The 144,179-nt window shown below is 32.7% G+C and overlaps 14 protein-coding genes, 1 non-coding gene and 4 pseudogenes across 23 annotated transcripts in view; 9 read left to right on the top strand and 10 right to left on the bottom strand.

The window, feature by feature from the left end:
- LOC100790657 (O-fucosyltransferase 8) overlaps window positions 1-4,985 on the top strand; it is a 5,076-nt gene extending 91 nt beyond the window's left edge. Inside the window, exons 1-10 of one of the 2 annotated variants that reach the window (XM_006597419.4) lie at window positions 1-466; window positions 1,113-1,199; window positions 1,315-1,414; window positions 1,567-1,637; window positions 1,929-2,017; window positions 2,311-2,431; window positions 2,513-2,656; window positions 3,575-3,906; window positions 4,013-4,253; window positions 4,527-4,985. The exon at window positions 1-466 is cut by the window's left edge and continues 90 nt beyond it. In XM_006597419.4, the coding sequence (XP_006597482.2) occupies window positions 200-466; window positions 1,113-1,199; window positions 1,315-1,414; window positions 1,567-1,637; window positions 1,929-2,017; window positions 2,311-2,431; window positions 2,513-2,656; window positions 3,575-3,906; window positions 4,013-4,253; window positions 4,527-4,835 (1,761 nt within the window). In that variant the 5' untranslated portion in view covers window positions 1-199 and the 3' untranslated portion in view covers window positions 4,836-4,985. The remainder of the gene's footprint in view (window positions 467-1,112; window positions 1,200-1,314; window positions 1,415-1,566; window positions 1,638-1,928; window positions 2,018-2,310; window positions 2,432-2,512; window positions 2,657-3,574; window positions 3,907-4,012; window positions 4,254-4,526) is intronic. The other variant, XM_041009943.1, reaches the window with a different exon arrangement.
- Window positions 4,986-11,066: 6,081 nt separating this feature from the next.
- Window positions 11,067-14,563, bottom strand: LOC100778920 (calmodulin-binding receptor kinase CaMRLK). Its single transcript, XM_003545987.5, has 2 exons — window positions 12,590-14,563; window positions 11,067-12,251 (listed from the first exon to the last, which is right to left on the bottom strand). The coding sequence occupies exons 1-2, from the start codon at window positions 13,983-13,985 to the stop codon at window positions 11,599-11,601; spliced, it is 2,049 nt and encodes a 682-aa protein (XP_003546035.1). The 5' UTR covers window positions 13,986-14,563; the 3' UTR covers window positions 11,067-11,598.
- A 10,112-nt stretch (window positions 14,564-24,675) lies between these two features.
- On the top strand, window positions 24,676-26,761 carry LOC100790133 (CBL-interacting serine/threonine-protein kinase 12). Its single transcript, XM_003547127.5, has one exon. The coding sequence runs from the start codon at window positions 24,981-24,983 to the stop codon at window positions 26,511-26,513; it is 1,533 nt and encodes a 510-aa protein (XP_003547175.1). The 5' UTR covers window positions 24,676-24,980; the 3' UTR covers window positions 26,514-26,761.
- Window positions 26,762-35,855: 9,094 nt separating this feature from the next.
- LOC100789600 (CBL-interacting protein kinase 5-like) lies at window positions 35,856-36,898 on the bottom strand (annotated as a pseudogene).
- Window positions 36,899-37,690: 792 nt separating this feature from the next.
- Window positions 37,691-37,827, bottom strand: LOC112999712 (uncharacterized; annotated as a pseudogene).
- Window positions 37,828-40,968: 3,141 nt separating this feature from the next.
- LOC112999662 (U5 spliceosomal RNA) lies at window positions 40,969-41,086 on the bottom strand. Its single transcript, XR_003264872.1, has one exon. It is a non-coding gene; the product is annotated as a U5 spliceosomal RNA (small nuclear RNA).
- A 6,050-nt stretch (window positions 41,087-47,136) lies between these two features.
- On the top strand, window positions 47,137-48,272 carry LOC100788540 (protein DOG1-like 4). Its single transcript, XM_003547125.5, has one exon. It carries the CDS (start codon window positions 47,167-47,169, stop codon window positions 48,037-48,039), a length of 873 nt encoding a protein of 290 aa, XP_003547173.2. The 5' UTR covers window positions 47,137-47,166; the 3' UTR covers window positions 48,040-48,272.
- A 1,186-nt stretch (window positions 48,273-49,458) lies between these two features.
- On the top strand, window positions 49,459-52,003 carry LOC102659831 (uncharacterized). 2 transcript variants are annotated; one of them, XM_041009949.1, is made up of 5 exons: window positions 49,459-49,675; window positions 50,028-50,305; window positions 50,527-50,601; window positions 51,172-51,262; window positions 51,692-52,003. In XM_041009949.1, the coding sequence occupies exons 2-5, from the start codon at window positions 50,127-50,129 to the stop codon at window positions 51,707-51,709; spliced, it is 363 nt and encodes a 120-aa protein (XP_040865883.1). In that variant the 5' UTR covers window positions 49,459-49,675; window positions 50,028-50,126; the 3' UTR covers window positions 51,710-52,003. The 2 variants fall into 2 exon arrangements, with proteins under 2 accessions (XP_040865883.1, XP_006597480.1); XM_006597417.4 differs by having other exon boundaries at window positions 49,459-50,305.
- Window positions 52,004-52,936: 933 nt separating this feature from the next.
- Window positions 52,937-58,231, bottom strand: LOC100788002 (protein MALE DISCOVERER 2). Its single transcript, XM_041009944.1, has 11 exons — window positions 58,132-58,231; window positions 57,894-58,026; window positions 57,626-57,697; window positions 56,365-56,508; window positions 55,610-55,671; window positions 55,069-55,515; window positions 54,133-54,326; window positions 53,878-54,010; window positions 53,618-53,775; window positions 53,347-53,529; window positions 52,937-53,224 (listed from the first exon to the last, which is right to left on the bottom strand). Exons 1-11 carry the CDS (start codon window positions 58,229-58,231, stop codon window positions 52,964-52,966), a joined length of 1,887 nt encoding a protein of 628 aa, XP_040865878.1. The 3' UTR covers window positions 52,937-52,963.
- Window positions 58,232-65,315: 7,084 nt separating this feature from the next.
- Window positions 65,316-68,986, top strand: LOC100777850 (2-aminoethanethiol dioxygenase-like). Of its 2 annotated transcripts, none has more exon segments than NM_001253946.2 (6): window positions 65,316-65,469; window positions 65,650-65,993; window positions 66,137-66,300; window positions 66,436-66,583; window positions 68,384-68,587; window positions 68,694-68,981. In NM_001253946.2, coding segments are annotated over 5 exon segments (741 nt in total). In that variant the 5' UTR covers window positions 65,316-65,469; window positions 65,650-65,893; the 3' UTR covers window positions 68,819-68,981.
- Window positions 68,987-76,984: 7,998 nt separating this feature from the next.
- On the top strand, window positions 76,985-81,821 carry LOC100787474 (uncharacterized). Of its 2 annotated transcripts, XM_014767465.3 has the most exons (8): window positions 76,985-77,315; window positions 77,397-77,526; window positions 78,676-79,052; window positions 79,206-79,282; window positions 79,621-79,657; window positions 79,917-80,121; window positions 80,882-81,224; window positions 81,339-81,821. In XM_014767465.3, the coding sequence occupies exons 3-8, from the start codon at window positions 78,737-78,739 to the stop codon at window positions 81,456-81,458; spliced, it is 1,098 nt and encodes a 365-aa protein (XP_014622951.1). In that variant the 5' UTR covers window positions 76,985-77,315; window positions 77,397-77,526; window positions 78,676-78,736; the 3' UTR covers window positions 81,459-81,821. The 2 variants fall into 2 exon arrangements, with proteins under 2 accessions (XP_014622951.1, XP_006597479.1); XM_006597416.4 differs by having other exon boundaries at window positions 76,985-77,526.
- Window positions 81,822-86,209: 4,388 nt separating this feature from the next.
- On the bottom strand, window positions 86,210-90,076 carry LOC100786935 (uncharacterized). The gene is made up of 4 exons (XM_003547123.4): window positions 88,092-90,076; window positions 87,006-87,983; window positions 86,811-86,915; window positions 86,210-86,491 (listed from the first exon to the last, which is right to left on the bottom strand). The coding sequence occupies exons 1-3, from the start codon at window positions 89,115-89,117 to the stop codon at window positions 86,886-86,888; spliced, it is 2,034 nt and encodes a 677-aa protein (XP_003547171.1). The 5' UTR covers window positions 89,118-90,076; the 3' UTR covers window positions 86,210-86,491; window positions 86,811-86,885.
- Window positions 90,077-100,369: 10,293 nt separating this feature from the next.
- Window positions 100,370-102,882, bottom strand: LOC100786403 (cysteine protease XCP1-like; annotated as a pseudogene).
- An 895-nt stretch (window positions 102,883-103,777) lies between these two features.
- On the top strand, window positions 103,778-107,881 carry LOC100785889 (splicing factor 3B subunit 1). The gene is made up of 2 exons (XM_041009941.1): window positions 103,778-104,676; window positions 104,760-107,881. Exons 1-2 carry the CDS (start codon window positions 103,920-103,922, stop codon window positions 107,786-107,788), a joined length of 3,786 nt encoding a protein of 1,261 aa, XP_040865875.1. The 5' UTR covers window positions 103,778-103,919; the 3' UTR covers window positions 107,789-107,881.
- A 5,301-nt stretch (window positions 107,882-113,182) lies between these two features.
- Window positions 113,183-114,195, bottom strand: LOC100777324 (abscisic acid receptor PYL12). The gene has a single exon (XM_003545984.5). The coding sequence runs from the start codon at window positions 113,874-113,876 to the stop codon at window positions 113,319-113,321; it is 558 nt and encodes a 185-aa protein (XP_003546032.1). The 5' UTR covers window positions 113,877-114,195; the 3' UTR covers window positions 113,183-113,318.
- Window positions 114,196-116,472: 2,277 nt separating this feature from the next.
- On the bottom strand, window positions 116,473-118,675 carry LOC102669873 (leucine--tRNA ligase, cytoplasmic-like; annotated as a pseudogene).
- A 1,400-nt stretch (window positions 118,676-120,075) lies between these two features.
- Window positions 120,076-124,878, bottom strand: LOC100776249 (peroxisome biogenesis protein 7). 4 transcript variants are annotated; one of them, XR_005888789.1, is made up of 3 exons: window positions 123,578-124,813; window positions 122,362-122,510; window positions 120,076-120,366 (listed from the first exon to the last, which is right to left on the bottom strand). XR_005888789.1 is itself a non-coding variant. In XM_041009947.1 (2 exons), exon 1 carries the CDS (start codon window positions 124,542-124,544, stop codon window positions 123,588-123,590), a length of 957 nt encoding a protein of 318 aa, XP_040865881.1. In that variant the 5' UTR covers window positions 124,545-124,816; the 3' UTR covers window positions 121,268-121,695; window positions 123,578-123,587. The 4 variants fall into 4 exon arrangements, 2 of the variants coding, with proteins under 2 accessions (XP_040865881.1, XP_040865880.1); XR_005888790.1 differs by lacking the exon at window positions 120,076-120,366 and adding an exon at window positions 121,268-121,695 and having other exon boundaries at window positions 123,578-124,878; XM_041009947.1 differs by lacking the exons at window positions 120,076-120,366; window positions 122,362-122,510 and adding an exon at window positions 121,268-121,695 and having other exon boundaries at window positions 123,578-124,816.
- A 7,195-nt stretch (window positions 124,879-132,073) lies between these two features.
- LOC100775708 (uncharacterized) lies at window positions 132,074-132,939 on the top strand. The gene has a single exon (XM_003545982.5). The coding sequence runs from the start codon at window positions 132,309-132,311 to the stop codon at window positions 132,837-132,839; it is 531 nt and encodes a 176-aa protein (XP_003546030.1). The 5' UTR covers window positions 132,074-132,308; the 3' UTR covers window positions 132,840-132,939.
- A 5,750-nt stretch (window positions 132,940-138,689) lies between these two features.
- Window positions 138,690-144,179, top strand: part of LOC100785349 (trihelix transcription factor ASIL2) — a 5,662-nt gene continuing 172 nt past the window's right edge. The window contains exons 1-2 of one of the 2 annotated variants that reach the window (XM_041009948.1): window positions 138,690-140,356; window positions 144,086-144,179. The exon at window positions 144,086-144,179 is cut by the window's right edge and continues 172 nt beyond it. In XM_041009948.1, coding sequence (XP_040865882.1) covers window positions 139,450-140,356; window positions 144,086-144,099 — 921 coding nt within the window. In that variant the 5' untranslated portion in view covers window positions 138,690-139,449 and the 3' untranslated portion in view covers window positions 144,100-144,179. Of the gene's footprint in view, window positions 140,357-142,873 lie in introns of both variants that reach the window. The other variant, XM_006598254.4, reaches the window with a different exon arrangement.

Here is a 144,179-nt window from a genome sequence, read left to right as displayed (position 1 = left end):
CATAGACTTTTTCAGGCTTCTTAGAGTTCCTTGTTATTATTTTAGTGACCATTTTCTATCTTTCATTTCAGCTATTCATCATTGTCCATTGGCCATATATTATTCATCTTTATATGGGAAAAAGAGATGCATGAGGCCCTTGTGAATAGTTAAACTCATAAGTTTTAGCTACTTTAAGTTGATAATAGGTAGTAGTGTAATGGGGAAACAAGGGTCACATAAAAGTCTGCGTCCAGAGTTTCAGGGTTGGCATTCCAAAACTTTGTTGCTTCATGGGCTGAAAAGTGATTCTTCAAAATGCAGTTATTGTAGGGGGCTCAATGTAGGGAAAAAGCACATCAGGGCCATTGTTGTCATGTTTGGATTGTTGGGTTGCCTGTTCCTTCTTGACTCTCTTGTCATCTCTTATTTTGAGTTTACAAATCTTCAACCCAGTGCAGCCTCAAATAGTTCAAGTGTGTTTCAGGTACAAGTACATCATCTCTTGCCTGATAGTACCCTCCTTGAATTCTTATCTGCAAATCATTTTAGAGATTATATTAAACTTCTATGAAAGTACTTACAAAACAAGAAATATGAAGGAAAAATGAAATAAGTTTTTTCATAAGCTATAATAATTAGCTTATATATAAGTTAATAAGATTTTGGAGAAGCTAAAATGAAAGAGTTTCCACAAATTAGCTTATGCATAAACCAATTTTATCTTATGGAGAAATTTATTTCATTTTTCTTTCTTATTTTCCTCTTCTACAAATGCTTATGAAAAAGTTTATCATATTCATGTCAAGATGTAGCTATTAATAGTGAATTAGTATTTAATCTTTATTATCACAAAGGCTAGTCCTTTTCTCGGTATACTTATCGATTAAATCTAGACGTACTTTGATGTCAATTGTGATTCAGTTTCTAGCCATGATGAATGTACACTTTTGATTTCTGCTAGTGGAAGTTACAGACTATGTATCAATATTTTGGATGTGATGTATCTGAATATTTGGGGTGCACGTCTCAAATCAGTAGAATTCAATTTAACTTGTACTTAAAATTTATGATATTTTGCGTTGATATTTGCTGATTGGCATAAGATAACTAACGTATATTTCAATGAAAAGGGTAGAGATTCCTACATCTACAGCAAACAATCGCCAGTATATATGTATGAACGGCTTCTAAACTTGGCTTCCAGTGCTCTTGCAGAGGTTATCAAATTTACAGATTAATAGGTTTTTAGACAAAAAAATATTTAGTATGTTAGATACTGTATTATATTTGAAGTTCATCTGTGTCTAATATTCTGAGCTTTTGTTACTACAGAAGGAGTTCAAGCAAGAGTCATCCAATTTATGGGTGGAACCATTTCGGCAGGCATCTTTATGGAAACCTTGTGCAGAAAGAAAAGTTCAAACCAATCCCAGTATGTGACTTTTACCTATGCATTGGTTGGTGTTATAAAACATGCAAAACATTTAATATGAATTTATTCCTTATACTATTATATCAGCAATTTATTATAAAAAATTATTTTCCTAGTATACTACTCTGTAACCAGTTTATAATCTGTGACAGGGAAGCCTGTACAAAATAATGGCTACATCTTAGTCAGTGCAAATGGAGGTCTTAATCAACAACGAGTTGCTGTAAGTAGAGGCAGTTAATTCATATCATTTCCGACATTCAAATATCAACATTGCACATTACTAGAAGAATACAAATACAATAATCCATAATCGTGGAATAGAAAAGGAGGGGTTGCTCTTAAACAACAAATTAAGTCTCCGACTGATATAATGATGTTGCTGTCATTTTAGATAATGGATATCAAGCACGTAGTTGATTCTTATACATATAATAATATATGATCTTTTATCCTTTCTTTTTGTATGGTATCTCCAATAATGGAAGTAATGAGACTACTGTAGTGATTACAGACTTGCAATGCTGTTGCTGTGGCATCTCTCCTTAATGCAACCCTAGTTATTCCAAAATTTCTTTACAGCAACGTGTGGAAGGATCCAAGGTATGAAATGATCAGTACTAAAGTAATAACTGAACTTTTCACTTATACAGGTCTTGTTTTACTTCTTTTTATACAGTAAAATTTTTCATTTGTTCACTCGTGTTGATCTGGATGTGAATCCTGAAATAATACTAAATAACCAATTGCCTAATGTGATTTGAATAGTTCAATAGTTACCTTAATTATCAAAATCTCAAGTTGTAGTACGATTTGGTGACATACACCTTCATTGCCAGATTGCAATTTCAATTGAATGACTTAACAATTTATTAAATATTTAACTAAAAATGCAGCCAGTTTGGTGACATATACCAGGAGGAGTATTTCATGAATATCTTGAAGGATGACATCAAGCTTGAGAAGGAACTTCCACCTCATATGAAATCTCTGGATGTAGAAGCGATTGGTAGCCAGGTTTGTAATCTTTTATCAGATGTACTTGAGAAGACCGATTGTACTTGTTATAACAACTTCAATAAACACCTTGCATTTTAGATTACAGATGCAGATCTTGGCAAGGAGGCCACACCTGCTAACTATATTAAAGTTGTGCTTCCTCTTCTTTTGAAAAATGGAGTTGTTCACTTCCTGGGATACGGAAATCGACTTGGTTTTGATCCAATGCCTTCTGATATTCAGGTTATACATTTACCTACTTACCTTGGTTGTCTAGTTTTCAATAGGTTGCTACATTATCAGAAGTTTGCCTTATATGCAATATTCAGCTGTTAATAGGACGGTTATTGGTTTACCACATACTTAATAGTTTATTTGAACTTATCTTACGACATAAACACTTATAGTTTATGATATATTCTTAAGCTGGTTTTAGCTTATTTCAATAAACTCTCCAGAATAACTTATGAAAACAATTTACAACTTATATGAAAATAATTTAACTTTATTTCCACTTCATTTATAGAAAAACCTTATGCATAATTACTGATATGATAAACACTTATTTAATAAGCACTTAATTAAGCTGTTTAGCCAAACAACCAGAAATATGCATCATTTCGTTAAGATCAAATATCTAACTGTTACCTTTTAAGGCCTTAGTTTAATTTAAAGGAAATTGAGGTTAAAGTTGTCCCTTATGGAATTTCATAATCATGGATAATGATTAATGAAAATCCTTGTGAGAATTTCTTTTGGATATTTGGTCCAAACATTTTAAAGATTTCCCACTTGGCGACTACTGCTTGTGCACAACACCATCTTTTCACACATGTACTTAATGTTAACAGAAGCTTCAATAAAGCAACAACGGTAACATATATTCTTCTGTTCTTTCCTTAACCACCTAGTCACTAAGATTTGCTATCCGTTTTATATGATCTGATTAATTTTGTTCTATGTACTTCACAAATCATTTTCCACCAAACACTACCATTTGGACAGATATTCTTCATTTTCACTATGCCGTAATCAGATCAGAACACTTGGTGTTGTTTGCATCAGATCTTCACTCTTCATTTATTCATATTATAGTAGTTAACTTAAATGTTCTAAAAGGTTCAAGGCATTTATATATGTTTGAAATAATTGCATTTGCAGAGGTTAAGATGCAAATGTAATTTCCATGCTTTGAAGTTCGTGCCAAAAATTCAACAAATTGGCTCGTTATTGATCCAAAGGATTAGAAAATATGGTGCTCGACACAGCATGTTAGACACTCAATTGCTGGGGAAGTTCATCCACAACAATGAATATCATGAAGCTAAAAGGGGCTCAGAAAAATATCTTGCTTTGCACTTGAGGTTTGAAATAGATATGGTGGCCTATTCCTTATGTGAATTTGGAGGTGGAGAAGAGGAGAGAAAGGAACTACAAGCTTATAGAGAACGCCATTTTCCTCTGTTTCTTGAGCGCTTGAAGAAGAATTCAACGTATGCATGTTTCTACTATATGCTTTTCAACAAGGTTTTTTGATTGCTACATATCCTTGTAGTCTTCTAATATAATATTTTTTGCGCGTAATATTGATGCTTATAGCTCTATTTCTCCAAAGCATTTGAGAAAATTAGGAAGATGTCCGTTGACACCAGAAGAAGCAGCACTTGTTCTAGCAGGTCTTGGTTTTAAACGGGAAACTTACATTTACTTGGCTGGTTCTCATATTTATGGGGGAAACTCAAGAATGGAACCCTTTACCAGCCTCTATCCCAATGTGATCACAAAGGAAACCCTGCTTACATACAATGAACTGGAACCTTTCAGGAATTTTTCTTCTCAGGTAATTTGGTATTATATCTATTATCATTTTCATTCTACCGTGTTTTAAAAAATTCTCATTCAGGTTAAGTCATTATCCCAATGTTCAATGTTGAGTCATGTTCTTGACAATACATTGCTAGATTTTATTGAAGTGTACCCAAGTACATGTTAAGGTTCAGAATCAAATAGGCACTTTACTTGGTTTATAACTAGGGGAAATTCATTAACGAAGATTTTTATCTGTGACAATATTGTTAATGTCAACTATAATGTTAACTTGATGTCAATGCAGTTGGCTGCTTTGGATTTCATTACATGTGCAAGTGCTGATGTATTTGCTATGACTGACTCTGGTAGCCAACTTTCATCATTGGTATCTGGATTCAGAACCTACTATGGTGGCCATCACGCTCCTACATTGCGGCCAAACAAGACAAGGCTAGCCGCAATTTTGAGGGAGAATGACACCATAAGATGGAACAGGTTTGAAGTCAGAGTAAAGAAGATGATTCTTGAAGCTCAGAAGGCTGGCATTAGGAGTTATGGCCGAAGCATTTATAGAAATCCCAGGTGCCCTGAGTGTATGAGCAAACACCATTAGCTAGTCCTTGCATTAGCAGACCAGAACACTTGTTCATATAAAACACTTTTGAGATTGAGTTTCTTTAGCCATTGTTTTTTATTTTCTTTCCTGTATCATATCTTATTCACGATCCTATATACAAAAATAAAATTGTTTTTTTGTTTCAAAGAATGAATTTCTATTTTTCTAATTCGTGGTTAGTATTATTGTAATAATGTGTCAAAAAGAACATATCGTACAAGTTCGAAATTTTTTCAATAAAAAATATCCAATTGCATTTCAAATGCATAGGATAAGGGAATAAAAAAAATATTTATTGCAGACCACAATGAATGGGTCACGATCTTCTCTCCAACCGTCTTTCACTAGATCATTTCTCCTCTGCCTCCGTTTTTGTTGCCTGTCCAACAACATATGAGATATATTGTATCAAACAAACAATATCAACTAATTACCAGATATCAGAACTGGATTATGAAGCAACATTGATCATACAAGAACAATTACATCTGACTGGTGAAGAGAAAATATAAGAAAAATCTGAAGTAAAGTTGACCTGAAGAAACAAAAAATTAAATTTTTATTTCCTTTCACTTGTCCTCAGACTTAAATTTCAAAATTTTCTTTTTTCTTTCATTTTCTTTCTTCTTTATCAAACATAGGATACATTGCAATCATAACCCTAAATATGCATTTAACTAGTCAGTTACGCGGGCATTTTTACAATTGTGTTCATTTTTTACACATATTGTAAAATGGCTTATATATAAAATTATTTAAATTATGTGTAACATCCTGCTAAAGATCGAAATAATAGTAATTCAAGGAGGTGTTTTTATAATTAGGAAGGATTCGATTAGTTTTTTAACAAATGGGTTTATGTTTGGAGAAATGGAATTTTAAAGAAAGGAGCTAATACTAATAGGGCCCAATGATGGTTTTAGAGTTTATAAGTCACACCCACGACCTCATAAGGCACGTCTTGGGAAAGGAAGGAACCGAAGAAAGAGATTAAGGAAACTAATTGAAGAGAAGACTAGAAAAGAAGAACGAAGAGTCTAGGAACCCTCTTAAGAAGTTGTCAACTAAGTGAGTGCAGTCCCTTGCATGTGTCTCCCATCCCTATAAATGTGTTGATTGTTCTATATGTTTTCCTTGGTACATATACTCAATCCACCTGATTTTGTTCTTGGTATGTCAATTAATATGTCATGTTTAAGAATCATTATAGATTAATGTAGATGCGAGCAGTGACATGTGTGCAGAGGCATGAATGTGTGTGCTTGCAAAAGTATGCGTGTATGTGAGTGTGGATGTGCGTGCAAGGGAAGGAAAGCTTGTGGGATGTGGGAAATTGAAATTGATACTGACGGGGAAGATTAGGAAACTGAAGCTTTGGTGAAGTCAACAGCTACCCATATGTTCGGCAAGACTCTCACTGATATAGACGCCAACAATTATGGTGGATTCTTAGTGCCTCGTCAAGGAGCAGAAGATTGCTTTCCTCCCTTGGTAATTATGAATTATGATGCATTGATTTCTCTTCTCAAAGCGATTGTGATCAAGTGTTTTGCTATCTGTTCTAATTTGCTTTATGATCCTATTTTGATATGCTAAATTCAGTTGTTCAAACTTTTCTGGCGCAGTCTTTTGGATATATAATTTTGGTAGCATCTTTAATTTATAGTCTACCGTTACTTTTAGGATTAAAGTCAAGATCATTCATGGGAGCTTGTGGCAAAGGATTTTCATGGCCTAGAATGGAGGTTTCATCATGTATATAAAGGGTATCTCACTTGCTAATAACATTAATGTACTAGTACATCTGGGTGAGCAGGCACAACATGGAGGCATTGGCTAACATTTGGGTGGAATGCATTTGGAAAAAAAATAAGCTTGTTTATGGAGATGTTGTCTTGTTTCTTAGGTATCATGACCTGGATTTCTATCTAATATCTAATATGAATTAGTATTCCTAATGAAATCTAATATTTCATAACTTAAATCCGGGGCAACAATGGAGAATTGATCACTACATGATGATCTTTATCTTCTCTAGAAAGTTACACATTATAATTTTATAAGGATAGAAAACAGATAAAAAAAATTATAAGAAAGAAATTTGAACTTTGTTAATTTTACAAAAACAAAAAATATATTTTATCCATTGATATTCAACAAATTCTTGTATGTACAAAAACATAACAAATTACTCTTAGGCACAATCAATGGAAAATTTCCAGGTAATCAAATTAAAATTTTAAAAATGCCAACCTGTAAAATAAAAATAAAATATAAAATTCAACATTTGATAAAAAGAAAAAGAGAGGAAAGTAACCCTAATTCCTCCCAAACACGTTTTTACTATAACCATCTTCCTCCATCTTTGGCTGCCGAACAACATTTCTCAAGTCTGGGTGAAGAGATTGTTAGACCTATTTCTTTATTCTTTCTACAACAAATCACGGAAGAATCCTAAAATTGTCCCAAATGGTAAAAGAATAAAACTTTATTTCTTAGTGCACATAGCACACCACAAGCCATTTTCCCATCTTTTGTTTTCAATCGAACCCTAATCATTGCAAGATACGAAACATATCACACAAGTTAACATTGCATGCATTTGTTTCACACAAACACAACACCTCAAATTACCAATTTACTAATGCAATTTCTCCTGCAAAAATGATTTAATAATAAAAACTGCATGTGAAGATTTACATTGATGGTTCTATTCATGAGGGGCACAATAGGGAGATAAATGGAGTTCATTATCGGTGGCAATGGAGGCATAGCAAGGGAACAATGTTGATTAATAGTTAGAGAGGTACGAGGAATAATTGGGATCTTTTTTCAAATGTTATTTTTTTAAAACTTACAATTTGACATTTTTTAATTTTAATTTAATTACTTATAAATTTCTCATTGGTTGTGCTTAAGAGTGATGTATTGAGTTTGTGCTACAAAAAAATTTCTCGGAATATTCATGGTTCCTCCATCTCTGGCATTTTAATTTGTTTTTTTCTTGGGCTTTACAGCTTTTGTTATTGCTATTGTTAGTTTTTAAACTTTTGTTCGGGTTCTAATGATAAAGCAATCTTAATTATTAACATGTTGGGCTTGGGTCATCTAGTATATTATGAAGTTTTGGGCCTGCTTGCACACACTGATTTGGATTGTTTTTGGAAGTTTTGGGTTGGTGTAGCCAATGATTTAAACTTTGAAATGTGTCTTTGTTTCAACGTCTGAAATGTAAGCATGCTACTTTTTTCACGTAAAAATTTTGAAAAGACATGGAAGCTACATTAATTATCTTGCTTCTGTGCTGTCGTGAATTTTTCTGGAAAAACGCTGAACTAAACATGCTTTAAGTTGGGTGAGTTCAATAGCATAAAATTGCTTCATGAAGCATATCCAAGGTATTTTGATTGTTGTAGCCTATGATCTCTAGTGCCGGTTTCCACCTTAAAGATATATAAAGGATGCTTAACTCACACTTGACAAAGACAAAATTGAACTAAATCTTATCTGATATATCTGGAACCAACTTTAGTCGAAACCATCACTGAGTTTTTCCATAGCTTAAGGTCAAAAGTAACTGTGTCCCATGAAAATCTTTTAAAAAATAGTGAAGTGACCATGATGGCTCAGATTTGTATCATATTTGGAAACAAATGTATATAAAGCAAAAGACAAAAGAACTCCAAAACTGAAGCATTCCACTTTAATTAATGTGTCAGATATGAGTGTATGTAGCCTGAAAGAAATTTAGAAACATTGGTATTAATCATTTTTTCCACCAAAAATAATCTCATCTGTGATTTGCGTTTCTTCAGTGTAAAATTTATTACTTATAATTGACCTTTTCGTGAAGAAGAGATGTTAAATTATTGAATTAATAGCATTTTAATCCCTTTAGTTTAAACTGTGTGATTAATTTTGGGCTTTCAATTTTTTTTAATTTCATTAAATTCTTCTATTTTAGAAGTTAAGAAAATTTGTCCACTAATACATATTGACTTTTAACAACATTTTTTATTAAGTGTTAGAAAAAAAAATATGACTAAAAGTCTTTGGAAACATTAAAAAAATATCATCAAATTATAAATAAATATTATTAATATGTTTTTGTATAGAACTAACAAATGTTTGGCCCAATCCGTTTTATCAGGTCAAATGGTAAAAATAAATTATCCCAAACTTGATCCATATTATTTTGCGCTGGAATTTCTTAGGCCAACCCAATCTTATGTCAGGTTATTGGACCTATTCAGACCAATTTAAAAATAAATAAATAAAAGTTAAAAAGTTGATTCTAGATAAGAAAATTAAAAATTTTAAAGACAAAAAATTATTTATTTTGCATTTTATGTTGTATTTGTTACATTATATGTTTTTTTTAAATATATAAAACTATAAATTATATTAATAAATTATTATGTTTTATTTAATATTTAATATATATTACTAACCAAGTTGGTTGGATAGACTATATGGATTGAACTAAAAAGGCTCCATATGAATTACCTTTTTTTATTCTAATCTAATCCATTAGACTGGGTCCATTTTGTGCGTCCTAGTTCATGTTGATAAAACCTAAAAATGTTACAAAAAAAGCTTTAGTAACATACACTATATATAACATTGGATAAAATGTCACAAAACACGTATCAGTAACATTTATTTATAATTTGACAATATTTTTTGAATGTTACCAAAGGTTTTTAATAAATTTTTTATTAAGCATTAGACAAAAACTTTACAAATTAAATTAATTGATTAAAGTATCTTTACTCAAAGCACAAACAAAAATATCATAATTCAACTAAATTGAAGTCTCAAACTAATTTTCTCCTTTTCAAACTTCAATCTCACTTCTTATAAATTCCTTAAGTTTTATTCAGTTCCCATGAATATTACTTCTAATCTCTTGGAACTATTGTATATCCCAAATCTATCATAAATCACAAAGTACTTGGATTGAATTGAATAAAAATCTGCGAATTTTATGTAAAAGTAAATCAATAAAAAACTTTTCAATAAATAAAGGCATTGTCATATGTAAAAGTTAAATTCATTTCATAAGATTTATAAATATCAACCATATAGTTAGGGAAGTAAAGAATAATTTTTTTTGGACATATATTCATGTTACTCCCTCCTTCCACCTCTGATCAATCAGACTATCACATTATCTCTTTAAAATTGTTATTTGAAATATATAAAATTGTTTTAATTAAGATTTATCATCTGACACTATAGATGGATTTTAGGACGTGAAAATCTAGCTGACTGGCCAACTAAAGAAGTGAAGCTCGAAAGTAAAGTGGATAGTGACTTGCGAAATGTTCCTAGTTATTTTCTTAGATAAATGAAAATTCTGATAGCAATATTCTTCCGTGTTTGTCCTAATTATTTGTTAATCAAAATAACTACAGGTTATCCATCGCATTCGATGTTGGAATTCAAATCAAACTATAAACCGTCATTGGGAGCATTTATTTCAAGGAAAAGAAGAAGCATTACGTAGTACGAACAGAAAATTCCGTAGTTCTAGATTAGATGTTAATGCCGCAAGATTTTATACATACACAGTACCATTTCATTGTCACAATACGAGTCAAAATAATCCAACTAGCTGCATGCTAGTTCAACAATCGACTGCTAAATATATCATCACTTAATATAATTGCAAATGCAAACACCTGAAATGATTAAATGTAGGATTTTCAAATTCCTTTTTAATGGAATTTTCTACGTTGGTGGACGAACTATTCTTTCCTCATGTTCATAATAATGTCTGAATGATCCCCTTAATGAGATATATTCCATCAAAATCACTCAACACTCGACCTCTTAATCATGCTAACAACTATACGCAACTTTTGAAAACCACTACACCTCTCAGAAATTAGCGTACAATGTTGACAAATAAAGATCATCGCCTTACCTAATGAGAGAGACTCTCGCAGTGCCACGACCCCATCATGCTCGATCGCACGCGGCACACATGATCCCTTTGTTCCAATAAAACAAACACGTTACCTATAGCAAGTGGACATGCAAAAGCATAGGTGCATCTATCTATCTCGTCTACCTCATTATTTTTTCTTTGGGGAGGATATTCCTTCCCAAACTAAAGAGAAATAATAAATCGACAAGAGAATAAAGTAAAAGCAAACAAAGCAAAAGAGGAGCAAAATAGAAAAAAAGTGAATGAAAAACAATAAAATAGATGAAGAATAAGAATGATGGAAGTCCCTCTTAGAAGAGACAAGTAATAAGTGGGATTCTCTGCCCTATGAAATATGCATGCTCTTCACAAAAAAGATACTTCACATTAAACAAACACTGATCAAGTCCATTGCTTCATCTCAGGCTTCCCTACTCTTCTTATCTTCCCTTCCTACCCCACTTCTTTTTGTCAACCTTTTTCACTTTTTCTTTTCTTCCTCAACTTTTTGTATATACATCACATTGCATTGCAATCATAACCCTACATATATATTTAATTTAAAAAAACAAAAAACATGACCCAAAACTCCACTGCCAGATGGCATGCAACAAGGAATTGAATTACTCAAAAACAAATCCGTGCATGGTATATGTTTGGCTAACCGTCGCAAACAAACGGTGGAACCAAAAGGGGTTTGCAAAAACATCTCCACCGTCCCTTTTGAGTCCCCATTTGTGTTGAACCATTGGATTTGGTTCAGGAATTCGTGTACAGGAACTTAGACCGCAAGCCAAACATGCTCCCAGTCGGGCGAGTGAACTAAACTCAGTCGAGTGCATGACTCGGGTGAATATCTTTGAGAAGGCCCAACACTTGCTGCATGGTGGGCCTCTTCCCCGGCGACTCGGCTGTGCACAAATACGCGACTCGGAGGCTCTCCACCATCTCACTCTCCGAGTCGCCGCTTCCACCGCCGAGTTTGAGCCTCTCGTCCAATGCCCTCACCGCGTGACCCTCCCTCACCGCCTTCCGCACCCAAACCACCGTCTCCGCCGTGCCGGCCCTCCCCGTCAGCAGCTCCATCAGCACCACCCCGAAACAGTAAACGTCCGTCTCGGTTGAACAATTCGCCGTCGCGCTTTCTCGCCCGAACTTCCGAAACCCGAAATCCGCAATTCGCGGCTCGAAGTCGTCGCCGAGAAGCACGTTGGACGTCACGAGGTGTCCGTGCACGACGGGCCTTGACCCCGCGTGGTGCAGAAACGCTAATCCACGCGCCACACCCACCGCAATTCGGTGCCGTACTAACCACCCCATCTTTTCGGGGGGCGAGGCTCGAGAAGCGGCGCCGTTTTGAATAATGTCCCACGTGTCACCACTCCAATCCTCCACGTTAGTCTCCCCCGTTGGTAGCTCCTGCAACCACCTACCCAAATCCCCGTTCGACATAAACTCATACAACACCAGCTTCTCCTTACCTGATAATAATCATCATCATAATTCAAAATAAACAAATAAATTCGTAATTCATGTTATAAAAAATTACATAAGAAAAACATGCGAGGAGATTATTTTCAAACTTTTGTCTGGAAAGTGCATGCATGGATTTCCACACGTAATCATAGCTAGTGCAAGATTTAGGTGAAAATGGTTACACAATAGGTTAAAGGAGGGCGACGTTACAATAAATTAAAGCCCGTGAAAGGCATTAATTAGAGTAGGTTAAGTGAAAGGACACTGGTGCACAGATAAAAATCAGAATTTTGGAACCATATGAAAAACTTTTAAAAACAAATAAATGAATTTGGTAGTGTACCTGCAATACAGTAACCGGAGAGGGGCAAGAGATTGGGGTGTTTGAGTTGGGAGAGGTCAACGAAGAGAGCGACAGCGTCATCATCATGGACGTCTCTGGCGTTTTCGAGGACTTTGATTGCCACGTGGATGTCTCCGGGTAAGACAGCGCGATAAACGGGCCCACACCTGCCCTCAGCGAGAAGGGAGTCTTTGCCGAAGTGTGACGTGCCAGCGAGAAGGTCGACGAAGGTGAGGTTCATGAGTGGCTTCTCGAACACGACCACGGGTGCGGAAGATGGTTCTTTGAGGTCAGCGACCCATGATGTCCCTGACTCGGTCTCGAACGCGAACGGTCCAGATTTCTCCATCATCTTGATGCTGAGTGGGGCCGGCTTCGAGATCGCCCACTTGCTCCTCTTCGCCAATTGCCTCCTCCTTCTGCAACACCACACCAAGCACATGCACAACGAGACAACGACAAGTGCCGAGGCACAGGACGAGGCCACAATCATGGTTCTGGTTTTGTGTTTTGACTTCTGTTTTTCTTTTGACCGCTTCTTCTTCGCGTGAATGTGGTGGGGCTGTTGGTGCTGTGGGGTTGAATTTGAATCGAGTTTTGGCGTTTTGGATTCGTTGTAGTAGTTGAAGTTGTGCCCGGCGTGGATAAACGCTGATTTGCCGAACTTTTTGAACCTATCTAAGGTGGTGGAGGCTTTGAGGTTGTTGTGGGAGACGTTCAAGAATTTGATGTTGTTCAGGGGAGGGAAATCAGAGGGGAAACTACCGTTCAACGTGTTATTTGATAAATCCAAGAAGGAGAGTGTGGTGAGGGAGGAGATGGGTTTTACGTTTCCTTTGATGTTGCAGTTGGAGAGATCGAGGTGGTGTAGATTGGTGAGGTTTTGGAACCCGGAGGGCAAGGTTCCGAGGTTGTTGTGCGAAAGGTCGAGGCTTTCAAGGTTTGAGAAACCAGAGAGGTGAAGCCGGTTGGTGAACCTGTTGTGTGAGAGATTGAGATTTTGCAGTGATGAAAATGAACCGTTTTGGGAAGTGGGGTTAATGCTCCCTCCGAACCTGTTGCTGGAAAGGTTCACTACCAATAAGGTTGAGCTTCTCCAGAACCAGTTTGGGACCTGGCCTTGTAGAAAATTCCCAGACAGATCTAGAACCTTCAACTTGGATATGTTCCTCAGATACTTCCACGAGATGTTCCCACTTAGGTTCTTGGACGAAAGATTTATCCCTTTAATCTCAGCATTTGAACAGTTGGAACCTGTTTCGAACCAGGAAGAGTTGAATCCAGACACAGATTGGAAGGCCTTGGACACCATCTCCTGGTCTTCGTTTTTGCATGAAGATTCAACGAGAATAACAAGCAGCGAAAGAAGAATGAAGAATGTGCAAAAGGGCTTCATTTTCTTAGCTCCACCGCATCAACCTCGTGTCCCTATTATACCCCAATGGGGAGTACTGAGTATGAAAGAAAGAAAGCCAAGAGAGAAAAAAGGGACAGAGGGTGGGCTGTAGTTGTTGGTGAAGTGGGACAGTTCGCGGTTATAGTGGTAGTGAAGTGGGAGGAACGGCGTCATGTGTTTTTTGACGGAGGTGTTAACGGCACGTGAGCGTGGTTATGGATGGTGAAAAACAATTTAATGGAACTTGTACGATGGGTGTTGACTGTTAAAGAGGTTTTGAGATCACCGCTTGGCAGTCAATGTCACTTTTTGTTTGTTTTACATTCAAATGTTTTTTCCGTGACACTATTGCCCATGGTGAATTTGTGAATTTTACTGGGGCCAATGCTGCTGCTGCTATATGAAGACTAATGACTAATGAGTGTGTGTATGTGTTTGTATTTTGTAAGTGGGGGGTTCAGGCTGAAACAGTGAGTCTCTGATATAAAAATATAATGGTCCTGAATTCAAATAGATTTGAAGGTGACCGAAAGGGATGGGTCCCAGTTCTTTAATTTCGGATTCAGAGGGTTAGAAAGCTCAACAGAGTAGATGATGTAATGCTAAACTTGTACCCCTCGGCATGCAATAAATTTTCCAATCCTAGACCATGGTTGACAACACCTTGTTTGTGCTTCTACCAACTGGTTCAGAAAATACCATTTTCTTTTATTGTAGTTCAAAACTTATTTGTGGGCTTGCTTCTGTTTGCATAAAATACTATTCATTTTTTTTTTATTGTAGTTGTTTACTTGGCCATTGCAATGTGTTGCAAATTGACTACTCAAATTTAGTAAAAGTTGCATAGTGCAGACTTCAAGGGAGGGGCTACAATCATTTTTCGGGTTAAAAAATATGTTGTTCTGATGGCAGAGCCAGAAGAAATTTAGTTCGATCGTATTCATTCTATTTATGTTTTTGACAACCATTCCTAGTTCAGCAAATGCTCAAGATTCAACAAGAATCAAGTCTTCAGTCCTGAGGGTCATGATGTGGTTTCCTTTCTTCTACGAATTAAATTATTACAGCCATAATTAACTTCCTGGAGCATACAATTCCCCCATAAATAAAAGATTACATTGTAACTAAGAAGCAGTTGCAGTTGACCGTGTTTCTTGCATTATTCATGATAAGAGAACAATTATTGTTTGATTGCACTATTAGAGTCAAGAGTGCCTCATTTTTCTTTTGACTAAGCTAGTTTTGCTGGTTTAAACCATGCCTAATCAATTGATTGCCATAGCTATAAGACAAAAACAAATAGGAACTCAATTGATTGGTATGGCCGAGTAAATGCTACAAATTAGGATTGGCAAATTTTCGGAAGAGCCAAGCACAGTTCGGGACATTCTTCTCCATCATCTAATTACTTGCAGAAAAACAAACCACATGCAAATTACCAAGACCTTGTCTCAATAATGTCTAGTCTTCCACTCACTTCTTATCGGTCAACAAGGTTGTTTTTTATGCCTCCCTTGATTGGTAGACATTACCTATATAATTTATTTGCACATGTTATTTGCAGAAAGAAATATGTCTACTAGTAAGGAAAAAGCAAAAGGCACCCACCCAAAATTAATTCCCAGTTCCCACCCTATCCCTTAAAGGAAAAAATAAATAAGAACAGCAATTTGACCTAAGCTTGTTAGATCGTTAGGTTAAGTAACATTTAGTGAGATGTTTTCTGTTCAATTAATTGTGATAGTTAATTTTCAATATATAAAATCAAATATTTATAAAAAAAATTTAAAAAAATAGGAAGAGAAAAAAGCCACAAAAAGTTACCTTCAACTAAGAAAAAGACAAAAGATTAAATTAATTTTTTAGGACCACCTTGTAGACAAACTTATTCAAATTTTTAAATTCTTTGCCGTTCAAAACCATGCTCTGATCAGTTGGATATTGGAACTACAAAATGACGCATATTTCAAGAATTCATACCCCCACCTAATATTCTTCTTATTTGATTTTTATACATTTGGGATCAAAATATTAAAAGGAAATCAAAAGAAGCATAATGCAGATAATACATAAAATGAATAAATAGAAAGTATCCCCTTTCACAACATGACAAATTACATGTCCATGATCCACTTGTCAAACTAAGACAAACCAAAAGAGGATATGCATACTGCATAAAGGTAAAGTAGTTCAAAGTTGCATTCTAGTGGATTTGGAAGTTGGCAAGTAGCTTGCTACACAAATTCCAGATGCTAGTGGTTATCTCACCAGCTCTGGCACGTGGCTTTTGGCTTTTCTCTGTTACCATTATATCAGATTAATTTAATGTTAATAAACTGTGTTTGGAACTGTTATGGTGAGCAAATTAAGTGGATGGTATTCCTAATACACAACCATCCAAACTAGAATTCCAAGAGAATGACAGCTCAGACTTAGGATATAATATTGAACTCAGAGATTGGGATTTGGGGTCATTATAAAATAGTATAACAACTTACACTCCTACCTGAAAGCTGATTCACCAGTGTGGGCTTCTCTTGTCTCGTGGGAATGTGAAAACAATGTAACATATGAGTGTGTGTCTGTATCATATCAGCTTGTTATGCCCACAACTAAAAATTGAATTTAGTAAGGTGTCATTTTAGGATTGATATAGTTTTTTACTCATCACTTGAATATTTACATAGAATTCTGAACTGTTTCATTTACATTTATTCATTTACATTATATAGTTGCGTATTTTCACATCGTGGTGTTTGAGACTGATTGTAAGCAGTTAGTAGAAATTTTCAGGAGCAAAAAATTTCCAGATAATGAAGTTGGATTTATCTTGAAAAGATGCACGAGACATATCAAGTATTCAAATCTGTTACGTCAAGTTTGTCCATAGACAAGCTAATCGAGTTGTTGATTCTTTAACAAGGATGTCTAAATCATACGCTAATCCACATGCCTGAGTTTATTCCATCATGTATTCGGTCTCTTATTATCAATGAAGTATGACTTTTCTTTCTGTCAAAAAATGAAATAATAATCTATTTGATTATTTTAAAATTGATATCATGCAGATGGTTTTATAATGATATGTAATTTGACAATTAAATTCTATACATATCTCACAATAAAGTTATATCAACAAATTGTAAATACTATCTTAAAAAAAACAATTGTAAATACAATAACTTTTCATGAAGTGAACAATGATATAAATATAAATGTACTCAATTCTTAATAGTAGTGGGTAAGTAAGCTCATTTAAGACCCATCCACATTCTAACAGGTCCGATTTGTCCGCAAAATAATTGGGTTACGTTTTGTTGGTTTACATTCATCCATGGTAGATTATAGTTAAACTGGTCAGTTCACAGACCATAGATATAATAATAATAATAATAATAATAATAATAATAATTTGATGTAGAACTAACAATAAAATAAATAAAAAACTAAAAAGTTTAAAATTAATTTTTTTTTCTTGGGATTTTTTACTTATTAATAATTGATAAAATTTAACAATATGATAAATATATTAATAAAGCATAAACTATTGAAAATATTGAAAATTTCTTTGTACCTCATAGTTAATTATTTGATTTTTTTTTGTCCAATTGATTGTTGGATTTTAAATACAGACTAGTCTTCTTCCGTAGGCCCATTAAAGTTCATAATCTCTTTCATGGATCCAAAAACAAGGCCGTGGTCTTTTGAACTTTTCCTTAATGGGCCACACATAATGTAGTTGATGCGCTGCACTAAAAGCATTTGGGCTATTGCATTCTCGAAACTCATTCAGAATATAATGGGAGATACAAGATGTAACGATGGAAGTGCAGAAAATAAATGGCATACATTTGAGGCAGGCAACACTTCCCAATTCTAGTAATATACTATCCAATTCCACTAATATACTATCTCTCTTTATATATATTCCCCTCCTAAAATATCATTTTTCCAAAAACAACATTCGAAAATGTTAAAATTTTAACACTTTCATAAAGTAGTTTGTAGAATGTGTTAAACATAACATTGTTCTTTTTTAAAAGATGATTAAAGATATTATTTCTTATTTTAAATAAATGCACTCTTAAATAAAATTTTTTACTATTTTTTTATTATAACTGTTAACGTAATTGGTAATTTTATGTTAAAATATATTTGTATGCTTTATTTTTTTACTACAATTTGTTTTGATACTTTATCTTTTAAAACACTATTTTGTTTCTCTGTTTTAAATTTAGGCCAATGTTATTAGGTTAAAAATGTAAAGTTGGTTGCACTAATGCTAAGCAAGATGAGAAGAAATTATCAAGTAATGTTAGATCAACATTTGTTTATATACTAGGCTAATCTCTATTAACATGTATTTAAGATTTTAAATTTGAGAGAAAAATTAATAATACTTGATTATGTGTTATGTGGAGACAAAAATTGATTGAGATTATAGACCAAGTAGCGGTGTAATATCACTTAATAATTTCTTATCAAGAAAAGAAGAAAGTAAATATCAATCTTAAACCGATGCTAAATTGGATGAAATAAAGAAAAAATAGTTAGCTAGCATTGACTGTTCTAAACAACAATTTAAAAAGATAAGCCTTTTTGATCGACACAACAACAATAACGTCGACTCATTTTTGGTTGGAGCCAAGGTACGTTTCTGTTGTAGTGATTAAGTTCATCACACCTTCCCAGTAACGAAAAAATTGGAGGGCAAATCAACAACTTAATTAATCTTTTTAATATTAAGCTAATTCATTATAGCTTAACGTGTGATAATCATTATGCCCACACAAAGTTGACTTTCAAAGTTGTGCTTCACTGTATTCTTCCTTTCTTTCCTCGCGTGACCTTCACAAGTCACAACGATGCCGACTAGCTTCCTTGTGAGGAGATTATAAAGTTCCAACATTATGATATGGCCTCGCCACACATTTTCATTTGAGTGCACAATTTCTTTAAGAAACGTATGTTTCCTTGCAAAGAACAAAAATTTACAGATTAGTTTAGTGGAAAAAATTCTCAAATTTAAGGGAAGCGAAGTTACATGGAATAATATACATTAAACGAGAGGAGACACGAACAACTACAAGGCTTCTTACAATATATTGTAATAGTTTCATTCTTGAAAAGTTCTTATCCTTCGCATGGTCATGAGTCATGACAGCCTAATAGTTTCTTGCTAGCTTTATTTTTTTCATAAACCTTGTGTCTGCCATTGTTGAATGCAGAGCTAACCAGATAAACTTGCAGGAAAAGCTTAAAAAGAAAAAAGGGAAGCAATGAATGGAGTTCTATGTATTGAAAGATTAATTATCAAAGTTACATCTTGATTTGTATAAATGGTTATATATACACATATACATCAACTAACTTCCAACTAACTATTAGTTTCAACCAACTAAACTAACTTCTAACTAACAACTAAACTAACTTAACTTTCAACTAACTAACTAACACTAAGAGCCCCCTTCAAACTAGGAGTGGATATTAGACATTCCTAGTTTGGAATGCAAAAATTTAAAAGCATCAAGCATTAGAACTTCATTGTAAACATCAACTAATTGATTTGTAGAAGGAATGGGAAGCAACTTCACAAGACCCCTTAACACCTTCTCTCGAACTATGTGACAGTCAATCTCAATATACTTTGTTCTTTCATGAAATACTGGATTCGAAGCTATGTGAAGAGCAGATTTGTTGTTACAATACAGAGTGACAGGTTTCTGAAAGTCTACTCTAAATTCTTCTAGCAGATAGGTAAGCCATTGAATTTCAAAAATGGCGTTAGCTAGTGCCGTATATTCAGCTTCTGATGAGTTTCTAGATACAGTGGCTTGTTTCTTGGATTTCCATGAAATCAGTGAGTTACCAATGTACATAGCATAACCAGTGATAGACCTTCTTGTGTCAATGCAACCAGCCCAGTCAGAATCACTAAACCCCTTTAAATGTATTTTACTTGCAGCAGAAAGGAAAATCCCTACTCCTGAGGATCCCTTGATATACCTACGAATTCAAACAGCAACTTGTTGATGAGCTGAGGTGGGAGCAACGACAAATTGGCTCAGATGTTGCACAACATAAGTGATGATATTTGACCTTGTATTGATCAAGTAGATCAACCTTCCAATTAACCTTCTAAAAAAGGAAGCATCTTTCAATGAAAGAGGAGTCCCTGATTGTTGATGCAGCTTAGTAGCATAATGTGATGGAGTAGATACTAGTTTAGATCCAAGCATACCAGCATCACTAAGAATGTCTAAGGCATACTTCCTTTAACAAAGATTGATACCAATAGGTTTTCTGGCTACTTCAAAACCTAAGAAGTATCTTAAGTCACCTAAATCTTTTATCTTAAAAGCATTGTCTAACAACTGTGTAAAAATTTCCATTGTATAAAAACGATGATGTGACAGCTGCACATGTACGGGACAGACCTAATGAATTAGTATTCTGTTAGGATATGGAAATAATCATAATTTAGATGTTGACTTATTCCTAATTAGTATATACTTAACAATTAATTTTAAATATTATATATTTTATTATATATTTTATTAATTAATAATAATAATTATAAAAAATTTTCATTATATAGAAACGATGATGTGACAGCTGCACATGTACGGGACAGACCTAATGAATTAGTATTCTGTTAGGATATGAAAATAATTGTAATTTAGATGTTGACTTATTCGTAATTAGTATGTACTTAACAATCAATTTTAAATATTATATATTTTATTATATATTAATAATAATAATTATTAAAAAATTTCATTGTATAGAAACAATGATGTGACGGCTGCACATGTACGGGACAGACCTAATGAATTAGTATTTTGTTAGGATATGAAAATAATCATAATTTAGACGTTGACTTATTCCTAATTAGTAGGTACTTAACAATCAAGTTTAAATATTATATATTTTATTAATTATTAATAATAATAATTATTAAAATTTTCCATTGTATAGAAATGATGATGTGACAGCTGCACATGTACGGGACAAACCTAATGAATTAGTATTCTGTTAGGATATGAAAATAATCATAATTTAGATGTTGGCTTATTCCTAATTAGTATGTACTTAATAATCAATTTTAAATATTATATATTTTATTAATTACTATTAATAATAACTATTAAAGTTTTCCATTGTATAGAAATGATGATGTGGCCGCTGCACATGTACGGGACAGACCTACTTATTAAAATTTTCCATTGTAAAGTGAATGTTTATACCAAGAATGAGTATGTCTCCTTGTGATTCTCCATGACCATTCAAACTAATTGGAACGACTTCATTTGCAATGATCATTAACAAGTCTATGGGACAGACCTTGGCACATGTGCAATTGTATTACATCACTCCCACTAAAACATATTCATATAAATTTATCACTTTTTAGGTTAGTATTGTTATATAAAGTAGCAACATCCCGCTTGAGATTTTTAAATGTTCACTACTCTTATTTATATATGTAATCAATTCATTCATTTTTATTTGTCTCTCATTCACTACAATAACAAGTTACTAATGATAATCACAACAATATCATCCAACACGATCTACAATTGGATGAGGTTAGTTTCAAATTCATATTTTATTTAATGTATTTTTTTCTGTCAATATTTAAACATTATTACTATCCAAATAAACAAAATTATATAAGTGTGTACATATAGTAATAATTTATATTTATGAAATTTCAAATATTAACATGAGTTCATGTATCTTATTTTATATTACTTTTTTCTATACATAGCTCAAGATTATGATCATACAAATAAACATTATTATTTAACTTTTTATATGTGTTGATAATATTCAAATAAGAGTATAAGTATGTGCATTTACACGGGCCAAAGTCTAGTATGTAACAATGCTTAGTTACATATTCACAACTAACTATATTTGAATCGTACCAACTATTCTTCATTGTTTTTCATTCTTTCCTTTGTTAACTTAGTGTGCGATGTTCTAATGAGTGAAGTTAATAAGATTGCAATATTCTGTATACTTCGTGTCACTATTTCGTATGGAATAATCTTTTTTTACCAGCCAAAACAATTGTATTGATTATAAAAATGGTACCAGAAGTACCAATAAAAGGACAAACAAAGTGCTGGAAATATTTCGTATGGAATAATAATATTATTTATTCACAATACCTAATCTTACTACATGTTATAACTACAAATATCCATATCTTGTAATAAGATAAATACAATCATATGTTTATCTCGACTACAATTCAAGATTTTGGGTTAAATTGCACATGTTAGAGACTGCTGCCATCATTCACAATATTTATTTCATATCAAACGTGAAAGCTTCGTCGCAAATCGCAACTGTATTCTGAGATGTAAGATGGGTTGTTATGGCTAACACAAAAAGAATAAAAATATGAAAACCATATTGAATTTGAAAATTTCAAACCGACTTCAATTGCTTACAATGCATATGCAGCACGATATTACATTTCAGCACTCATATACAAGTGTTGGTCAACTAGAGGGGAGGTGCCTGCACTTCCAGCCACATCTTGTGTAAGTATGCCCATTAAAGAAGGAAATACCCGTTATCTTGGAAGTCTCGAGCAGATGTTAGGCTGTTAAAAGTCCAACTTTCATTCATCTCAATCAAAATCAAATTTCTTGGAAAATAATTTTAGTTAAAAGACCAAACTCACAAACTTAAACAAAGTTATTCCATATTAATTAATAATTGACTCTAATATGTAAAGCTTGTATTTAGAATTTTACAAAATTTTAGAATTTATTTTACTTTTTCTTAACTAACTCTACATATAAAATATCATTAAATTGACCCAAACAGTCATATTTTAAGAAGGATGTGGATTTAATTATTACTGTCAATATGAGAATTTTATTGGTCAATAATCTATAAATACATCTTGATAAACAAGATAAACATTTTTTAAGTTTTGAGGTCTAATTCAGATAATTCGATAAGATTCAATTCATCTAAATTTTTTAAAATAAAAAATCTCTACATATAAAATTGTCCTAGAATCATATTAAATTATTATCAACATTATGAATTTATAAGTAGTTATTGTCTAACACATTATTTTTTAAAAAAAATCTTATTCGACAGTAGTTTATATATTCGACCACACAAATTAAAATTGTCTAGGTTCACCATTGACTAAGTATATCCTTCAAGAAATTACGTCAAATGGTGCAAACAACACATGCATTTTGTTGCTTATGATAGACATGGAAATGTAGAGATCGAGAGTATGAAATTTCAAATAGATCAAAATATTATTATATAAACAAATAACTATTTCAGTAACGTATAGCAGTATTTAAAAAAAAAAGTAAAATACAAAGGATAAATTAAAACTATTATAAAAATTTTAAAATACAAAATGAATTAATATATAAAGAAGAATTTGTAAAATGTTATTTATATTATAATTCTGACATAAATGCAAATAAAAAGTAAACATTTGTCACAAAGAATTACAATAACAAAAAACGTCTAAACCAACTCTCTTTTTTTTTTTATATATTTTCTAAACCAGCTCTTATATTCTTGTTATTAAAATTTTTAATCAAATAATAATACATGAATATTTTTTTAAAAATTCCATAACGGTTTTAATAAATGCTATTTAATAATGAAAAAAATATTTACATGTTATACATTATTTAATTTGAAAACTTAATAACAAAAATATATAAAAATTTATATACTGTTTCTCTCTATAAAAAATGAGCCTTCTTTATAATTTATAAACCGTGTATCGGTTTTGCCCCGACCTTGCACAAGAAGAAGAAGAAGAGGAGGTGAGGGGAAAGAGATTTAAAGGAGAATGAAAGTAGCTCTCATTTGAAGGGCAATTGATAAGTAAAACAATCAAGTAGAGACAATTGGATGCGTAACTCATCAACTCATCATTGGAGAATCTTTTAATGCAGGGGAACTCAATTAAACAACCAAAACCTATTTTTTACTTTTTTTTCCTCTCACGCGACGCAAGACGCCAAATGGTGCAACTTTTTGTAGTTTAGGATATTTTGGTAGTAGAAAACGTGATCATTTTTGCTTTACATTACATGTACGATTCACCAATGTTAAACAAACATAAACACGTTAATTAATAAATAAAACAAGTTCTCAATACACAGTTGCTTTAAATTAGAGATACCAAAATGCGTTGATACGTCCGATCAAATCTGATTTGTTCCTCATTTTTGGGTTGAGTTAAAGTTTTCAACCCACCAGTCCATTTTAATCCATCTTATTTTCAGGGATAAAAAAATTAATTGAGGAAAAAGTAAAATAGATCATTTCGTCAATCTACTTTTTATTAAAAAAGTTAATTTAATATTTATTAATATTTTATGCACATATTAATAAAAAAATTATTATATAAAATTTAAGGTAATATATATTTAACTTTTAATAAGTATTTATTATTTAATATTTATAAAAGATACAATTAATTAAAATATATTTATTATTTATTTTTTCTTAATATTTTAATTTTCACGTAACATAAGCTTGAATTATCAACTTATTTTTCTTATGCAGAACAAGGCAGGACAATCTATTTTTGAAAAAAATTTATTACCCATAATAATTATCCTCAACTCGAACGAACCAAATTAACCATTAGCATAAAAAAAAAATACAAAACAAATTAATGGTTGTACATACTCTCGGTTATAAAAGCATCTGTCATTCATTCTCAATCTCCCTCTTTTTCTCTCTCTGTCTCAATTTGAACCAAATACAAGAAATTTGTTTACACACATAACACTCTCTCACACATAGGAAACCTCGAACAAATCAAAACCACACCCTCGTTCCTCCCTCCCAACCACCTTCAATAGAGGCCAATCCAATCCCTGATCACCACCCATCACCTCCATTCTTCTCTTTCTCCAAACAAAGCACAAAAAAACAAAAACACAAAAATTTTAGCTTCCAAAACTTTGAAACCAGAGGCCATCCATGGCCGACGTCGTTTCGAAGACCCCAACCAGCAGCCTCATCAGCCCCCACAAGAAGGAAACATCGAACCTTTTACTCGGTCGTTTCGAGATTGGGAAGCTCCTCGGGCATGGAACCTTCGCGAAGGTGTACTACGCCCGGAACGTCAAAACCGGCGAAGGCGTTGCCATCAAGGTAATCGACAAGGAGAAAATCCTCAAAGGTGGTTTGGTGGCGCACATCAAGCGCGAGATCTCTATCCTGCGCCGCGTGCGCCACCCCAACATCGTTCAGCTCTTCGAAGTCATGGCCACCAAGAGCAAGATCTATTTCGTCATGGAATACGTTCGCGGCGGCGAGCTTTTCAACAAGGTCGCGAAAGGGAGGCTCAAAGAAGAGGTTGCGAGAAAGTACTTTCAGCAATTAATCTCCGCGGTGGGGTTCTGCCACGCCAGAGGGGTGTACCACAGAGATCTCAAGCCTGAAAATTTGTTGCTTGATGAGAATGGCAATCTCAAAGTCTCTGATTTTGGGTTGAGTGCGGTGTCTGATCAAATCCGACAGGATGGTCTGTTCCACACTTTTTGTGGGACACCTGCGTATGTTGCTCCTGAGGTTTTGGCGAGAAAAGGGTACGATGGTGCTAAGGTGGATCTCTGGTCTTGTGGGGTGGTGTTGTTTGTGTTGATGGCAGGGTATTTACCCTTTCATGACCAGAATGTGATGGCTATGTATAAGAAGATTTATAGAGGGGAGTTTCGTTGTCCGAGGTGGTTTTCTCCTGATTTGTCAAGGCTTCTCACCAGGCTTCTTGATACCAAGCCTGAAACCCGGATTGCGATTCCTGAGATCATGGAGAATAAGTGGTTCAAGAAAGGGTTCAAGCAGATCAAGTTTTATGTGGAGGATGATAGGCTTTGCAATGTGGTGGATGATGATGGGCTTATGGACAATGATGATGATACTATTTCTATTGCTTCTGTTGCTACCTTTTCAGATTACTCGGTTTCGGAGTCTGATTCTGAGGTTGAGACTAGGAGGAGGAATGATGCCACTTTGCCTAGACCTCCTAGTTTGAATGCCTTTGACATTATATCGTTCTCTCCGGGCTTTGATCTTTCGGGGTTGTTTGAGGAGAAAGGGGATGAGACAAGGTTTGTGACTGCTGCACCGGTTAACAGGATCATTTCCAAGCTGGAGGAGATTGCTCAGTTGGTTAGTTTTTCGGTGAGGAAGAAGGACTGTAGGGTGAGTTTGGAGGGTACCAGAGAGGGGGTTAGGGGGCCTTTGACTATTGCTGCTGAGATATTTGAGTTGACACCTTCTTTGGTTGTAGTGGAGGTGAAGAAAAAGGGAGGAGATAGAGCTGAGTATGAGAGGTTTTGTAAAAATGAGTTGAAGCCTGGACTGCAGAATTTGATGGTGGAGGAGTCTGCTACTTCTTCAGACTTGTCTACACCTACTCAACCTTCCCTACTACGTGGCCTTTCTGAACCTGTGCCGGATATTTCTTCTGATATTGAAACCCCGCTCTATATACCTACTGATGATTGAAGACTGAGATATGGAGAAGAGAAAAATGGTTGAGGTCTTTCTCTCTATCTCACACACACACTCTTTCTTTCTCTCTCTCTCTCTCTCTTTTTCTTTTTTTTTTCTTTTTATAGATTGTGTATGGAAATTGGTAAAAAATTTTGCCCACAGGATTGATTGTCCTGCTTTTAGGTTTGCTTCTTGACTGGAGCTTTAGGTGCCTACTGTATGTCTAATTGCTATACGAGAAAAAAAGGCTAATTGAAATATAGTGAATGAGTATGTATGTATTTATTTCTATTTTTCTAGGCTCTGTATAGCAAGTGATTCAGAAAAATAACAATACGGTTTAGTGCTAATCCATGTGGCATTGCGCTGGCTTTGAGTTTAGCTCTATATTCAAGTTAAATAAGATTATTTGAAATTGGAGATTGGAGAAAGAGGATATTTTTAATAAGATCATATTCTAGTTTTCTGCATATTTTTCTCTTGATAGAAATTAATAATGAGAGAGCTAGACGTATTTAAAACTTGCAAACACCTAATAGCCTATCATGTAAAGGAGAATATCGTTTTCCGTTGGACGAGGAGGAATAGTTCCTCTCATTTTTGTTGGTTGAACACATTCAATGGTCCTGGAGCACCTAAAATCCTTGCTTGGAGGAAATCATTCCAATAGATTACATAAAAATATACCCTCTGCTACTAATTTTGTTACTTTGTTTTTGAACGAACTCTGCAAATTGAGTGTATAGCATGTTGAAGAAAATGGACCGCAACTTGGTTTGGTTACATACTAAGTTAATGGACCGCAACTTGTGAAAAGTTGTTTAATACTTACGAAATAACTATCTTTTTTACCAATCTAAAAGCTACGGGTATGGTTAAGCTGCAAGTATTATAAAGTAATGTAGTTTCTTGTTTCTTAGCAATGCAAAAGGAAGCTCCCATTTACTTGCCATTGCCTCTTGAGAACAAATTGTTGGGCTTTAACCCTGTAGAATGATTGTTGTAAATCTCAAGCAGTTAAGCCCTCAATATGATATTAATGGGGGAAGGGGAAAAATCAAGGTTTGAATTAATTGAATGGGATGAGTATCGTGCTTGTTACTGCTGGTTCAGGTGCACTTTAGAAGTTAATGATATTAGTCTACGAGAAAACACATACTCAGTTGCATGTTACCTTATAAATGCACTGCTTTTGGTGAAGATAAATAAAAATGGATTACGTGCCATCTTGCATTGCTTCCCTTAAAGATAAACTCCCCAAAGTGTTACTTTTGCATATTCTCTCCCTTGAATTCTGTGGACTTGCAGTGTTGGTCATACCTATATGAATATAGTAAGCTATGAGTGAGGCAAATTGAAGGGAAAAAACGTACTTTATAGACATCAAAGTCCATAAAAATAGGAGAAATTAAGCAAAGATTATCTGAATGGATGACGTTTCCTCAACAATTTATCTAAAAAAAAAAATAGCACCCACAAGAATGCTTCCAAAATTTCAAATCTCCGTACACGCGAATAGCTCCAAACGAGTTTTGTAGAAGAGACGCGATATAAGGAGCGTTGGCCACTAATCTTGGAGATGAGACAGATACTAATCACATCTCAGTCAAGTGACCCAAGTGCATGTTAGTTATCAAGGGATCCTCTCTAGCAAGCTGTGTCTTTAGTCAAATTATGTTATAATTAAAATTTATAATAAATATTTTAAACATGTAAATTACAATAAAGAGTTATTGAAATTATTAAAAAATTCAAATTAAAAGAGTTAGACAATTAAAAAAATTAAGTATACAGATAAAAGTAAAAGGAAAATAGTTTCAGATAGCCAAGAATTATTTTTAAAATAATTTTTAAATCAAATTAAATTTCTCAACAACTTATTTCTTTCAATTTATCTTTATTAGCTTTAATTCTAATTAAATTTTAATAATTTTTAAGAAATTAAAAATAATATTGTAGTGTAATATTAATTATTTATATTAAATATATAATATAATTTATATGTTTAAAAATGTTAATTTATTAAAAATTTAATTATTAAAGTTTAACATTATTAATGAATAACCTCAAATACTAATTAATATACGGAAAAGTTATCCGGTATAAAAGTAGTCCTGCCCCTGCACAGTAATAATTGGATAGTTACCTTTTGAATGCGACTTGAATACATTTTTTAATCTGGTGCATTTATATATATCCAACGGTTTAAAATAATGTATGAGAGGGCTGGAGACACTTGGTGCAGGAGAGTACGAGTGCTCATCGATCCAATCTGACAACCTAACAATTCGATCCAAAAATAAAAAATAGAATGGATAAAAAAATTGAAAAATTAAATTTTTTTATTAGATTGAATCATGAATTTAATTTTTAAAACGGATCCCATTTAAATCAAACTTAAATATATGTATATAATTTATTTATAATTTCACTCATATTTTAATTTTTATTTTTTAGATATTTATAAAATTATCATATAAGTTATGCATATTTATATAAAAAAATATTAAATTAAAGATAATTTTTTTATTATTTATTTGAGTTTAGATGCATAAATTAACTATCAACTTGTTGAAATTTATTTTTGATATAGTATATATTTAAAAAATTAAATTATTATTATTTATATAATAACATATAAATAAAATACTAGATATTTTGAATTATTTTTTATTATATATCCTATTATTTATTTAATTTTGTCTCTGAAAATAAAATAAAAATAAAAATCGATTCAATCTAAATTGTTTTGAATCGGATTTGATCAAATTGGATTAAAACTTTTAATAAAATCAGTTAAATGATAAATTAAAAAAAAAATAAAAATAATTAAATCGAATAATTTATCCTAAAAAATCGATGTAATCCGATCCACCAACACCCCGATAGTTATATGTTGAAAATTCGTTGCTCGTATTATGAGGGAGAATTGCACACCTTACGACAAAGAAATTGTAAAAGAAAATTTGTTTGTGTTGAATCTAATGTCTTTTGAGCTCTGTTCTATAGGAAAATTAAAAGCACACCAATATGCCCTTTCGATCTTGGTATTTGCTATAAAAGTTCAATCTTTTATTCGTTTAGGTTTTCATCTGTCACCCAAAATATGTCACTGCACGTTTCCTCCGAAACATTACCATATATCAACACTAATAACAGGTACGCTATAGTCTATAAGGACCAAAACTTAATCAGAATGTAATTATCATGACCAAAATTTAAACATAATGTAAGTATTGGGATCAAACCCAATATTAAAGTAACTAAAGGTATATTTAAACTTTAATGTTTTTGTAAATATTTACGAAATTAATGTAAAACTTAATTTTACAGAAATACAAGTATAGTATAATATATAGATTACATTTTTATTAATCAATATAATTATATTAATTTCTTATTCTTTACTGGCGATAAAAAAAATTCTTATTCTTTACTTAATATTTCTGCTATCCCTTTTTGTTTCTTTACTATCCGGTAAAACACAACTAATAAGATTTGGAAGAAAAAAAATCATTTGCCTTCTAATAAGATTTGGCAGTACAGATAAAGTTTGCCAATCTAGATATTAGCTTGCCGGATGGGGGTTAAATGATGGATTGGGAAACAAAGTCTTAAAAACATTGTGTTATTTTTTTAAAAAAAAAAGTTGTCATTTGAATTTTTTCCCTAAAAAAAAGTGGTAATTTTATTTGGCTGAATTTAATTTTTATATAACGGAATTTGTTATTTTTGTGGCTTCAGTCCTCGAAATAAAACGTATTGGTGTCTTACGTTGAGAATTTGATGGCTTGGCTAGAGCATGCATGCACACCCGTTGCGACATTGTGCACTCCCATTACTATCATATTTACGGTGCATACGCGTTGTCTACTGTGACGCCATACAATAATACGAACCAGAATAAGCGATTGACTACTTGCTATGTTGATGTCATACAATAATAGGAATTTGAGGATTATTAGCGACACTCTTGCTAAAATTGAGTGGTGTATACCAATTGAATTCTTTCAAAAAACGAAAAAACAAAAGGATGACTAATTTTATTTCGAAATTGATTAAATTATATATATATATATATATATATATATATATAAAAGTAATTAAAATTCTATATTTTTATAGATCACATGTATTTTTTTATGAGAGATCATTCTAGTTGAGTTAAATATGACTAATAATTATTTATATAAATATTTAATGCACTTGCATATCAAAACTTAAATTCTTTGATTGAGCATAGTGCACGAATTTTAAAATTCTTGGTATCATTTTTTATTCTTATAGGTAAAAAGAAACATACGCTCGAAAACTACTATTTAGCTTGAATATTCTTCTGTTAGTTAATTCATGCTATCGATGATAATTAATAGTATCATATTTTATTTTGTTTTTGAAAAAATTACTTCTGCTGAAAATGCTATTCCATTCCTTTCTTGTTTTTTTTCTTCTTAAAGTTCAGTAAAAATCAATTAAAAAAATAAGAAAAATTCTCAGTTAATATTGAAGTTAAACTGGACAAAGATTAAATAATTTAAATAATAACTTTTCTTTTCTCTTTTTCCTTCATTTCACTCTCCTAGATCTCTTTTGTTTCTCTCTTCTCTCCTTATTTTTTTTAAAAAAGTTAAAACAACTAAAATTTAGCAAATAAGTTGTCCTTTACTTCTAAAACTTTTTAACATTGAAGGAGAAGCCGAAGCCCAAAACTAGGAAGAAAAATGTTAGGTACCAAGCTTTGTGACACGCTAAATTATTTTTCCCTTCCATGTATTCATTATAGTAAGGTATACTTTTTATATAAAATTTTACATGATAAATTATATGACAATATTTTCTTTTATATAAATATTCATAAATTTCAATAAAATATTACCTATTTAATATTCATGAATAAATAAACATATCCAACATTTAAAAAAATATTTTCAATGGAAGATCTTTGAGGTCGCATCATTCCTTGACGTCAGCATTTGATTTAGAAGGATTATCCGGTGTAATGATATATGGTGCCAAAACAGGTGTTGAATACATGGATTATCAAGCTCAAATAAGTTGTTGTGTGTGGAATAAAGAGTGGTTATCACAAAGGATGAATCAAAATTCAACTTTATAAGCATATAAAGTTATCTTCGCCCAAACCTGTCTTCTCATGATTTGTGGGAAAAAATTAACAAGTCATTTTCTGTTTGTGCATCTCTTCGAAGTCATAAAGGAAAATGCCCCGCGATAATCACATCACCGCAAACAAATCTTGCACTTTCATATTTGCCCTCGAGATTGGTCTAAATAGGTTTCTTGATTGGTTGCTTAGAAGCTAAAGGACACAGATTCTTATTACTGATTCATTGTTATGTGACACGAGTTTGAAAAGGTGAGTGTGTCGATCCAAAATCAAGAAATAAAAAAAAACGTCAAAAAAAGAAATATCAACGTGAAAACGATCGATCGCATCCATTAGACACGGGAAGAAAGGGTATAAAGAAAAAATAGTCATTATGAAATTTGAGAAAATTCGTCCAAAGTAAATTTTCATTTAAATTTAAGATCTAGTAAAATAACAATGATTGAAAAATAAATATATTCAAAATTAAATAAAAATTTATTAATTACTTTAAAGATAAATTTAACCGTAAAAAATTGTCTCCAAGATAGCATGTTTAAATCGATTGGATTGTTGGGTTTTAGCCCTAAAGGTGTAGTGTGAATTTGACAGTGTCACTGATAAAGGTTTATCTAAGGAAGCAACAATCACTATCCAAGTCCAATCCACCGCCAACCGCGCAAAATAGATAAGAAATCTAAAGATGTATGAATGTGAAACATGTTACATTATTCAACACATAATTTTTAAAGAAAATTATTTTTGAAATATATAAATTAGAAAGTTTATAATTATACCATCATTATTATTATTATTCGAATTTTATAAGATTTTGCACAAACAATCAAAATTATATAATGTTATTGAAGAGTATAATACAAAGTGATACAATGATGGATAAGGATTCCTCAGTACTCACTTACATGCATTCCAAATTAACACTGGAATTGGGAAAGAAACCATGAAAATAAAAAGGTTATGCTATAAGAAAAAGGGGAGCTTAAGGAACTATGCTGCCGATGATTAAGTAACGTAACATAACAATAATTAATTAGTTTAAAAGAATAGTTAGTTATTTAATAAATTAGTAACTAATTAGTCATATATTTGTTGTCGATCAGGTGAGGGTAGGATTATCCACTTACAAGTGTTGCATGTCTTTCAGAAAGTCAGCTATTTGACTGAATTATCTCTATAGATAACCATATAGCTGTTTCCTCCTTTGAACAAAATATTAATATTAATTACTTGCCGACTATTTGGCCACCAATAATGTGAGTCACGAGGTGATTAGGCATCTTGATAAAAACTCTTGCGTGTTTTCTATTGTCGGCTTCATTTTGTACTTTATGTGGTTGGGGTTTAACCATGGATTCAAATTTTCAATCCGAAAGATATTGCATTCACTCGTGGAAAAAATGTATTCAGAAAATTCGGAATGCTTTTAGTTTTTTCAAATCCAGATACACTTAGTTTATCCACTCCTATATAATTGGACAATGATGATATTAGAGCCACGTTTTTCCAAAATCAATCATGCAAAGAACCACACATGAAAAGTCTTCGTTCAGCGTGCAGCCTACTAATGTCACCCGTGTTATATCATGTTTATCCACGTTCACGTTGTACACTTTGATTTATACACAAGCTCGTTGGTCAAGTCATAGGCTTGAATCTATTAGCGGAATAATTACCGTAAAAATCAACCTTGCAAGTAACTAGAATAAACTAAACTACTGAAAATTTCCAGTATCGTACTATGCTATTAATTAGATCCTTTTCACCTATAAGCTATTTGATTTTCGAAATCTTTATAGGAGGACATAAGGTAGTATGAACCAACACTCTAAATATTTGCAAGTGGTAATAAATACTCAGAAAAGATTTTACTGCTTAATACTCCTATACAACTCGAACAGAATTAACTACCGTCTATGTCAAAAATGAATTACATGCTATGGGTTGCAGTTCTATTTCTTCGCTTGACGGCTGACTGAGAAATGCCACAAGTAGTAGGCTCGCAAATTAGATATATTTACCTTTTTTTTTTCCTAAAAAAGAGAAAGTGGAGCTGTAAAGAAAGCGAAAATTTGTGGTGTATGAAATTAAGATGTTTCTGTTTACACTCCAAAAAAATCACCCAACACCTACTTTTATTCTCGAAAAGGTAATCCAGAATAAAAGTTGTATATTTGGGATTACCCTCTCCGGAGTGAAAAGGGAAAGTGTTGAGTATTTTTTTGGGATGCAAGAATAAATGTTTATGAAATTATGAATGCATGCATCTTATCTTATCTAAAACAATTCTCAACCTTCATTCATCCAATTTTATTTCGTTACTGTCAAGCACCAATCAGAAATAGACGGTACAGTAGGGTTCTGGAATGACTTGGAGCCCAAGAAGGGTCCAACATACTTATGTATCTTGGCCCAACTGAAGTCTAATAACAAACATGAGAGAACTTGTGCCCAAAACCCCAAACACAACTATAGCCTATTGGCAGTTCACAGAGAGAAATTACTAAATAAACTCCTAAATTACTAAATGTAACCTTTTCTTTTTTTATTAAAGGTCTCTCATGGAATTGCATAAGTAAACTGGAAAACATGAACATATTTGATCTATTCAGTGATGGTAATGAGTATGTAGGCAAAATCCACCTGCAGGTGATGATTGATCAATTCAGTTAAATTAAGACTGAACATCATCAACCCTCTCGTAGAAAAGAAAAAAGAAGCAAGGATCTGGTTCCATATATTGTTTCCGGAACATGTTATTTTCTGTTATTGTCCTATTCAGTGCTCTAATGCCCTAGCACTGATAGCATTAACATTTAATGATACATTGATAAATACATGATAATCAGAGACAGACACCGTCACAGGTTTTCTTATGCCTGTTCATTTGGTGCCCCACTGAATATACTCCCACACATCACATACTAAGATATGACACTGCACATTGGTTTAACAATTAACAAAGTAATTTTACATGATATTAGAAGTTGAATTAAAGAGCTTCTTTTATGTTTGATATTGTGTACTGTACAATGGTCAAGATAACAGTGGAACTGAGTTCCAATGCTGCTCAATCACTGGTATCTTCAGCAATCAGGATGATATTTGTTCATGAGACTGTCAACACAATTTATATTAGAACAAAATATGTGACTTCTTAAGGAGTAGTTGTGAAACATATGATGGTCAGTTAGAGATCACTAGCGCCACTGGCTTGGAAAACTGAGCCATGGGGTGTACATTTGCATATTTTTACTCATCTCCACCAAATTCTGAAATCAAAATTAAAAGAAAAAGCATAACATAATAGGAATGTGAGACATGTTTTGCATTTTAATGGAGAAGATTGTTTATAAGTTACTCCTTCCTGATCTTCCAAGTGATGTGGGACATTTTTAGTGTACCAGAACAAAATTTTTATCCACAATAATATACAATTTCTACTTTGCTGTGTTGGTCGATATCCTGTCAGTCATGTGAGTACTCTTAAACCTTAATACAAATGCTGCAAGAATTTCCAGATCAACTATTCTAAAAGTTTCTTCACATTTTTATTTGTTTAGAAGGCAAATATATCATTAAAGATTACTCAGAAATACATTAAGATGACAAGATAAAAGCTATTCTGGGATTGCCTCACCAAGCCAGACCCCATTTACAAATTTATAAGCGGTAGATGCAATAGAAGTTTCTTCATATTTAAAGAAGAGACGTTGTATTATAACTTGTTTTGAGCTGAAGTGTAATATGATAATTTAGAACGAGAGCAAAGAGGTTAAACTCTAACCACTCTAATGAAGAGGCTCTTAGTAGCTTGAGTTGTTAGGTTCAAAACTAGTTTTTTATAATTAACAAATTGGATTTTCTAATTTCTTTAACTGAAGAGGAGTCCAGGTCAGCCTAGACATATAGTGGTTAATTCTTGTTAATTGGATTTCTGAATTTTGTCTGATCTAATCAGGCTCAAAGTAATCTAGCTAGGTTTCCACTTGCAATATCCATTGAATATAACTACCACAACAGCAAGTTAAATAATTATTAGAGATGAAGAAACCATCTTTCTAACCATTACTTTTTTAACTTCACATAGAGGAAGAAAGTTATATGAAGACGGAAGCCACAGAACATTGAAAAGAACTTTGCAGCATGTTTAAGACATCTAGACAGAAGAATTCATGGAAGAATTCCTTCTATCCAATAAAAAAAGAAGCCTAAAAATATTTTTAATGCTACTATTGCTGCTGCTCATATCTTTGCCAGACCCAAACCATTTCATTCAGAGGTTTCAAGTACTGGTCCAAGAATTTCCAATATTCCAATGTGTTTCCAGCAATTTTCTTCACCTCAACAACATGAAAGGAAGATGTAACTTCAAAAATTTCTGCATCTATAGTGAGTTGGCCATTTATCCCTGTCTTGCATCCCTCCAATCTAACAACTCCATTTTTCTTCAAGATCTTAAATCTACTATCTATTTGTGCTATTTCTTCAAGCATTGAAACAATGGTTGAAGGTGGTTTTCTAGTTGTAAATCTTGCCAATTGCCTTTCATTCTGATCATCCTCAAACAGACCAGAAAGATCAAAACCTGAAGAGATTGATATCAAATCAAAAGCATTGAACCGATATAGCTTCATGGGGCTTTCTTCTTTATTTGACATTGGACTACCATCTGAATCTGAATCAGATGAAGAAGCAAATGCAGCTTGAACTTCTGAGATATCCTTACCATTTCTAGGGGGCAATGGTGGCAGCTGAAATTCTTCAATCTGGGCATACCCCTTTCTAAACCAACGGCTTTGCACAATCTTAGAAATATCAATTCTTGTCTTTGGATTGGGATCAAGGATCCTATAAAGAAGCCTTTTCAAATCTGAAGAGAACCATTGTGGGAACTTGAAATCTGCTTTGATAATCTTCTTGTACATCTCCATCAGATTTTTATCCTTGAAAGGAGGAAAACCTGCCAAGAGAACAAAGAGAATCACACCACAAGACCAAATATCTGCCTTGGCTCCATCATATCCTTTCTTCTTTATCACCTCAGGAGCTACATAAGCTGGAGTTCCACATGTTGTGTGAAGAAGGCCATGATTCTTCCTGGAGTTCCATTCTCATCAACAAGAAGGTTCTCCGGTTTGAGTTCCCGATGACACACCCCTCGGCTGTGGCAGTGACCAACAGCATCAATCAGCTGCTAGAAATATTTTCTTGCCACATCCTCCCTTAGCCTCCCTCGGGACACTTTATTGAAAAGTTCGTCACCTTTCACCATTTCCGTTGCCACAGTATTTATCACAATTACTCTCACATCTACAAGTTGAGGACAAAAGACTACTTTTCTCACTCATTCTTCCGTTTCAAATTGCACAACCTGAATTTTGAACTCCTCTAGTTTCAGTACACACCATCAGATATGCCAGCTCTTTCAAATGTTACTGTGTCAGCAAATAGTTAATTAACTTGTAGTCGATAATTTTGAACTAAACTTTTCAATTTCTCCTTTGTTCTCATTGTTAAAGATAATTTATGTATAGGTACCAAAATAAGTAAAGACTATATATGTATATATAGTGTGTTTAATAGGTATTATAAATTATCAAATAGTTAAAAATTATTAATTTTTGTAGTAATTAAGTTAAAAATTATATTAATTTGAATAGAGTTAAAATCTTAATACTAATATCAAATTAACACATGCATGGACGCACATTATAAAAAGATGATCCAAATCTTATTATACCCAATTAAAGTCTTTACTTTTTTTCATTTCATTTTCCAAACATACGCTTATTTTGGATTTTTAAGATAAAATATAAAATCATCAAAAGTAACTTACTTTATAAATGAACAAACACATTTTTCTATTAGATAAAATGAAACTATTACATTATTGAAACGTTAAATAAGAATAACGTTATATTGAAAATTGAAACTACTAATTAGTAATTACACACTCTATTTAGATATTGTGCCTATGGAATCCCCAATAAATTTGACCAAAAACAACCAGGCATCGACCTATAACCAATAATGTTCGAAAGCAGCTAACACACTGAATATTTGAAGCCATTTGCTACCTGAAGTGAGCCCTTCCAGAAATTCTAAAAGGCCCAAAAGGGGGTTTGGAAATAGTTTTCAACCAGCAATAGACAACCTCGGTTAGAACCTCACATGCTACGTCATTGCCCCAAGCACAAAAATAGTTTCAATATCGTAACGTGTACCATTATATAGGACAACTTCTGAGTCTATTGGAGCACACACACTCCCGATGTGGGACTAAATTTTGTTTTTCTATTCCCCCTTTACCTGCTCCTTCTTGTGTGAACATAATCAAAATCATTATGTGGAATCAAATTGTCTGCCTGCTATTCAAATCTTGGACGAGGATAGTCAATTTTAGGAACTTGCAGAAGAAATCCGTAACATAAAAGAGCGGTTTCACATAGCTCTTTTGGCTATGTTCGAAGAGAAGCAAATATGCTGGCTGATTCGTAACATAAAGGAACGGTTTATCTTTATCTGTTGATGTATTCTTTTTCAATTCGATTCCGTCCTTTGTTGTTTACTCCCTTGTGGAGGATGTTGATGTACTTATTTCCCATATTGGGTTTTAATTGAAGTAGTGTCTCTGGCTTTTGCCAAGACCATTCAGCAAAAAAAAAAAAAATCATTATCATTATTGAAACACAGTAGTTTCTGAATTCAACAATGCGATCCAACAAAAGTCTGAAGCTTGGAAGTGCTCTTTTTCTTGTAAAAGAGCATCTTTGAGATCATGGTGATACACCCCTCAGTTGTGGCAATGATCAAAAAGCTCAGCACCACCTAAGTCAATCCATTGTTTTGCTTGACATGACCTTATATTTTTGCTCCAGAATTGTTGCTTTGTCCAACCCTCGTGAATATGGTGGAAGTAAGAAAAATAGTGATTGGTTTCAAGACCACGAAAGAGGACTGAGAACAATGAGCAGCTGCACAGAAGATTGACTTGTTCTAATGCTTTCCGTTTTGTTAATTGGCTCTTGGAAGACCAAGAGAGGAACAGCCAACAGGGAAAGTGTGAAGGCTATGGAAGCAGGGTGGTGGAACCACATGCTTTTGTTGTGTTTGTGATCAATTTTAGATTCTTGTGCAGTTCAGGGACGTGACAGTCTTTCCCAAGATTACTCGTTGAGACCAGAAAGTTTGTTTAAAACAAGAGATGAAGGTCCTCACTTCAGAAGTGGTTCACTATTTTTTCTACTTTTCTCACCTTCCCGTGAAACTCCCACTCTTCTTCAAATGCACAGTATGAAGTTCCAACTCCTTTTTCTAGTTTCAGTTTTTGACACACCATCAGATGTCTTAGCTCCAAACCCACCTCAAAACATAGGGGACTACGTTGAAGATTAGCAGCACAAATTGCCTTGATTCTTAGGCTTGTCCAACGTGCTTTGATAAGCTTTTATCTTCCAATAATATCCTCCTATTTATCCTCTTAACACTAAATAAATAATATAGACTGCTTTGGTCTGTAAAATTGTAGTGGTCAGTTAATTTGATACCTAACATCCGAATGATAAAATAGTCTCTGAATTCGTAAATTGTCAATGTTCTTCTATTAGATACTGTCATGTAACGCCAAAGAGGCAAAGACTGAGATGACACATCAAATGTCTGATAACATCTAATGATCTAACTAGCCACACGCTAGCCTGTCATGTAAAAAGGACCAATTTGATTGAAAATTGGATGAACCAATGGAAATGACCACTACTCTTTGTCTTCTCCACAATTCACAAAAGCAATGCATACAAGAGAGGCTATAAACTGAGCACATGATTTGCTCCTTTCACCCTGCCAAAACCATGGACACATGATTTGCTCCTTTCACCCTGCCAAAACCATGGACACCAAGACGGCATGCAACACCACAGCTAAGAACCATATGATGCTGTATTGAGTTGTCGTGTGCCTGATGCAAAAGCTAATAATGTTGAAGCAAAAGATGAAACAGAAAAAAAGGGGAAACTGAAGTAACAATGATAGCCTGGATGACATGGCATTCAGTGACAGCCACAACCTGAACAATTTATGGAGTGGATTTGCAGAAGACTAATTTCTACCCTATACACTGCAAAAAACAAACTGAAAATCATGAAATACCTTTTCAATGGCTTTGGTTTTGTTTTGTAAAGAATAGTGATAGAAGACATGTAGCATTGAAATTGTAACCAAAGATTAAGAATCAATTTATCAAAAGCAAAACTAAAAGGGCATTCAAAAGAAGAAGAAAACAGCAAGGCCGTAAGGGTAAAAGAGTTCATTTCACCGTCGATAAACTTTTTGGAGAACACTTTCCAACCATTATTAGTCTCAATTTTAAATTCATTGTAACGTTGTTGACATTAACCCTTGATGATGATCAAATAACGTAACCTCTTCTTACCAGTAGTTGCCACAATAACGTTCACCATTTTAAATGAAACTTCCTTCACCTGTAGAAAGTCGAGAATGGCGTGAAATGTGAAGAAAAAAGTGAAAAAAATATTATTAATTTTAAATAGAGAAGATAAAGAGAGAAGGGGTCAATTTTGTCAATATTCATGTAATTTTTTATCAAGTTGGTCTCTTACGTTCACTTGAGTGCACATGCAAAATATTATTAACTTCCTTCGTCTTACTGTAGCTGATAAACTAACTAAACAATCATTTTTTTAACTAATCTAAACAATCATTTCTTGGCTGTCAATACCCGCAAGGAAAAGTAGATAACCCGTAGTAAAAGCCAAAGGCTCTAAATTTACCGAGTAACAATGGTAATGTCATTTATATATAAGAAAAAAAATCCTTACTAGTCTGTTTAAAAAAAAAATCTTATTATTAAAAATTAAAATATATAAAATAAAACTCCTTTTCACTTGGTATTTAAAAACAACGCAAAATTAAAATAAGATATGTTCGAAAAGTCATAGTTTAGTTAAAGATAAAATACTAGAAAACCCAATTATCAATAATATCATTTAAACATCTAAGAACCAATAAATTAATTTGAATTTAAAAAAAATATACTTTGACTGAATAGCAGCGGGTCCTAGTAAGAAACCGTTTACAAATAATTAAATATTAAAAAATGTAAAATAAAACACTCCTTTACATCTAAAAAAAGAAACCCAGCTATCAAATTATGTACGAACCTAGATGATATATAATGACGATTATAAACAAGTAAAATGAGACTCTTCACATAATTTTAGCAAATACTACAAATTATATAACAATTTTATCAAAAACATTATAAATACGCATCGAAATTGGTTTTGACAGAATTAAAAGTTAAATATTTTAAACTAAATGACAGGGTCCTCGTAAGAAGACCCTTGCTAAAAAATTGGCGTATGCCGCTTAAAGTGGCAAATACACGGTATTCTTTAGTAAAAGGCGAAAGAATAGTTCGCTTTGTATTTACCACACGACTCCGTGCCTGTAAAGAAGAATAGCTCTCTTATTTTATAGCGTCAGAGTTTAATTTAACTTAGTAAGCTGCTCGATGTGGGCTTTTATCACGAAACCGACACATGCCTAAGATACTTCAACTTCGGTCATCTGGGTTTCCTTCTTCCTCATTCGTATATTAGAAATAGTTTATCCGTCATCTAATTTTCCTATTACCTTCTTTTACTTCTCAATATATCTCAAAGCAAAGGAGCTATAACAAACTGGACCTTCGTTTAATTAAGCTTGACATTTTTAACGAGAGCTTTGTTCCTACCTTGTTTGTAGCATGCTAGAAACAGTGAAAAAGGCTAATAGGTTATTTAGCTAGTTCTTCTCCTCCTCATCAGCTTCTGATTTCTCTACTCTTTCGTCCAGTTTCATTAACTTATAATATGAATGTTAGGTGTGAGCTAATGAATTGTGTATCCCCATTTGTGATGTGTAGACCTGAAACTCTGATGGCATGTTTTTGTTAACTTATAAAGGGTTGATAGGCTGCATCAAATACGTCAGGCTGGTAATTGTATCTGTTCTACAGAGTTGTGCTTAAGGGTCTTTTTTATACATGTGATATGAAAATACAGACCACCACCATAATGAAAGGTAAGTGAGTTTTTTATGGATAAGGAACTGTTTATGCTGTTTTTTCTTATCATTCAACATGACCCTCTCTCCCCTTACATTAATTAAAAAAATATGAAGAATTCCAAACCCTTTCATTGTTGGGCATCTTCTCATGTCTGTTCTAGATATATTTCCTGATCTAGATCATGAATTATATATTTTCAATAGCACCTATCTCCTAAAAAATACAAGAAAGGTTGATTTTGCTTTCGAATTTAACATCTGTTTTTTTTTATTATTTTACATTAGTTCCCTGGCCCACCAAGTGTAGCCAACTCTGCTAATATATGTGATTTTTTACTTTAAGAATAGCCTGTAGTTGGGAAGAAGAGATAGTTGCCCACTTGATTTATTGCTAGGAGTGCATTCACATTTGATTTGGGTTCCTTGAGCTGTGTGCTTTACCATTTCATATTCAACATGGTTTTGATTTAAGTTCTACATCAAGAAAGGTGTAAGGGTCAATGTGGCTGACACCAGTTTGTGCTTTTGTTGACACTGTTAACACTTCCTTGGCCTTTTCTCATCTCATATATAGTTTTTCTGTGGTTTCAAGAAAACAAATTTCTACTCCATGTTTTTCAATGGTAATTAGTAAATAAGTAACAAAACTGGAACTTAGTTCTGTTGTAATAACTCACTGAACTTTTTAATATCATAGTGTTCATACTAGGCAAAAAAGATATTTTGCTTCGAATTTTGTTACCAAATGGTTTCTATACTCAATGTTTACGTACAAGACATTTATCCATGGCTCCTTTATGCTCACGCAGATTATAATCCACTGACACAATAACATCAATCTTTAGCCTGCTTATAATCCAAAGTTGAACACTAAAGTTATTCCTCTTATGTGTTTAGTCAGCTTAAATAATCACAAACACGGATTAGTTTTTTCGCTATATGTGTTCTCAATCCTTCAGCACAAAATATGATTCAGGTTATGGTACCGAGTAAAGGATTTGAACTCAGCCTTTTACTGCTATTGCTCATTAATCTGCATATAAGCTTCTGAAAGTGCAACCAAATGAGGAAGTGTTTCAGAAACGTGCAATTCCTGCATCTCATTCCTAAAAAATCAAGGTGTTAGTCCTTGTCATTATTAAACATCCATTCTGATTGATGTATTAATATTCTTTTTATCTTATCAAGAAATAGAGCTTAATTCTTCTGATTTGCGTTGCACAAATACCCTATACCTAAAAAATCTTTCACCGGGTTTGCCATCCAAAACAATTGATTGGAAAAATGCAGAATATATCTTAAATATTTCATGTCTCCATCATGATTCACTAATTTCCAGGTCCATTACATCATCACCTTGATCTGTTATGAATTTAAACTACAAAAAAAATTATGTTAAAATCCTAGCCTGTTTACCCGCTAAGGGAAACAAGCTCATCCACAATTCATACAGTAAACCACAATTAACCCTCCACTTAATTCATTATATCATAGTCATCCAACTTGTCAATGTACTGAAGCACTTGCCAATGTAACAAAGTCTGTAACTGTCTCTGGACCAACTCGTATATGGCCCTGCTCATTGTCTGTGGCAGCATCTTTCAAGTGCTCCGCAAACTTTAGTCACACCAAAAAAGTTGAGAGCCTACGCCTGCAGGGTAGAGGAAATTATTAATTTTTGGAACAAACGAGGGCAATACTAGGGAAACTTAGTATCCTTGCACGAAAGTTAAATTATAATTAACCCGGTACCTTTCCTAGATTATCATGTAACTGATCATATATTGGGGGTCATTAAGTTAAAATTATTTATTTTTTATTAAACTACATTTGAAAGTAGATAATTTGTTGTCTCTTTCTCTAGATATATTTTCATTTGGACACAATAATGTGCAAAGTGCAACCAAATAAATTAAATAACTCAACTTTCATTTAAAACAATAATAAACACAGTTAAGCGTTCGCATTGTGTGATGCTTTGCCTGGTTGAAATCACACCCAGCTAACCAATCCGGAGGCAACAAAATCTAGAAACAATGTGGGGATCCTAATCTAACGACTAAAAAAAGAATCATTTAAGACCCCTAGTGTTGCTAATGTAGGGATAACAAGCACGACCAAGAGCCAAACAAGGTATACACGAGGGAAAGGAAGTTTCACGTCAATCACCCAACGCGTGCCTTTTTTTTTTTTTTTTTCTATCAGTAAATGTTAATGGTTAATTGTTAGTTTTTTTTTATAAACGGAGGATCGATCGAACCCACACGAACTTTTTCTCTCTTTTCTTATTCTTTCACCACTCAACCCACCTTATATCTTTTAGGTGTGCGTAAACATGTTAATTCACAGGTAATGCGGCATGGTTTTGTCAAATCCATTAATGTTGAAGCGGTAGCACCAAATAGGCTATGCCTATTGGATGACACTAAGCCTCTTGACCCCCCTTTGAATGACACAGACAACCAGGAGCCACAAGGGGAATTTGTTCCAACACCTAGTGCGCAAGCACTTGGACCATAACTTGATCTTGTTGAGATGTAGTCATGTAGCAACTACGTTTCATCAAGAACAACAGACCCTTTAGATTCCAAGTTGCTTCGTGAGTGCACATGGACTATCCAGAGCGTATTAATGCAGCTTGTCGTCAAGATGCTAGTAATGTATCCCAAGCCTTATATAATGTTATGAATGAGCCATTGATCTTTAATAGGGAGGTCTTTGGAAACATCTTTGCCAAGAAAAAGAAGATTGAGGCCTGTCTAAGAAGTATTTAGAGAAACTTGGAAGGAATGGACTCAACAACTTTATGACATTAATACTTAAGTATAAATTCTTTTTTTTGCCAAGTAAAATTCCAGTCACTTGCTTACCATTACTGGGGAATGGCATTAATTCAAATGTCATTCATTTCCTTTTACCATTTAAGACAAAATTAAAGCTTTATTAAATCAGCTGCATTATTTGGTTTGATTATTTTATTCAAAGTATTTGCATTCTTAATGATTTGAAGGCAAAGAATATTGACTTTGTCAACAAATTGATGCCCTTAATTCTTATATAAAGGAATGGCAACATAAGATGTGGACATGCGAAGCGAGCAATCTGATTTTATTTTATTCCTCTATGCTTTAATCTCTTGCTGCTCATTCATTCTTTGTGAGCAATCGATTGTAAGCCTCCATAATGTTTCTTAAGATGAAGCAATACACAAACGAGCACAGCAAGAAGCCACCAAAGGTTGCGGCTTATATGCATGGTAGCAGCTCCTTCCTAACAGCTGCAAACCATTTTTTATTTGCAACAAAAAAATATTTATCATTAAAAAATGCATGTAAAATACTACTATTTTAATAAGAATATTTTGTTAAAAAATTTGTCATTGTAATTTATGTAATTAAATTTTTTTGCAAGAAATTTATGTTGTTGTCTGCAAAACAAGAAATTTGTGTAATTAGTTTCTTAAGAAATGTATATTATCTTGAAAGACAAACAATAAGAAATGGAGAAATTATATTTTTTATTTGATAATTGTTAACCTTATGACATTGTATTAAGAAATCACAAGTGAAATTTCTTACTAAAAAGCACTCAATTATTAATACACTTTAACCATTATTTTTTACACAAGTGCAATTAATGGTGTTCTTTATCAATAAAAAACTTTAATTATTAGAAATCAAAATAGATATCAACCAATTTACAACACCACTTACACTCTGCACTCAATCAAATAAGCTAAATCCATTTGACTAGCTGATCTTAAAAAAAAAGTAATAACTAATCATATGTTAATTCTTCAATGAATATCTTAATGACACTAGCTAATAAAACTTTTATTTTTATTTTTTACCCATCTTAACTAATTATTAATGTTCTTAAAATAGTCATTAATATTTTGTTTTTATAAAATATCTTATACAACTAAACTTTATTTACATTTGAATTTTGTTAAGTTAATAACATAATTCGAATTGAATCAATATAAACTATTCACTTAAAAATAAACTTAGCTTAAAATGTCTCAAAATACTTTTTTTACATGTCACATGTTGAAATTGTACGTAATGATTTTCTTTTACCCATCAACCTGAATTACATAATAAAATTTACAAGATGTGCATAGAGAAATGAAACAAAATAATGTATGTCATCAGAGATATTATGTGATTCGATATGTCGATTTATAATTTATTTGTATTTTTTGTAAATTTATAATCTTAACAAAGTTTCATAGTTCTGTCGCCTAACCCTGTTTGGTTGATTATTTAAAAACATTCAGTATAAACAATAAATTATTAATTAAGGCTTACCACGTGCTTTATTTAAAACATGTTAAGATTGTTAAAATAATTAATTGTTAAAATAATGAATTGCTCAATAACTCGACTCATAATGTCAGGACTATTTTAATTTTGAACCGTGTCATTAATAGAAAGTAATTCTTTTTATTTTTCTTCAGAAAATGTCAATAACATGTTAGTAAGTCTCAATTACGTACTCAACTGAATGCCAACGGATTTCTTTAATGAAGTTTCTCAAAGAATATTCTAGATTTCTAGTATTTTTTAATTAAAGAGAGAATAAAAGCTACCATCATTAAAAAAAGATGAAAAGATGAAAGTTTGCCCCAAATTCTAACCACTTGAACCGTGTCATTAGAATGTAGTAGTAATTTTACTTAATTTTCCACTGATTATACTATATGATGATTAAATTTACTAGTATTCAAAATCACTTAAATAAAGAAGATAAGGAAAACTGAAACTTATAAAGTTCCCACCGTCCACAATCACACCACAGCTCAACCTCTTTAATAATAATTACTTCATTTATCCTACAAACAACCGAAATGATAAACATAGAATTAGACTCCATCCATTAAGAAAAAAAATTTATGAATAAAAAAAATGTTGAAGGGAGAATTCCATAAAAAAAATAAGGATTAATAAGATTTTTTTAACAAAGATAAATTATTAACGAAGCTGATAGATATTTTATATTAATAACATAATAAAAAAATAAAACAACCTGAAAATTAAAAAAAAAATTGATTGCAAACAAGATTGATCCAATCATGAATGCCGTCTGAAGTAAATTTAAAGAAAATATTTTACTGCAAATGAAATAGTTGTTTTATTAACATGCATGAATTTTTTTGTCACTTATGAGACATTTTTCTTTATTTATAAAATCTAATGAGAAATAATTATTTAATTTGTGGAGGTAAAAATGTGAGTTATAATTATTTAATTTTTGTGTTAATCCTTATGTCAGAAATAGGGGTAATATTAAGGGAGGCATTTGAAGAGAGAGAGATCCCAATCAGCCTCCACGTTGAATCTGAAATCCCTCCCAGGAGGACACGTCTACAGCTCCATGCCCTTCCAACCTAGTCAAAACTTGAGAAAGCTCCCCCTCTCCCTCTTGGCAAAGCGTCAAAGTTTCCTTGTAGGCAATTGCTGCGCGTAAGCCATGCACCCAATTACCCCCAAACACTATTCCCTACCGTGTCCTCTCCTCCTCTCTCCATCTGGTCACACTCCTCCCTTAAAAGTCACCCACACATTCCCCTCTCTCTTCACTTCACTTATGAAGAACCCCGTCGCCCAGAGTTTCACCGAGTTCTACGATAAATGGGTTTGGAAGCTCGAGGAGATCCTCCACCAGCTCCTTGAGGTGTCCAAGCAGAGAACCCAGGTGGTGAAAACTGAACAAGAGCTGCAGGTTTTGATTTCCAAGGTCACATCCCATTTGAAGGAATATTACACTGTCAAGTGGGCTTCGGCTCATGAAGACGTTCTCGTGTTCTTCTCGCCAACGTGGCTGAGTCCTTTGGAGAATGCTTATTTGTGGATGACGGGGTGGAAGCCATCCATGGTGTTGAAGCTTCTGGAAACCCTGAAGAAGCAGGCGGCGAGTGGTGGTGATTTTGTGATGACGGAGGAGCAGGCGAGGAAGATCGAGGAGCTGAGGAAGAGGACGAGGATGGAGGAGGAGAAGGTGGAGAGGGAGATGGAGAGGCAGCAGGTGGCCATGGCTGACCGCAAGATGGTGGAGCTGGTCAAGCTCACCACTCGAGCAAGGAACGGTGGTGGCGGTGGTGGTGATGCGGTGGCGGAAGTGGCGTTGAAAGGGGTTCTTGCGGGGTTGGAGAGGGTCATGAAGGCTTCGGATTGCGTGAGGCTCAAGACACTCAAAGGGGTGTTGGATGTGCTTAGTCCAATGCAGTGTGTGGACTTCTTGGCTGCCAATACTGCTATGCAGCTGAGACTCAGGCAATGGGGGAAGAAGAAGAGGGACATGCCTGCAGGCTCCACACTCAATGCCAATCATCATAACAACTAATCCATCTGTGATTCAACTAGCTAGCTAGCCAAAAACAAAAACAAAAAAAACTGTACATCTTTTAATTAGGCTAAGTAAGTTGTTCAGTACCTCAATATCATTAGCACAAAATTAAGAAGTTGTTTAGTGTGGTTTATGCGATGGTACTAGCTAGTAGTACTCTTGTAGTTGCAATGTAAGAAAAGGAAAGAAATAGTAGATGAATCTATCTATGATATCATTTCTTTCCTGTATATAGCTAATTATTTAATTAGTTACGTGCTTTTTTAGTATTTTATAATAATTAATATGATAAAAAAAATCTAAGACCGCACACTAAGCTTCCTTAATGGATTCTATCTAAAGGGGAAAGTCAACAACACAACACTTGCTTGAATAATTAGTGATACAGATACATACGTTGGTGGTGCTGTGTGTTGCATCATCAGTTTATCCGGTCATCGAGAGGAATACAAGGGGAGGGTGCATTGTTTTTTTATTATATTTTTGTGTTGTGAAATGTTGATGAGGAGCTGGAGCAGAAACAAACAAAATGTCTTGAGCAGCGGTGCAAAGGTGGGTGCATGATTCAGGGGCCACGCCACGCCTACGCAAACAGAAACAGTCAGAAACATGACAGAACAGAACCAGGTGTTCTTCAGTTTCCACACTTAAATTAAGTCCCTGTCATGCTTTCTCTTAGATTCACGAGAAAGTGACGTTTTAAAGAGTTTCCCCAGAAAATGACGTTGCCATCTGATGTCATTAATGCTTTTGGTTACATAAAATGATAAAATACTACCAGTGTTTTAGCCCCATTTGGGGGTAGTTTTTAGTACTGAGTTTCAATTTTTTAAAATAAATATTAATTTTTAGCTCTAGTTTTAAAAAAATTAAATTAATTATTAAAATGTGATTAATTTTTTCTTCTGATTTTTAGTTTTAAAACAATTCATTTTAAAAATTTCATATCCTCTGTTAAAATTTGTGTAATTATTTGTGTAATTATGACAGTAATAACAATAATAACTTTGTGACATGGATGGTGATATTGATGTTGGTAAAGTGACATTGGTGTAGGTGGTATTGGCAGTAGCTATGTAAGTGCCGATAAGGAATCCTAGTTATTGTGAAGGAGGATTTTAACTATTATCATGATTGATCCTTGTTAAATTGAATACGTGCTTTTTGAAGCTATTGACAGAAGGTTGTTCTCCATATCAGTGATTCACTTTCTGCCAAGAAACCCAAATAATAGATGTTACCACTCAACACCTTGGTCTCCATCGCACCAACCTTAAGCTCCTTTGCATTCTCTTCGATCTTCGCCATCTAAAGTACCCTAATCAAAATCCATGCTTTTTTTAAAATTTTTTGTTTATATTGTTTATAACTTTGGTGATTCACTTGTTCTTGTATTGTTTTTATATGAAATATTTATTTATTTATGGTTGGATGAGGATGAGGAGCAGGGTATGATAGAGACAAACTAAACTTACTCCCAAAAGCAATTATTAAGGGTCAAGAATATAATTCTAAAGGTTTTTTTTTTTTCAAAAATTGTTAGTTGCAATTATTATTGGGGGGTGGTTGACTCGGTGATTGACATAAGCTAGGAGATAGAAGTGCAAAGTCTTCAATCGGATTGCTTAGAATTGTAAGTAATTAGTTGTATTTATCATTAGAAGCTTATTATTTGTGCTAGTTAATTAAATTCTTATATTATTAATATAAATCTGATGCATTTTCGGTAAAAGATAAATCTGCCTCGACTTATAAACTCGTTTAGAATTGGTGGTGCTTCTATTTTATTTGAATTTTTCTTTCATAATATTGCAACACTAACAAAGATATTAACAGACCTACAAGCACTTGTTGCTTGAATTTTGGTACATGGTCTGCTGTGTATGATCACCTATCTGATTCATGATTATGCTGGAAATAGTGTAACTTTTCTGCATCTTAACCTCTATAACAGCCTTTGCTACATGGCCAATTCTTTCTTTCAGTTTTTTTGCAGATAGGTTTGCAAGATCAAAAATTGACATATGTTGCCCTGTCCTCACCACAAAATCAATAGGCTGCAAATGGCATGGTCAAGTAGGTGAATGTGGCTTCTTTTTCTTCACAGATGGCTTTCTCACACTCCCTCCTATGGCTTATATAACCAAAACATGTTAGAGGAACTTGTACAAAGTCTTTTCCCTTCTTCCACTAACATATTTTGTCCTATTACTCCCTTTGGACCAAGGCATATCTGCAAGTCCATGCAAAGGATTTGGCAAAGGTAAATGAAACTTCCTTTCTATTTCTATCTTGGTTTGATATGCATGTTTTGTTTATTGCCCTCTTGGTTGGAGAAGCTTCAACACTGTTATGTGTTGTTTTAGGATTCAACTTAGGTATTAGAGAAAGCAAAACATGATTCAAGGCTATTTCAAAGATTTGTCAGAGTCAGTAGAGAGGAGAGGCATTTTTACAAGGTATTTTCTTTTTGCTCTATGCTAGGATGATAGGCAAGAAGCAGAACCCGCAGAAGGAGGCAGCTAGGGAGTTGGAGCAGGGCGTTAGTCTGGTCAAAAGGTTGTCATATTACTAATTAAATTGATTTAAGTATCATCAATTCAAAAATATGAATGTTGTGAGCTTATTATTCTATGATAATTCTTTGTTCGAATTAGGAAGAAATTGCCAATTTCCTGACATTTAGTTTTCACAACACTCAACCTCTTCAAAATTTCTTTCTTTTAAAGATATGAACGATTTGGTCTTAATATTTTAAAACTTTTTATCTCGTGGGAATTATTGGAAATGCAGCAATGGAGCTTTAGGATATGCTTTTTTTACTCTCCTTCATATACGACACTCAACATTATAGATATGTTGCTTCTAGTTGATGCATTGAAGTTTCAGGTGGGCTAGTTTTTCCTATTATCGCGAAGACGTGTTCTATTAGTTTTTCATAATATTTTGTCCTTGACTCATGCATTTTTTATTCTTACTATTACTGTACAAAAACCAATTTTTAACTTCCTTCTCATTGAGCCCTTAGCAATGATGACTATTCTTGTGGAGTGGTAGGATTTGGTTGCTAATTATTTTACTAGTTACTATTGCTTCTTTATGCTTAAATATGACAATATCTTGAATTAGAAAATGCAAAGATCATACGGGGTTGAGGGTTGAGGCACAAATAGTAGCTAAAGTTTATTTGGCTTTGGAGAACAACCTGAAAATTATCCTTGTAAGTATTCCATTCTAGTACTTTCAACTTGTATTTAATTTTTATTTTAGTTCACTGAGATACTCATTATCCTTTATTGATGCTTTATTTTAATTAATAAACTCAAATATATCATTGCTTCAAAGAAAACATTCCACGTCATCTTTACTTTTTCATGGAGGCCAGTAAGAGTTTAAAAACTCTTCTCTAAATCACCATTTTCTTTTTATTTTTAAAAGAATCTTGAATTTGTCTTATTCAATATGCTGTGTTTGTTTGATCTTGTACTAAGAAAAAAAACTAGATTTCTATCTAATAAGAAACATGACTACTTTAATCTTTCATGTGTTCGGAATCCATCATGTTCTTTACTGATAATTGGTTATATTAAAAGCTCACATAGTTTGAGCGGAACTTCTATTTAATTAGTTCTTTTTGTTCTATTTGAAGGGTATTGATGATATTTGATATTGGGTTATGGAGAGGGTTGAAGAGCCAAAGGTTAAAGGGACAAGACGTTTGAAGTGTTCATGGGATTTCAGTAAGACTAGGAAATAAATATTTGTAGTCACTAGATGTTATGACACATATGTCCACCACCAAAGAAGTGGCTAGTTATCAAATGCACACAAAAAGTTTCAGGGATTCTTGGGGCATAACAACGACAAATTTATTTTGTTTTTTCATTTTCTTTTAGATGTAGCAATTGACAATTTGTAATTTTTTTCTTTCAAAATGTAAGCCTATTATTACTTTTGTGTATATGAATAGTTTTATTACTAATGCAAGATAATGTATTTTTCTTATGTCAGTCTATAATAATTAATTTAGTTCTCAATTTCTATTCCATTTCTCATAACAACAGACGATTTTTTTTAAATGATACTAATTGGGGTTCAGTAAACCCACGGTAAGTACCAGGGAACCATAATTGCAAATTATTATCATGATGTTAACGGGGTTATAGACCCTACGTAAAATACCAGGGGTTTTAAAAGTGTGGTTATTCCAGCGCTTCCGAGGGTTGCTTAAAAGTAAAAAATGAGGGTAAAATGCTTGCCACAGATTCTTTCCCAACGAAATGGTCAACCGCAGGAAACGCATTTAACAGGGGTTTAAACCATCGTTACGCCAAATTTAGCCCCCGTTAACTCCATGTTTTCTTGTAGTGTAACTGTATACAAAATATAACTTGATTTAACTATAAAATTATAACAAGGATTAAATATGATTTTTATCGTTGGATAAATTTTTTATTTTTGTTTTTGGCCCCTAATATTTTTTAAACATTTTTGCTCAAAATAAATTTTATTTTATCTTTTGTCCCTAAATTTGTTTGGATAACATTTTGAAAAGTGAAATAAAGTGATTTAGATAATACTCCATGGACCATAAACAAAATAAAAATTTCATTAGGGATTAAAAAGTTTTTAAAAAAAAACTATTAAGGATAAAAAATATCATCTAGGATTAAAAAACATTTAAGTCCACCTCAAATTAACTTCTTAAACAAAAATATAATCTACTATATCATTCTTACAAAATATCGTAACACACTTTCATTGGAACATGAATAACTAAGGTATTAATGATGAAGACTTGCAAATGAACAAGAACAATGAAAGAAATAAAGAATTTCGAGTAGCAAATATCATAATTTCCCATTTTGATAGATTGAGAGAGATATTGTCTTGAAACACATAGAAGATAGTTAAATAAAACTTAAGTCGTCTCCACTGATAAAATCTCTAATTCAGCCCACCAGAGTGGAGAAAGTCTTGGGACTGCTTGCTCAGGTGACACACCAAGCACTTCCCTTAATTTGAAAGTCACGTCCCTCATTGTTGGTCTTAACTTTAGATCAGGTTGAATACAATCTTGGATCACCTCACAAATGACATCAAGTTCATTTTCCTTGAAAGACTGAAGGGCGGGATCGATCAAGTTGCTTATGCTGCTCTTGTCATTCAAGTACTTATCAACCTAAAACGTTCATGAGAATTTATTTGTTAAACATTCATATATGAATATGGTATAATAAAAAAGTTACACTTAAAATTGCAAAGAGACATGTTAATTTCCAAGGAAGCGTGTTTCAAACTTACCCAATTCACAAGGTTGCCTTGTTCTTCAGAGTAAGGCAATTTCCCTGAGATGATTTCAAGCAATAACTTGCCAAAGTCAAAGACATTAGTTTCAAGATTATTCCATGATGACACTTGAGATTTCTTTGAATCACATGTCGTCTTAGTTGGTGATACAATATTTCTAAAAGTAACTTCTGCAGTCTGAATGAATAATGGAATAAAGAAATGTGTTACTTGGTGGCTAACATATAATGAAAACAAACAAAAGAAGAGAAAAAAATGTTAGTACCTTAGCAGCAAAATCATCTGTTAAAAATATCATATTTGAAGCAAGGTTGCTATGAATCACTGGTGGATTTAGATCATGGTGCATGTATTGAAGACAATATGCAATGCCCATGATAATCCTGACCCTTCTACTCCAATCAAGACGTTCCACTTCCTCAACTGAAAGTAAGAAGAAATAAAATGTACGCAACCTTTAGTTGCATAACATATATGAATTCAATTTTCCTTGAACTAAGCAATAACCAAAACAAACAATAGTACCATGTAAATGCTCAAAAACGTTTCCATTTGGACAATACTCAAACACCAACATCCTAGTGAATGGTTCTTCTTCCTCACAATACCCAATAAGATTCATAAAGTTCTTATGATTTATGCGAGACAAAGTATCAATCTGAAACATGTAAAAAACAAGAATAGCAAAGAAAAAAGTTTGAGAGTTGAATCCTATTTTAGAGTTGAATTGAAATTGTTAATGTAATCCATTTATTTGTACGGACTTAAGAAGGAGAAAACCTTTTTGCGGTATTTCATCTCCATGTCCTTTGACCAATCCTGGGAAGAAGTAATCAAAGTAGAAACTACAGCTATCTCAACTTCATTAGATAGTGTTCCTTTATAGATGGTGCACCCTTCGTAACAATGAATAACAATGTTGCTGAAATCTTCACAAGCTGTCTCTAATTCTGCTCGATTCAACTTAGGGACCCCTGCATTTTATTAGAAGACGTTACAATGTTGTCAACAAAATAAGCTAACAATAATTTATTTTCTTAGCACATTAAAAATGGATAGCCATTAGACTTTATCCTTGACATCTGCTAAAATCCCTATATATGCAACACATTCTTTGTAGTTATTGATTAAACCAATAACTCAAATAAGAAAAATCAAACTTCATATATTTCATTCGGACAAAAAGAGAGTCACAGAGTCTTGAAGAGCGAAAGTTAGATGTGCTTGGTTGTTGACCAAAGAAAATCATGGGAGTTGAAAGGCATCTATAAATAGGTAAATGCTCTTTTCCATTGTGGATAAAAATGGTATGACCAATCATTGTCCATTCGAACTGTCCAATGAAGAATAAGAAGAGAGCAAAGTGCCAATGGCACGCGAAGCGCATGATTTTTTTTTATTTCAAATGAAAAATAAAAAAGATTTTGAACTGGATAAGTTCAAATCAAAGAAGGATTTTGGAGCACAATTCGATTGTAAAAAAAATCCACTTTGGACAAAATTGAACAAGTACTCATGCATACACATATAGAAGCACAATCATTTTCAAAGTTTGTGAACAAAAAACCACACCACTTGATATGCAAAAGAAAGAAAAAAAAAACAATTATTCAATTATGAGTTCCACTTTGTTTAACTTAAATAAGACCTATAATTCACTGTTAAAAGTTAAAAGTTGTGGTATGTATTCACTTATTAGAAGAAAAAAATTATTACCTGTTATAAATGCCTTTTGCAACTGTCCACTTAATCCTGTCTTCCAAGGACCTATTACTTTTGCTGCTCGTTTCCTCGAAACGTATAAAAGAATTATGATAACAATGACCAACACAACAACAACAACAACAATTATATACTTCCATAAATTTCTAGAAGCGCCATTAGTTTCATCTTGTTGACTTGTTTGATTTTCATCGGAAACAATGTGTGGAGAATCAAAAGGTGAATGCGAGGGTGTAGGTGTTTGATTTTGTTTCTTATTGACATCTGGAATAGCTGGGAAAGCTCCACTACTAAAGGTAGTTGGAACAAAGCTAATCTCTATAGTTGGTTCACCACTAAAAGATGCAGCTGCAAGGTTATTACCACTAGACTGAAGTAACATACGACGTGCAGAATTAACAAGTTCTGGTACATTCTGAGCAATCTCTGGCACATTAGAACCTACATTGTGCAAGGCATGTTTTAAGTGTCAATGGCAATGATAAGCATTTTCAAATGATCAATAAGTCATAATATGGGAAAGTTCTTCACTCACTAGGTAGAAGGTCACAATAATCATTTTCATGGCCATGAAAGATAGACTTTCTTAGCTTGAATCTACAAAGAAAAGTAAAATATTTAGTTAGTTGAATAGGTTGAAAGAACAAAACATAGGTACCTATTTAGGTTAAGATGGGGCCAAAATTTATCTACATACAGTGGCAATGCAAGGGCATTAAGACATTTCATAAGTGTTGCTTTAGTTAGAATAACCAATGAATTTGGTTTGTTCCAACGTTTAAAGTTGCTCTGCCACACACTGTACATGCCATCAATAAAAAACATATAAAGTTGCAAGTTAATAATCATCTACAAAATTTGTTGACAAAAAAAATGCAAGGAATTGAGACAAGCACATTATTCAATGGAATGAGAACACCGAAAGGAAAAAAAAAAGGAAGACTTATAAGAAACAACATTTGTTGTCTCTTACTGGCTTCCCTCTAAATTATTGGTACAAGTGGAAGAAAATCATATAATGAAATTACTAAGATCATTTGGCTAGGTAGGACAAATTGAAGAAATATTTATCAATGTCCAAATTTCCAATTGATGCAGGCAAATAAAGTTGTTAGAGGTTATGAATAATTTTCAACAAATAAAAATTTTAAAAAAATGAACTTTCCTCCATTTTGAGAATCATCACCTTCAATTTTATCATCATAAAGTAAATTATGGTATAACAAAATTCCATTTAAAAAATACTAAAAACCTAATATAACATACACATAGAATAGAAAGTTAACTTACAAGTGTTTTAGTAATGACATCTTGCCCATTTCTGTTGGGATGTTTCCTAACAAATTATTCTCCCTTAAATCCAATAACTCTAGCTTGGGTAAATCTCCAAGTTCTTTGGGAATGGCACCAAAAAAGTTATTCTTGCATAACACACTATTTTAAAGAAACAAAGGAAGCTTATCTAGATCAGAAAAAATAATAAATATAAAGTTAAATGTATTCTATTAGGTAGTTAATAACAATATGGCATGATATCATGTAAGGAACTAAACTAATAAAAAAGTAAGGCTTTATAATAATATGTCTTGCAAAAACAAGTAACCCTTAAAGACTTCATTTGTGTTTTTATAAACTAATGTGGAATATCAAAATAACCACCTTTTGATGGAGTTGAAAACTAAAAAAAATACAATTGCCTAGATTTTAACTTGTTTGGAGAAGAGAAAAATGTTATATGCAAGCTTGGAAAGTGACATTGCATGAAAGATTAAAGAGAAAAGATAAAATATACAATGAAAGAAAAAATAACCAATAATAAATATTGCAACCAATCTTTATCAACTCAATATGTTAACTACAAAATTGTTGTACTACAAAGAAGACATCCATTTTTTGATGCTTTGAAATGAAGGCAAATCATGATTAAGATTTAGGAAAATGAAACAAACACTATAAATATTAGCAAATATCAAAATCTGATGATTATAACTTGGTGGATCATGCCAAAATCACCCAATAAACATATTGTTAAATAGGATAATAATATTGGCAATTTCTATTAAAACTAGTTTATTGTCAACAAAAAAAATCAAATAGTCAATGTAATTATATTCATGTGGAAAAATAATATTCAATATTTATAAAGCACATCAAAGTCAAACATTACATGATACTTTTAGATTAAACAAGGGTGATGGAAGGACACAAGAAGAATAATAATGTGCTAAAACAATATATAATCAAACTTTGGGTGTGGGGCAATTATAAGAATGTTTTTTGCATATCATGTTTATGAACTTTTAAAACAGGCATGCATACTAGATACATAGATAACCCTCAAATTATGTTGTATTCTTATTACATTATAACCAATTAGAGCATTTATTAGGGGACTTAAATTTATGGTTGGCAATTCAAGAATGGGTGCATTTTGGGACTATCCTTAATGATCTAACAATAATGAGATTTATTTTGATATCTAAAGAAGAAGAAAAAGAGAGCATCAATAATTGTTATAAAAAATACATGAGACATTGTGAAGATTCCTTACAGAGAATTTAGGTGACTAAGTTTTCCAAGCTCAGGAGCCAATGTCCCTTCCAAAGATAACCCTTTTAACTTCCTACAAGAACATAAAGGAATAAAATTCAACATAGAATTCTTTAGCATGCTTATCTTTATAACAATTCTGTCTAATTTAAAGATCAAACAATAAAATTTTTGTTAAAGAAACTAATTAAAATTAACTTATTATAAAAAAAATATTACTTCACTATAAAACTTGAAAAAAATGGAATGAAATAACTAAAGGAACTTACATCATTTGCACTTTACCATCTACACAATGCACACCCAACCACTTGCAAGGATCACAATCATTGGGATTCCAATTCACCAAAGCATTGAATGGATCATAAGTTATTCTGGCTCGAAAAGCTAACAAAGCCAGTCCTGAATTTTCCATTCCAAATAAAACCAACAAAATAAAATCAAGATACAAGGAAATGCATGTTTTTGTATGAATGGAAAGCTAAAAGAGCAATCCAAGAAAATCACCTTCATCATTAATGGACCAACAATCTCGAATTCCCCACACAAAGATTAAGCAAACATAAATTCTTAGACAAATTCCAAATGTGTTCTGTCTCATTTCCATTTCTTTGTGAAGCCAATGCCAAAATGTGATTAAGGCAATATCTATTTTCCTTGGTAGCCAGGGTGCTATGTGATATAATGTCCAAAATTGACAGGTTTTTGCTATGTAGAGAAACCCTTCAATCTATTGGGATGAAGCAAATGAAACTCACTAACTATGCAAAACTTACATTACAATGAAAGACATTAATATTAGGTTTGGGTTTGGAGATCATTTCAGGATCCCTCATTTCTTTTTAAGTTATCTCTTTGTTACAAGCTTTTGATCAACAACGACATAATTGACTCAACTCAATATTTCCTCTCAATCATCTTCAACAATTGATGGAGCTGAAATAAAATCAATCCATAAGAAAAGTTAACAAAATGAATGAATTTCAATAAGATTAAGATAATTAATAACCAACCAACATCATAACAATAAGAAAATGGAATAACCCCACCAGCAATCAAGCTTTTTGGTGTCAAGGTGAACAACAAAAAAGCAACAAAAAAAAAAGGTGTGGCTAGGGGAAGGAAATCATTAATTAAGCATTGATATATAGAGAGAAAATTACCATGCAAAAAAGACAAAAAGGCGCAAGAAAAGAATTCTCCTTCTTGTAGGTGCATAGGAAGGAAATGCAATGTTGGTTGAGAAGGGAGTGATAGGTAAGGGCAAATTGAGACAGAGGCAAAAGGGCAGCCAAAGTTCAAAACAAATAAATTTTCAAATTCTTATTTTGTTTTCTTTTTTTCTTCTGATGGTTGTTCTTCTATTGTTGTCTTTCTAGGATGATCTGAGAGGACCCTCATCTTCTTCATGAAACACTTTCTTCCTTTCTTTCTCTCTTTTTTCGATGTTAAATTTTTTCTTTCTTTCCCTATCTCGTTCCTCGATTTCTCTCTCTTTCCCCTTTGTCTCTCTCTCATCACCCCCACCACCAACCTACCACCCTAAATTTCTCATTTTTTTCTCCCAATTATTATTATTATTATTATTAAATTCTGTTTAAGGAGTTGTAGATTCTATTGGCCCCTAGATTCAACAAAGTAGGACACACTTTTATTTTGTTACTAGGAAAGTCTATTAGGGTTCATGGATCTTAACACGCATTGCTTATAAAATAAAAGACTAAATGTCACTTTTGATTGATTATGTTTTAATGTTGTTTTATTTTAATACATTAAGTTTTAAAAGTTTCATTTTGATCATTTTTCGTGTTCAAATGTTGTATAAGATTGCAAGTGTGATTTGTACTCAACCATGCTTACAACTTTGTTCCGTGTCCAAAATAACCCTTTCTTACCTTAATACTTATGATTTTATTTTTAGGAAAAACATTTATCTAATTAATCAGCTCAAAAATTCATTTATTAAGAGATAAAACTGTTAAATATAGGATTGTCTTCTAAATATAATATTTATTTAACATATATTAAAATATAATGATAAATATTATCAATTTACATTAACAATATTAGTACTTGATGTTTTGATAATATATTATATTTTTATACGAATACATTATTTATTATTATATTTTAGTGTGTTATTAATGTAAATTATAATATTTATATTAAAATAATATTAATATTTTTGATAATATAATATTTTTATACGAATACATTATTTATTAATGAAGTGAAAAGCAGTTAAAGATTAAACTTTTTATATGTAATATTTTTATAAAAATAATGTTAATTTTATCAATTATTTTCTTTGACGGTTAACTAAACCAATAAAATTCATTTACACAAGCAAAATATCATACTCTGTTTTACCCTGATATTAAGATATATAAAGAGTCAAATGATTATTAACTAATTTTTAATATTGAAGTAATTTTATAAAATGATATTATTAATAATTACTATTTTTATATTTGACTTAAATATATTTTAAGTCTCTCATACATTTGAGAATTCTATTTTGGATCTCTAATAACCTTTTTCTTTACCATGAGTTTCTAATAAAACTAAAAATTTATTTTTGGTCTTTATTATTTTGTTTTAATCTTTTTAATATATCTATTTTTTTATTTTAGTCCTTATAATATTTTATTTATTTTGTATTAGTTTATTTGAAAAATATTTGATAGAGATTAATAACAAATAATTTGTATATTTTAGGAACAAAAATGAATAAAATAAATGTATTTGAAGGATTAAAATAAAATAACTTGAATCAAAAATAAATTTTTTATTTTATTATAGATTTAATATAAAGAAATTTTTATGAGAGATCGAAAACAAAATTTATTAATTTATCATATACCTAAAATATATATGAGTGTTTATATTTTTAAAGTGAGCATTATATGTGCCCTTAGGTGATACTTTCTTAAACTTATTGATTAAGAAACTTATATAGTGTTAGCAATTAAAATGTGAGAAAATACATATAGGAACGTATGTGCTACTTGGTCATTATATATGCGGTGATACTTTCTTGAACTTAATTATTGATTAAGAATCTTATATAGTGTTAGCAATTAAAAGTGTTACTTACACAACAAAGGACAAGTTAATATTGACATTCGTTAGTGGTATTTTTCTATCATCGTTAATGTGTTTCAATACGTCAGTCCTTGTGCTTATTTTGGCTCTGTTCATGAATCTGCGACACACAATGGCCAGACGTGTTCAGTTCATGAACCAAAATCTAAAACAGTGGCAATATAATGATCATTTTTTATACTGTAAGTAACAAGCATCTCATGATCGGCTTTCTTACTATATATAAAGATATTTTCTTTTAAAAAAGTCATCAATTAAAAAATATTATAATATTTTTTTAAAAAAATAAACTAACCTAAATAGGCTCACTAGTTATTGGAAAATGTTAAAAATTAGAGGGAATGGCAGACCCACCACTGCCAACCAATTTGTACGATGAAATAACCAAAAATCATAATTTAAATGACAAAAAAGGCATGTTGCTGTAAAAGAAATGACAAATAAGGTATATAAGATAGGACATGTTTACCATTTATCTAACCCATCAGTTACCTTAGTTTTGATTTTAGAATATGATTTTTGAACAAGATTTTCTTTAAATTTAATAACATCTTCAAGTATTTCGTGAGTCACTTAAGTAATATTATTTAACAAATTTTTATCATTAAAGCAAATGATTTGACTGTGCGTTGTTTAATTTATTCTTACTAATTAAAGAATCATTTTTTAATTATAAAATTTAATGTAACTCAAATTAAGCATTTATTCTAACAATTTTAACATTGAAGTAATTTTTTTTTGTAAAGTTTTTAAAATTATGACATTGTAAGATTGAAAGATTTAAGATAAATAACTTATTTAAGCAGTTATGTGTTGTAAATGCTCTAGATTAATCCAAAATTCATAAAAATGGATAATGTATCAATCTAATTAATACTAAATCTAAATATAACGAGATAAGGTTTGCTCAAAATATGACATAAACAATGTTAGGAAATAGTCTAAATTGTACTAATTTAGCTAACGGCCTAACTAATCACTTCAAACTAGTTTTTTTTTTTTTATAATATTTCTCAAGTGTCAAGAGAAAAAAAAACACAGTAGTCATAGCTCAGTTTGATTAAATAATATGCCTAAGTTATTATAAATTCTTTAAACTCTTTCTATTGATAAAAAAATAATATCAAAATAAAAAAGTTATTTGGACTACAATATTGGAAGAAAGGATTCAGATCCCGAACTGAAAATAAAGACGGGTAAAAATCCATGGTGACATTTAATATAAAAGTTTGTCGTTTTTAATTACTTATCGTTTTTTTTAATGAAAGTAGCATTTTAAAATACTCTTTTTTTATTGCACCATTTTTAAATACTCTTTTTTTATTGCACCATTTTTAAATACTTAAAATCAACCTTAAGTGATATTTAATATAAAAAAATCTTTCATCCCTTTACGAATCAGTTTTCTCATAATGTGATTGCTACGAATAATATTTTTGAAAAAAAAAACAATATATTTAGTTATTATTCAACTTTTTAAGAATAGATTATCTACAATAAATTAATATGAGAAAATTTAGTAACTTTGTAATTAATTATTATGGAAAAGTTTCATTCCCATTTACTAAAATGAAAACAATTTATTCTCACTTATTAACAAAATAATATTTTTATGTAAAAAAAACAAAATAATAAGGCAATGTTCTCTCTTAGTCCCTATCAACAATCTTTTATACTTGAAAAATGTTTTTATATAAATAAGGCAATGTTCTCTTAGTCCCTAACAATTGTCACCTTTTGATGTCTTGTTTATCAAAATATTTTGTGTGTTGTCCCTATTTCTATAAATGAGAGACAAAATAGAGATTTTTTTTTATGAAGAACAATGATCATACTAGACAAATTTTTATGAATGAGAGATCAAAATAAGAATATTTTTTAAGGATTAAAAGTAAGTTTTTTGTATTTACATGGATAAGGGAGTTGTTTTCTTGTTTCTAGAATTTTTCTCTTAATACTTAGGTAAACTAATCGCATCACTCATTGTTTTACAAGAGAGTCTAGATTTTTTGTTAGCTCACCAGTTCATGATTTGATTCCAAATTGTATTGATGCTTAGATTTTAAATGAAATGGTATGAGTATTTTAACTTAAAAAAATGTTTAACCTATATCTTTATTTTTTTTTATACTGAACTTAAGAAATTTTTATTCTCGTGTGTCACTCTTTCAATAATATTATTAAGACGTTGCTTGTGTTAGTAATTAACTAAACCTTTTAAAATATTTTTTATACTCGATAAAAGAAAACCAAAAATGCTCATCATGAGGAAATCGAACACCTATGACATTGGCTTGAAGGGTGGGGAGAAATGAGAATGTCAGAGATAGGAAAATTTCAACAAACAAACCTTGATGCACCCTTCTTGGTTAAAAAAAATAACACAAAATCCCCTTATCTAAAGTATGGTAAAGTTGCACAACCTAATCTAGATGGAGGAGGTCTTGTATTTTCGTCGATCGTAAGCACCACATACTTGTGAAAAGTGTTGGAGTGATTAATTAGTGGGATAGCATAAGCGGAATAGACAATTACCTTTGTGAAACTCAAATTCCACACAAATTGCAAATCTTGAAAAATAGGCATGAGCTTGGTAATGTCATGTTGGCCAATGAAACCAATGAAGTTGAAGATCCACTACCCAAGGTTGTCTCAATCAATGCCACCAAAATCTACATTCAAAGTAACAAAATCATAGCTTGGGGGAGACCATGAAATCAAACAGAAAAAACACACATAGAATTTGTTGGTAAGGCATTCTCCACACAAGCCGTAAAAATATCTATATACAACCAGAAATGTGAAGTCTCCAAATCCACATGAAGCCATGAGTTGTGTCATTGTCCATTGCCATGTGATGTGAAAATAGCTCATACCCATATTTAGTGAAGTACAATTTGCTGTTGCTATGAGACCAACTGACTACATCCTCTAATTAAGTCATCATGAATCATGCGGCGTTGGGTGTTCAATAAAGGACAAACACTTACTAGAATAGGCGTTGAGATCAAAGATAAATCCCAATGTATATCCATTGGCCAGAATAACTTTGAAGTATTCCTTCTCGTGCATGGAGCAATATTTGTTGTGGAGAACTTGATGGTAAAAGTTTAATATTATTGCAGGGGAAACTACAAATCAATCTGCCCAAATGAGATACATTGTTCAATTGCATAATATGCATGCCAAGACCAACATATTGTTTAAGTTTAGTTATTGTTTTCCAACTCATCAAATGATTATAATCTTTCCAAATAAAATTATTTATTATGAAGTCCATTTTGGTGCATACGCATTCAAGAAATCAATATATTTGCATAAAAGGATGATATAACATATTGAGTTGATGTAATTCTGCTCGACTTATTCAAGATTCTCCTCTTTTGAGAGACCAATCTAAAGGAGAACCACTAGAACGTGAGATCAAAGTCACGAGCTTTGACTTGACCAATAAACATTGGAAAGTTAAGGTATTTACTCATGTTTTTGGTGAATTTAATTGCCAAGATAGATAATAACTTTGCTTCCTCTAGTGGAGAGATGCATCTAGAATAAAAGATCCTTGACTATTGTACATTTATCTTAAATCCATAGATCATACACAAGTCGTCAACTTAAGTAAACTTATTTCACACATAAAAAGTGTTCTTTTAAGTTTGGAGCCTTTCCTGCCTTTAAATGGCACATCTTTCCCTCCCCTAAATTTTTGTTAAAATATATACTTAATTAAAGAATTAAAAGTGTAATTTTTATATATAAAAAATTATCAATACACTCCCATTGTGATTTTCAATTTACTTTCACCGTAATTTTTAATATCTTTTTATTTTATTTTTAAATCATTATAATTAAAATAGACCAAACTACAGTAACATCTTCAAATGTTTTGTGTAATTACGCAAATATTTTTTAATTTTTTAACTATTACTTTCACCGGTAGAGGTGAATAATGATTAAAAAAATAAGAATTACTTGTGTAATTATACTAAATTTTAAGAAATGTTATTATAATTTTGTTTATTTTTAAACATACAAAAAACTGTTAATGTAATACTTTATTCAGACTAAAATATAAGAAAAAAAATTAATTCACAACCATCAAGAAAATTAGTTAATATTATTTAATGTTGATAGTTTCAATAAAAATGTTAACTTATTTTTTAAAGTATCTTTTACATTAATTGTATAAGGAAAAAATAAAATTCTAATTAAATAAAATCTTGATACTATTATTAAGGAAAAATTAATTAGAATTTATTTATATTTTAGTTCAACCCACATTAATTTTAATTTTTTGTTGTTTAGATTTTAATATGGAGTGAGTAATATTTTAAAACTTAAATGGTGATAGTAGTGTAGAAGAATTAAAAAGAATGGAATTACGTGTAATTTGAGTAAAAGTTCAAGGATATTGTTGTAATTTGATTTTTAAGGCAGTGATTACTGGCTGTTACGTTTTTGAAATAATAATAATAAATGCTGCGTTGAAAAATAACAATAAATGTAATTTATTTCTCTCTTTCACGGTTTCACCGGAGTGCGTATTTTATTTTCCTTTAATCGGTTTCCCTTGGAAAAGAAAAACCGTCCAAACATAGCTGGTGGTATTACAAAAAGCGACATCTGGTTTTGTGCAAGTGTCTTTTGTTGTCTGCCTTGCTCTCTGGTCCCTCCTAGTCCTCAGTGCCCACCTCGTTGTTGTCGTGAGCCTCAGCCAGAACACAACCGTTTCATTTTCATGTATGACACTCTCTCTCTGATCTCTCTATTTTTTTCACCTAACCCATCATCATTCCCAATTGGGTTTTCTTCTGTGTACTTCTTGCATTTTTTTCATCACATACGAGTCATATAATAATATGATATGCTTTGAACCCATCATTTTATTCTAACTTTTGTGCTAATTTTTCCCTTGTCAAGGTGCTCTGGAATGGAGTTGCGCTGATCAGTTACGCAAATGTGTTGTTGCGTAGAAAGGAAGCTGTTTCTTTTACTTTTTCGATATAACGTCAAGTGACCCAAGTGCCACCACTTTCGATCCAAGTTCACATTACATCCAACTCCATCTAGGTTCATTGGATTCTCAAAACCCAGCAACCACTACTGCATATTCAGATTGTTCGTTTAAAAGGAAGCATTGGTCGGTACTTGGTCGCTACAAAAAATGCCAATTGTTCAGAAATTGTATGATACCTGCAAGGCATCTTTGTCTCCTGAGGGGCCCATTTCAGAAGAAGCTCTGGAAAAAGTTCGAACCCTTTTAGGTACAATTTAATTAATTGCCTACGCTTGACAATGTGAAATCCATATAATGTAGTGCTTGATTTGGGATGCTTGTTATTGTTATTCCATACTGAAAAGGTGTGTCCTTGTGGTTAACTTTCATTAACTATGTTGCTATTGCCAGATGAATTGAAGCCTTCTAATGTGGGTCTTGAACAAGAGGCGCAATTGGTGCGTGGATGGAAAGGTTCTTTGAATGGCACCAATGGCAAAAAGGGGCGCAATGGAAGTTATCAGTATCCACCCTCCATTAAGTACATTCACTTGCATGAATGTGACAAATTCTCTGTATGTTTTTTTATTCCCTTTCTCTCTACAGCTTGTGACAGACAGTCTTCTTGTTAATCTATTTGTAGTATTTCTTTCTGAATTGAGATGTGGAATTTGGATTCACAAGGAAAGAGTCCTTTTTTTTTTTTGCAGATGGGAATCTTCTGTATGTCTCCTGGTTCCGTTATTCCGCTTCATAACCATCCCGGAATGACTGTTTTGAGCAAGCTTCTTTATGGTTCATTACTTGTGAGGTCATATGATTGGCTGGATTTACCTGGGCCAGATGATCCATCTCAAGGTGATCAACATATGCTTCAATCTTTTATAATGCAATAACAATTGTTTTTCGATATCTTAAATTGATGATTCTTGGTCTAAGATGTAGTTGTGTCAAGAAAAAATTGTTAAATATTATCTTTCTCTTTTTAGTGAATTTGACTGAATAGGTTTTGCTATTTATGTGGTTTCCCCCAAATATATTTATTTGAAATTGTTTGGGGATATGGATATTGTCATTTGTAATTGTGTGAATATCCTAAGGATATATGTTTGAATATCATTATACTCACAATTCTCTTAGAAAGTACAAGTAGAATAATCATTGTACTTTAGCTATATAATTTGACTTCATCCACTTCTTATTTCAAATTCTCAATCACATTGATATTGGTTGCTTTTTCGTGTTTTCCCTATTCAGATGACTGGTGACAGAAAAAAACAGTTTTTTTTTTTTAATAATTTTTAGTGTGAATTAAAGAAACTTTAGAGCCTGGCATTGGATTTGAGCAACCATTTGGTGGAACAAGGTTTAGGCCATCTTTTTCTGAAATCTTGTGGTGTACAACTGTCAAAAACTGTCGGTGAATCTATCCAAGGTTAATAATATAGTTTAACCAGAAATTGTCATTCTCAAAGTATGAAAGTTTTTTAAGTCAATGTCAATAGTTTAATACGTCTCTACCAGACAAACTGTTGAAGACATCACGATCAATTGCGTTTAGTTCACTTGGTATTTATCTACTTTCTTTTCTCCTATCTCAACTTTTTTTAAGCCAATGCAAGGCTAATCCTGTCATTAATACTGCCGCTGATTATCTGCTCTGAACTTTTCCTTGAAATTGGTATCTATTAGGAGACATCATGTGCTATGATTTGAGCATGACTATAAAAATGTCAGGCACCAATTGGTTTCTAATATTGTCAGGCACCAATTGGTTTCTAATATTTACATATTTTATTTTGCTGAGTTCTTTTATGGCATTGATCTTGGCTTTGAAAATTGAACATGTTTCTGTCTTGTTGCATAGTTTCTTGAATTTTTGAAAGTTGTAAATGTTCCTGACTTTACCTGATAAGGGGTTTGGGTTTGTCTTGACTCGAGACTGCTGGATGAGGTTGGAGAGCTTTATGTCAATGTTCAATGGACAATGGTTGTCCACTGGTCAGACTGGATAAGAGCCAAGGGTACTGTAAAAACATTATGACACTCAAGTTAGTCTAAGAACAACAATGGGGATAGGAGTGTAAGCAGAAAAGTGAACATACTTGGGGTGAAACCCTTGTAAGTGCTTATATAGGCACTGAAGTCCTCCAGTAACTAAGATAGTGGGTCGCATGCATACCCTTAGGCATGGTTATGTTATCATCATAGATTAGTTTAGAACCTAAACTGTTTAGTTAGGTGTATGAGAGTCCCAGTCCTGGCCCAACAGGCTTGTACAGTCCAATGAAGTCATCAGACATTAAAGCATGGTGTTTGAATCTCCACAAGATAATTTTCTCATAAACCTGCTTTCAGAGTTCCAATAGTGGATGTTATTTTGGGTTTTTTTAGTAAGAATGCTGTGAGTGTTTTATTACCAAGTGAAATTATTTCCGAAAATAGAGGATTGTGAATTTCCATATTGATGCATGCTGATTTACTGTAATGTTTTGTTTAGTTTACTGCTGATGATTATGCGGTTTGATGAGTAATTTCTGTTGTCCTAAGATAGTAATTTTGTTAGTTCAAGAAACAACACAATTTTTTTTTCTTGATTCCCATTCTTAAATATTTGCTAAACTAGAGAAGAGATTCAAGATTTTTCTACTCTTGCAGCTAGACCAGCAAAACTTGTGAAAGATTGTCAGATGAGTGCCCCCTGTAACACCACAGTTCTTTATCCAAGCAAGGGTGGCAACATTCATTGTTTCAAAGCCTTAACCCCTTGCGCTCTCTTTGACGTTCTTTCCCCTCCTTACTCATCAGAAGATGGAAGACACTGCTCATATTTCAGGAAGTCAACTAGGAAAGATCTTCCAGGTACTTTTCTTCCTTCTATGATCCTCTTATACCCCCCACCCCCTTTCTTTCAATCTTACATTAATTTCTGAAGCATGCTATTTTCTTACATGTTCTGCTGTTAAAGGTGTTGAGCTTGATCAGCTGAGTGGTGTAAAGCCATCTGAAATAACCTGGCTAGAAGAGATCCAAGCACCTGAAAACCTGGTGGTTAGAAGAGGTGTTTACAAAGGCCCTACTATAAGACGATGAAGGATACAACTAATTTGTATTTACATAACATTAGCCAGGCATGACTAGAAACTAAATATGATGGGGATATAAATTAAAGGTGGTATATCTTGGGAATAATTGACCATCTGCTTTATATGATTGTTAACTGTACATACTGTGATAAATGATGGCAGTTAATGTTGATCATGCCTTGTGTATCCTTGTTCTAACTAGCCCCTTTTTAGATTATTAGAGGAATAGCACCAACATGGTGATCTTTGGTGATGTTTAGATCTTCCTTAGATATAGCATTGTGGCTTTCTTTTGCACTGCCTTTGAATGGGGTATGCTCGTACATCTATATCAGCAAGTAGTCATTGTGGCTAGAAATGGCAGCCGAAAACAGTTCTGAAACTCATGGTTAATCTGAGCCTCTGAGGCTGTTTTGTCTTAAATGGTTGTGTCAAAGGGTCTAATTGATACAATTGAACGAACCTTTTATTTCTTCATGTTAGCCTGAATGAGGAGATGAATGAAAAATGGTATCATTCACTTCTATCAACTAGACCCTCTTACAAATAATGAAGAAAATACTTCGTATGAGCCTAGATATTAGTATGTGGGATAGAATTAGAACTAGTATTCTCATTTTCACCTGCCCTTATTATTATACTCTTTTTCATTATTGATAAGATTGAAAAATGAAGAGTGTAGGAGAATGAAATGAAAACTTACGTAGTATCCGTGTAGGAGGCATGTTTTGATACCGGAAGACTTCACCATTTGTTGGCGCTTCCCATTGTATTTGGACAGTATTGCTAGCTCGGTCAAAATATGAAGGAACTTCCATTTGCACACTTTAGTATTATTATTATTATTATTTGTCTCATAACGAGTTCAAGTTATGCCACAAACTTGAGCTGGGAGTTTGTAGTGATGCTTGTGAATAACTTGTTAATAAGAGAATATAGTCGCAAGAATCTCAATAAGATGATGCTATTGAATCTTAGTAGTTAATATACTTAATAGTGAGATATTTTTTTTGGGCGGGGGTATGAACAGCCACTTGCCCAAATGGGCCTTTTGACGGTGGATTAAAGACATGTTGATTAATTCTACACAATCTCCTAGACGATGCATCACAGGCTTGGATCAAGACAAGTTTCTTTCTGGTTGTCACATTTGATAATTTGAGATCTCGAGTTTTGAGATACAAAAATAAATTAAATTTTGATATAGTGTTAAGGAGGTATGTGTGGACAAACTTTTCTATGAGCACTTATAGGAGAATAAAATAAGAAAAAAAAAATTAAAATTGTATATGCACAGGCTAATTTCAAAAAAAATTCTCAAATCAGTTTATTTTAAAAGTTAATCTTTAACTTGTGCATAAATTAATCTACCTTATTTTGTTTAGAAAACCCATAAGTACAACTATTATCTTCACTAATATTTTACTTTCTTCTTTATCCCCCCCTTTAATTGTAAAATTATTTGTTCATCATATATATTTTGAAGTTTTCATTCGCCATTCTTTTATGTGTATATAGTTTTCTTCTTCTAACATTAATAAAAGTATAAAACGCTGATTTATTATTTGATTGTATAATTAATTGACTACATTCAAACAACGTTGTTTGGCCATTTAAGTTATTTCAAATCTTCTGATGGCAACAATTCGACTTGTCTTTTTCGGTCAATCATTTTTTTTTTCAAAAAAAAAATCAAGATTTTTTTTTTTTTTTATTTCTTTTCTAGACGTGTCATTTTAGGATATCCTCAAACTCTGTCCCACTAACCTTTCGTCGACAGAATGTCATCCGAACAGCTGAGTTGGAAACATCACATTTATTTCCCAAAAACTCCATCAAAATTTAAATTTGAATAGTAAACGATATAATATTCGGATTAGAAGGGCGTTGTGTTAACGGATTTATTTTTGTTCAATTAGTAAGTTGTTGGTCAATTTTTTATGAATAAAACTAACATAAATATTTAATATAAACAGAAAAATGAAATAAAATTGAAAAAGTCTAAAAATAACCTCTTGATGATGCCATGATTCAACCTAGGTAATCTTTTTCCTGAAAAAAAATTCAATTCAAGCTTATTTAACAAGATATGTGATGTGCACCAAATAAAATTCTCTATAAAATAAAATTCATATACTAATAGAAAAAAAAATATTAGCATTAGATGTGCTTCTATTAATATAAATTTTCCAATGAAAATTTAACTTTTAGTTAATACATTGTGAATTTATAGTAATAATATAAGGCTATGTATATATTATTTAATAATATGATAAATTAATAATTGATAAAAAAATATGATAAATTAATAGTATAAACTTTTTACATTAACAAAAATGTTTAGCAATGGTCTATAATATTGATAGCATATACCTACAATGTTGATAATAAATTTTTTCACATACATGAATGAGATTATCTTCTTTTATTTATAGTCGTTTGATTGTAGTAGGTTGTGATAGAATTTCATTTCAATAACATCATAAACTTACAATGACTATACCTTATAATTGTCTTATCATCTTTGTAATCATATGTAAGTACCCTATAAGGCAAGTTTAAGGAGTAGTTACAAAGAAAAAAAAAGGTTAAATCCGTTTCATTTTTCATTTTAGTCTCTTATGTCATCATGGTGACTTAGGCTAGGTTACGAGATAGTTCAATAGGCATTAGAAGCGACACATGAATGATGTCCTTAGCATAATAGTTCATACTTTTTTATATTGATTGCACTTTGTATTTTTGACTCAAGGTGATGATGGATAAACTTGAAGTTTCTAACCCTAGTTCGACGTGTCGATCTAAATTAGGTTATCCCCAACATGTTATGTCCAACATTGGTGGGATCTTGAGGTGCATTTGATCATTTCCAATATGTGTTTGAGATTTGCGAACATCACATTGTCATAATTATGAGGACCTAAATAGCATTTGGTGAGATCAAAAGTCAATTTGATTTGTGTGACATAACGTTTGCTCTAACAAACTGAAAATGATGACGTAAATGAGACATATGATATTGTTTAAGTGGAGAATCATACTTATTTTATACATTCATTATGAGAGTGTAATAATGCAATGCAAGTCATTAAATAAGACAATTTAGTGATTGAGGTATGTATTACTTACATGCTAAGTAATTGATGGTTTTACCTTTATTGGGTTAAGATAAATTGTGATTTTACCATTGTCTCAATAAAAATGATCATTTTCATTGTCTTGAATTTTTCTTCTTTTACATCTTTTCTTTCCCTTCCTACATCTCCTACTCTTCTAGCATTCTTAATTTTTTTTTTTTATGATTAATCACTTGTTTGAGGCCTTTTATGGCATCCTTTGTAGTTCTTCATCCTATGTCAACCATATTTTTATGTTGCTTCTATCAGGTAGCATCTTACTTTTGTCACCTCATTCATTTTGTTTTCTTTCAAATGGTGCACTTTTATGAGAAAAGGAATGACAAGCATAACATCAACTTTAAAGGTTTACATCATTGTCATTGTATTGAAACAAGGGTGCATCTTGCTTATGTGGAGTTCCTAAGAACTACACAATAAGTTGATCGATGTGTTCCTGTCTTAAGGAACATGTTGTAAGGTCTGGGGCTCATGGTTATCTTAACCTTGTTTATATGCCTAATCAAGGTGATATCAATGACCTATATAAGAAACACTTATATGCATTGTAGTTTTGATTGAACATTAAGAGTTGACCAAATTTTAATCAACTTTTTTTTATTTGGACTCTAGATTATTTAGTTGTTGCACAACCATTGTAGGTTATACTCCTAATCCAAGCATGTCGTTGGTAGAAGGATTTGAATTGAATATTGATGAAGTGAAAAAAAAAAACAAAACAAAGGGATAGGCTTAAGGTTGCAAGCCATAATAGATTAGTATAATTGGTTTAATCAAAGAGATATTAAAGACATCCAATTATTTTACCAAGTTTTGAGAAGGCTACTTTGCAAAGTCGAATCATATATTCAACGAGCGGTATATATAAGAACAACTATTTGCTTGAAGTTTTCAAAACTAGCGATCATGCTTGCCACTTAAGTGAAAATCTGAAGAGTTTCATGTATATGCATGATTATATACTTTGAGATGGTAGGGCTATTATATACTTTAGATTGTCCTGAAGCCAATTTTATTTGAAAGGGTAAGCCTTTTCCTAAGGCTTCCAACTATTTTGTTAGGAGTTTGACTTTGCCCCGTAGCCAACTTGTTTTTCCATATGTTTCAAGTTGTATATAAGAATGTTGCTAGTAGGTTCCCATATTAAATTAACAAAAAATGATAATTAACTTAATTATATGGAAATTTTAGACTTGGTTTAATTCATGAGAACTTTCAATTTGATAATTAAATTAATAAAATTTATCATTTAGCATTTATATTTTTCTTATTTAAATTTAGAAATACTTACACATATGCATGAAAAATTGTTAGTTTATTTTATATACTCCAGTCCTTGAGTCTTCATTAAGCATTATTGATAGACAACCGTGACTATAGTTACTTCCCAACAACTCTATAGGTGGATCCATTTAATCACTAAGGATACATTTTTTTTTATAATAATAGTCATTTTTGTTTTAAGGGGGAGGAGGGGACTGTACAGGCTTAGATGGTCCAGCATAGGTTAACAACGAGTAGGATAGGGACTGGGGCTGTAAAGAACTTACCAAAATATAATTGTCACTAGTAAATTTTAGATCATCTGCTTGCACTACTTATAATAATGATTTATCTTTTAAAAACTTATGTAATCATTATTTTTGTAATGCCTTCGTTCCTCGATCACTGGTCGATTCCCATGCATACTCAATACACTGCTCCGTTCCAATGAAACGTCCCACTTATTTCCAAAGAGTAGAAACTAAATTAGAGTCACGATATAGTATATAAAATATTTTATAATTTTTTTATTTAATGAAAAATACACTATTAAATAAAAAGGTCAATATATTTTTCTTTTACAATATTCATTATTTTTATGAAAAAGATAGAAAATCAATAAGAAAGTTTTATAAATATATATTTTTTGAAGGAGGAATTTTATATAAAAATAAAATTATTTATTAAAACATGAGAAAATAAGATATAAATTAATAATATAAAATATTTTAATTATTATTCAATCACAATATATATATATATATATATATATATATATATATATATATATAAAATAAATTTATTAACTTTAATAATAACTAATATAATTTAAAAGTCATACCGAACATAACTTTTAACTAGTTAATTGTATAATTTATTACACTGGCATAGCATACCTGTTAAACTCTAATAATATTTCGTGTAGATTATGATAATGATCCCTCTCACTTTTAATATATAGTTTTAGTTTTTTTTCCCTTTTCCTTTCTTTTTTCTAAATTAATAATAAATATATAGAAAATGAGTTTTAATATCATAGTCATCTTATAAAAGATAGTTAATAATGAAGGACAAAAAAGTATAATACCTTGTCACATTAACATTAATTATTTTAATGATACTATGAGACCAACTAAAATTAGTTATTATAGTAGTATTTTCTATATAGCTGATGTATATGCTAGGTTCCACGTCTTCATCCATGAAATAATAAAAAAAATGCCTAATTTTTCGGAAGATTCTTACAAATTGAAGTCCCGTTACTTCCGTACATCACGAGTTTACTGTAACGGCACTGTTTACAGGCCATTTTTTTTCTTTCGTTTTTTCTTTAATCTTTCTTTTGTTTAATAAATTTGATTTAAATGCACTTTACACTGATTTCTGATTATTGTATTTTTCTGATTTTAGTTTTTTAATTTTATAATAATTACTTTAAAAATAACATCTAATATAATTTTTATAATTAATGATAGAAATCAAACTCACTTTTTTTAATCATTTTAATTTTTATGTATTAAAAAATTATAATTTCAATATTTTTTTTCCAAAGAAAATAAAAATTAATTAAAGTCTTGACATTTTTTTAAAATTTTTTAATCTGAATTTGATTTTTTAATATTATTTAAAGTTTTATGCATTCAAAATCATAATGCTGAAGTTAGCATTTTTCTGCTCAAAACAATAAATATAAATTACAAAAATCTGGGATATTTTGTTTAAATTAGGTTATAGAAGTTAAAAAAACATAAAAATGTGAAAATTACTTTAGTTTTGTTTATTTTTACCACTTTAAAATGACGTATTTTTTAATATTTGAAAAAAGACGTTTTTGGAATTAATGTATTTTCAAATTTTACTTGTAATTGTCAAAAAATATAAAAATAATCCATTAAAAAAATCACATTTTTCCAACCAAACAATCTGGGGATGGACTAAAAACATACTAATTTTTTTGTATATGAAAAAATTTAGGTAAAAGAATCAAACCCACATTTGTTTGATATCTAGTAAATCAACCTTTGAGTTAATTATAATAAAATAAAAAAAAATATTTAAAGATGACACTTTCAAAAAATCTTAATATTTTATATTAAGGGTAACATACTATATCAATATGAAGTTGCTATCTAAAACGTTGTATAAAAAATAAAATAAATGAAATTTAAATGCCTATATTATATGTTAAATACTTAAAAAAAAAAAACTTTCATGTATATAATGTATGTTAAAACATAGTACGGGCTGATAATACTGGTATAATATAATGAGAAATGTCAACTCTGGACTCTGGTGCTCACGAGAGGACAAAACCATCCTTGTGTGTTTTTCAGTTTCTTAATAAGCAGTCATATAATTTCCTCTCCTTTCTACGTAGTTTTACCCTCTTCAAACCCTTTACTTCATTTCTTCCAAAATATTTGTCATCATGAGCCGATTCCAAATGCTGAGGTGTGAGTAGGTCTTCTTAGTCTTATTGGCACAAAACAACCCAAATCCCTTCACATATTTCCTTGTTTACATATTTTCTACCTTTTGCCATATACATATTTCTATACCCACCATCCCCATCTTTAATTATTGTATGAATTTTTCCCTTAGTTTGATCTTTTGCATTGAACTTGGTAACAATTAATGAATATTGACCTAGATCAAATGATATACATTGTAGCTGGGGTCAAATATGGACGTCAGACAATAGACAACCAAGAACATGCAATGTTTACTTTGTGAATTGTTATGATGGGTTGTGTCCTTTCTAAACCTTCTAAACATTTTTCATTTTTTAAAAAAAATCTGCAGGTGCGTATGAAACAGTGGTATGAAATCTGGGACTGCAAAGATAGATTAAACACCATAGTGTGTAACAAATTATAGAAAGAGTTGGATGCATCATCAGAAGTCAATAAAGTTGATGAACATTTCAACTTCACTCCCCCTTTTTTAGATTGCTTTTCGAAGTTAATTCAATTGTCAAACAATAATGCTAACGAATCCTAGTTTTCCTCTCCTTTCTACAATATTCATTCTACTTAATTACAACAATAAACTTTTCGGTTAAAAAGTGAAATGATACCATATGGATAAATAATATTCTAATTAATCAATTAGCGATATGTAATGCAATCTTTTGACCAAAGATGCTTGTACTACATATAGGAATGATTTTCTACATTATTGGATGCGTGCGATCGATCCCTATTATAGCATCTCCTGTTCTCTCCCCGTGCAAGGAAGTCTAAAAGTTGTAGTCAAGATTCTGGTTATAGTTCATGCTCTAATATTAAAAAGTTAAATACAATTTGTCGAATGTGCATCTATGATATTATATGTTGCAATCAGTTGTAGTTGAAAGTACCTCAAACACTAAATTTTACACGTCCTTGTTTATGCACATTTGCCACCAAAATTCACTATTTTAAAATCCACACATCCCCAAATTACTGCATTATTTAGGTTGTCCAATTGCTAATGCTATGCCAAAAATCAGACGTCATAGTTACACACACATGGGAAGGGGGCCTGTGGAAACATGTGTTACTATTGAAGAAAAATAAAGTAAAATTAAAACAGTGGCCAGTGGTTCTGAAATAGGGGAAAAAAAGTCTTGGTTTAGGTGAGAAAAAAATTGAAAATGTTGATGATGGATTGGGCCCCACAATAATAATACTTGCACTTGCACCAATATTGAGGTTATATCTATCATGGTGAATGTTTGACAAAATATATTTCACCCTAGCTAACAAAACGAGGTCTCTAACACAGGTCAACAATTAAGATAATCACGAGCCATAGGAGAGAAGGGTGTGGTAGATTTTAACAACTGTCAATGAAAAGAGACAGAACCAGAGAGAGAAGGGTGGTAGTTGTCACATGATTTCCAACAGTACAAAAGGGACCAGCCGCATCTGTTTCCATTATGTAGGTTTATTACAATTTAAAGAGAACAAGGATAGCCTGTCCGAATTTTGTTATTCTCAATATTTTCATTCTTTTTTTCCTTTGGAAAAACCAATTAGTCTTTCTACCATCTTCAACTTGTTGAGTCTTAATTAATTATGCTGTTGAATGAATGATTTACCAAAAAGACATCCCTAAAACCAGGTATCCCTTTCTTTCACACCCTCCACCCATAAAAGAACAGCATATGATCCAACACTAATCCACTTCAATCCGTTTATGAAGCGTTCCTTAAAGCTGAGCGATGGAGCCTTCTAGAGATGACTGATTTGAAGATATGTTTGGATATGCAGCTGCACACAACACAACACGTGATCAATAGACTTGGAAGAGAAAGACATCATCATCTTAGATGGTTGGTATTAACTATTTAGGGGAGAAAAATAGGATAAACACCTGAAGATTATGTAGTTTTCTATGCTTTTGCTATATTTGTTTCTCTATCTTTTGAGCGACTAACGAATGATTTAATCTGTAAATTCTTCCTCCTTATGATGAGTTTCTTTCCCATCTCCCTTTTGGGGTTTTCTTTGGATCATGGATGTTCCTTAATTTGTTTTCTCTTCTTACGATACTCTAGTACGTGGTTCCTCCAGGCGCTGGAGCTTGTTGAAGATTTAATAATCAATTCTCAACTTCTGCCCCAAAGATAATTTTTCATTTTCTTTTTTCTTCTTTTTCAATTTTATCTAATCATGCAAGATGTGTTTTGTGTTGATGAGTGTACTGTACTTTGAATATCTCTGATCTCCTCATCATGTGATCATATATCTCTTGCTGTTAATTATATGCGTGTTGTTTGAGTGCTTGACTCCTTGTTCTTATCCAGACTGTCCATTTCACATAGATACTACAAAATTTAAAGTATATATAAGTTTGTATTAAGAAGTTGCGTTGTTTTATGAAGATACTAATTTTCAAATTATCTGAATCCATTTTTGTATTTGCCAGGAATCTATTGGGTGTAATCTGATGTTAATTAGTAGTTAAGTGAAAACTATTTCTGGTTGAGTTTATTGACTGAAAAAGTGGAATGAGACCTAAACGAATTCGTCTTCCCCCACACAAATTTTCACCAATATACTCATTGTTTGAATTTTATCTTTAACTATTCTAATTTAGTTTGAAACCCCTTTGATTTTTATAAGGTACTTAAATATTTTGATTTGAACCTGACATTCATTAGAATTTTTTTAACCTCTTCACGGTAGAGAAGTTGGTTGCATTCTTTACACTAAAGTCCTGACTTTCGAACTACTTATATTTATATAGTAGTATATATATGACACAATACTTGTATGTAATGGGGATCTAGTATGATAAATGTCTTATGCCATAATTTCTCACTGTTACTTTACCGTCACCTCATAGCATTTCCGTGCAGTTATTTGAAGAGATTTAAAGCATAGTAATTGTTGTTGAGAAATTACAGCCTGTCTTCACACATTCTTGTTCACCTCACTTTAATATTCTGCACATTAAAATACTTCCCTGTTTGTTTCAGACCTGAAATTCAACTTTGCAAACGACAAAAGAACCAAAAACCCGTGCAATAACAAATAAACATGCCAGAAGGGTATGAGATTCATGACAATGAGGAAACTTCATCGGGATGTTCGTCTTCATTTGATTTGAATGAAGAATTAGCTTGCAGTGAAGATAACAGTGATACAGAAGAGTGCTGTGAGCTCACAACAACTAATGAGAAAGCAAAGGATGAAGGCACTTCAGCAAATGGAAGTAGCATATCATCAAGAGAAGGAAATGAGAGAAGAGGAACGGTAAGACAATATGTTAGATCCAAGATGCCTAGGCTTCGGTGGACTCCTGAGCTTCATCATTCATTTGTGCATGCTGTTGAAAGACTTGGTGGTCAAGAGAGTAAGTGTCTATTAATTAATTTGTATATCTACCAAAGCATTAGTACTCATTCATTTATCAGAAATTAACACTGAATTGTACGAGTTGTTAGCTTCTACCGTAATAGTGAAAAGTTAAAACATTTGATTGAACTCTGTGCATTACTTGGTGCAGGAGCTACACCCAAGTTGGTGCTTCAACTAATGAATGTGCGAGGACTCAGCATTGCTCATGTCAAAAGTCACTTGCAGGTAGAACAAGTTGAGGTTTGAGATAAATGTTTTTTAAATTAACTTTTTCCTTAAAGTGCATTTTTTGAGCGTATAATAATGTATGTGCTAACGAATCTCCTCACCGTTTGTCCCATTCCAAATAAAATAAGTATTTGAAAAAACTTAATCAAGATATCATCTAAGACGATTCTTCTACACGTATATTAAGAAAAACTACAAATATTTATAATAAAGTTAATATGAGTACTTTTATTCGTTTAATTTTATAAAAAAAAACTTTACTAAATTAAGTGCTTATCGATATAAGTTTTCCAGTGACTAGTTTTTGTTGAATAACTGTTCAATTTTCATTTCAGATGTATCGAAGCAAGAAACTTGACGAGGTTGGGCAAGGTACAAAGTACTATCCTAAATTCTAATGGTTTGTAATGTTAATGAATCAATACACGCAATAATATTCTAATATGTTAGTTTTATTAAACTTAAGCTGAACAAGGTATGTTGCGGGGAGGGGTTACGTTTTTCCAATAACGAATCCTAAATCAAGCAAAGTGATATAGCTAGAGCGAGGAAGAATTTAGGGTTAGGGTTTCCTTTTCTTAGACAAAGTCTCATGAACTTGAAAATGCAGTTCACATTATTTACTGTGCAGTACTAAGTCAAACGTCCAAGTCCAACCAAGAAGTAGCTCGTAGACCTTTGATACTCCATCAGTGCATAATTCCTCAGCAACATCTTATGATGGGGAATGGTGGAATTATTCTAGCAAGTAATTTCAACAAACATAATCATTTCCCAAGTCTTCTGCATCCCTCCTTCTCCCTATCACGTTCACAGACAAACGACTCCGATTCAAGGTAAACAATCCAAGCGTTTGAATAACTTTATTTGCACCATTTTATTCAATTTGTTTTAAATTACTCCCTCCACCTCAAAATTATTATCATTTTAGATTTTCTAATTTCTTTCAAAAAAAATTGTTATTTTAAATTTTAAGGCTTGATTTTTTTTGTTAATTATATCTTCACTTTATAATTATATGCGTTTTTCATCATCTTTTTTCACTCATCATATTTCTCTTTTATTGATACTCTCTCTTAAATAATTAATTAAGATATTCTAGTCAATATATAGTTATATTTTATATTATTTAAATGTTTGTTAATTTATTTGCAATAACTTTAACAACAATAGTTTTAAAATGGATAGAGTATAAATGATCTTAATTACAAAGGAGAAAAAAAGTGTAGAGACTTTTTTTCAATGGAAGTAAGATATGTTGGTATAGAAAATGTGGTGAGATAATTACAGTTCATGTTGAAATCCTTCATCTTGTTTTCCACATTTTTACAAAAGGAAAATACTAAATATGCATTCATTTTTTATTTTAATTTCAAATCATTTTTCTTCTTATTTATCTCGTATTTTTCTATCATATTATTTGTCATGTTTTATCAAAAAAAAAATTGTTCCTTTATTTATTCTCTCTACTTCTCCTTCTTTCGTCAGTTTGCATCCATACACCCCAAAAATTGGCTACAGTAATGTCTTTGTTCTTTACAAAACGAAAATTCAGCAGAATTATTTTATCGTATCCCTTGTTTGTAACTTCACTAGGCACCAACATTGGTACACCAATCACCAAGATTTTAGCATACCAATAGCTTCAAGCCAAATTCAACCAAAGGATACACGCGGCCGAATTGCCCCCATGAGACCAAGCCAATTGCTTGAAGAGAAAAGGTGGCCTCCGTTAGAAATTTTGAACAATCATCAATCGATGTTGAAAAGGTTACCTGCCATTGTTGCTCCTAAAAATGGGTCACAAGCTGTTCAACCAGCTGAATGGAGTTTTGTGAATAACACAAGCATCAGAGATTATCTATCGAACAACTCCAATGAACCTCTCAACAATTCCAACAGTTTAAAGCTAGAATTTGATCCTCCATTTCGGATTAAGGTAAATTATTAGGGTTCAACAGAAATAAGAACACTTATATAGTTATATTCATCTACATATATATGTTTGTTCTTTCTTCACCATTCATGCATAATCATTTAATTTGTTATGCAGAAAGACGAGCAACAATTGCCTGATTTGCAACTGGGTTTGAGTCACACAGTTGGAACTGATGGCAAGATAGATCATTATAAAGAAACCCCAGAAATCAGCACCAAGCTTTCACTTTCTTAGAGCTTCGTAATGTCAATAACGCAAATGTAGCCTAGCTAATCATAAAAATAGAGTGATGATATATTGTCCAAACATCAAAAATAGGTACACAAGGATCAATATTGTCCCTGGTTATATAGGACATGGGCTTGTTAGATATACATAGTTTTTTTTTTTTTTTTAAACCTACATAGGATTTGATTGTAAAAGGAAATGTGTCGTCCTGATTGAGAGTGAGTTCCCCCATTAGCGATTTTTCGTGTGTAAGTGATTGGTTAGATCAATGCACTAAATTTAAATGAAGAGACCAAGGAGTAACTTCAAGGGAGAAATGATGGAACAAACAGTGAAAATATGGCATACGCTCTTGTTTTACTGCAGATACTCCACTTTTGCATAGCTTTCTCCCCATTAAAAATTCTATATTCATAGATTTACATCTTAATGGTTCATATAAATCAAGTTAACAGAGTAAAAAATGTTGTGTGTTGTAGAGTACTTTTAGGCACGAATTGCTTGGTTTTGCTTATTTTTAAGTGTTTATACATCAACATGTTTTAAACAAAAAAAAATGAAATGTGAAAGTATTAAGTCGTGGATTCATGCACATGGAAGTCAAAGCTCTAGCTACGAGAAATACTTTCACCATTATATGCAATAATATAATCTAGAAAGTAGAAATAAAATTAATCAGTAGGAATATCTGAATGAAACTCTCTAATACATGTTTTTATTTATATTCCACTCAACATTTTTTGTATAATTTTTATAGCATTATAATTTTTATTTATCAGTCACATTATCGTTTTTCATACTTCTTTCTAGAAATAAAATATTGTATTAATTTGTTGTATAACTTTATTATATAAATACATGTTTTCTCTTTTGTTTGACCATTTTTTGTCTTTTTTCTAACACAGTAAATGTACTTGAAATTAAAAAAAAAATATCGATGTACTCTTGCTTAAATTATTAACTTCAATTAGTTTTTTTTTCTCTTTATTTTTTCCCCAGCCGTTATCAAATTAACATTTTTTTTACCAATCATCAAATACTATTATAAGACTAATTTTAATGCATCTTAAGCTTGTGTAAAAAAGTTCAAAGTATTGCTTTAATGAGCGTATGAGTGGAGTATTTAGTACGATCTATTTTGTATTTCTCTAAAATGTATCCAACCCAAAGTGTAAACTTAGACAAGTACAAAGGGGGGTAAAAGTGTTTGGTATGTATGCTTTATGTGTGAGGGCCGCTTACAATTTATTTATTCATTTATAAGATGCCACGGATCTAATTTATATTTGTCTCGAGAAATAATTATATGAGATGCATTTCTTATTTTTTTATAAATAAATAAAAGCTTAAATTAAATCTAACTAGAAGGCTCACGAGGTTCAGAAGAGAGACCTAATTATACCTTATAAACATTTGAATATTGACCCTATTAGATAACGAACGTTTTCAGGAGTGTAGCTGGAGAACAGCGTGAGCTTTCTGACAGAAGAACGCTTCATGATCTTTATGTGTGTTCCACCCACTATCTCAGACTCAGAGTTTCATTCTCAAGTCTCAACAAAATTCTCATGACTCCCTCCTGCTCCTACTTCCTGTTTTGATCTGCAGATCATTAATTAATAGTGGTGTGTCATGTGTGCATGCATATATATACCATGGCGCGTTCAGACTGGTCATATATATGCTAGGTAATTTGATGCAGAATCTATGAATTTTAATTTTTGGCTTTTGTTATATAAAAAACATTTTTTTATTTCTCGAATTACTTATCTTGAACCTTTGTTTCCCAAATTGCCTTGATTTTTTTAGTATTGGAACGTTGAAATATAGACCTAAAAATATCGGGCGTATTTGTCCCAATATTTTTTTTTATTTTTCCCGTGTAAAATAATTATAAGTTAATGTAAAAATAAGCCAGATCAATAAATCAATGACTCAAAAGATTTTTTTGACTTTTATTGTTTGATTCCTAGAAAACTTATTTGGATCTTTAGTATTTGATCTGTCTCGGAGATTCTTAACCAGATTCTTAGTAGACTCATTTACATTTTCTTAGTATTTGTTTCGTCTCATACATTTTTAACCAGATTCAAACACTTCACAATATCATCCCCATTCCTTCGCTTTAAAGGTCAAACATCATCAACCTATCGAAGTTCATTAGCACCCACCATCAGTCAACTTCATGAAACTTAGCATTAACGGGAGTTCGTTAGATAAAACCACTCTCGAGTTAGTCTTAAAGGGTGGTCATTCCTTCCATCCTTACAACTTTGATTAGCAAGATTCACGAGTGCATGTTTTACGCTTGGAATCTTACCCTTTTACACACATGTCATGAAGGTAACTCATGTGGGGATTGACTTGCCAAACATGGAGCTTCCTCTTGACATTTTACATATTTGGAATTCAAGTCCCGCCTCTCTTCGTTCTATAGGTTTAGTAGCATGTGCTTGTTTTGATTTTAAGACCCCTAATATAAATGTTACTTGTCTATCTTGAAATGAATGTTAGGAGACTAAAAATAGTAATTTTAAATTTTGGAGAATGAAAATAAAAAAGAAAATAGTTACAATTTTAAAGAAAAAAAATCAAAATTTGTTCATTTAATTTACAAAGATCAAAAATAGTAATTTCAAATTTTAAAAATACGAAAGCAAAGAAAAAGTTTTATAGGACTAAAATCAAAACTCACTCATTTTATATTACTAAAAATTATTTAAATCCAAAAAATTAAACAGTAATTTTAATTAAAAAAATATTAATTACATTTCTTAGTGATCTTTGCACAACAACTTTATACGACCATTAAAAATAATGGAACAATAGATCTCACACAGTTGGAACAAACATCCCCATGTTCTATCCAATATCTATGTATGGATGCACGTGATGGATTCAATTCTCATCACCCTACCTTTTGGTTGTAATCTCTCAATTCCAACCTCCTCTAACGACCTGTACCAAATCCAGGATAGATGTTTCACTTTGAACGATATTTTTAACGATAAAACTCACTAACATTGGAGCATTCAGAGATGGCAAGCCCCCAATTCTAATCCAACATCGATGCCTTGTTGTTCTATATCATTTCTTTCTTGTCATGTAAGGTCATTGCGGGATGTGGAAGAATTTCTCAAGTTGACTTGCAGAAGGAACTAGACATAGAAATTTTGAACAGAGGCCAAATTTTAAAATAAAAGTTTTTTACACTTTTTGAAAAAGATAGACTTTTAAAATTGCTATTAATCAAAGGCTAGACTTTCTTGCTTGCATAATTGATTAGATGATAGGGCCTTGGAATTGAACTGCATGGACATGATTAAATTGCTATAGGCACAGTTGGATTATGGTATACCCAAAAAACTTTAACAGACGTTACAATCAAATTAAATCCTATTTGAAATTTGATCATAAATGATACTATAATACCATATATATTTGAGAAAGCGATGGGAAAATTCACACTTTGTCATATGCATATATCAGTAATGTTATACAGCAAAACGGGTTTTACGCGAACCCCACTCCAAGGCGGGATAACTTGAGACTACTTGCAATTAAAAGTGATCTAATCCTATTGAACCAAGCCGCTTTAGCGATAAAAAAAAAATTAAATTATTCGTTTGATTCCTATAGTTTCATAGTTCTTATCTTTTCAATCCTTATAGTTTAAAAATAATTTTTTTAGTCCTAATCATTTATATTTTAATTTTCTTTTAGTCCTTGTAATTTAAAAGTATTTTTTTTTAAATCTTTATAATTTAAATTTTAATTTTCTTCTAGTCCCCGTAATTTGATAAAACTACAGGGACTAAAAAAAGTAAGAATCATGAAACTATAGGAACTAAAAAGATCACTTTCAAAACTACAGGACTAAAAAAAATTAAAATGTAAATTATAGAGATTAAAAAGATCATTTTCAAATTATAATGACTAAAAAAAGTAAGGACTAAATGAGTAATTTAACAAAAAAAAATATGGTACCCTCACTTTAGTACAATTGTTTAAGAATAACCAAATAAACAACATTGGGATCATATTTTCAAAGAGCAAGAATGAGACGATATCAGGGGTAGCTTTCTTATTGGTTTTTTTATTAAAAGTAAAAAAAAAAAAGTAATAATGAAATTCAACAGAAATCACCTCGGGTGTGTTCGTACACTGTTTTGTCTATTTATTTGTGCTATTCAGCGTTTGTCATTTTTCAAACCACGCTTATTTCTCTGTACTTTCACATGTTATTTCCGGATGATGGTGTGACAGGGTACAACTGAATACCAAGCCAAAATGTAAGGACAAACATTGCAATAGAGTGATAGATAAAAGATACTGACCCATCCATTTTTGCATGATTATGCTCCCAAAGTAGCACTAATCATAAGGTATATTTGGCATTTGGCAGTGGCATATTAAGAAAATCATAAAGGGAACAGCATTAATATAGTTTACAATTTACTTGAATATATCAGTGATGCAATTGATTACAATTTCTTTGTTTAGTTGCTGTGCCAGGTTTTGCTAACAGCATCACATAAGAAATACCCCAAACAAATGAGAATCTGAAATTTCTCATAATTCAGAAGTAATCTGATTTACATACTTGGACAAAAAGCTTCTGAAAGTGCTGAGGAAAGCCAAACTAAAATATTTAAAGGATTCTTTTCTCTGTGTATAAAAATAAAAAAGGAAACAATCAACAAAGCTTGGATAACAGTAATCACTTATGTCAGTTGACATAAAAATAATGCTTATACCTGAAGATTAAGTAGCACCAGGTGAGGCAACCTAAAGGATCATTCCTCTGATTAAGCAGAAAAAAGAGAAGACTAAAGCAACATGATGAAAAGGCACACAGTACTAGCCGATATCCACTTCTGTAGGGCAGGTGAGGAAATCTTGATTCCACTGAAAGCGCCACTAGTCCAGAAGAAGCTTTGCTTTTATAATTTTATTGATCACCAAAAAATGACATTGATTTCTCTCTAAACAATACAGTATCACGAAAATCAACAGGGGTAGGAGCGTGAAGCCAACCGCTAGAAACAAAATCAAAGGAAAAAACAATAATAAAGACATGATACTTTATAGAAAGTAAAAAAGATAATTGATATTTTGGTCTTCAAGCAGTGTGTTTACATTGATTGTTTTAAGTCCCGTAAATGAAATTTACACAAGTTAATTACTTTATCATTTCATATTGGGTTCAATCAAGAACAAAATGTAATCTTTCAAAAAATGATGTAAATGGGGTCAAATTAAAGGTTGATATGATCAATTAACGTAAAAAAGAGTTTGAAGGCTTAAATGTTTACTTATGCTATAATGCCAAAATTCCATAAGGTGAGGACAACATACCATAAGTATATTAACTAGAAAAGGAGGACACTAAAAGCTTGACCACAACATGATACTGAGTTTCATGTCTAAGATTTAGTGCTGAGATTTACGTGTGGGTAGTTCCTGCATAGAAAGTTAAATGTGAATTTTCATCTTTGTCACTACCAGAGTTGAGTTACACTAAATTATATACAAAAGGATTAGCAAGGTTACCTGAGAATAGCGAACATGATCTTGATGCAAATTTGAAGTTTTCACTATTGTTTCCCACTTGAGATTACCAGATGTTGTATTAGAATCATGCCTTTTAGCTTGGGATTGAGTACCTTGACTTGAGTGCAGGAAAGAATTCTTCACAGAAACTAAAGGCAGGGCACGCCAAAGCCAGGATTCGGAAGGTGATTTTGGCAAAGGTGGGGGAAGAGGAGACACAGCAGATACAGCACTACCTTTTCCTGAATCATTAGCTAACACAATTTGCTGGGTGTTGGTCTTTGGATCTTCAGCAAATGTCCCTTGCACAGATTGCAAGGACACAGGTTCTTGGCTAATATTTTGATCAGTTGTCAATCCTTCATCTCTTTCTTCTTTGGCTGTGAGATTCAAAATTCTATACAGACTTGGTGGAATTGAATCAAAAGCACTTAACACATCAGTATCAAATGTGACCTTTTCTTCCACAGCACGTACTTGTTTTATCTCTTGAGAAGATCCAATTTTCCCCCTTCTTCTGTCTAAATCTGCAACAACAGTATCTACCCTCCGATTGTTATCTAAAGAACTTATATTTGAAGATGATAATTTGGCTGTACTGGCAGTATCTATGTACAATGTCTTTTCAATTGTGAGATTCCCTGAATATGAAGTTCTTTTGGCTCCTTGGGATGGCACGTCATGAACATTTCCAAGCACACCGCTGTGGAATTTCACCTTGCCAAACTTATAATTCTCAGCCTCTTTAGTATCCCCAGGCAACTTAGCACCACGAAAGGGAGATTGAGGTTTACTTCGACAGGGAGATATACCAGCAGCAGCAGCTCTTGAACGACGGAAGGGGGAGAGTCTACCTGGCAGCAACTCACCAGAGTAGGTAAATCTGTTTGATTCACTAGTCCATTTCTTTTTACCCTCTTGTTTGTCAGGTGATGCAGCCCTAGAGCTTGATTTGTTCTTGTGAATTGCCTCCCAAGCCTGCAGAAAATGTTCATGATTGTGAGTAAAAATGTTGAAAACAAGATCACCTGGGAATGCTGATCTACAAAAGGATTGAAGCGTGCAAAAGAGTTCCCTTGTTTTTACCTTCTTTACAGCAGGAACTGGGCTAAAAGATCTAATATGAGAACTTTTGTTAGGTTTCACAACCTCACTGGCTGGAGGCAAGGGAGCCTGGTTCTTCATTTTCATCACAGCAACAGGATTCAATAAGCACAATGAATTCCTGATATGTAATTGAGGTAACAACCCACAGCCTTTAGCTGCGATATTAGAAGAGTTGTCATACTCATTATCATCAACTTCATCTTCACTTTCTTCCTCTTGATTTTGGCCAGTGTATGGTATAATAGCAGTGTTATGCTTAATAGGCAATTGCTTCTTATCATCGCGAACCAATTTGCTAACATCTCTAGGCTGTTGCTCTACTAGTGCAGATTGCTTTTTTGAAGAATATTGAGGAGGCAGTAGAGTCATAGCCTTTGCAGCAGGCAAGAATCGGCTCATCATGAAGTCTCTAGTTTGTTGATCTGTGGAGAATGATCCAGACTTGTTTGCACCCAGATTTTCCAATCCACTTACACCACTCACACTACAGTTCATGGAGAATGATTCTGTAGGTGACAGATTTTCAAGGGCATCAGAATAAGCATCATTATCATCATTGTCGTCATCATCATCATACTTCACATTGGACCTTCTGCTCTCAACTATTTTTTCGACTTTTCTCTCTTTGTCAGAGTCTACCTTAACCACACTAACATTGAAAGACTTTGATTTATTTGCAGCCTTACTTTCCTTTTCCAATGGTTGTTTGGTAGCATTGATAGATTTTCCTGGGGGAAGTCTTGGGCTTGGAGTGATTGAAGTTGCCTTAGGAGGTTGAGGCTCAGATCCACCATTACCCTTGCGTCTTCCAGGGATATGCTCCCAATTGAAAGGTACTGCAACAGGTTCTGTAACCTGATCCGAGAATGTGTCTGATTTGTAGTATGGAAGAGTGTGGCGTTTCTCTAGAATCTTCTTCTTTGCTTCAGTCAAGGATGGTGGTGTAGCAGCAGAGCGTCTCACAGACATGAGAGGGGCATTAATATTCAATCTCCTTTCAGCCATCTTGTTCCAAAAATTGAACAACTTTGCAGCCCCTCTCAATCAAAAGTTCACAGTTCAAGACAATATCATACACTAATTTTCAGCAGCGAGAAGCCAAGACCTGAATGATTAGATAAAGAAAAAACCTCCTACCAATCATGAAAACCTAAAAAAGAAGACACAAGAACTGATTTTTTTTTAACGGTTTAAAATAACAATATAAACTTCAATTCAACAGGACTTAAAGTGAGAGAAGTGAAGCACCACAGACACAACTACTGAAAAGGCCTATTTTCTCTCCTCAATGACCCAAACAATCAACAATATTTATGAGTGGATTAACTAGCGCAAGAACAGTGAGGACCCTCCATCAGCAATAACACCAAGGAAAGAGAAAAGAATTAAGTTTTTTTTAAGTGATAATGAACAAAAGATGAAACCTCCAATGGGCCTCGCAACAGAAGCAAACCAGGAAGAAAAGTGGTTTCAGAAGTAGTACTCAGTAACTAGTGTAAACTTTTTTTGTGAACACGGTGATGCAGAATCTAAGAGAAAATAATGAAAGGAGCAAGGAGTGAAGATGAGTAGCTAGCTAGGTGAGAGAGATCAGAGGGAATGGTAATGGTTGGTTGCTAAATGATGCTGTGGGAAGAATGAGTAGGACGTAAGAAAAAAAACAGACAAGGCTATGAGGCTGATAGACAGAGACACAAGCTTTAGTATTTCTCAACTTCTATTGTTTTGTTTCTATGTATTTCCATTTTCATCGGTTAACGACGGTGTAGTCGTGACTGGCTCGTGAAACATTGGCCAAAAGAAAATAATGGATAGATAGATATTCAACTGAACTCCAAAACGACTTCGTAATACTCACTTCACTTGATTGATTCTCTTCGGACGACGCTCAAAAAGCCTTTTTCGATTTGTTCATATAATAATCCTCGTATTTGTATATATCTTTTTTTTTAATAAAACCTTTTTTCCGTAATTATAGCAATAGAGTAGTATTGTTATTATACTATAATTATTTATTCAAATCGTGGGGGGAAAACTATGCAAAAGCATGCTTATTTTGACAAATTTTATTTTTAAAGATTTTTATAAGAAACAATAAAAAATTGTTTTTAAAGTAAAAGTTTTAAAATATTTTTTAAAAAACCAATCAAGCCTTACTTTTTCTTTTGTCTAATTTCATATTTGGACATTTGCAATACCATTAAATTCTGAGAGCGTGACGAAGCTAATTTATAAGGTTTAAATGAAAAGTGATGGGCCACGGATGAATCGTGAAGAAAAGTTAGTGGTAAGAAGAACAAAGGGTCCTAACTCTATTAAAGTAGCTGTGGCTGTGGATCCACCATTTTTAAAAGGGTCTTGTAAGTGATGCAGTTAGAATGTTGGTTAAAAAATTATAAAAAATAATATTTAATATAAAAATTATAAATAATATAATTTTGTGAATATTAAAAAAATAATAATTCATTAATCAATGTCTAAAATACTGATTAGTATTTCTTTTTTTAAAATAGACCACTCCTCCCTCTCACACACAGAGTCTGAGTCCACGTTGCAACTAATCATCGTATCATTCTCGATCATTTTGTTTTCGGGCAAGCAAATCATCCCAAGGCATCTCTCCTCTTCCCGAAAAACGAAGCACGGAGAAAAGACAACCAAAGTAAAAACCCATATTGCACAAAATGATCATTTTATCTTATTTGAGTTTTACAACATCTGTACAAGAAAATAACTATGTAATACTAATTATTTTATGAATTTATGATGCAAATTTTGATAGAAAGGCTGTACACATTTGAAAGCGAATCAATAAATTGTTATAATTTTTAATGTAATGAAGTGCTTAAGTAAATTAATGTGTAGAGACTGATAAAAAAAATTAATGTGTAGAGATGTAAGCGCATTTATCACTTATCATAATGTTAAGAAATTTTAATTTCTTTTTTTTTTCATTTTTGGTTACAGAAAGCTCAAAGATAAAGAAATTTTAAATTAATAAACGTAAAAATTTTAACTTCTTTTTATAATAAAAAAAATGCGGGAGATCTCATAATAGCATGATGAGTCATTGAAGCTAAAAGGTTCAGAGATTTTCCGTTTTCTTAAAGCCAGGATAGTAAATATGCAATCAAATTCTTTTGTTTTTTTCAATTGCAATCAAATTATTTTGCCATTATTGAACAAAACATGTAAATAAAAAAGGTTTAATTATCAATTTGGATTCTGAGTTATTTTAAATTTTTTAATTTGATCTCTAATTTTTTAAAATATTAACTTTTGTCCTTCAAAATTTAAAATCACATCAATTTAGTCATCTCCCTCGAATTGGATTAACTTCGTTAGGATTGCAAATTCTGTTAATTTTCTTTTACAAACAATGGCAGTTAAAAATTGACACCATATTTACTATTATTTTAAATATTGTGATTTTTATAATGCATGATTTAGTGATTGTAATTCAATTTAAATTAAGTGTTTGAAGTAAAATAATTATTTACATGGTGATGTCGAACTTATGTTTGTTGTGTTAGTGAGTTTTAGTGAGTTTGGGCTTGAGTAGGACCTCAATGTATGTTAAGGGTGAGTATGCTTAGAGAAAGCTTAATTGTGAAAGGGAGAATTGTAAGGGTCATAAACTCTTCCTTAACTCTCACAATTTATATTTGTAGTTGTAAAAGACTTTCTTTCTCTTTTCCTTTTTTTCCAAGAGAGACCCAAATCCTAGAAGCTTGAGGTTTGGTGTAGGTAATCAAATGAAACTTTTTTCCTTTCCCTTTGATGTCGTTTAGCTGAGCCATGAAGGGGTAAACACTTCTATTCCTCCCCTTGACTTCATTTTTGTTTTCCTTCATAAAGTGTGCATGGGGGTTCATGAAGGTACTCATTTTGGGTGTGTGGTGGCTGAGTGGTAGTGGGAAAGCTTGCACCTTGGATCCAAAGTCTCCTCATTTCCTTCCTTTGTTAATCTCGAAGCAAGTTCATTAAGTTTGTTAGGTAATGGAAGCTTTAACATTTTCTATGTTTAGGTTGCTTTGGATTGGTTTAAATGTTGCTTGAGAATGAATCATGTTGTTTAAAAATGGAAGTTTGAGCATTTGAGATTTTGAGTTTGAAATTGGGGTTCTTGATTATTTGACGAATATTGATCAAAAGTTCCTATTTGTAAAGAGTTTTGATGTTATTTATGTATTGGAGTTGATAAAAAAAAAGGTTTTGAGTTTGTTTTAGGATGATTTGGAAGCCATGAAAGGCGAATTCTATAAAATTTTGCATAATTCGTGTCCATTGGTTAGTTTTGTATCCACTGATTAGTTTCACATCCAATGACCAATTTTGAATCCAGTGATCAATTTTAATGTGGATGAGATTAATGTTTGTTTTCCTTGTGTAAATTAATTATTTTGAGATCTTAATGAATTTATGAAGATATGAGATGTAATTGAGATGATGTTATTTTATGATTAGAGTTGACTTTATGTTGAGATCATGAAATTCACATTCATGAGTTTTTGGTGAGTTATTTGCAAGAATTCAAAGTGTTGAAATGTCTTACAATGCTTATTCAACTATATGTGGGTTCATGAGTGTGATGAACAAATGGATGGAAAATCTATGATATTATAACCATTTATGGTGTTGAGATTTGTGAATGAATTTGTGAAAACATATGATATTAATTTGAATGATCATAACATGCATGCATTGATAAATGACATTGCATGTGAGTAGGCACGTAGGTTGAAGGTGTTAAGAAGGCCCTTAACCTCGTATTAAAGGTTGTAGTGGTACTGAATGAGCCTATAGAATGGATGAGTGGATGAATCCCTAGATATATTAATGTCTTTGCAAGTCTTACTGAGGCAAGTCATTATCCACGCTTATCCATTTTCACTAAAATCACATTTTCTCTGCAAGGTTAATTCGAGTCTCCCCGAATGGCAAGATCATAGAGTATTATGTTAATGTATGTGATTGAGTTACTTGCTCGAGAGGTGAAACCTTTCAGGAGTAAAGAGTTAACATGACATAACATGATAGATAGATATGTGCATTGATAATTGTGACTTGAGAATGATGTGTTACTTAATGAGTCATGGAAATATTGTGTTATTTGATGATTGATGGATTGATGATGACAATGATGTATAATGATTGAACCTTTATGTAATGGTTGACGAAATGAAGATTATTATGAGATGTTATGTTATGAGAATTCTAAGATTTATGATTTATGCATGTTATGTTATATATGTGATGATAGTGGATCATATTTTAATTTTTAAGTTTTATCTCTTGTTAGTGTGTTTGTTTTGATAAGCTTACCCTTATGTTGTTGTACATGTGATTCGTGCTTGTGATGATCTTGTATTTGACATACGTGGGGATAGAAGGTGGTCTCGTGCTTTTGGAGACTACATGAATATGTGTATTTGGACATGAAGACGCGTTATCCGTTTTGTTTTCTCTTTAAAGTTATGTATAGCGTTGATCAACTTAGAGTTTATGTAGTTTATCCTTATATTGTGGTTTATGTTTACATGTATGTATCGGGGAGATTTGAGTTATTATAGTGTTGCATATATATCATATGATGTTTCTTGTGGTGTTGTGCGTTTTAGCCTTTGACCTTTGAGATGTGAAAAGTTTACAAATACTTTCGAAAATAAATTAATTGAAAAGTTTTAAATGGGCTAAAATAAAGTCTCATGTTTGAGATAGTTTATAGTTCATGTAACAGTAGTGGGTCGTTAATGATATCAAAGTCAGTAATGTCTTTTGGGAACCAAACTTAGGGCAAATAGGTCTGTTGTGTTTTCTGTCATGTAACTTTGGTTGTTTGTTTTGCTATGGGTACCTTGTCAAGAGTTGAGTATGACGTTTTGGGGGGTCCCAATTGTGTGTTGAATCTCTAACTTAAGTTAGAAAATTCTTTATATGTGTTGTTCTTGTCCATTTGAAGTGGCTACAATGTGATTGTGAGACTGATCACTTCAAAATCGTATTTGGACACTAAAGGTGGGAGGCAACATTGTATGACAAACTTATTGAAAAATAGGTCTTTAGCCTTCTTTGTTATGTGTTGTGAAATCATTTTCATGAGAGAAGGATTGTTGGTTGTTGAACCATATTTAGTTGATTATCTAAAGAGATAATTGGTATAATGTTTGTTGTGCATTGAGTACAATTATTCTTGGGAGAGAATTATTGTAGTTGATGAGTATGCTTGTGTGATCTTACTATGATTCTTAATCAGTTCACACTATTAGAGATACTTAGCAAGATATGGGTTGTCGCAATTTTTCATGTGAGAACCCTTGAGTCTGTGACCTATCGATCAAAGGGATTATGATAGATGAAGACTAAGTGAGGTCAAGATTCCCTAGATTGAGAATTTATCTAAGATAGAATATATTGAGGCTTGTAATCCTTAGGCCCATGTGCTTAATGAGATTTCTTTTTTACAATCTATGATATTTCTATTATCTTTTCGTGGTTATTTCTCTTTGTTTCCATCAATGTTTTAACATGTTTATGTAGTTTGAAATTGATTTTTTTAAATAAAAATGATGTTTCACCATTTTACCCAAAGTGATTTTACAAAGGTTTCAGATTTACAAATCTTGTTTTATATATGCGTTGTTGTGTCTCATCGTGAAAACATGTTTTAACTTATTTGATATTGTCTAAAATGATTTCTTCTTTGAGAATGAAGATGTTTGTTTTAACCTTATGTATTAAAATTGTTTGGTAGAGGTTCAAGTGTTTAAACTCGTTTTCCAATTATGTTATTGTGTTTTTCCTTAATGGTAGCTTTTGTTTTCAAAATCAATTGGTTTTATTGTTTCAATAGCAATGTATTCCACTTTGTTTTTTTTATCCCTTTTAAGTAGAGAAAACTGACTCTTTTGATGCATGCTTATGTTGTATAACCCTATGTGTCCGGAAATCATTTTGCGAAGGTGTTACCTTATGGTTTTTCTTGTTCTCTTTACATTACCTTTTAATTGCTTATTCATTTGGAAGTTAGTTGTGATGCTTGTGATGTTTTTCTATAAAATCTTTTAAAACCTAATTCTAAAGATGGAAAAGCATTTAGTGATCTCTTAATTCTGATAGAAAGTTTTACCACTTCCTCATTGGTGGAAATTAATATTAAATGGTTTAATCCTTTTGTATACATTTCTTCAAGTTTGAAATTTCATTTTTCTAAAATATGAAATTGATTTTAAGATTTTTCTTAAAAATAAAAGTTTGTTCCTTTGATCTTGTTTTTTTTCAAAAGCAATAATGTCTTTCGTAGACATTTATCCTTAATCGGATTATGATACATGATAAGAGATTTTTAATTAATATTAGATTTTTTTCATCAACTATCACTTTACATATTTTTTAAAATAATTATCCATTGAGTTAGTTTGGTTTAAGTCATCGGATTATAATAAAAAAAATTATCTATTTTTTAAAATTTTATCTTTACTTATTGCCTATTTTATATAAAATTTTAATTTTATATTAAAGTAAAAATACTTATTGTTTTTTAATGGCTAATTATTAATTTTACTTAATGTTAGATTTTGTCATCAACTATCACTTTACTTTACGCATTTCTTTAACTTTTTTACTCAAAATATGTTAAACATTTACATAATAAAACAACTAGATTAAGATGTATAAAAAAAAACTAAATTAAGATACACGATAACAATAGAATATAAGATAGTAAAAGATTCAAATAAATGAAAAAAATATAAAAAATACTTTGATGTAATAGTTGTAGATTATGTAATAGTTGTCAAAATTAAAAAAAAAACTAATTAATCAAATAAGTCCAAACTAATTTAAATAATTTGATTTGTATTTTTAAGTTGATTAATTAATATGATCATCATGATGCTAGTCCAATGAAACGCTAGTATATTTCTAGATTCAGTCTCTGGTTTTAGTACAAGATGAAATAATTCGTTGTGGTAATCAGTAGGTTACACACATTTAATACACTTGTCTTTCTTTTTTAATCATTATTTAATTCACTTGTCCAAACGTTTATAAATTCATATTATAAAAAAATAATCGTAAAAAATATTATAAAAAATAATTAAAATATATTTATCACACTAATTATTTTTATTTGATAGTTACTGTAAAATGATACACGAGTGTGAGACAATCATGTACGATTATTATTATTGGTAAATATTTTGAACGTGTTAAATTACATTGGGAGAAACAAATCCTAACCAATCTGGATCTGATCTAAGCTCTGAATAATAGTTAGTTAATTTATAAAATTTGATTTAAAAATACTTTTTCTTTGGGTGCAGAATAAAGAGAGTAAACCAGAAACAATTTACAATTTGACACAAACTGTAACATGAAATTATATATATAATTCATTTATTTTTTAACAACATATTTTACATGTTGACTTCTTTTTATCTTTTTACATAAAAGTTCATTGAATATTTACATTTCCAAGCTCCACAATGGCGTACAAGTAGGACGGCCTATTAGATAATTTGAACGCTTTAAGGAAGAAAAAAAAAATACTATTTATCATTTATTCAATAGGAAGACTACTATTTTATTTTTCTCCACTAGTATAGTACTATTATAATTCATTAATTCCATATAATTGACATGATTCTTATTTTTTTAAAATAAAAAGACTTAATCGAAGCTAGTCCTTAGATGACGGGACACAGATTGATTAAGGAACATGAATGATATATATTAGAAAAAATAGCTCTTACGTCCCACGAAGATGGTTGTTGTCTGCCATTCTTGACTGGTACGTGCCTCACGCCCCCTCTTTGTTCTTTAATTCAACTACTTTCCGCTTTCTCACGAAAACAACGCAGAGAAGAAAACGGTTGACCCAAAGCATTGCAGTTGAATGATAAATAAAAAAGGCTACACAAAATAATTATGTATTCAACATTACCATGTGCACCACAAAATTCCACACATGCCAAACAACATTTCAAATTGTACAAAGCAGAGATTGTGGAATTTAACTCTGACCCAAGTAAGCGGGTTAATTAATTGTCTTTTTATTTATTTATTTCCTTTATATCCGTGAATTCGATGCGACAATGTTTAAATCTTGAGTGATTTCTATAACTACTATTAAGTGTTCAATCTTGTTTGTATGCCAAATTTACCCCTAGAATAGAGAATTAAACCTCACGTTTCAAACACATGCGTAGAAAGTAAATACAAATATATGGGCATCTTGAAATCTTATTTATTTTAAAGCTTAAATTTTCATTAAATATAAACATATTACCTTATAATTAATGACATGTTAGTACTATATTATTAAAAATTTCGACTTTATAATTAATGGCCGTGTTCGACGCTTTTAATAGCTGGATCTTGTTAAGGACATTGGTAAGAAAATCAATAATAATGTTTTATTGTTTTCTTGAAAATAATAATGTTTTATTCTACGTAAGAAATCATGTTTGGTATACAATAGAACTACGATTGGATGCCTTAATAATACTTTTCAATAAAAAAAATTCACTTTTAATATGCCAAATAATATCTTTAGGACATTACTTACCATTTTCCTTAATAATTTCATAACATAAGATTTGTTGGTTTACTAATAAAATCCTTGATTTCATTAATATATGTTATTTTTTTCAACTATATAATTTTATTAAATTTTCCTACACGACAATTTAAAATTTAAATTGAAAACTGCAGGGCTCAATCAATGGGATTATACATCGCATGTATTTACTTTTTTTGTTATGACAAATAGCGTGGATTTACTAAAACTATTATAATATACTAATTGAAATAGCTCTATCATCTAGTCACATTTATTGACTGTGCATCAAATAAGATTACTAGCTGTAACAAAAAAAGATTTTTTTTCCTATTAATGATGTTTCTAAAATGTAAAAACAAAAATAAATCAAACTTCAATTATGTTAAGTATATTTATGAAATAATTAAAAAGTTATCGTCAGCTTCCATTTTGACAGCGTTTTACAAAGAAATTAACTAGAATATCTTAGAAATTGATTTTTATTGGTTGTCTTTCATTAATATGTTGACAATTAATAAATACAATTGTAATTTAGAGTTGAATTTTTTCTTATTCTAAACTTATTGTGTAACATTAATAAGTCTGTAGCATCATTACAGACTGATTTTGTTATTGTATAGATGTTTTGAAAGAAGTGAAAGTGAAATGAAAAAAAATCAAGAGAAAAAAAATATGTATAACGATATTTTTTTTTATTTGATTGAAGAAAATATAAAATTAAAAAAATTAATTTCAAAAATAAAAAATTATAATTTTTCTTCAATTTTTCCTCTAATTTAAATTTTAATTTTAATTTTTTTGTCTCTCTACCAAACATAGGAATAGAGGATAACATCCAATGAGAAGGAATGAGCAATTAAGCACAGAGCCCCCTCAAATATCAAATCAATGTTATATATGAAAATACTAAAAATTTTCATATTTCTGTTGCTTTATAATACAATTACACAAGTCTGAATAAAAAAAAAATACAATTATATCGTTAATTGGTTACTGGCTTGAAAATCCAACCACCACGTGTCGATGTAAAGCCCAGCAGAAAGAGTTGGCGTTAGTTAACTGCCCTTTGCTCCGGGCAGACAAATGTGTGTCTTTTCACTCTTAGGTGTTATAATAGCGCCAATAGTCTACTTCAAAAATAAAAAAATAAAGTCCATGAAGCATAGAATGGCATCAAAGTAATCAAATAAATATCAAAATCTGATAGAAATTAATTAAAGTGTTCGGATTAGTTTGATTAATTATTTTTATTTTAAACGAATTAAATTAATTATAATTGATTTAGTTACCAGTACTACACACTCATGTAGGTATCCGTCCAATGCTACATTTGACGTGTTAGAAAAACCTAGATATTTGGCTGTTGTTTTGAGCATAAATTTAGGAAATCTAGCTCTTTTGTCAAAAGTTGAATTGTACCGGTTTTCTCCATATTGAATATGTGGAAGTGAGTGTTAATTTAATGAAAGTTGATTAGCTTGGGCGTACCCTAGCTAATCTTTTTTTTTCTTACGAACAATTAACAAATATAGATTCAATATCTTTATGAAAATTTAATATGAATTGAAGCCCTTTCAACAAATAGGAAAAGAGTGGGATTCTCCGTTAACTCTTTTCATTTTTATAATCGCAACAATTATTAGCATAATTGATTTCAAGTTTGGAACCTTGGTTTTCCAAACCATGATTTTTGAGCTTCTCAAGAGCTAAGGCAAACATGCTACACTCATGTATGCCTTCTTTTGTTGGAGCAAACACATGCAATTTCTTGGTTGGAGACGAATTTGCCCAAAGAACCGGGAAAGGTCGGAAAGAACGACAAAATGGACTAGGATTATTGCACTTGAAGGGGGAAATGAGCTTTTAAATGCTGATGAGACAATGTGGAAGCATGAAATTATGATTATTAGCTAGGTACAATTAAGCATATGAAATTTGCAATATTTGCATAATGAATTCCATTTTTGGGATCGCAGCGATTAATTTTTAATAAGCAAACAAGTCTTGAATAATTATTGCAAAAGTTGTTGAAGGGAAATAAATGTTTTTTAATGATGAAAGAAAGTGTCAAATTGGCCAGGGTCCAAAGAACAATAAATATAAGTACAGTAATTTAAGTTTATGCTAATCTTAATCATGCAGGGTCTTGAAAGGAAAGCTAGAAATTTACGTCATTTCTTCTTAAAATTGTGGAGGCTACAATTATTTACTCACTACAGTTCTAGTTCTAGGATTAAAAGAAAAAAACTAGATGAGATACTATTTCAGCTATGCTCCAGCCGTAATTGCAACAAATTTTGTATTTAAATTTTTAATATTATTTGTAGCTTTTCTTTTTGTTAACCTCCCTTCAATGTCCTCTCTTCGTAATTTTTTTAAAATAAAACATGATAAAAATTTGATCGAAAAATACTCATAATTAAAGGTAATACAACTCTTTGTAAACAATTTTTTTCCTCAAAGTGTAATAATAATAAAATCCTCAAAGTTTTTGACGATGTTAATAAAATTAATAATTATACATGCATGGTGTAATTAGATTTTTCGTTATCAAGTTTATACTTCGCTCATCATCTTCAACTTAGGCTAACAAATGCTTGAACAACATTAACTTTATCAAACAAAATGATATTTAGTGCCATTCTTCTTGTATTAAGAAGCAGAAGAATTGTTATCGAAAAAGAAAAGAAGCAGAAGAAACTAAATCAAAGATAGATATAATCCATGTCCATGGTGGTACACAGTATAGAGAAAATCTAAACATGAGATGAGAAATGGTACATAAACATTTATTTTTTTAAATACTACCTCTAACACTCATTATTTTTCTTTATTTTTCTCCTCATGTCAAATCATATAATATAACCTCTAATACCTATATTTTTTCTGTTTTTTTTGTCTCACCAGGTGTCGTATATATAACATATTGGGTGTCCATAAATTACTATTCATTAGAGCTAGCTACAGAGAAAAAATTAGATTCAAAGCAGTGCGGCAAAAGCATTCCTCCTCATCTGAAGGTGATGATATGTCTTTTCTGTTTGTTCAAATTTAGTCCATGGTAACTGTTGCCTTCCCATCTTTCTTTACTTTGCAGCCTCTCCCACTAAATCTCCATGCGTCTACATGACACAAATTTACGAGTATAGTTACAACATTAATTACATTAAGAATGTTATGTTACCAATTGGAAGAGGCTAGAATATAGACATGATATCTCATACCTGGAGACAAAGTCCATCTCTAACTCGGTCCCAATGCAACACACAGCATTCTCAGATTCACAGCAACCATAGACTAAGCAAAAATCAAAGAACTCATAAAGTCAACAACATGTCTCATGAGCTGGACAATATGAGAATTGTCCACATTTACTTGGTGGCGGCGGTGATGGAGGACTACTTGGGGATGGTGTAGTAGGCTCTTTGGTAGGATAAGAGGCCATGTAGTTGATTGCACACACCATATTTTAAATTAGTATTCTTTCTAAGATAAATGCACCCTTCCATTCCCCATGAGGTTCTCCATGAATTCTTCACAATCCAGTAATCATCATCACCCTCTGAGCCATAACCCACAACTAAAATTGCATGATCAATATCATCTGGATCACTTGAGCAATCGCCATCGTAGATTCCCTGTTAAAAAAGAAAACAGAAAACGACTTGTTTGTGGAAGCAAAGTCCATTTTCTGGTTTTTACTTCTACAATAGTGAATGGTCAAATAAACATACTAGGAAATAAAATAACACTTACGCCAATGTATAGTTGAAAATCCCATGAAGTGCCATCTATACCGGCACTGATGGGTTGCTTCACTGTAGCACACAATAGAGAACTATCAGATTGCCCCACATCGTAGTAGCCATCAATGCCAATAACCTTTGTTTTCTCCTAATTCAAGAATTTTTTTATTTTAATAAATTAGGCATACAGAAATACAACGTGGTCTACAAACACAAGCAAATAACATAGGAAAGAAAGGCAGGACTTAGTCATAATATTAAGTAAGAAAGAAGACCTTTGTGACATTGCATGTACCATCTGCACCAATATATGGATAATTAGTTTCTGTGTCGATCCCACCATTGTACATAACCCATTCAAAAGCATAATCCATCTAGCCTCCATCACATCCATCATTAGTACTATCACAGTCCACAAGTTCCTGTTCGGAAAGGCTTATAAGGTCCGCGGTGACTATTGCATTTATTCCTTCTATGGCATCAGTGGAAGAAAATGCCCAATAACTACCTAAAAATAGAATAAGAAATACTTTTACAATATGCAAAACTGATCGAAGTTCAAAATATTAAATTAGAGTAGTGAGTTTTGACAAGCAGAGAACCATAATAGAACAATATAAATCATCATCAATCTTTTCAAATCTATTGGTGTATATGGACTATAGAAGCTTACCACAATAGCCTTGATCCTTCACGGCTAGCAGTCACAACACCCTTCTTCCTCCAATCCAAGGAGTAAGGTTCATCTTCGCAAGAGTGATCCTTACTAGACACGCCATTCCTTTTGCTAAATGGTTTCTTCACCTTTGACATAAACTTACTCTTGAACTCCTCATTGCTCATGTCAGCAAACTGGTTCAATCCGAGGCTCTGCCCGTAAGGAGAAATTCGCTTCGAGTTCTTCTCTACAATGTATTTCAAGTTCCTCTTGAAATTCTCGAACCTTAACTTTTCTTCTTCTGGGTTCCTGTAAATCTTCTTGTTTTCCTCCTTCCATCGTTGAAACAGCTCAACCACCCCTTCCTCCGAAGGAAACTTGTCAATTTCAAGGGCTAATATGGAGTACTCACTTGGGAGATCATAACAGAGAAATGACCATGATCCCCAGACAATGAAAAGAAGAAACAAATGAGTTTTCAGTTGACAACCCATTTTCCTCATTCTTTAGCACTGATGCTTGAGTGCTTGACCCACCAACAACATCTTTGTATCGTATATATGACTAAACCTTCCAGTCAGCACAAGAGGAATCTGCATCTTGGTCTTTTACCTTTTTTCTTCTATGGCTTAGATAGAAAATCAGAAACAAAGAAAGGAGAAGATCAAATAGCACTATAATAATAAAGGGGCGATATGGTAGTTTATGTTATGTTATGTATGGATGAATGAATTCCATCACTGTGAATTCTATTTTGGTGCAGTCATCATATCATTGTTAACGAGTGTCAGATTTTAGTTTTGATATTTCTATTAGTCCTTCTAGTTAGAATGAAAAGCATTGACTTGTGAGTGCATCTGTATAAAAGGACCAGGTAATCTAACAGTCAAACGTGCATGTGTTGTAAAGCTTGCATAGCCTTGGACTGGGTTGTTGAGAGTCCCACATCGAGTGCTTAACGAACATGATAAGTGCTTATATAGTTGGATAGGTCTGATTTTTAAGGGAACCTTTTGGATGTCTTCTCTGCTAGGATGAAAATGAGCCTTTAGCTCAGCCAAAGAAAAGAATCTTTTGAGGGGATGTGTTGAGAGTCCCACATCAATATGGACATTAGTCTTATTCTTTTTATATTTCTTACATATAAAAAAAAAGATTCGTCTAAAATTTATTTTGTTATTTAGTTTCAAATTCAAATTATCATATTTGCATTTTTTTTTCATCAGTCAAGTGATTAATTGATATTTGTATAAATTTTATACGATTAAACTTGTGGATGACGAAAAAGACGTTTAAAATATATCAATTTAAACAAGGTTTATATAAATATTAGTAATAATCTAATAAATGTATAATGTGATCCACATAAAATACTAATTGTAAATTTAATTCTTGAAAATAATATATATCCTAGACAACAACAAAAAAAAGAAAATCCAATCCACAAAAAAGCACTTTCCAAAGATGTGAACTTGTTACAAAAACCCAATTCATATGGAATGGAATGAAGAAATCAATTGAACATCGTGTAAGAAAAAAAATAAATAATGTAGATTGGACTTGGACCTTAACTTGCGGAATGGACTTGGGCTTCAAGAAGGTTTTTTGTAGATAGAAGAATTGGGGCAGACTGGCCCAAACGCATATGTCGGTTCCATTCCTCGCATTGTTGTGTTATATCTGAATCTGTGTTTTAACATTGACTCAGTAACCTGCATAGGGTTTCTTTCTCTTTCAAATTTGTATCCATTTTGCGAATCGAAATCCATCCATCAATCTAGAACCCTGCCTTCCCTCTCTCTTTCTCTGTGTCTAGGGTTTTAGGAGTTCGAAGCATCATCATGGCTTCGGTGGACCCCGAGATCGCGAAGACGCAGGAAGAGCGGAAGCGAATGGAGCAGCAACTGGCGTCGCTCACCTCCGTCACGTTTGATACCGATCTCTACGGCGGAAGCGACAAGGGCTCCTACCTCACTTCCATCCCTGCCAACGAAGACGACGAGAATCTCGACGCCATGGACAACGAGGTCGCGCGCAAGCTGGCTTCTTACACCGCCCCTAAGTCGCTTCTCAAGGACATGCCCTCCGCCCCCGACTCCGACAACGACATCGGCTTCCGCAAGCCGCAGCGCATCATCGACCGCGAGGATGACTACCGCCGCCGCCGCCTCAACCAGATCATCTCGCCGGAGCGCCACGACCCCTTTGCCGCCGGCGAGAAGACCCCCGACCCTTCGGTGAGGACCTACGCCGATATCATGCGCGAGGAGGCTCTCAAGAGGGAGAAGGAGGAGACTCTGAAAGCCATCGCTAAGAAGAAGAAGGAGGAGGAGGAGGCCGCCAAGGACGCGCCGCCTCAACAGCAGCAGAAGAGGAGGAACCGCTGGGACCAGTCTCAGGATGACGGTGGTGCCGGCGCGGCCGCGGCCGCGAAGAAGGCGAAAACATCTGATTGGGACATGCCGGACACCACTCCGGGGCGGTGGGATGCCACCCCGACGCCGGGGAGGGTTACTGACGCGACGCCTGGGAGGAGGAACCGGTGGGATGAGACTCCCACTCCTGGTAGAGTTGCGGATTCTGATGCAACACCTGCAGGTAGTGTTACTGCTACACCCTTGTTTTTCTTTGTTAATTTTATGTCCCCACTAACATTTTTTTCTGGGTTTGTTCCTGTGCAGGTGGTGCTACACCCGGTGCCACACCTGCTGGTATGACTTGGGATGCTACTCCCAAGCTTTCTGGGATGGCTACTCCAACTCCCAAGAGGCAAAGGTCAAGGTGGGATGAGACTCCTGCTACTATGGGAAGTGCTACTCCTTTGCCAGGTGCGACTCCTGCTGCTGCTTATACTCCTGGTGTTACTCCTGTTGGTGGTATTGAACTCGCTACTCCTACCCCTGGGGCTTTACAAGGCTCCATTACGCCGGAGCAGTACAATTTGTTGAGGTGGGAGAGGGATATTGAAGAGCGGAATCGCCCCTTGACTGATGAGGAGCTTGATGCTATGTTTCCTCAAGAGGGGTATAAGGTTTTGGATCCCCCTGCTTCGTATGTGCCCATTAGGACGCCAGCGAGGAAGCTTCTCGCTACTCCTACACCACTGGGGACTCCTCTTTATCAGATTCCTGAGGAGAATCGTGGGCAGCAGTTTGATGTTCCAAAGGAAGCGCCTGGTGGGTTGCCATTTATGAAGCCTGAGGATTACCAGTACTTTGGGGCGTTGTTGAATGAGGAGAATGAAGAGGAGTTGTCGCCGGATGAGCAGAAGGAAAGGAAGATTATGAAGCTTCTGCTTAAAGTGAAGAATGGGACGCCACCGCAGAGGAAGACTGCATTGAGGCAGCTTACTGATAAGGCTCGTGAGTTTGGTGCTGGGCCGTTGTTTAACCGGATTTTGCCATTGCTCATGCAGCCTACACTGGAGGATCAAGAGAGACATCTTTTGGTTAAGGTAATTGACAGGGTTTTGTATAAGTTAGATGAATTGGTACGGCCTTTTGTGCATAAGATTCTTGTTGTTATTGAACCCTTGTTGATTGATGAAGACTACTATGCCCGTGTGGAGGGCAGAGAAATAATATCTAATCTTAGTAAAGCTGCTGGGTTGGCTACTATGATTGCTGCTATGCGGCCTGATATTGATAACATTGATGAATATGTTAGGAACACTACTGCTAGGGCCTTTAGTGTTGTTGCTTCGGCTCTTGGTATTCCTGCACTGTTGCCGTTCTTGAAGGCTGTTTGTCAGAGTAAGAAATCATGGCAAGCTCGGCACACTGGGATTAAGATTGTGCAGCAGATTGCCATTTTAATTGGTTGTGCGGTGTTGCCACATCTGAGATCTCTTGTGGAAATTATAGAGCATGGACTGAATGATGAGAATCAGAAGGTGAGAACGATCACTGCATTGTCTCTTGCTGCACTTGCTGAGGCTGCTGCTCCTTATGGTATTGAAAGTTTTGACTCTGTCTTGAAGCCACTGTGGAAGGGTATTAGGCAACACCGTGGGAAGGTGTTGGCTGCATTTCTGAAGGCAATTGGGTTTATTATTCCGTTGATGGAAGCCCTGTATGCCAGTTACTATACTAAGGAAGTCATGCTCATTCTGATTCGTGAATTCCAGTCACCTGATGAAGAAATGAAGAAAATTGTTCTGAAAGTGGTGAAGCAGTGTGTGAGCACTGAGGGTGTGGAAGCTGAATATATTAGAAATGATATCCTGCCTGAGTTTTTCAGGAATTTCTGGGTTAGGAGGATGGCTCTAGATAGAAGAAACTATAAGCAACTTGTGGAGACTACTGTGGAGATAGCAAACAAAGTTGGTGTTGCAGATATTGTTGGTAGAATTGTCGAAGATCTTAAAGATGAGAGTGAACCTTATAGGCGTATGGTTATGGAGACTATTGAGAAGGTGGTTACTAACTTGGGGGCATCTGATATTGATGCACGGCTGGAAGAGCTTCTGATTGATGGTATTCTTTACGCCTTCCAAGAGCAGACCAGTGACGACGCTAATGTGATGCTTAATGGGTTTGGTGCAGTTGTAAACTCACTTGGGCAGAGAGTGAAACCATATCTTCCTCAGATTTGTGGTACTATCAAGTGGCGATTGAACAACAAGAGTGCAAAGGTGAGACAGCAAGCAGCAGATCTCATTTCAAGGATTGCTGTTGTCATGAAGCAGTGCCATGAGGAACAATTGATGGGTCATCTTGGTGTTGTCTTATATGAGTATTTGGGAGAAGAGTATCCTGAAGTCTTAGGATCAATTCTGGGAGCTCTCAAGTCAATTGTCAATGTTATCGGTATGACAAAGATGACTCCACCTATTAAGGATTTACTTCCCAGGTTGACTCCGATTTTGAAGAATAGGCACGAGAAAGTTCAGGAGAATTGTATTGACCTTGTTGGTAGGATTGCTGACCGTGGAGCTGAGTTTGTACCAGCAAGAGAGTGGATGAGGATTTGTTTTGAGTTGCTTGAGATGCTCAAAGCACACAAGAAGGGAATCCGTAGAGCTACAGTTAACACTTTTGGATATATTGCAAAAGCCATTGGACCACAAGATGTCTTGGCAACCCTATTGAATAATCTCAAGGTGCAGGAGAGGCAGAACCGTGTTTGCACAACTGTGGCCATTGCAATTGTTGCAGAAACATGTTCACCCTTCACAGTTTTACCAGCATTGATGAACGAGTATCGTGTGCCGGAACTTAATGTGCAAAATGGTGTGCTCAAGTCCCTCTCTTTCCTATTTGAGTACATTGGTGAAATGGGAAAGGATTACATCTATGCTGTGACTCCTTTGCTTGAGGATGCGCTTATGGACAGGGATTTGGTTCACAGGCAGACAGCTGCTTCTGCTGTGAAGCACATGGCTCTGGGAGTGGCTGGTTTGGGTTGTGAGGATGCACTGGTACATTTGTTGAATTATGTCTGGCCAAACATTTTTGAAACTTCTCCTCATGTGATTAATGCAGTGATGGAAGCAATTGAAGGGATGAGGGTAGCGTTGGGAGCCGCTGTTGTTCTTAATTATTGTCTACAAGGACTGTTCCACCCTGCACGAAAAGTTAGGGAGGTATATTGGAAGATCTACAACTCTCTCTATATTGGAGCCCAGGATGCTCTTGTAGCAGCATACCCTGCCTTGGAGGATGAGCATAGCAATGTTTACAGTAGGCCAGAGTTAATGATGTTCATCTAGTGTGGATTTTGATTACTTAGTTTATTTCTATCTCCAGTGTATTTGGCAGTATTCTGTACTTCCTCGCATCAATGTAAAGCTCAGTTGTTGGAACATTATTTCGTGTCTTGTTACATAGATAGCAGGTTCCTCTCTTGATGACATTTGTTTGATTTGTATCTCACCAGATGATATGCTTATAGTAGCTAACCGTTGAAGGTTGAATGAAAGCCTTTGATTAGTCATTACTTTCTATGTTTGAATATATGGTTTTGAATGGTTCTGTTTTTGTCGGTGTATTTTTTGATATCTGCATTCTGCCAAAATGCTGGTGAGTTGGATGAGTTAAGAGGCTGCAGAATTACCTAGGGTAATAAGCATGCAATCTTAGTATAGTCAATGTTACACTGAGATTCTTGGTTAGCAGGGTAACCTGTTTATTATGTGCGTATAATGTGATCTATATATATATACGGATTATCTACGTTTAACGGATATTGCGGCAAATGAATTCCACATCTGCCATTAGCCCATTACCTATATTCGAGCATAATTTTTTTTCGCTTTATTTGGGGTCCATTTGTTCATATCGTCTTGGGCTAAGCAGGCTATGCCCATTTTAATGTCGAGCAATATGTATGTCACACTTACAACCGAATATCAGAATCAAAGCCTGGTTATGGCGTACTTCTACAAGGGCTAAAATGGCAAGGAGATGCCCAAAAGTATTGTCGTACATTGAGATGACACAATGTTAATACATTTTGTTTAAAACTAATAATGATGTTTGTCCCACACCCAATAGAAGGGTGTGAGATGAGGAAAGAAAGAAAGATAGAAAGAGAAGGAAAAAATAAAACATGAGTTAAAAAAAAGGAAGAAAGAAATAAAGGAGGGTAAAAAAATGTAAAATAGAGAAAGTGTTAAAATATAAAAATCCTAAAACTTCGTTTTGAAAAAGAAATAAAAAGAGAAAATTTAAACAAAGAACATGAATATTTTGTTTAGTTTGACAAAGAAATCAAAAATAGAGAAAACTGAAAGAATTTGAAAATAAATATGAAAAGGAAATAAAGATAGGGTTGTATTTTCTGATAAAGACATTTACGTCTCTAATTAGAATATTATTTTTCACTAAAAATAAAAGAAAATAAAAATCTTTAAACAAGGTCATGCATGAGTTAAAGTTGTTGGTCCCTTATCTCTCATTTTCTTGGTTATTAAGGGGAGGAAAGATTTGATATGAGCTCTACATTAAATTTCCTCTCATAATATTTAGTGTATTTCAAACAAAAAAAAAATAAAATAGATGTATAGAAATACTTTGGTGATTCTATTTGGAGAGATGTGTACACTGTCTACTAAGTTTTTTGGTGGTGGATAGATAGGACAGCTAAGAATTAACAAAGCTCTAAGAATCGAGCTGGGCTACGGCATAGGTGATAGAATTGGGCTGAAGTAGGCCTGAAAGAGACAAAGCGTAGACCGCAAAGTAAAATTGACCCATAAAAAAGGGAACAATGATGATTTCATAAATGTTTAGTGTGTTTGGATACGTATTTATAAAGATGATCTTGAATAAATTTATTTTAAATGAAATTCATTTTAATGTGATGTGATTTTTGTTTAAATTAAAAACTAGGAAATAATAAAATTTAATATAATTTTTTTATTTAATACAAAAAATAGTTAAAATTGCTTCAATTTTAATTCTAATAGAATGTTTAGACTAGCGTCCAACATTATTGATCCACGTCAAGCTTGAAGAAACAAAATGCAGCTTCTGCATTTTTTTCATATTGACCTGAAAAAAGTCTTTCAACGCATGTCCAAAACGGGCAAGCAAATACACGTTAAATCAATTATAAATTTATAATCAATTTCTTAAAAATGGAACTGAAGTATCAACATTTGTTTAAAATAACATTAGCTAGTATAATAACGTAATTCTAATTGATGTAACGTGAATCCAAAATATGAAATAAATTCAATTTTTAATTTCATTTGAGCAAGAGGATATATACTAATAAGGTTTGGATTTTCTCTCGTGGCATTACTGTCTATTGATGTCTCAACCTTTAACTAAAAAAAGAGAAAGAATTTAAATAATAAAAAGGGAGCAGCATGAAGCATGGTCGATCCAGAACTTAAAACGAAATAATAGATAGAGAAACTTTATGTAGAGGTATTATAAACATATATCTTAGGTATTATAAACATATATCTTATAAACAATAATAGACATGCAATTTTATTGAAAATGGTATATTTATTACATATAAAACTTTATACATATACATGTGTGTGTGTGTGTGTGTGTGTGTGTTCATTACTTTCTATGTTTGAATATATGGTTTTGAATGGTTCTGTTTTTGTCGGTGTATTTTTTGATATCTGCATTCTGCCAAAATGCTGGTGAGTTGGATGAGTTAAGAGGCTGCAGAATTACCTAGGGTAATAAGCATGCAATCTTAGTATAGTCAATGTTACACTGAGATTCTTGGTTAGCAGGGTAACCTGTTTATTATGTGCGTATAATGTGATCTATATATATATACGGATTATCTACGTTTAACGGATATTGCGGCAAATGAATTCCACATCTGCCATTAGCCCATTACCTATATTCGAGCATAATTTTTTTTCGCTTTATTTGGGGTCCATTTGTTCATATCGTCTTGGGCTAAGCAGGCTATGCCCATTTTAATGTCGAGCAATATGTATGTCACACTTACAACCGAATATCAGAATCAAAGCCTGGTTATGGCGTACTTCTACAAGGGCTAAAATGGCAAGGAGATGCCCAAAAGTATTGTCGTACATTGAGATGACACAATGTTAATACATTTTGTTTAAAACTAATAATGATGTTTGTCCCACACCCAATAGAAGGGTGTGAGATGAGGAAAGAAAGAAAGATAGAAAGAGAAGGAAAAAATAAAACATGAGTTAAAAAAAAGGAAGAAAGAAATAAAGGAGGGTAAAAAAATGTAAAATAGAGAAAGTGTTAAAATATAAAAATCCTAAAACTTCGTTTTGAAAAAGAAATAAAAAGAGAAAATTTAAACAAAGAACATGAATATTTTGTTTAGTTTGACAAAGAAATCAAAAATAGAGAAAACTGAAAGAATTTGAAAATAAATATGAAAAGGAAATAAAGATAGGGTTGTATTTTCTGATAAAGACATTTACGTCTCTAATTAGAATATTATTTTTCACTAAAAATAAAAGAAAATAAAAATCTTTAAACAAGGTCATGCATGAGTTAAAGTTGTTGGTCCCTTATCTCTCATTTTCTTGGTTATTAAGGGGAGGAAAGATTTGATATGAGCTCTACATTAAATTTCCTCTCATAATATTTAGTGTATTTCAAACAAAAAAAAAATAAAATAGATGTATAGAAATACTTTGGTGATTCTATTTGGAGAGATGTGTACACTGTCTACTAAGTTTTTTGGTGGTGGATAGATAGGACAGCTAAGAATTAACAAAGCTCTAAGAATCGAGCTGGGCTACGGCATAGGTGATAGAATTGGGCTGAAGTAGGCCTGAAAGAGACAAAGCGTAGACCGCAAAGTAAAATTGACCCATAAAAAAGGGAACAATGATGATTTCATAAATGTTTAGTGTGTTTGGATACGTATTTATAAAGATGATCTTGAATAAATTTATTTTAAATGAAATTCATTTTAATGTGATGTGATTTTTGTTTAAATTAAAAACTAGGAAATAATAAAATTTAATATAATTTTTTTATTTAATACAAAAAATAGTTAAAATTGCTTCAATTTTAATTCTAATAGAATGTTTAGACTAGCGTCCAACATTATTGATCCACGTCAAGCTTGAAGAAACAAAATGCAGCTTCTGCATTTTTTTCATATTGACCTGAAAAAAGTCTTTCAACGCATGTCCAAAACGGGCAAGCAAATACACGTTAAATCAATTATAAATTTATAATCAATTTCTTAAAAATGGAACTGAAGTATCAACATTTGTTTAAAATAACATTAGCTAGTATAATAACGTAATTCTAATTGATGTAACGTGAATCCAAAATATGAAATAAATTCAATTTTTAATTTCATTTGAGCAAGAGGATATATACTAATAAGGTTTGGATTTTCTCTCGTGGCATTACTGTCTATTGATGTCTCAACCTTTAACTAAAAAAAGAGAAAGAATTTAAATAATAAAAAGGGAGCAGCATGAAGCATGGTCGATCCAGAACTTAAAACGAAATAATAGATAGAGAAACTTTATGTAGAGGTATTATAAACATATATCTTAGGTATTATAAACATATATCTTATAAACAATAATAGACATGCAATTTTATTGAAAATGGTATATTTATTACATATAAAACTTTATACATATACATGTGTGTGTGTGTGTGTGTGTGTGTGTGTGTGTGTGTGTGTGTGTGTGTGTGTGTGTGTGTGTGTGTGTGTGTGTGTGTGTGTGTGTGTGTGTGTGTGTGTGTGTGTGTGTGTGTGTGTGTGTGTGTGTGTGTGTGTGTGTGTGTGTGTGTGTGTGTGTGTGTGTGAGAGAGAGAGAGAGAGAGAGAGAGACATTACATGTGAACAGGCATTTGATTTTTTGATGGATATTAAATTGTATTAGCTTTATTTTATTTTATTTTCACCAAAAATATTCTTCGATCAGTTGGAGTCTAATTCTTTCTATCCACAGAGATAATATAAAAACAAATTTTATACTCGATAATGCTTGGTTAAGTTTAAACTTGGAAATCGAATGTGTTTTGAAAGAGCCAATAAGATGAAGTTGTTACAAAAAATAGAATAATTTTTTTTCTTCTCACATTGAATTTTTTTCGGATCACCTTCAACCATGGATCATGTACGCGCTCCTCAAAATAACCCCAGGACCAACACTGGCATGAGATTTTGATGGGGAAGATTTTCGTTGAAAAACATCCAAATGAAAACTCGACCAAAAAAATCCATTCCGTAAACTACATATACAATTAAAGCATATGGTAATCTTAGAATATAGGAATGGTTAAATCTATAAATAGACTTGAAACAATAATCAACATTGTATCACAACAAATAAGGTAATGATCTCAAGAGGAACTAAGCAAGCCTTAATTTAAGGTTTAAAATACATAGTATCATCTTTTTATCATTGATCAATGCAATGCCTGCAAGATCTCAATACACATTTTCTTGCTGATCCCTAGGAACCTTCTTCTCCAGAGATGGCTAGTTTCTTTTGTTTTATTATCTTTTTCTTTTGCATAAAAAAAATACAATTCAGTCCCCAAATGTTCTGAGAAATTTTTAATTAGGTTTCTAAAGTACCAAAAATTATACTAATTGAATTCTTGATGTTTTACAATTTTTGTACTTGGATTCCTGGAATGAGTTTACGGCGGATTGAAACCATCTCAAAAAAATAACAATGTGACGATTTCATTAACTCCAAGAACCCAATTACAAAAATAGTAGAAGATTAAAAACTAAATTACATTTTTTTTAAGTTTAGAGACTAATTAAAAATTAAAAAAAAGGAACCTACTTATGTATTAAACCTTAATTTGATTAGCCTTACAAACCATTTCTTCTGTGATCTTAGCCAACGACCTAAGATTGCAAGCTATGATAGTATTAGCAAAAGAGCATGTATCGTCGACGGTACTCCCCGCCGGAACGTCCACCGCGTACGACTCTATCGCCACCGTCTTTCCCCCGTACTCCTCTTCCTCTTGATGCAAAGTAATGGTGGAACTATAATTGACAAGCCTGTGATCACCACCAATGATGCTAAACTTGAAGACATGCTTATCATCATCGAGCTTGTCCAACCTCTCCACACTAACACCAGCTGGTAACCCAGATGTGACCATGACCTCACGCACGCTTCCAATGCCACCATTCCCATCAAGAAGGGTGCACTTCTTCACAAAGAGCTTGTACCCTTGTGGATACTCAAAGCGCCTTATAAGGGACCATACAAGAGGTAAAGGTGCATCTATTGTTTGCACAAGGCTAGAACCACACTGGTTTGATGGTAGTTTGGAGGCATGGTAGGTGTTAAGCATGGCTTTTATTGTTGGGGTCTCTAAATTTTGCTTGCAAAGCATCTACACCAACGGTTCTCACAGCAACAGGAGTATTGTTGATTGTTTTGGGGTTTATCTTTCTCAATGACCTTGTGTGTGTGTGTGTGTGTATGCATTTATAGCTGTTTGTAGATTGTGAAGTGACTAGATCACAAGGCTTTGGGTTTTTAAGAGTTATTCATCAGTAAGTTGAAGGTTGTAAAATCGAGGCTTGGCTTGTTTTGCGGTGTGGTCGGTTTGGCTGCTTTTACTTGCTTAAGTGCTTTGGAGTATTTGAACGTGAGATGTTAGATATTTTGGTGAGAGTCATCCTTTGTTCTCCCTGTCGGTTATGAATGGAATTAATGTCTTCACTCATCAGCATTAATTTAACTCTTCCTTTCACTTGCAAGTCAGATAAGGCTTTTAATTACTTGTAATTTAAGAATCTATGACAAAGTCTATTATTACATCATAGTAAATTTAGATAAAGAAATAATCAGAGTGTGATTAGTCTCATTTCATCACACTAAATTTAGATTAGAAAAATGTATGAGTGTTTGAATGGAAAATTTAAAATTTTGAGAAATTTTAAATTTTAAGAATTTTAAATACTTTAATTGAAATTCTTTTATTTTTAAAATTTTGTATTTGGATAAAAAAAATTAAATTCAGAAATTTTTAATATTTTAAGAATTTTAGAAATTTTCAGATAAAAGAGATGATAAAGTTTAATAAGAAAATACGCAAAATTTTTAGAAGATCCTTTTGTAAAAAGAGAATTTTAATTTCTTATCTTTTAGAAGGAAATTGAAATTTTACATTTTTAGTTGTTTAAAATTTTGTTTTAAAATTTCCAAAATTTAAATTCTTTACAAAAAAAAATTTAACAATGAATTCTAGATTACAGAAATTCAAATTCTCTGATAAATTACTTTCCTCAGTTAAAATTCTTTATCCAAACACACTGTGAATGTAATTAGTCTCATTTTTAGTTATAATAAAAAAATTAATTTAACTGAATCTTAGGTATTCACCACATTTAGGATAAATCTTAAAACTTAAAAAATATTTATTAAAATATTTACATGTTATTTACCAATAAGGATCACATATTAATAATGAAAATCGAACACATTATTTATGAATATGAGTCTGTTTCTTAGCAATTAAATCAACTTTGTTGGTATTTCTACACTAAAAAGTGTGACTACATGTAAATTAAAATTAAAATTCCTATAAATTTAGTGGAATTTGAGGTGAAGCTACGAGTGAAACGATTTTAGACCTAGTAAAAAGGGTCTGAGAATGAAAATTATAAGGTCACATCTTGTTGCTGACGCCAGGGGGGTATAATAAAATCGATTCTAGAATGTAAGATGGCAACTAACAGAAAGTCGTGTGCTAACACAAAATGACATTCAGCTGATGCAAGATGTGATGGTAAGCTTAAGGTGGCTAGTTTTTATCAACATTGGGATGAGAATTAATGAGCACAAAAAGGTTACACTAAATGATCATAACGAGCACCATGTTCTAAAATTCTGTAGTGGTTAGGGGTCATTCCAACAGAGCCCGTAGTTTAGATTGAAACCATTTGCCATAAAATAAATGTCTAGACAGCGACAAAGAATGGGTTTCCATCGAAAAGCTGGAACTCCATGATTAATCTCTTTCACCATAGATAAAGCAACAATGATATATATAAATGCTTCATTATTACGAACACCTATTTAACATCCTTTACTTATCTTTTCTTATAACATCACTATATTTCTCGTTTTTTTTTTCTCTGAACTTCTGTGTTGGTTATCCACTGTTCTAAAATTCATCTCATCTCAGCTATCACAAGTCTCATAAAACTACTCTCAACTAAACTAGAATGATCATTCCTTGAGTTTAAAGTTTAAAGGCCCTAAATTTCTGTAATCTTAACTTCATTGACAAAGTGAAAAAGCATTTATACCAAAAGTTGGAGTGGCTGCAACCAAAATAACTAAATGAAGTAAACAAAAAGATTCAAATCGAGAATAAAATGCTTCAACTTTCATTCTGTTCTTTTAAAATTTATAAGAATACCCTTTGATACCTTTTGTATGTCCATAACTTTTAGATACGTACTTAAGTTTGGTTTGAAAAAACGTTTTCGTTTATTTTTTCACTTTTAAAATTTATTGTTTTTTATACAAGTTTTTTATAATAAAAAAATTAACTAAAAATATAGTATTTTTGTACTTGGATGTGAAAACAATTGAAATCATAAAACATTTTATAAAAATAAACAATCCCTTATATTTGTTAACTTAGGCTGCCTCTGTTACCAACAAGGGTTGGCTTTGTGTAAAAGTGAGTTGGCTAGTTTAGAAGATTTTGGCTTCTAAGCACAAATTCTTCACTGAGAAATCAATGAGATAGATGGCGATTCAAACAATATATACGAGCAAAGTTGGAAGCAGAAAAATCATATCAATTAATGTGGGTAATGTGGGGTATATTTGTTTGAGTCCCAATATCTGGATTTTAAACCTCAAATCAAGTCAATAAAAAAAAATTATTACACTAAAGGTTCAGTAACTCATCTTTGTCTACATTTATATCGAATAAAAATAAATTATAGTTGTGTTTAAATGACCCAGAAAAAAGAAGGAACTATGAACTAGTTTTAAGAAAGGGGAAAATTCCAAATACTAACCCAGACCCAGTAGCTACCGAGTTAAAAAGATGGCAGTTGGCTTTCCAGGTGAAGGAGGATTTTGATTTAGTAAAGAAGCTAATGGTTCAGCTCTGGCCAAGGAATCGGCATCTACTGCAGATAAAATTTCCACATCTTCTAGACCTATCTGTCTCTTGATCACGTCCAAGTTTTCCTTAAGAACCTCAATTTCACCAAATGGCAATCTCAAATCCAGGGCTTGAGCCCCAAGTGCAATTGCTTCCTCTTTCTTAAACTTCAAGAATTGGATTTTTTGTTTAAAATTCCAAGACTGAACTACAGAACTTTGTTCTGAATCTGGAGTCTGGAGCAAAGTTGGAGTAGCTCTGCTCAATTTATTTCTGAAGAATACTCAAGTCCTCGGATTTCCAACCATTTACATATATCAAGCTTGTCTGTGATGGGCAACTGGAGGACCTCCTCTCTTATTAGCCAACTTTCTGATCGAAACGATCGCTGCAGATATTTATTGGAACTCTTCAGTTTGAGATCTGGAGCAGCATCAGCTGTTGGCCAGCCTGCATTCACCACAAAACCATCCTTCTTCAAAAGCTCTCTCCAAATAAATTCTGCATAATGTGGCCATTGCATCTAAATTACCAATATTCAAACTCCTGCTTCATTCTGTCTAAAAGGGACGATGAAATGTCGGTTGAATTGGGATATGGTCCACCACAGAAAACATAATCCCAAACATCATCAGTCAGTTGTTGAGGTTAGGTGGTGGCAGCCTCGCTTGATCCATACATGCCACCATTCTGCAAATGGGTGCGCAACAGTGTAATAAGCCATGTAAATGGTGGAATCCGATAAAGACTCAACCAGGAACTGCTCATCCCAAGACCAAAGGATCGCGAGCAAGCCCACCAGTTCAACCAGCTTAAAGCGTGCTCAAATCCATGTCGTGTCTCATTAGAATACAGGCTCATGCTAATAAATTTGTCAATACAGGAACATAAGTAATATATTTTTCAATAATATGCATTTACATATAAAAACACCACAAAATAATGAGCTTCATTTTGATTCATTATTATTGCAAATTGTATCTACCTACCATCATCTAATCATATGCCAATATATATACCTCTAACATAATAGTATTAAGCAGGAAGGAAGTGGGAGCCAATCTTTACAAATTCTGAGATATACAACACAACACTAATACACATAAAAACAGTGAGAAGGGTTTAGCTTCCTGAACTTTCCTCCCAGCAAATTCTCCAACAATCATGGTTCCTTCAGTGAAACCTTTCAAGTACGTTTGCTTCTTGGCTTCTGCAAGCTTTTCCTTATCAATTAATTCTGGCTTTTTGATTTTCATCTGCAAACAAACCGTCTTGACGCACTTATTCCCAAACCGCGGAACCTCAATGATAGGCACAATCTCAAACGGAAACACCCATTCATCCTCATCTCCCTGAGCGCGGGTTTCGCCTTCAAATCATGCAATGCCATCACTAGAAATGCCATTTTAATAGACAACATAGGAAGCGCATAAATTACCTCATTAAAGGAAAGAGGAGACTTCAATGGAAGTCCAATCAGTGAGCTCAAGCAAGCAAGAGGGTCTCTCCGGAACCCGCGAATGGTTCTGGTAATCAAGGTTAACAGCTGCTCTGTGAGCAAGAACAAACACATCAGTTTCATAGATTTCAAAAGCTCCAACTTTCCATCAGGCAATACCCAAGCATTGGTTTGACCATACATAGTCTCAGGTCTCAAAGTTGCAACACCTTGAATTTCTCTGGAAAAGGAGGAACCAACTCCATTTTTATAATAGTGTACTCTTGCGGCTGAACTCCTTCACCACTGGCCCTATCATAATCAGCACAAGGTTGACCATCCAATGGAGAGAAGAAAATAGTGTATGAAGAACTTCTCGCCCGGCGAAGAAGATGGTTTCTCGTCCGGTTCGGCTCTGAAAACGTCGTCGTCTTCCCACCATTTCTGGGCCTCCTCTCGCTCGCCGCCATGTCTGTCTTACGTCAGGGCGCGGAATGTGCGATGCATGCAACGAAATTAACGAGATTGAATTGAAGGTGAAAAGAGGAAGTTAACTAACACTTAACACAACGTTTTCAGAGGAATGTAAATTATGTACTAATCATTTGCATGACAGCATGAGTTTGACCTCTGCTGTGTGTGCGCCATACTCGACTTTTTGGCGAGGCAAGTCAAGTAGCATGTGCACCTATATTTCATTCTAGTGTTTTTCGCAGCCCTAATACCCTATATATTACTAGTACTATTTCTTTTTTTTAGATATTATCTATTATAAAATAAGACTTTATCATATGAATAGAATAATTATCTTTTTTAAGGATATTATTATAATTATATGATTTGAAATTTTGTTTCTAATTATGTTAGTTGTTAAAAAATCAATTTATTCAATCTTAAAAATAAATTCTATTTTATTATATTAGCATGCAATAATGAATAGAATAAACCTAAATATTCTATTCACAGTTATACTAATAATTGTAGTTTTACTTAAACAAAATTTTAAAATATTATAATTTTTGTTAAAAAAATTTATGATACTTCTATACTTTTAATTTGTCTAATTGTAAACTATTTATTAATTTTTTTAGAAGAATAAACTATTTATTAAAAATAACTACTAATCTTGGTTAATTATAGTTGTAGTATAATTTTGCATTTGTTAAGGTAAATTGATCTTACCAAATAATTTTAATTAAAATTTTTAACATATTTGTTATAGTAACTAATCTAACTTTAAGTCTAATCAAGTTGAAGAAATTTAAAAAAAAAAAACTAAATCAAGTTTCACATGTATGCAATGGTACTAATACAAATTGTATCACTAGAACAGACCACTCGTCCGACAACATTGCTTAATTAAGAATAAAGCATTTTTCTATTCTAAAACAGAGCCAAAGAGATTTCACACTTAGATTCTCTTTCCTTTTTCCACATAATAAAGGAAAATTCAATTGTATGTTTTCAGTTTTCTTTTTTCAGTTATTTTTCTCTTTTTACTTTTGCTTCAATTTTCTGTCAAGGCATATCTCCTACTCACTTATTGTTTCGTTTTCAGTTCTTATATTTCTAGTAGTTGATTGCTTGAAACTCACACAAGGTAAATTAACACGTTTCAAAAGTTGTGAGTCTCCGTTCAATTTAAAAGTAACAGATTTTACTTCTCTTACGTATGTCCAACCTCTTGCTAACAGGTTTCCAATCATAGGCATAACTTCTGGGATTATAAAACAGTTTTAGGTCATATTTGAATAAAAGTTGGGAAAATAGTTTTATGAATTCAATATATTAATTTGCACAATCTCTTTTTTGTAACTACAGTACGTTTGTATACGGAAGTTAGTTTTAGGATGTTTTTGAATTTCCGATGAAGCGTTCCAAAAAGATATTCCAGGACAAAATTAGTTTGGTTTCATATTTGATTATTCTTTAAAAATATGTTTGAAAATTAAATTTTTCTAGAAAACTCAATTTTAAAGTAAGACTTATTATAATTTTATAAACTCAATTTAAAAACATAAATTTAACCTAAACTTAAGTTTATAAAGTTTAATTCTAACATACACTTAATTGTATCAAAAGTACTTTTGTGTAAGTATGACATTTTTGTAAATAAAAAAACTGAAATCGGAAAATCTGTCTCAAAATAAGCAAACTCTTATGTTTGTTGACTTAGATTTTGCCTTTATTACCAAGGGTTGGGAAGCCACAGTTTTAGCAGAACCAAAGTTCAAACATGGAGAAGCCATTGATGGGCGGGTCTTCTAGTCACCATGGTGATCTGTAGGATAGCCTACTATCTGTGGGTATATCCTAATTTAAGACCAGAAACATGAGGTTAGCTTTGTGCAAAAGTGATGTGGCTAGTTTAGAATATTTTGACTTCAAGCACAATTTCTTCACTGAGGAATCAATAATTCATGCAGAGTTAGTAGCAAAAAACTAATAAACTAACGTACTAAAATTAAAAAAAAAAAAAAAAAACCCTATCAGTAAGTGCATATAAGTTGAAAATCAAGGTATGTATTTGTTTATGCCCCAATATCTGGAGAGACGATTGTTTGATTTAATTTTTTCTTCTAGTTAATAGTTTTTTTTGGGCATTATTTGCTATATACCTATATGCACTATACAATATTAAAAAATTCACAATCTTTTCCGACATAATTAGTATTTCTTTATTAAAGATGTTTTACTTGTTTTCACCTTTTAATTCCCAAAGATGAAGAAATTCACAGGCTTTTATCGAAAGATTAAGGAGAATCCAAAAGCCAACCAACGATAAGTTAATGGGGATTATTCTGGTAACCATCTCTTTTTTTGTTCAAGGGTATCAGTACCCAAAGTGAGTTGCCATTTGCCAATCATCTATTGTTTGCTGATCATATTCGACAACTCACCTGGGTACATCCCTTATTGGTACTACACCAACTCCTTTAACACAATAAGTTTTTTGACGGGTTTCCTTTTATTATTTTAAATGAAGCATATATGGAGTTTTATCATTGAATTGATAATCGAAGTATTTGTTTCTAAGCAAAAAAGATTAATGATTAATTTTAAAATTAGCAAACATATGCATGACTTCAAGCCTACTTACTATACTAACATCTTCTATTCTAAACAAGTCTCCCTCAATTTTACAACCTGGGCATGGCCCAGTGCTAAGGTGAGACAAAATTGAGCTAGGGACATCTCATATATTGCAAATTTCTGCAGGGACAAGAAAACCCCATTTTATCTATGAAAAAGAAGAAAAGCAGAGGAATTTTGTCAGGAACCAAAATTGGAATGGTAAAACCAAATGGTGACACTGAATTATAGCTATATCAGAGGTATAAACCTCTTTTACAAGGCTGAAACCCCCTATTCGGTTACCATACACCCATCATATAATCTCTCTCACTCACTCAGACTTCAACCATATTCATATGCTCCACTGCTCCTCACTCCTGCCTTCATGAGCCTAATTTCACTTCCCTGCCACTACCATAGCCATATATAAAGGGCCTATGATATTTTAAGCTGAAGGTTACAACCTCATTTCACATTATATGAAATTTGATCATGCTGAATGGATAATACATTCCAAATTGGTAAATTGCAGATATCCTCTGAGGTCAACTCTTCTGATTTCAGGAACTGTTAAAAACCAGCATGTTATGATATGATTAAATTAGGAGAAAATCAACTATTTTTCAAAGCTCTCAGAAAGATTTTAACTTAATTGTTTGGTAACTGCATTATCTTAGTTTCAAAGTAACTTTTCAGTTTGATACCCATTTGAAACCTTCTTAACTTAACCCTAAATGGAAGAACAAATCAAGAATCCTAAATCACTTACAAACAATTACCTATTTGAAAATTATATTACAATTTTATCTTCCTAATTTAAGATATTTAAAACAAGATAATACTATTAAATACCATCTTCAATTACTGAACTTATTAAAAGTTTCCATAAACTATTGGCAAGTCAGCTGTCACAATCATTAGTTTAGCTTTGCTAGAAGTTCACCTAAAATAGACCAAAGCATGTCAGCCTATATAAAGCCACATGGAAAATCTCTTAGCTTTATGTCTTTTTTTCTTCAAAGATTCACATTAGATTTCAATCATCCACCAACATATTCATTAGAATGGCCATTATTCAGATATCTTGGTTATCTGACATTTCAGATAGGAGATTTGACATGGTATGGACAAAAAGAGTTTACATTTTCGTTTCAAACATGATAAGAAACAGATTTTGGTAATGGATTTCAAAAAGAATATAGATATAAATAACTAAAGAAGTTGCATATCCACCTGTTGCCATCCATAATTCACCACTGTAATCAGACTATTCAACCTTCCAGAGCACCTCACTGTGGTGAATTATATATATAATCTGTTTACTTGAAGCTTGTGTGAATGCGGAAAAGATCAATTGAAAAACTCTATATTCATTTTTCACTCTGTAAAAAAAGAAGAAACCAGTAAAAGAGAAATTTCACCTTAGATATAATACACAAATATAGAAATCCAAGGTAATAGTAAAAGGGCACAATGTGAGTGTGGACCATTGTAAAAACAGCAAAGGTGCAAATTCCACATAATTTAGTTTAAACTTGCATGCACGACGCTAAGGCATCAGAATTGACAGGATGCACCATGTGAGTGACTCAACTCCAATATTATGAACATCTAAATTCATCATCTTGCTTCTTGCCCACCAGGAAATTTCCAAAAATTCTTCATTTTTAGGTTGCATTTAAAGTTCTGAACAATATAAGCCCAAAAATGGAAGTCGAAAATTAAACAGCAACCTATAACAAAATCAATACCAATAGGAAAAATTGGACACTTCAAAGTTCAAAAGCCAAGCACTGAAATCCAGCCCAGTCAATGAGGAAAACAGAGAAATTTCTGAATCTGATTAAGTGTAAATACACAAGGCATACACATAAAAGATCTAACAGCATCTCTAATGGTACAACCATGGTGGAGTTGCTTAACTCACTTTTGGTGGGCCCTATAATGTTACATTGAATTTAAGAATTTCAACAAATTTTCTCTTTAATGATGCTATCCTTAATAGCATAAAATGAGTCCCCTATAATTGTCTCACAATTGTTAAGAACTAATAACAGCTGGTTCTTATATAAAAAACTGTTGCGTCAAGTAATCCAATGATGAAACTGCACAAAATAATTCCATAAACAACTCCCATTTGAGATGCTCTAAGAACAGCCAAGACTAAGAATTTTGACATTTAATTTCCAGAAGAATCAAGTCAATTGATAGTGGCATGTGCTTTCACTAACTCCAGCAAACAAACAAGGTAGCAAGCAGAACTCCTTCTTATACACAAAAGAAGCAGCAAAATTCATATCACAAGAAGAAGAATTATGAACAACGATCAAAATCAATGTAGAATAATGCAAGCCATTCCATATTCCTCCCCCGGTATATAAATAGTAAATACTATTCTAGTAACCCAATGTAAGGAATTCATATACATAGAACAAAACAAGAGAAGTACCTTATTTATGTTAAGGTGCCCTGGGGTCAGTGCCATGCTGCCAGACATAAACAAGCTCATCCCAACCAGTGCTAGCCATGAGGCCCTCCACAAGCACGCTCATATCCACCCCAACCGCGAACTCCGTGTGGTGATCATACCTACTCACCAGCGCATCCTCCACCATGAAATCCCAAACACACACTGTCATATCATAGGAGCAAGACACCATCAAATTCCGCACGTGGGGCGAGAACTTCACCTTCCTAACAGCATACCCGTGCCCATTCAGCACACTAAGGGGAACCCTATAGTTCCTCACATCCCAAACCTTCACACTCTTATCCACAGAAGCAGTGGCAATGACACACTCGTCGTACTTGTTCCAATCGCAGGCGAGGATCTCGAACTCGTGGCCGGGGAGGATCATGGTGGAGCCGGGCTCGCGGACGTCCCAAACGCGGAGGGTGCAGTCGCCGGAGGCGGAGGCGAAGACGTCGGCGTGGCGGGGGTTCCAGACGGCGGAGTAGACGCAGTAGGCGTGCTCCTTGAAGGTGCGGACGCTGGTGGGGCGGTCGAGGGTCCAGAGCTTGACGGTGTCGTCCCAGGAGGAGGAGAGGAAGGAGTCGCGGCGGACGGGGTTGTAGTCGGCGGAGTGGACCTCGCGGGTGTGTTCCTGGAAGGAGCGGATGGGGTTCGAGGTCGGGGGGAGGGCCAGGTCGTAGAGCTTCACGGAGCCGTCGGCGACGGCTGCGATCACGATGGAGTCGTGGGACTCAGACCAGGAGACGTCGTAGATGCCGTCGGCAGTGTCGTAGGCGGCCAGCTCGCCGATGGGGAGGGAGGGGTCCGCGGAGAGGTCGAGCACGTGGAGGCGGCCGTTGCCAAGGATGCCGAAGTTCTGGGCGGTGGCCACGGCCAGCCGGTTCTCGTAGAAGGGGCTGAACTTCACGGAGTAGCCGTTGAAAGGGGTTTTGAAAACCGGCATCGTTTTGTTTGATGAATTAACAAGGGAGGGAAGATCTGGCTCAAGGACCTCTCGTTCTTCTCAGTTTTCCAGTTTTTTTTATTATTTTATTTTGATGTTTAGGGTAAATATCCATTTAATTCTTTAAAGGGTAAGGTGGGAGAAAAAATTGTTTCATCAAACATGCAAAATTCAAGTTTAATCTTCGGGAAGGCATTAAAAGTGTGATAAATAATTGTTGAGTAAATATTTTACAGAAAAATAATTAAATAAACACTAAAACTTGTTTTTGGGATTCTTCTTCCAAGCCATGGCAACGAAATTCAACCATCTAGACATCCATCTGAATAACGATAATCAAATGGCCAAACAATTCTTAGATTTGTACAACTATTAGATTAATAAATTAAAATAAATAGTTTAAATATATTTTTAGTTCTTCAAAATTAAGATATATTGTTTATAGTTCCTTAAATTAAAAATTTTATTTTTTTAATCTCTTAAATTTGATAAATACTTTTTTAGTTTCTTCTTCAATCAAATTTTATCACAAACTAGTTAAGAGAGACTTGTTAAAATTTGAGTAACTAAAAAAAGCTAATTAAAATTTTGGGGATCCAAATAAAAAAAGTGACACAAATTTAAAGAATTAAAAATATATTTAAACCAAAATAAATTATATTATATAAAACTTGAGCATGCGTGTTACTTTATTTTTTAAATCGTTTTACATTTTTAATTAAAATCTTTTGGAAAACAAAATAAATAAACTAAAATACATACTAATGTATAATTTGATTAACTTATTTTAAAAATAAAAAATATAATATAATTTTTAAAGTGAATTGTGAAATACCATATTTTAAGATAATGGTTTGTATAGCATGTTATGATGCTTTAACGTATTTTAAGACAAATGTCACATATGATTATTTTCTAATGGATTTTTCTTCTACTTTATACATTATTATTTAAAAAATTGAACTCATTATCGATATAATTTCTTCAAACATATTGAGATGTTTTTTTTTTTTTTAATTATGCATCGGTTGAATGCAAGTGTTCAACTAGTATTATAAAAACTGAAATAGCTCACAACAATTAAAATTGAATCAAATTGTTTTTTTTATTTGTTTGGATAGCTTGATTGGATCTGAATTTGTGTTTTTAAAACTGAGTCAAATCATAATATATATATTAACACTTATATTAATTTAGTATTATACATTTTATGTATATATCACTTGAGTTTGATAATATTTTATAGTGTTATTATATAAATTTATATAATATATATCATTTTCTTTTTTAAACAACTTTTAAATATATGTTTGATTTAGAATGGATAAAATTTGACATATTTTTATTATAAAAGATTTAACATATTAATAAATTTTGTATATTGTTATTAATAATTTTTTAAATGTATTTTAATTTAAAAATCAAAAAGAAAATAAATAAATTTTAATGAAATAAGATTTTAGTAAAAATTCAAAAACTGAATCAAATAGTAAAATATTAATTTTATTTAATTTAAATTTTATTTTAAATGAAAATCAAATTACATATATTTTTAAGTTTTGTTCGGATAATTTTTTTGTTGAAAAATTAAATCAAATTGAATCACGAATGCCTTTATTTTTAACGAGTCAGTTCATCATTCACATCTATCTTTTATTTTTTAACAAGTTAACCTACCAATTCACTGCTAAGCAAGATGGGTTATATTTCTGAATTCAATTTTGCCGGCGAGCTAACCTATCACACCTCCGCTTAAGACGGGTTAGAAACATCAATAAATAGAAATTAGCCAAGTATAGTAGGTTTGAAGAGGTATAGAGTTCGATATCCATTTTCATCTTAATAATGGTATGGTGGGTTTGAAGAGACACTAAGAGACCGAAGAATAAAAAATGGTTTAAATGTGATTCACATTAGTTAAAGATAAGTTAAGGGAGAATACTATTTTTTTATTCATAAGAATAAAAAATAAATATTAAAATATTTATAATAATTCGTGCATCTTTATTAATAAATAAGAATAATATAAGTGAACAATGCATAAATTCATTGTGTTAAAGAATAAATCTCACATTAATAAATTAGAAGTAAATAAAGAATATATATATATATATATATATATATATATATATATATATATATATATATATATATATATAAATAATGAAGAGAGCCACAAGTTTGAATTGTTAAAGGGATTTTTGATAAATAAATTACACAACTTGAAAGTTCACTAAATTACTCTTTCATACTCTTAGCTACATATGCCTCCCAAATAAATTGTCTTAACTTTTTGGATCAAAATGATGCTTTACTTAACCTATTAATTGTGATCTCTCCTTTATCTGATCTGCCCCCGGAACGTCGGAATATGCATGAGTAGCTAAGAATAAGGCTATGAGCCTAGGACAATATAGGTAAAAAGATCTAGATATTTTTTTTTTACTTGAATTTAGGTTAAGATGTAGTATTATGTGGATACTCTTTAATTATGTGCTAGAAAGACGTAGAGATCTCTCCCTTTTCAAGCTCACGTGAACTCCCAGCATACGCCCCAATCCTCCAATTCTTCTAACCAAATGTGTCCCAAACTCCCAATACACTTGCACCTTCGTTTTCTTTATTGAAAGAAGTCCTCAACGTGGTTTTTGTTGATGGAGCCAGGGATTTCTTTCCTGGCCAGACAGTTTGATATTGAAAAATAAAGCATTAAATAATGGGAGAAGATTTTATAATAACTTCAAAGCTAAATATGATCACTTGCTATCCGATGCCTATGCTTAAAATGATGGCAATGCATATCCAACTAATTTAAGGACCACTCTGAATTAATGTAGGATTAAAACCAAACCACTTGGAAAACAAAAGGTATAATTTTTCCCTTTTTCTTCTTTCTATGTTATTTTCATTATCTGCCAATTTGTACTAAAAGGAATAATAACAATAACACTACTTGATCAACATTTAAGACTAGGGCCAATCTGACCTGACCTCGTATTATATCCCCCATTGTTTCTCTTATGGGGTCTCAACCATTCCAATATCTCAATATCGTGTATTAATTGAAGAATTTAATCCAGTATCAAGTGCCAATGGCTGAAGGGAAAAGCAGGTACCAAAACTGTGTTGTTGATATACTCAAAATCACAATCCCTGCCCCTCTTAAATTGTTAATTTTCTGTTCTCACTATTTTTCCTTTCGCTGCTAACTTGTTAAGTAACGGGAAAGAATGGTTCCAATGTGCTTGGACTCAAGGACGGTGACATTTCTTACTTAAGAGCCTATATTTTGAGGATAAATTAAAGGCTTCATCTGGATCGAGGGTTTGAATTTATTTAAAGTTAATGGTGTGTCTGTCACCGTGTTTCCGTTGATGCGTTCTTGTCCTTTTTTTATTTATTATTTTCTCTTGAGAGTTTATTCTTTATCCAAGCACATTTAATCTATATACACAACACTAGACCGGTTTTTTTCGTTTTCTTAGCCATTATGAATACAAGAGCACTTGACCATAGAATAAAAAGTGGTTAATTTGTCAGCAGCTGCTTGTGGGGCACTCAATTAAGCACAATTCCTTAATTTATGAAACACTTTGATTGGATTCAGCCGGCTGGATATGGAGCCTTTCTAATCAACCCTTATTATTAATGCTCCAGGTTTATTTGCTTTCCAAAGTGCTAAACTCTAGAACATGTCTTTAAAAAAAAATAAAATGAAAGACTGTGCAAGTTATCCACTCAGTCTTGAACAATGACAATATACTGTGATTTCCCAATCAATAATTGTGCAATGCCCAGCCAGTCCGGGGCTCCAAAACTTACCTTTCCTTTTCAATTTCATACATTATTGTTAGTTGGTCTTGTTTTTCTTGTTTGGGGGCTTACTAGTTCATTGATAAAAGCTCAAGACTAAAGTTGAATAAGTAGATAATCAGTTTAGTTACTTTATTAATTTTTTTTATTTGATTTATATGGACCCTCAATCATATATATTTTACCACATCATTTAATTAATTAAGTAATGTGGATGGATTTTCATGTAAAAATATTTTATACTAACTTATATAAATTAAATTCTATTTTTTATGTAAACTGGCTCTATTTTAATTAATTCGATTTTGATATAAATTATATTCTATTTTTTCAGAATAAAAATAAGAAACCATAATTAAAAAAAACTGGCTTTTTTCCAATAATAATCGGGACTAAATATCCAGAAACAACAACGTCAACTGATCATTTTTTTTTTTTTGTAAGGCCAAAACAAAACAATATACTAAAGGAAACTTGGCACAAGAGGGGAACTAAACAAGAAGGAGGCTGAGATAATAAGTGGAGCTTAAAATCAGTCTCCTAAGTTCTAACTCATATTAGCTATATCTAATTATTTGCAGCATAAGAATTTAAATTTCATAGTATTGGTTTCCCTTGTTATATCTGGTTCGAGGGAAAAGAAGAATATTTTTAATTTTATCTTGTTTAAATAAAAAAAATAAGAAAATGAACTTCAATATTAAGAAATTTAAGGACAAAGAAAAGTAATTTATAATTTTTGGATTACACATTTTGTTGTTTTCCATTTTTTCTACTACTTAGTATTTATTATTATACTGCGATTATACATCATTCATATTATTCTCTCTCTTTTTCTCCGCTCCCACTAATAAAATCTCCCCCCTCTTCTTTTATCTTTAAAAACAGTGTGATAAACATGAATTAATTTCACGTTCAAAGAATGTGATATACCCTTCGAGATGAAAATTTTCCATTTTTTCCTTCTCAATTTTTGGTTTTATTGAATAAGAAAAAAAAAGAGAACATTTTGCAATCATTACATTTTAAATTATTTTTTTTCTCATTTTTCTCTCTTAATTATATATTTTGTTGTACAAATATCATTTATCATTCCGAATATATAAATAATAATAGTGAAATATTTTTAATATTTTCTATATAAATATTAAAAAATATTTTATTTGTTATTTTTAAATCTTTATTTCAAAGACATAAATAAAAAAGTAGTTCAACTGCACAATCTCATTACCTTCCAAGAAAACCGAAATCTCATTTCATTCATTCATACATTGGCGTGTAAGATGCTTACAGTTGTTTGGAAATAAAAAGAATTGCAGAAAGAAAAGATGCGGTGGTGGATGATGATCCTAGACTATTTTTTATTTGAGAATATATGGTATATTATATAAATATATAATCTAGCAAACATGTCTATAAAGACCTTGTCAACTGAAAATTGACGTTATGCACACAATCTTAGTTGACTTTTGCTGTTAATCGAGATTCTGTGTTACATTTTGATTTTAATTTCGAAATGAGTTTGCACTATTCATCGCATGTAAGCATAACATTGCCAAGATATTTTTTTACACATATTTTATAATTGTGTAAAATTTATGTAAAATAACTCTTTAAATCGTAGAAATTCCACTCTTGTTGTTTGATGAGATCCATACAAATTACATATAATAAAAATATCAAAAATCGATGTGCCAGTATAAAAAAAAATTACATATCAACCAATCACAAATCATGTTAAGAATTACTTTTAAATTAATTACCATCAATAGCAATCTAATTGGTTAAAAGTATAAAAAATATTTACACAGTGGCTACATATATTATTTTCTCTAAATTAATATGTACTGAATGTCCTTGTAATTTTGTTAGGTTATTAGTTAAGTTCCTAAAGATGAAAAGTTAATTAAGTCTTTATGGTTTTAAAAAATTATAACCGAACAATTTATTAAATTAAAATTTTCATGAAAGCTTGCTAAATAACCATTTGCGAGCAAGTTATAACTATAACATGTGTGCGTCCCGTGGATATAGTCCAATATAAAGACTGAATATTAAAAAGAATTAAATTGTCCAATGAGTGATAATTACAAAGCCATATATAGGGATAATCTCATTGAACCATATTGCTTACTTACAAAACAAAAGTACAATTAACTTTACTTTAGTTGAAAGTAGGACAGGGATATATTTATTAGACCAAAGTAGAAACGAAACGTAGGAATAATGTTATTTTGTAACTTATGGAGCGAACAAAGAGTGGAATTAAAAATTGTTGGAAATATTATATAAAATATGGGTATAAAAAGTATAAAAAAATATCATGTAACAATATTATACAAAAGAAAATTTGAAATTAATCAGAATTTTATGAAAAATCTTTAAATTATAGAAAGTTAATTAAAAATATAGACATTATAGGACCTCTAGATTAATTTAATCTAAAAAATGTGTTACCAACCCTTCTATCATATTATTGTGGTAATGGATAGAAGAATAATAAGCATATATGAACCAAATATATATGTATGGTGTAGGAAATATGACAAAATAATAAATTAATCCCTTGAATAAAAACAAAGAAAAAAAAAAGTGAAAGGAATTGGGAAGTGCATGTGAAGTGAAGTGAAGGAGAGTTGGTTTGGTGATTTGGCTAGTAGACAAGCACCTTTGCCTTAGTCAAAGCACTTCAGTTAACCTAAACCCAAAACCCATTAGAGATAAAGTGTGCAGGTCCATCACACTTCACTTTCCGATGAAAACCACATCGCACATGATCTTGCCATGGGAAATTGAAAGATCACAAACTCTCTGATCAAAAGATCTCTTCACCAATTTATCTCATTTTCCATCTCCCCTCTCTTCTCCCACTCCACTCCAAATACATATATTCTCTCTCTTGCTGACCCCACACCACTAGCCTCCTCACCTAAACTTAATGTAAATATTAATTATTGGCCGACAAGTGTCAACCTTTGATTGATACACGCACATCCAGTCATGGCCCCATCAAGGTTCGAAGCTTTTGCTTCCTTAGGAGTTCCCATCATTCACTGTGCCATGTGTCCACTCATATGAACATACCAACCTTCCATTCCTAACCTAACACTACTATTGAATTCACAATAGGAAAAAAAAGGGTACTGTGTGAGGTCAGGGAGTGAGCCAGTGAGTGAGGGACCTAAATTATGGATCAAAAGCCAAACTACAGAGTGTTGTGCAATTATTCGCACCATGAATTTCATCCCGCAGCTAGCTAGCATGGAAGAAAATAAATATATATATTCCCCCATCCTTTCCAAAGTCGACAAAAAGAGAACATTAAAAAAATCAATCAATAAAACTTTTTTCATTAAAATCATCACGTTACGAATATAGTATTAAACTTTTGAATGGAATCATCTTAATTACTTATTGTTTTTTTAGTAAAAATCTTTCATTTTTAATTCCTTAACAAAGCTTTTTTTTTTTTTTACAAAATTATATATCTTTCACATGACTATTAATCTATTATAGACAATAAAATAATTTATATCCAAGATTTGAACTTCATAGTTTATAACAATTATGTTAGATTTCTTGATTATTAAATTCTTTTATATATTAAAAACTTAAATACATTTGTTAGTAAAGATTAAGGGTTGATTGAACTATAGACATGTAGTGATTTAGACTATCTAATAATTTTGCCTGTATCATCAATCCACTTGTTTGAAGTGATGGTTAACATTTGTAAAAATAAAATTAAATTAAAAAAAGTTTTGAGATAATAACGAAAATAAAAGGCATCATTTGGTACAAAATTCTTTCTTTTATGTGACAGATTCTCCCTCCCTGCATTACCTAGAAACATAAAAAGCACACAATCTCAAAACCAAGCTCTCTCTCTCTTTCTATATTTTCTTCTTGTTGTCTTGTGTCTCGTTCTCTCTATGAGAATTGAGAGAAGGCATGAGAAACAGCATCCGGTGTTGCATCTCCTGCATTCTCCCATGCGGGGCCCTGGACGTAATCCGCATAGTGCACTCCAACGGCCGCGTCGAGGAAATCAGCGGCACCATCAAGGCCAGCGACGTCATGAAGGCACACCCCAAGCACGTCCTCAAGAAGCCTTCCTCCCCCTCCACCCAAGACGGCGTCGTTCCCAAGATCGTCGTCGTCCCTCCCGACGCAGAGCTCCAACGCGGCAAGATTTACTTCCTCATGCCTCTCCCCTCGCCTCCGTCGGAAAAGAACAACCACCTCCAGAGGTCCTCCTCCTCGGGGAAGAAGAAAAGGAAGGAACACCACAGCGACAACAGAAACATCAACAATAACAACGCCATTTCGGTCGCCAACTTGCTCGTCTCTAATGAGCGCTACTTGACTGAAATACTCTCCGAGAAAGTTTCTACGCAGAGAGACAGAAGACGAGGACGTGTCGCCGTCTGGAGGCCTCACTTGGAGAGCATTTCTGAGTCACCATCACCTGATTATATGTAAACTACTGTAAACGCTTCTTCTTATTTTCTTCAAGCTCTCCTTATATTATATTATATTATACTATATACCACTCTCAACATATGTATTTCCACGTTCCAAACTCCAAACCCATTTTTTTTTTTTTAATTTCAACTAAATAATCTCATTTCATTTTTTCTTAAACTTTTATTTTTTTTATCAATAAATATTAATTTATTAATTTTGTTATAAATGTCATTAAGCAAATTCATCTCTCCACTACTCTTTCTTCATCCTTCTCCAACTCCTGATGAATCTCATATCTCCCTTTTACTTCCATGCAACATAATTTCTAACTCAGGTATCTCATGTTAAAAAAAGAAATAGAGGAATTAATAAATATAAATAATGAGATGATGATAATACTATGCGGTTTTGATATTAATTAATTAGGATGGCCTTGAGATCAAAGTTGTAGATCATAAGAGGTCAATTTTATTGATTGCCATTTTTAAGCTTTCGTTATCAGCTTATCATGATATTGAGGGGGTAGTGTGTTGGTGTTTAGTTGGTAGGGTGCATGATTGATCGAGGGGTGTTATAATTTTGTAATTTTCAGGAAGGGATAAGCAGGGACTTTTGTGAGGGTTTAAATTTTGTTTAGCTTTTTAAATTGTTGATGATATGAATGATGATGGAGTGCACATAGAAAAGTAAACACAACAAGTGTATGATTGAAACACAGGAGAAAAGGATCCCCACTCCTATTGTGTCTGGTTTTCGGGGCATTCTTCGTCGACGTTCTGTATTGGATCATAATGGAAGGTGATTGAGACGTGTGGTCGAATTTATGCCATTGCTACCAACAGAGTAATATAATCTATTCACGTTTATTCCCCTCGTTCAATGTAGTTGTAGTATTGTTCAATTCGACGGTGTCAGTCATTCTTTAACGCTAGCGACAGGCTGACATAATGCTTGCATCATCCTTTTGTACACAAATATATATTATATGGTTCTTATAATAATAATAATACAAATAGATAGCTTTTCTTTTGCATATATATTTGAAGAAGAAATAAATCTTTGGGGTCACCCAATTTGAGGGAGGACAGATTGATCGATGTCTAAGCAGTACCGTAAAGCCACGGTGTACTTGGCCACAAAGGAAGGGTAAGAAAATGAAAAAGAAAGAGTGTGGGTTGGATCATGAAAAGACCAAAGCTATATTGAATTGAAAGTACCCTTTGTGACACTGTGCTTTCCACCAAAATAATTGTATTTCTAATGATGCGTTGGTAATTAGTGGGGATATGATAGTATATAGCATGTCTTTAAGCATTTTGTTAGCGAGGATAGTGGGCGTGGCATCCTGTAAAGGTGATTGATTTTATACACACGGTGGATTGGCTGGACGGCAGATCATTGAGCCTTGAGCGAAGCTCGTGTTCTGATTCTCATTTTGATTTATTTCTGATCCGAATGCATATATGCGGTTTTTACTTGCATGCCCCACCATCTGGGGCCAACAGAAAAGTTGGCAGAACTGCTTCATATATATAATAACAATGAAATGAATGAATGAATCATTGAAATGTGATCGTCTCATGGGATGTCAGTGTTGTGAGTGGATCAGGTGAACTCACTATATGTCACTAACCTGCTTGTCTGAATCTTCTCTGTACTCTCTCACTCTGTTTCTTCCTCAGTAGTACTACTTCATTTCGATCTATGCATATGCAGATTTCAGCAACATAATTAAACCATTCTTTTCATGTTACACGATACTCCAATTGTTTACCAGTTTACCACTAATACTTTTGTGTTGGACATTGTATCGAGCTGTTGTTTTGCTTTTGCTGAGGAGTGTGTGTAGTGATTAGTGAATGAGATGGGAACAAATAAATCACACTGATGCAGTGACTCGTTGATTTTGAAAAGCTACCCCACTTTGTCACCTGCATCTACAGATAGTAGTTATCTAGAGCTAGAATTGGTCTCTGCATATAGGATTTGATAGAGTATTAATTGAGGCTAACCCTACCATTTTTCTCTAGGATGTGACATCTCTAATTGGCGACATTCTAAAACTAAGTTAAAAATTGATATTTAGTGTTGTAAAAACATTGTAACTGTAGATGTAATTAATCATAGTGTTGGAGGATCGGACGAGTGATAAGGTTTTACAATTATTTAACACAAAAATTTATGAGTATGATTATTTTTTAACCTTAGAACACATCCCATGACCTCTAACCTAGAAAAATAGTAATTTATCATAATAATGACAAAAATAAATTAATAATTGACATGATAATAATAATGACCTATCACTCATTTACCATATTATAGTTTTTTTTAAAAATAAAATAATAATTTTAATTTTTAACTACGAACCAAGTCACTCATTCTATGGTACCTAATTAACATTTTATCCTATTTTTTTTTACATTTAAAATAACAAATGGTTAAAAATTATGAAATAACGACAATGGTTAAAAATTACAATTAAAATTAAAAAATCTTATTAAAAAGTAAACTTTAATATTATTGATATATTTTTTATTATAAAATTAATAAATTATTTGATTATTATGTTAAAAGTAATGGTGAATAAAAATGATAAAATAATAGGAACAAAAGGATAAAAATATAATAAAAAACAAAAGGATAAATATGTAGCTTTCCTTCCCCTCCTTTTGTGGTGCATCATGGTATAAGACTGGGAAAATATGAAAAGGTGGAACGATATGAAATATATGATCATATTCATATGTGCAAGCAGCGCCTCACACTTGTGCATAATTAAGCTGGAAGTTACAAAGTCTCTATCTCCACCTTTCACTTCGATTCGATTCAATATAATAGTATTATACTATTATTTTAGCATTTTAAGAAATTTTTCATGCCTCCATGTTGGAAATGTATTATATATATAAAAGGTGCTTATGCATATATAATACCCACTTTATAATATTGGCCTTCAAGCCGTTGGAGATTTGGTAAGCGTTATGCGGACCATAGCCCACACTTAGATACTAATATGCATTCCTCACCCAAAAACATTAATTCATGCAAGGAAAGTGTGTATATAGATTATTCATTCTTAAAAATATGTAGGAAGAACATGAAACATTGGCATTTACGAATGAATTTTTTTGGTATCAGTATCTAAATGTAAATGGATGGCTTATGTGGATAAGAATATCTGTTTGTTTTCATGGGTTTGAAGCAATCAAAAGGAATCACAACTATTATGAAGTTTTTCACAACAAAAATGGAGATTGGATTATGTAGAGATTTTAGCTAGAGAGCATGGTGTCTAATTTAGTAATTTCCACAAGCTTTTGTTTACTAAAAAAACAACTCCCTCAATCCTCTACCTTTCAGGGTGTTTTCCAAGTTTGGATGAGGATCAACTTGCTAAATTGGACAGATCAATTTTCGAAGATGAAATTGAAATGACAATTATGAGATTGGGACTTCGAAGTCTTGGTCCAAATAAATTCAAACCCTTATTTTCTACCGATCTCAAGAGAAAATATTGCCAAGGTGAGTTAATTCGGCTATTAAGGTTGAGGTTTGAAACATATTAGTTCAATTTGACTCACCTTCTGGTGAGTTAAAAAAATCTCATCATGACTCACTCCATCATGGGTTAGCTAGTGGATTAAATGAATTGATTTATTAAATTTTAAAAATAAAAAATAAAATAAAATAAATATAATCTTTCTCATCTTCAAGGTAAAGGTTGAGTTGATAGTTAAAGAAAAATAATATAAATTTGAAACTCTCACATTAATAAAAAAAAACTAGTAAATTGACAATTAAGATTGACTAATAAAAAACAATAAATCACAAATTGCTCAATAACATTTTGAATTGTTCATTTGAAGTTATAAGAAATAAAAGTGATGCACAAGTCATTAATTCATTGTCAAAATTCTCTATTTTGAAGGCAAGGCTGAAAAAAAATTGGTTAATAGGAATATGATATTGCATGTCTCATAACATAGGCAGACAACTGAAGCCTTTAAAACACAATAAAGAATAACAAAGGGCAAAGAAAAATCCTTACGTAAAAATGTTGTTACAAGTGTTTTTTTTTTTTTGTTAATTTTAAATGAGTTAAATGGGTCTATCTGATTCAAACATGTTTAGCCCCCAGGTTAAGTGAGTTGGCTTGATATTGGGACAAAATCATGAAAATAACTTGGTTCGGTTCAAACACTTGGTGGATTGGGTAGACTCACTCAGTTCAATTTACTTTGATACCTTTAGGAAATAATGGGAAATTAATTTTGCCATATATATAATATTTCAAACTCCTTCTAAAGTGAGGGATCAGCTTAATGATAACCTGGTTAGTTTGTGCAATGTCTCTTATAAAATTATTGTTGAGATCATTGTGCAGAGAATTAGAGAAATGGTTGATAATATTGTAAATCTTTGGTAAAGTAGTTGATCTTAGAAAGGAAAGACACCATTATCATTGCTCAAAAAAGAATCCACTCAACGAAGAGGAATCGAAGGCAAGAAAGGCTGGATGACTATCAAGATAGACATGGAAAAGACAAGTGATAAAATTAATTGGTAGTTTATAATTGATACTCTAAAATATATTTCTTTTCATAATAATGTTGTCTATTGTGTGATGCTGTATTTTTTCTCCAGGATGCAAGTGCAATGGAATGAAGATGCTATGTAATAGTTTACTGCAACTAAGGGAATCAGGCATAGGGATCTTTTATCCCCTACATATTAATTTGTTATGTGTATGGATCATTTAATCTTAATTGGAATGTTTGACATCCAATTGTTGTTGCCCTTGGGTTTGGCACGACGCCAAAACCTTCATGTACACACACATACTTAGCTTGCTTGCATGATGAGCTTTTCATGGTGGAAAGCCACGTATAAGTGTATTTTCTCATTCCCCTCATCACTAGCATGTTTGGAGGATTCATGAATTGCAAGGTAAAAAGGAAACGGAGATTTTTATACGATCTTTTGGCATAGGAGAAGTATTGAGATTTTCATTAGTCCTGTAATTTGACTACAAGCAAAATGGGTTTCCAATAACCCTTTTTTTTTTCTTATATTGAATTAAATAACACTGACATCAGTACCTCACCATATAAGAAAAACCCACCCTATTTTACTACTAATAAATAAAACAATAAGAAAATGATTTGGAATTTAAGATTAGTTCTCCTAATTACTACTAATTTAAAACTCATTTAGTATAAATAAGAGTGTTAATATTCTATTAATTTACACAGTCACACACAATTGTGTATTGGTCCGTTGTGATGAGATATTTTTTTGTTGTAGTGAGTGTTGTGAGTAAAAGAAAGAAATATATTGGTGACAAAATGCATCATTATTTTATTCATGGACTTTATATAAAAACAAAAGTGTAAGAAAATTCAAATAGCATTATCTTAATCTTAACATTAAACTGTTAATCTCCTAAACCTAAAAGATAAAATTAAATCTTATCTTTATCCAAACAAATTCATATCATTTTAAAATCTAAATAATATCTTAAAGATTTAAAACAAATTTTAAATTCTTAAAAATAAATTAAATTTTTATTTTCTAAATTAAATATATTAAGTATATTCTCAACAAGTTGATCTGTTGCCGCACACGGCAAATTTTAGTTAAAAAATAACAATAAATATTTTTCCATTATTTTGTTGGGGGATGGATGCGTGTTTTTCATTTTTTTCCATTATTAATAAATAATTTTCGTCGCAGTGGAATCGGAGTGGTCACGGGTCACGGCGCGTTTGTTTATTTAAGAAAACAAAACAAAACGGAAAAAGAGAGTGTAGACGTAACGCAAGGTATAAATGAATACCCACACTGAATCTTAATCTTCACCAATCGCCGGGTACAGCTTAACGCCTTAATCCTAACCTTTTTTTTTTTACAACCAACTCCTAAAATGCGATTGGAAATATACGGTTTGCAGAAGTATTATTATCATTAATTTTAGTTCAACTTGTTTTTATCAGTTAGATTTACATGGAATTATGCAACACATTTTAAATTTAAATTCAAACACATACTTAATCCTAATCTTAATCTTAATTAAACAAACACTAATCTTATCTTCGTAACTTGAAACGCTTTCTATCTAGTTTTGCTTTGCCTCAGCATTATTATTATCAAAATCAAAATAAAAATACCCAAAAAGAAGAAAAATGCCAAACGGAATTTCGAGCCGTCACACACACCGCAAGTCAAGTCGGCAACAACGCGCGTCCCTCTCGCCCTCCAAAAACCAAAACCACCATCCCTCTACAATTTCAAAAAAATGAAAATATTTTTATTTCCCTATAATTTTTAAAATATAAAAAAAAAACAGACATAGTAAGTAGTAGTATGATTTTAATTTGGAAATTTAAAATTTGAAAAAAAATAATAATTGGGTGTTTCCGATAGTAGTAGTTGTAGCGGGCAAGCCGAGCCGATTCGATGACGCGAGCCACTCACACACTGGGGGTTCCCCCAACAACACGCGCCCCTCCCCGGCGACCGTACCGTATTATCCCCCACCCTTCCCACTCTTTCGCCTTGCCGTTTCTCTTTCTCTTTTTCCCTTTCACTTTCTCTCTCTTCAAACCCTAATTTCCTTTTTCCGATGCCGGACTTCCACGACTCCCTCTCCACCACGCCGCCGCCGCAGCCGTCCCGCCCCGTCCCCGTCCGCGAGGACTGCTGGTCCGAGGAGGCCTCCGCCACGCTCGTCGACGCCTGGGGCCGCCGCTACCTCGAGCTCAACCGCGGCAACCTCCGCCAGAAGGACTGGCAGGACGTCGCCGACGCCGTCAACGCGCTCCACGGCCACACTAAAAAGACGCACCGTACCGACGTCCAGTGCAAGAACCGCATCGACACCATTAAGAAGAAGTACAAGATCGAGAAGGCTAGGGTTTCGGCCTCCAACGGTACTCTCTCTTCCTCTTGGCCTTTCTACGAGCGCTTGGACGCTCTTATCGGCCCTAATTTTAGCGCGAAGAAATCCACCTCCCCGCCGTCTCCGTCGCCGCCGGTGGCTCTTCCTTTGCTGCCGCATCGGAAGAACCAAAACCAGAACCCTTCCTCTTCTCCTGCGATTTCGGTGCCGCCAACGGCCGTCGCGCTGCCGCAGAAGCGCTCTGCGGCAGCGGCGATGGACGAGGGTTACTTCAGGAGGAATTACTCCGCCGTGGCTGCCGCAGCGGCGGCGGCGGAGGCTGATGAGGAGGAAGATGAGGATGAGGCGGAGGATTTGGAGGAGGAGGAAGAATGTGAAGAGGAAGGGAGGGGGAGCGAAGTGGAGGAAGGGGAGAAGGAGAGGGAAGGGATGAGGAGGTTGGCGAAGGCGATAGAGAGGTTTGGTGAAGTGTATGAGAGAATGGAGGCGCAGAAGCTGAGGCAGATGGTGGATTTGGAGAAACAGAGGATGCAGTTTGCTAAAGATCTTGAAGTGCAGAGGATGGAGATGTTTATGGACACACAGGTTCAGCTCGAGAGAATCAAGCGCGGGAAAAGATCTGGCTCTAACGGTGAGATACACAACATTTCTCTGCACGCCCCCCCCCCCCCCCCCCCCTTTTTTTCTTTCCCTTTTGGCTTGATTTGATCACACGTTGTACTTTATAGTGTTTTGTTTTCAACGAATGAATGATGTTTTGGACTTGAGGATGAGTGGGTCGCTAGAGGATTCTTCAGTGAGTTCCTTTTTGGTGGGAAAAGAAAAATAGATTGTTTAGGACTCTAGAGGGTGCGCTGAATGCTCTGAATTGGTTTTCTTTCTTGTAGTCCTGCAATTAAATATACTAGCATGTGGTGCACTTTAGTACATCGTTTTGGCAGGTTATTTATATCATAGTTGATGGTGAGATTTTTTTTGTGAACTGTTTTTCTATAAAAATGGTTGAGGCTTTAAGCTCGTCTTGTTAACTTTAAAGCTTATGGTTCTGCAAGATGCAGATGATTTAGCATTATAATGGCGTTTTCAAGCTCTTGTGACATTGACAATTAACGTGAGGGGCTAGTGACCATGTTAAAGCTTTTGACTGAACTATCCTACATAAATGAATTCTCATTGTTATTTGTTTTAGTATGTCTTCTTATTTTGGAAGTCAGCTTGTATTTGATGTTCAAACTTACTAATCATATATTTCACATTAACTTCTGCAAACAGATGAGTGTAGTTATGTTTACTTTTTTTGTCTGTCTTTGTGGTAGTTGTGTGTTGAAAATTCTCACATTCAAAGCTTTGTTTTTTAGTTTTGCATTCGGTGGCTGTTGGTAATGTTATATTTCACTTTCCTTTTGTATCTGATTGAAATAGAGCCATGCATGGTAAATTGGTACTGTACTTCTACTTTTATAAATGCATTGCCAAACCATGTGTGGTACATGTGTGCTGTATTTCAACTTTCATAGATGTGATGCAGTTTTGGGTCGTTGTTGTGGGCTAATATGCAAGCTAAAGAGGGGGGAACATGTTGATGGTTAAACTCTTGGATATTTCTTACACACTGATTGATTTAAGGGGTAGGAAGTATTACCATGCAGCTACATAATTTATGGAAATTAGGAATATGATGACAGTTGTGTTAACTAAAAATAACATACCATTGATAACTCAAGATTTCTTTGCCACATTGAGAAATATTGTCCATTTCATCCCTTTAATAACAAGAAAGGCTTTAGGCATGTTATCTACAAACTTGTCTTGTTTAGTAAAAACTATAATGAAAGGAATTTAGGACTCTATTTTTACAAAATGACTCTAATGAGTTACCTTTATAAATTTAAGGTCACTTGTGGATTCTTGAATCTGTTGGAATGGTTATTAGAAATCTTGTGATTTGGCATAGTTGAGCCCCAAATGGCATGATGGATTTAACTTTCTCAAGTATATTCTTCATCAACTGAGGAGGAATTATGTGATCTTGTAAACAATGAACATTGGACTCGTACAGATTTCCCTCCAGTTTGCTGCATGGTCACCTATTGACTGTGGGTTAAGAGTCTGTTTGGTTTCACTTATTTAATTTAGAATAAGCCATTATAAATGTTTATTGTGTGTTTGGATGCAATCTTACAAAAAATAAGTAATTTTAATGAGCTACAATTGATTTTACACAGCTCCATCACTGTCCGTGTAGTTTGAATTCTCAAAGGAGAACCTTCATTGTGCTCTCTAGTTATTTGTACATGTCATCTTCCATCACCAGACATAGGTAATGGTGAAGTCTGGCTGGAAGCTGCATCTATCATCTGTACTGTTCAAGTCTTCAAGAAATGTACCACTAACCAGTACAAGCACTGTAACAATGTCCCAACCTTTCTATCCATGTGAAGGGTGCTGGTATTTGTAAAGGATGGGTTTGGGTCACAGATAAAAGGTTGGGGAGTTTGATTACATGGATATCCAACCGAACTTTTGAATGATTAACCATACTTAAATTAAAACTCATCCCATCCATCCAGCTCAATAAACATTAGTATAATTGGGTGGAATAGATTGCATTTAGATATGAACATATGATGGATTAATGGGTTCAGTTGCCACCTAGTCATCCCTAATTTATTTGGAGGTGCAAAATAAGGGTAGGACTGATGTATCCAAGTTTAACAGGAACTGTGTAGCTTGGTGTTTTTGGCGTGGTGCAACTCCTGTCTTTTTCCTCCTGATTACAGATACTATTCAGCAGAATAGGGAAGTTAGAAGGTTTCTCTCTGATTAGCTCGTTAAAATTAGCCCCAAAAAAGACTAGAAAAGAGACAATTTTAGAGAAGTATCTAATATCTAATGTGTATGAATTCAAATTCAGCAAGAATGCGTTGTGCTGAAGTAGTGCTGACCTGGAAACTTAGGGATGGTCCTATGCTGAGAACATGAAGTGTGTGGATGAAAGTTTGATGCTAGCTTTGGCTTTGACTCCCTTTAGTTGGGTTGGCTTGGCTTCTGGTTACTTGTCCTTATGTTGGTTGATCCTTTTAACCACTCCAGTTTTCTTGTATTACATTTATAGATTGAACATATCTTCCATTCTTCCTATGAATAGGTATGAAACATGGTTTGCTTTAAGAACAAAGGAGAGTGATGAGTTACTGGTTCGGAAGGTATGGGGTTTTGTGGAAGTTTAATTTTCGCATAGGAGAAAAAGAATAATGGGAGAACTGGAAACTTGTATAGTTAGTAGGCTAATTCTTTTGGTGAAGATTTCAGTCATAATATTCATAAAAATATAAACAATGGGGAAAATGGCAATAATACATATGCTTATAAATGTTGTCTTATTTTCTTACTCTGTTTCTTGCGAGTGGTTATATGTGGTAGGGCTATAGCTTATATCCTTTGGGTGGCCTAAAATGTAAGTAGACAATTATTTTTTTGCTTGAAAAAATGGTAATATTACTCCTTTGTTTTTTTTTTCTTTTTCAAATTTTCTTGGTTCGATTTCAGACTAATGCTATCAAGTGTAAACTTTCTAGTTGTTTTGAATTTAAGAAAAATGCTATTAAGATGTTCTGTTCTTAATGTGAACATAATTTTTTATGATACTATTCAATAAATAAGGAGTCATTGATGATTTTTGGGGTTTTAGTTATTTTTGTCTTAAGTTTATAAGCTTATGTTTTTAAAAAGGGTAGCGATCAATGACAGTATGATACAAGGTTTTGATGGGATGAGTACTAGCGTGTTTGGATTTTCGTTCCTAAGCATGTACATGGAAAAACATGAATTAGTTACTTATTGGTAAATGTACGTTAGGCTCCTTTTCAACAATAGAAAACAAACACATGTAACCTTGCTTTATTGTATTTATTATTCTGAGCAAGATAATAATTCAACTAATTAGGATACAGATACATATTAGCTTTGGAGAAATATTCTGACTCAAAGCCTATTTATGTTTTTTGCTTACAATTCATTGCATTATAGATATTATCCAGCTGCTCAAGCTAAGGTGTTGTAAGTTTAGAAAAGATTTTTTAGCCTTTACAATTATGTAGTGGCTTGACTGCAGTAAATGTGTCCTTTTCTTTGACTTGAAACATACAGTATAGTTTTGTGGTTGTAGGAATCTTGATGGTCTACGATATGATCTGTATAACTAGTGAAATAATATCAAAAGAGGAGTAGTTGCGTATTATTCTTTCGGTCTACGCATTTGGTACTTAAGAAGTGATGACAACTTGTGATAGAACATGTCTCAATTTACACGACTCGCATCTCTGCTGAACTATTATGACAAACTTGTTCGTTGGTGCAGATATGTATAGCTAGCCAAGTGGGCGATGGTTCGTTGACGGTGCTTGAAATGCTGTCTTGCTTTGGTGAGAAAGTACATATCTTCAGCTGATATA

The sequence above is a fragment of the Glycine max genome, chromosome 15 (assembly GCF_000004515.6).
Source record: "Glycine max cultivar Williams 82 chromosome 15, Glycine_max_v4.0, whole genome shotgun sequence".
Lineage (NCBI taxonomy): Eukaryota > Viridiplantae > Streptophyta > Magnoliopsida > Fabales > Fabaceae > Glycine > Glycine max.
This window is presented reverse-complemented; position numbering and strand designations above follow the sequence as displayed.

Coding starts and splice junctions, on each gene's coding strand:
- LOC100787474 (XM_014767465.3), top strand. CDS start 78,737: ATGCCAGAAGGGTATGAGATTCATGACAATGAGGAAACTTCATCGGGA. Junction 79,053..79,205: donor AAGACTTGGTGGTCAAGAGA/GTAAGTGTCTAT, acceptor TACTTGGTGCAG/GAGCTACACCCAAGTTGGTG. Junction 79,283..79,620: donor ATGTCAAAAGTCACTTGCAG/GTAGAACAAGTT, acceptor TTTTCATTTCAG/ATGTATCGAAGCAAGAAACT.
- LOC100788002 (XM_041009944.1), bottom strand. CDS start 58,231: ATGGAAATGAGACAGAACACATTTGGAATTTGTCTAAGAATTTATGTT. Junction 55,516..55,609: donor TTATTGTGACCTTCTACCTA/GTGAGTGAAGAA, acceptor TGCACAATGTAG/GTTCTAATGTGCCAGAGATT. Junction 54,327..55,068: donor GCAAAAGGCATTTATAACAG/GTAATAATTTTT, acceptor AATAAAATGCAG/GGGTCCCTAAGTTGAATCGA.
- LOC100776249 (XM_041009947.1), bottom strand. CDS start 124,544: ATGCCGGTTTTCAAAACCCCTTTCAACGGCTACTCCGTGAAGTTCAGC.
- LOC100788540 (XM_003547125.5), top strand. CDS start 47,167: ATGCACCCAATTACCCCCAAACACTATTCCCTACCGTGTCCTCTCCTC.
- LOC100785889 (XM_041009941.1), top strand. CDS start 103,920: ATGGCTTCGGTGGACCCCGAGATCGCGAAGACGCAGGAAGAGCGGAAG. Junction 104,677..104,759: donor TTCTGATGCAACACCTGCAG/GTAGTGTTACTG, acceptor GTTCCTGTGCAG/GTGGTGCTACACCCGGTGCC.
- LOC100777324 (XM_003545984.5), bottom strand. CDS start 113,876: ATGCTTTGCAAGCAAAATTTAGAGACCCCAACAATAAAAGCCATGCTT.
- LOC102659831 (XM_041009949.1), top strand. CDS start 50,127: ATGTGGCTTCTTTTTCTTCACAGATGGCTTTCTCACACTCCCTCCTAT. Junction 50,306..50,526: donor ATGCAAAGGATTTGGCAAAG/GTAAATGAAACT, acceptor GCTCTATGCTAG/GATGATAGGCAAGAAGCAGA. Junction 50,602..51,171: donor GGCGTTAGTCTGGTCAAAAG/GTTGTCATATTA, acceptor ATCTTGAATTAG/AAAATGCAAAGATCATACGG.
- LOC100778920 (XM_003545987.5), bottom strand. CDS start 13,985: ATGAAGCCCTTTTGCACATTCTTCATTCTTCTTTCGCTGCTTGTTATT. Junction 12,252..12,589: donor CTCCGGTTACTGTATTGCAG/GTACACTACCAA, acceptor GATTATTATCAG/GTAAGGAGAAGCTGGTGTTG.
- LOC100777850 (XM_006596935.4), top strand. CDS start 65,894: ATGCCAATTGTTCAGAAATTGTATGATACCTGCAAGGCATCTTTGTCT. Junction 66,301..66,435: donor ATGAATGTGACAAATTCTCT/GTATGTTTTTTT, acceptor TTTTTTTTGCAG/ATGGGAATCTTCTGTATGTC. Junction 66,584..68,383: donor GCCAGATGATCCATCTCAAG/GTGATCAACATA, acceptor CTACTCTTGCAG/CTAGACCAGCAAAACTTGTG.
- LOC100775708 (XM_003545982.5), top strand. CDS start 132,309: ATGAGAAACAGCATCCGGTGTTGCATCTCCTGCATTCTCCCATGCGGG.
- LOC100790133 (XM_003547127.5), top strand. CDS start 24,981: ATGGCCGACGTCGTTTCGAAGACCCCAACCAGCAGCCTCATCAGCCCC.
- LOC100786935 (XM_003547123.4), bottom strand. CDS start 89,117: ATGGCTGAAAGGAGATTGAATATTAATGCCCCTCTCATGTCTGTGAGA. Junction 87,984..88,091: donor CAGTTCCTGCTGTAAAGAAG/GTAAAAACAAGG, acceptor CATTTTCTGCAG/GCTTGGGAGGCAATTCACAA. Junction 86,916..87,005: donor ATCATGTTCGCTATTCTCAG/GTAACCTTGCTA, acceptor CTTTCTATGCAG/GAACTACCCACACGTAAATC.